General features: G+C 44.1%; 1 protein-coding gene across 1 annotated transcript; it reads right to left on the bottom strand.

Annotated features, from left to right (window-relative positions):
• Positions 1-31457: 31457 nt before the first annotated feature.
• LHFPL4 (LHFPL tetraspan subfamily member 4) lies at positions 31458-131917 on the bottom strand. Its single transcript, XM_069968760.1, has 3 exons — positions 131512-131917; positions 35482-35718; positions 31458-31987 (listed from the first exon to the last, which is right to left on the bottom strand). The coding sequence occupies exons 1-3, from the start codon at positions 131915-131917 to the stop codon at positions 31974-31976; spliced, it is 657 nt and encodes a 218-aa protein (XP_069824861.1). The 3' UTR covers positions 31458-31973.
• Positions 131918-144179: the final 12262 nt, after the last annotated feature.

Raw genomic sequence — 144179 nt, 5'->3', positions numbered from 1 at the left:
GCAAAAGTGAGGAAATCAGTTGTGATTTTGTTTTTTAATTTTATTTCCGTTTTCCAAAATTTCATTTTTTTTAACTGCCCGTTTTATTTCCAGAATTGTACAACTGTGAGACTGGTTAGGGATGGAAATCACGTCACCCTTGTTTTGGGTCTTGTATACTGTATATTATGTGTGTATAAACATCACAGGGTCTTTATTGCAAGCCTCCACTCTCTGCTGGACCTCGTGACGCGACCAAATGCCTCATAATGGCTGACTTGGTTTTGCATTTGGCAGCACATTTATAAAGATAGGTCCGTGGGACGAGGTCACAGAAAGGAGCCTACCGCTATCATCACTCACGTGGAGTTTTTACACAATGATGTAACATTTGATCTTTCAGAAGAGATGTAATAATTTTGATAATAAAATACTTACCTTAACTCTTCTCTCCTGTGGTTATTAAGCTCTTGGGCAGCAGTAGTGTGGTGTTTTTCTTTAATTTTTTTTACTGTATTCAAGGTTTTTTGTTTATCAATAGTACAAGAGGAAAAACAAAAACATGCACAGATAAAGCTATAGATCAAGAATACAAAGTCAACGCTTAGTTCCAAGCAAGAAGAAAATAAAAGTCAAGCTGAGGAATACAAAGTGCATAAGTACAGTGTAAGATCTGTGAGTGACTGGGTTCCTGTGAACCTAAACTTAGTCCAAGTTCGCTCATCTCTACTTACAACTATCAGAAAGTGATGCACTGGCAAGGGGACATTGGAATTAAAGGGGTGATCCTCCGAAAATAGTTTTCTTTCAAATCAGCTGATATCAGAAAGTTATATATATTTGTAATTTATTTCTATTAAAAATTCTCAAGCCTTCCCCTACTTATTAGCTGCTGTATGTCCTGCAGGAAATGTTTTATTTTCAGTCTGACACTGTGCTCTCTGCTGACATCTCTGGCTGAGACAGGAACTCTCTTGGTTTTCTATGAATTCCCATAGAAAACCTCTCCTGCTCTGGACAGTTCCTGTCTCGGCCAGAGATGTCAGCAGAGAGCACTGTGTCAGACTGAAAATAAAACATTTCCTGCAGAGCATACAGCCGCTAATAAGTATGGGAAGACTTGAGATTTTTTAATATAAGTAAATTACAGATCTATATAACTTTCTGACACCAGTTAATTTGAAAGAAAAAGATTTTTGCTGGACAACCCCTTTGAAACCAATACAGTTAGAGGTCATTGGCCACGTAACAAGTTTTTTTTTTGTTCCCCGCATGCAGCTAGAAGGCTCATCTAACTAATAACATAGCTGTCTATGAAGTAGAGGGTGTAGTGTGAATCCCCAAGTTTCGTGAGGATTACTGTGCTGCATGAGCTACACATTGGGCACCCAAAGGATCTGGAGAGAAAGTAGTGCAGTTGTATCGCAAGGGACCACTGAGTGAGACAGGGTCATTTTTATTATATAGAATTTATTTTGGTTGAAGGAGTTTAGGTGTAAAAATCTTTGTGGTCTATTGTAAAATAATTATTGCCATTTATAATTTAAATATAAGAGACCTCTGGAGATGAAAGAATCTTCTTGATCACCTAAGGAGGTTAGAACTTCATTGGGGCTTTATTTTTTTTGAATACATGGAGTAATCCACACTGGTGTTTATGGGCCGTGAGAAACGAGCAATCTTATGAAATGCCCACAAAGTCATCTGTGGTATGGTTCCTATTTGCCATTGGAAAATATTATGTAACACTCCAAACTGATTTCTCTCAGCAACATCTGTAGATGGATGTCACCTTTTTAAAGCTCACTCTTTATATACCTACTGCTTGAGAGTGCCTTACATATAAGTATAGTGCCTCAACATAGTAAAGGTAAGAAGAGAACAAATACATCAATAAGATTGATGGAAGTTTTTGGGCTATTGCTCTCCCAGTAGATGATGATATGGAATCTGCTCCCTGGAGTGAAGATGCGGCTGTGTCCGTCAACCATAGGGATGTTTTTGTGGGGGTGGTGGGACTCCCAACAAACAACCTAGTGGAGCCAGGCACTGAGCCACTGGAATGCAGTCTGCATGCATGCTACAATGTATATTCATCTTTATTACAATCTCTTTAGTGAATTGCTACAAGTTGAGGCATAGAATTCCCACTTTTTTTTTTCTTTGTCTTTTAGTCTCTGTATGTGAAATGCCATTGTTCACATTGTCCAAGTCACTTTAATTGGCTTCTCATGGCCGTGTCTTTCACCGCTTCTCGTTGAAATGAATTATCGGTGCACAGAGCCAAATAGCATTGCTCTTTCTTCACATCAGCCCTAGGAACAAACTGTGAGGCGATTTCACCGTTGACACCTCCAAGGTAGAGGTAGTGAATGTGACAAGGACATTTTACCATTCTACAGTGATTGTTATTTTTAATCAATAAGACAAGGGAATATAGAGCCACATAAACGGCAGCCTAAGAAACGTGTCTAGAAATTTAACATTAAAGCCAGGGCTTCCAGTTCATTAACATTCAGCTAGAACAGGGCCTATGTTGTGGTATGCAATGGTACTCATGCGGTGAAGGACACAGTGCAGGACCATTCATGTCACATTCCTGATTCCAAAGTTGCTCTTCTAATATTTCCATCATAAAGTCTTGTCTGGGCTTGTGTGAGAAAAGTCAGCTCTTCCCGTGCGTGAGGGGAAACAATAGACCAGAGTGGTTTAGAGGGTACTGATTTTCATTGTCGAGACCCTGAAGTATATGGAGATTTTTTTTCAGACAATGCTTTATGGGAAATTACACAAATTTAACTTTCATCCAAAAGTTTGAAATCTGTGTTAGGGCTTTATTACTCGGGACGATTATCATTCGGAAAATCGTTAGATTGTTCGCATTTGAACGATAATCGTTTAGTATAATTGATTAAACAACAAACGAGAAGCAGTTTGGTCGTTTGATAGAATTTGGACCTATTTTTATCGTTGATCACTTGGAAATCGTTCGCATTTAGCAACAAACGCAATAGTGACGACAAGACTACCGCAAGAACGATCATAAGTAACGATCATTGTTCTGTGTAATTGGGTGAACGATTTCAGGTTGTTCGCCATATCGGTCGTTTGTTCTCGTTAATAGTCGAAAAATCCCTTCATATAATAGTACCCTTACACTAGCTAAACCAGAAAGACACAGGGGATTCCAAGACATGAAAAAGTTAAGTAGTGTAGAAGGACTCTGGCGGTAAACATCCACCCTTGACAATCTTTTTATTATGCTTTAAATGGGGCCAACGTTTTCATTTGACATATTTTCAGGGGTTGGAGAATTGTTTTTCTGTTATAGAGTGTAAGGTGTTAGCATTAGTTTAAAGGAAAAGTCAGTCAAAATTTTTTATTAAAGTATTGTATTGCCTCCCAAATGTTATACATATCCCCAATATACACTTATTACGGGAAATGCTTATAAAGTGCTTTTTTCCCTGCACTTACTACTGCATCAAGGCTTCACTTCCTGGATAACATGGTGATGTCACTTCCTGGATAAAATGGTGATGTCACAACCCGACACCCTGAGCTGTGCGGGCTGTGGCTGCTGGAGAGGATGATGGCCAAGAGACACTGAGGGACACAGGGCACTGGAGGGACACTGAGCATCCCTCTGTCATCATCCTCTCCATTTGGGTCGAGACATCACCATTTTATCCAGGAAGTAAAGCCTTGTTGCAGTAGTAAGTGCAGGGAAAAAAGCACTTTATAAGCATTTTCCGTAATAAGTGTATATCTGTGATATGTATAACTTTTGGGACAGAAACAGCACAGCAAAAATAAAAGGCAAACCGTACTCGCCTGCCTCGATCCCTCTGACACTGGTATTCAGAGAGTATGGGACAAGAGGAAGTGTGTGTTAGTGCTAAACAGCCGTCGTTCTATTGTTTGCATCTGTGACCATGTATATGGAATAAAGCATTAATGGTGTGCGCCATACCAATCAGATTCCACCTTTCATTTTCCAAAGAGTCTGTGAGGAATGGAAGGTGGAATCTGATTGGTTGCTAGGGGCAACTGAGCCAGTTTCACTTTACACCATGTTTGATAAATCTCCCCTTATGTTTGTTGTACTTATCACTATTAGTGCTAAACACCATTGAATATAAGGGTGGTTGTTCTTCCCAGGACTGAATCCAGCTTTTCTCAGAACCCAGGGAAGAGCAGCACTGATTTAAATGGCAGCTGGTCGATAAGCAGATTGCAGAGATAAAATTAAAGCGCTTTGCTTCAAATTCAACAAATTCTGCCAGCTCAAGTGACCCCGGTGCTCACTGACTATTTTAATTTTGTTTTAAACACTGGCACTCTTTCCCCCCTGGCAAAGCAAACACATATTAAAGTCCTTCCCAAGTCTGGTAAAGACTTACTTGGATCCTGGTTCATACCGGCCCATCTCCCTAACAAATCATAATATAAAGTTACTAACTAAGATCCTTTCGGATAGGTTGGCTACACTTCTTCCTGATTTAGTGGGGACCCGCCAGGTGGGCTTTGTGAGGAACAGGTCGTCCATGGTGAATATTCGCAAAGTTCTGACGGTGTTAGATTTCACCGGGCGCAGGTCTCAGACAGATTCCCAGCTGGTTTTCTTGACCGACGTGGAAAAAGCGTTCGATAACGTTCGCTGGGATTGGGATCTGTGCTGGATGAATTTGGGATTCGTGGCAATTTTAGAAACTTTCTAACTGGGCTGTATCAGGGCCTTACGGCGCGTATCTGCACGCCGGGCATACTCTCTCAGCCTTTCCCTATGGAAAAGGGTACCCGTCAGGGGTGTCCCTTGTCTCCCCTCCTATTTGACCTAGCTATAGAGCCCTTAGCGAGACACCTATTGCTGACTGATACTTTTGAGGGCATCCACCTTCGCTACCACACTGTAAAACTAGCCATGTTTGCTGATGATGTACTTCTTCTTCTTAATAACCCTGTCTGATTTGCCAAGCTTGTTTCTGTTTTTATCTTGGTATGGCTCATTCACAGGCTACAAAATAAACGAAAAGCGAGCTATTGCCCCTGGGGAAAGCCTCCAATCAGCTACACTCGGTGGCGTCATCATTAGGTCTGGTTATAGCCTCTTCCTTTATAACTTACTTGGGAATCAAAATAGGGTAGACTGTCGGCCAGTTGTATTCACTAAATTATACCCCGGTTATAAAAAAGATAGTCGCTGAACTACATTCCTGGCCATCTCTTCCACTATCCTTCATGGGGTGCTGTCATTTGATAAAAATGATAAGCTTTGCCCGATTGCTGTATCCTTTACAGACCTTGCCCCTCCTGATAAAACACACGAATATTACCACGCTGCAAGCGTCTTTCTCCAAATTTATATGGAATGGCAAGCGTCCGAGGATATCACTTGCGAAACTTATGCTCTGTAAAGCCGAAGGGGGGGGGGATTTTCCTAACCTACGAGGATATAATTTAGTGAGTATCTTCCGTCATATTATGGAATGGTTACATAATTCCTCCCATTTCTCTAATCTCCTCTTAGAACAGGATCTTGCTTTTCCCTGGGATCTGAAAAGCCTTTTACATACCAACTATACCAAATTGCCCCCGAAATGAAACAATCCTGCCTCCTCCGTGACACGATAGTATGATCGAAAGTGATTGGAAAACTGCTTGGACTCCTTTTTCTGATATCTAAGCACATGCCCCTGGACAGGCACCCGGAATTCTTGAGGGGCCAAATGTAGACTGGCTAAAAGTGTGGCATGAAAAAGGCTTTACACATGTTGGTGACCTCAGGAATCCTGGTCTGCAACATTGGCTCACACCTCAGGAAATAGACAAAATTTCAGTTGCCATCTTCACATGACTTATATGTCAACCAGGTGCATGCGTTCTGTACCGCCAGACTTAAAAATGTCAAGAAGGAGTCTCAACTACACACACTTGACAGTATTATTGGTGACGAACACATTAAGGCGTCTATATCCATCCTGTATAACGCTTTACTGAATAACTTTCCTAAGGTAGACCCTAAAACTTTTTTCAATAGATGGGCGCCGCTGACAGGCGACGAGGACATTATGGAAGTAATTTTTGCAGGTTGGGCGACCATTAGGAAATGCGTTATAAATGAGCGATGGGAGACAAACTTTAAGCTCTCGCATTCAGCATTATACGGATTCAATATTCTTCCGTCACAATCCTTCCCTGATAGGATTACTGAATGTCCTAAGTGTCATTCTCCCCTAACTAATCTGTGGCATGTAGTATGGACTTGCCCATCTACGGTCTCATATTGGACCATAATAATCTCATACATCCATACCAATTATAAGGTTAAACTGGACTTGGCCCCGAAGGTGATCCTATTTCACCAATTGAGACCCCCTGAATCAGCATCGCATGATAGGGTACTTCCCCAGTTGGTTCACATCACCTTGCTGGTTGCCTTACAGTGTTTCTTCACCAACTGGTTACTGCCTACTGTACCCAACATTGATATGGTAGTAGTACAGCTGAAACACTTTTTTTGGAGTTGACAAGATAGACACGGAGAGGCACAAAGACTCAGGTACAAAGAAGTTTTTTAAGAAAAGAGACCCTTTATTTTGAAACCCTATGATCTGTAAGCAATCCATGACATTGTTAGGCCATTTCAATACACAAAATGGTACTGTACGTAGTCACTGAAGGGAAGCTTAGGAGCTTTGCAGCTTCCATGATACTTCTCACTTTTTACTGCTCTGGTATTTCGTATTTACCGCCTTCGTTTTGTGGTAGCATGGGTATCTCACACTGTGTGTTGGAATACCCGTTTTGTATTCACATAGGCCTCCCCTTGGTCCCGTTCTCTTTTGTTTCATTTCGCTTTATTGACTGCTATTCTTCATGACATTGTTTATATGTTGTACAGAGATTGTGCCTTGCAAGGCATCTTATGCTTCTATGCTTTGTTCTATAAAAATCCAATAAAAATATTTGGGGTGGGAGGAAGGACTCTGACCTACCTACTGTAATGCAAAGTGTATATGAGCTTCAGCCAGACCATTGCAGTGTAAAGCAAAAGGTTTCTAAAGACACAAAGCGTCATGAAATCGCCACTGATATTCAGTGAATAAAAGTGACATCATAGCCTTCATGTGACTGAGTGGCCATGCCAGGAACAGCTAGATTGGTGGGGGTTCTGAGGAATGCAATGCAAGATGGACCCACTAATATAGTGCTTCTTGCTCTCATCGCTGTAAGTTAAAGGCATTTTATCTCCCTGAAACTGTGCCCCCCCCTTATGAATGGGTTGCATCTGGTATTGCAGCTCCAGTCACTTGAATGTTCAACCGCAGGCCTTAATTTCACTTGTAGTCAGCAATGTTGTAAGATCAATTCCAGGGACACAGAGTTGCTGAATCTGTAATTAAGGTTATTATGTGCAATACTGTCCCTAAGGCCATGGATAGTTGTATGTGTCCTGAATTTGAAGTGTTCCTTTCTAAAGCCGAGGAGAAGGGAAGAGCGGTAACTAGATGTAAATCATGTGTGGTTAGCTTCTGTTCACACCACAGCTGAATGCGTATAGTCCCTATTTATCATATGTACTCAATATATACAGTATATATTAATCCTGTATGTTGTTTTTTTCTTAGAATTAGAATACATAGTTGACTGTGCACACGTTTAACATGATTTATGGAAAAAAAATGTGTGTGCATCCATTCTTCCATTGATTTCCATTTAAAAAAAAAAAAAAAAATATAAAATATAAAAATAAAAAATAAAATATAAAAATAAAAAAGTGGATCTATTAAACTGACTGCAAAAACGTGTTGTGAACCCAGCCTAGGTAAAAGATATATACCAGGTAATTTAACACATAGACACATTTAGTGGACATGTATGGTGCAGGTTTTACATCCTAGCCCAAGAGCTTTACATTTCAGCTGTTTTCCTGTAGATGGTGTGAATAGTGACTTTATATACATGTATACATAGCCTTTATTTTCATGATGTTGCTCATCTGGGTCTTCATTTTTCTGAAAATATTTAGGTGTGTGTAAGATGCAGGGTAAGTAAATATGGCCGTCCTCCTCATTAACCCCCCCAGCGTGACTTACCCTCCAGTTCACCCACCTCCACACCATGTGCTGACGGAGCATCCAAGGTGCCAGCATCAGCATCACTATGGCAACCACTGCAAAATCACCATGGCAACAGAGTATGCCTACAGCTACCTTTTTTCTTAGCTGTTCAAGGTTTCTGTCCTGAATTTTATTAAATCTTTCATCTTGTTGCACAGAATAGTGTGTGTGTGTGTGTGTGTGTATGTGTGTATATATATATATATATATATATATATATATATACACACACACACATATATACACGCACCATGGCCTGGGGCAGCTGGTATTTTGGGGTAGCTTTGTCACAGTGGTGATACCCACCCCTCGGACACAAGGGCACTGCGCTTAAAGGGTTAGCACTAGGTGTGGGTGCAGGTGTGACGTAGTAAGGGGACAGAGTCCAGCTGAGTCCAAGCTTAAGAGTTGTACCTTTATTGTGATCGACTTGAACCCGAACTCTGTTCGCTCATCTCTAGTAAGGATCTGAGTGACCATACCAATAATATCTTCAACACAGCAGTTCTTGTGGACTGTTCCCAGTATGCAGTGTTCGCAGGAAGGGAAACCAACTCTAATCTGGCACCAGAGAAACTATGTAAGTTTTGCCAGTACTGACAGGTGACATTTTTTATGTTGAGAGTTCTCTTTTTTTTCTGTCTTTGACCCAGATGAGTGATGATGTAGAGATGAGCGAAGCAAGCGCGTAGCATTTAATTACTGGTGGCTGAAGAAGTTGGAGGCAGCCCCAAGGCTGCCTGAAAAACCTAGGCTGTATTCATGTTTTCCGGATAGCCTAATTCAGACCACAGAACTTTCTTCCTGACCCCTGTGTGGCTGTGGTTTTGCAGCTCAGTTCCATTGAAGTGAATGGAGCTGCATTGTAATATCGAACACAATTTGAGAACATGAGTGGTACTGTTTTCACCTGTGCTTTTTTCATCCTGGATAACCCCTTTAAAAGGGGCATTCTTCAGCAAGTTACCGGATAACTTGTGCATAAGAGGGGCTCCAACAGTTGAGAACCCTGGTCAATCCTGTTATTGTAGTAAAATTGTTGCCCCAAATAGAAGGGGAGGATTCTTTTTCTGCAGTAACCCAGTGCCACTACTAGACAATGTACTGAGCTTAAATCTTGGCTCATTGGTAAGGGGTGCCAGATGTTGGCACCCCATCAATAGTAAACCCCTTTAAGGGATTGAATAAATCCTTTAAAGTGGTAGTTTTAGTAATTGAAACTGTGACGTCCCACACTTCACCAGGAGGACGGGAGGTCAGCTGGGTATTGATTTACACTGCCACTCTTTCCACGTGGGCACAGGAAGACTGGTAAAGCTGCCACCAGCTTCTCGTTAAGATATAATAATACTATATCGGGCCAGAAGCCAGCCCTGAGGGATAGCGTTAGCTTGCAAACAAGGGCGTGTGGGTACGTTGATCAAGACAAAAGAACAGCCACAGATTAAATAGGATATTTAATTGCCTTAAGGGCGCACTAAACAACACACAATATACACAGAATAATATATACAGCAGTCAGAGACAAAGTACAGGTGGTAGCACAGACAGTTTTAGCAATTGGTCGTTACCGTAATTTGGCTGGTAAAGCGAAGCATGGGAGGCGTGTGCTTGCTGCGTTGGTTTTTCAGTAACTTCTCCGACCTATCGTCATAGCCTCCCCGGACAAAGAACAATGGGTCCTGCCTAGCCCCTGGGATATATACACCTGGCCGACACGCCCCCCTCCCAGGTGTGGGCTGGTCTCAGCTACTCCCCCTTGGGCTTACAGCCCAAAACCCCTATAACCCCAAAGTGGGTCATATCTTCCAAACACCGGGTCATAGGGAGATGGTTCTGGTACCATTGGGTCTGGCTGGGCCCCTAGGACGTTTGGAGACCAAATACGACTCCTTTACCCAGCTCGGTCTACCAGTTGTCCGTATCTCCCTATCCCGGGCACCCAGAGAGGAGTGAGACGCAGAGGGACATTCGGGTGGGTCAGACGATTCAGAAGATATACTTTTCATATGGCCAGGCTGCACGGAAATTCTATAACTCATTATGAAATTATGGTGCCACTCAGTCTGGAGATATTTGCTCTGATCTAGGTAGGGGAATTTGTTATCAGGGTTTTTGGATGCCTGTTGGCCTTAAGGAGTGATACTTTTCACACTTAGGGACCTGGGGGGCTCTGGACACTAGACCCCCCTGCGGAGTATGGCTTCCTGGCAGATGGTGAGCCATGGGCTTTATTGATATATAGTTATATCAATATATTGATGAACCATACTCCCTTTTCCTCACACCTCCCCCTTTTAGAGGGCGCTAGGGGGCAGCACTTCTCTGTGTTCCCCCGTGCGCCCATCTTCAACCTCCCCTCTGCGGGATAAACCATCTGCGTTGCCATGGTTACGGCCGCTCTTGTGGCGAATGGCGAAGTGGTACTGTTGGAGAGCCAGGCTCCAACGTAGCAACCTCCCATTTGTCACGGACACTGTGTGTAACCAGCTGAGGGGGTTGTGGTCCGTTTCCACTGTGAAGAAACGCCCATATAGATAGGGCTGCAATCGTCGCAGGGCCCACACTATTGCTAGGCATTCCTTCTCCATCGTGGAGTAGGCCACCTCCCTTAACAGCTTCCGGCTCAGGTACAGAATAGGGTGTTCCTGCCCCGTAGAGTTAACCTGGCTGAGCACCGCGCCTAGACCAAAGTCACAGGCGTCGGTCTGTACTATAAACGGTCGCGTGAAGTCGGCTGCTTGTAGTACTGGGAAGCTTGACAAGGCAGTTTTGAGTGACTGGAAGGCCGTCTCGCAGTCGTTTGACCAATCAACTGCGGAGGGCAGCTTCTTCTTGGTGAGGTCCGTCAGGGACTTCGCCAGGCTACTATAGTGAGGAACAAACCTCCTATAGTACCCAGCGGTGCCCAGGAAGGACATCACCTGAGACACGATGGCATCCACGATCCCAGGCTCTGGCTTCAGAGCTCCCCCGCCTACCCGATGCCCCAGGTAGTGGACCTCACCCATGCCTAGCTGGCACTTCTCCGGCTTGATGGTCAAGCCTGCCTGGTGGATCCGCCCTAGCACCTGCGACAGATGCTCTAGGTGATCCTCCCATGTGGGACTGAAGATGGCAATATCATCCAGGTACGCAGCCGCGTACCCTTCAAGTCCCTTAAGCAGTGTGTTGACCATCCTCTGAAAAGTGGCAGGGGCATTCTTCATGCCGAATGGCATGACCGTGAATTCATACAGCCCGAAGGCGTTGATAAAGGCAGAGCGTTCCCGCGCCTCACGGGTCAGGGGAATCTGCCAGTATCCCCGGCTCAGATCCATGATGGTCAGGTACTTAGCCCCGGCCAACTGATCGAGCAGGTCATCGATGCAAGGCATTGGGTACGCATCAGTGACCGTGACAGCGTTGAGCCCCCGGTAGTCCACGCAGAACCGGGTGGTCCGGTCTTTCTTTGGGACGAGGACTGCAGGCGAGGCCCAAGCACTGTTGGACGCTTGGATGACCCCCAGCTTTAGCATCTCGTCAATCTCCTGGCGCATGTGCTGCTGCACTTCCAGGGAGACATGATATGCTGACCGCCGGGTCGGAGGGTGGTTCCCAGTATCCACGTGGTGGATGGCTTTCTCTGTCCTTCCGGGCTTGTTGGTGAACAACTCCCGGAAGGATTGGAGGGTAGCCCACAGCTGGGACCGCTGGTCCGTTAGGAGCTGTTGGCCAATCTCCACATCCTCAATGGATCCACCCGCCCTAACCTGGGCAAGCATATCCAGGAGGGTCTCCCCCTCCCCTTCCTCTGGCCGGTTGCATACAGGGAGGGCATAAGCCTCCAGATCATGATGTGCCTTCATTATGTTCAAGTGGAAGGCCTTCTGCCTTCCCCGGGCCTAGTCCAGGGTGACTAGGTACGTCACAGCGTTGAGCTTCTGGTGCACTAGGTATGGGCCTTCCCAGGCTGCCTGAAGCTTATCCTGGGGTACAGGGACCAATACCCACACTTTTTGACCCACCTGGTAGGTCCTTTCACAAGCATTCTGATCGTACCACCGCTTCTGCTCAGCCTGGGCTTGCGCCATATTGTCGTGCACCAGCTGGGTCAAGGCCTGCATTTTATCCCGGAAGCGCACAACATATTCTATGACCAACACTCCAGGGGTGGCTAAGTCCCCCTCCCAGGCCTCTTTCACCAGAGCCAGGGGTCCCCGTACACGTCTCCCATACAGTAGCTCGAAGGGAGAGAACCCTGTCGAGGCCTGTGGAACCTCTCTGTAGGCAAACAGCAGGTGTGGAAGGTACCGCTCCCAGTCGCGCTCATGGGAGTCAACCAACATCTTAAGCATCTGCTTCAGGGTGCCATTAAACCGCTCGCACAGGCCATTAGTCTGTGGGTGGTACGGGCTGGTCACCAGATGTTGCACTTGTATTTGCCTACAGAGCGACTCCATCAACTGCGACATGAACTGGGTCCCCCGGTCTGTCAGCATTTCCTGTGGAAAACCCATTCGGGAGAAGATTTCCAGTAACGCAGTGGCCACCTTGTCCACTCGAATGGAGGACAAGGCTACCGCTTCCGGGTACCGGGTAGCATAGTCTACTACCGTTAGTATAAAGCGTTTCCCGGAGCTGCTGGGAATGGACAGGGGTCCAATGAGATCCACAGCCACCCTCCTGAAAGGCTCATCAATTATGGGCAGAGTTACCAGTGGGGCTTTAGGCCGCGGCCCCGCCTTCCCCACCCTCTGACAAGTAACACACGAACGGCAGTAGGCAGCCACCTTGGGCCCCATTTGTGGCCAATAGAAATGCTGTGCTAATCTGGCCTTGGTCTTAGTGACCCCTAGGTGTCCAGCCATCGGATTCTCATGTGCGATCCTCAATAACTCCGCCCTGAACGGATAGGGTACCACTAACTGTCGATCCCTGGGACATGCCTCCGATGAACCCTGCCGGACCGTCACTCGGTACAGCCGCCCTTGGAAGAGGGAAAGCTGTTGGACCCCCAAGGGACCCCTTGGCCCCCGGCATTCCAACTGCGTGTGACAGCAGCTACGGTCGCTGTCACCGCTGGTAATGCCCGCTTTCCCTCTGCTTCCGACCAAGTTGCCAGTTCAGATTGACTACCTTGTGGTCCTGATAACCCAGTTGGGGAGGGACCCTGCCTTGTGGCCTTACCTGGGAGCTCTACCTTCTCTGGGGCACCACCTACCACCATGGCCTCCTTCCCCTCAGCAGCAGTTTGCTCCCCGTTTGTCCCCTCAGGGTAACCCTCAGAGGACAAAAGGTTCCCGCAGGCTTGCTGACCATCAGCAAAGATATCAGAACCCACATTTAAATTGACCTCCTCCTTAACGCAGGGAGAGAAACACATCACATCATCCATCCCCTCACCCTTAACATTAGGCATATCATGCACGTTTCCAATATCTACTACCGGAGGGGACTTCGGGGGGTCAGACCTTGGGGGTTCAGTGGCCACATAATGAGACACTAGCCACCCCAAGTCTGTCACCAACAACACACTGGCAGGGATATTCGCAGATACCCCTACCTCTCGCACCCCATGTCCAGCACCCCAGTCCAAATACACCATGGCGACTGGCAATGCCGGTTCCACTCCTCCAATCCCAGAGACAGCCAGAGTCTTTCCTGGGACCAAATCCTGTGGGGACACCAGCTCCGGCCGCACCAGAGTCATCTCAGCGCCGGTGTCCCGAAGTCCCATGGCCACAGCCTGGCCCACGGTGACGGGCTGAAAATTGTCAAGGGACCTCCCACCACCCACACACAAAACAGTGGATGGTCTCTGGGACAGGCCCTTCTGGCGCTGGGGACACCTGGCCTTGAAGTGTCCTGGCTGCTTACAGAGGTGACACAAACGGGGATCCCCTACCGAGGTGGAGAGGGGAGCATTGGCAGGGCTCCCTTTGGGCTTAGGGGTAAAGACAGTAGGAATCACATTTGTCTTACCCCCTCTGGGTAAGGCAGGCTTCTTGGCCTCTGAAGTCGGCAGGCTTCTTGGCCTCTGAAGTCCGGTTGTTGGTGTATTCATCCGCAAGGGTCGCTGTTGCAGAGGCCCCCTTGGGCTCCCGATCACGAAGGTACTGCTGCAGGTCCTCTGGGAAATTCCACAAAAACTGCTCGGTTGCAATGAGCTCCTTCAGCTGCTGGACGGTGGTAAGCTCCAATCCTGTGGTCCACTGGTCGACTTCTCTCAGTAGGGCCCGCATGTGGTCGGCCCAGCTGTCAGTAGGACCCCGCTGCAAACTCCGGAGCTTCTTCCGGTACGTCTCAGGGGTCAGGTTGTACTGCCTGACCAACGCCTGCTTGATATCCTCATAGGTCAGGGTGGTCTCGCTGGGCAGGTACCCAAAGATTTCCAGGGCTTTGCCCCTGAGACGCGGGGTCAGGAATCGGACCCACTGGTCCTCAGGCAAGTGGTGCTGATGGCACGTCTTCTCAAATGCCAGTAAGAAGTTGTCCAAGTCCCCACCATTGTCCAGCAAGGGAAAGTCCTCCGCCCGTAACGTCGGGACCCGGATCACGGGGGACTCACGACTATCTGGCCTGGTCAGCTGGTGCTGGAGTTGGAGCATTTGGAGCTCATGCTCACGCCTTTCCCGGTTCTCCTGCTGCTTGCGTTCCTGCTCATGCTGGTCACGCTCTTGCCGTCATTCCTGCTCACGCTCTTCCCGTCGTTCCTGCTCACGTTGCTTACGCTCACGCTCTTCCTGTATGAGCGCCAAGAGTGTGTTGTAGGTGTCCCGGTCTCCCGCTTGGAGGCTGGCTACAGCGGCTTGCACGAGGACAGAGGAACTGTCCTGGCTGTGAGGCTGAGGAGGGTAGTCGCTCCCCTGTAGAAGGGGCCGCAAGCGACTGGCTCTTTGGGGGACCCTGGCTGGGCTCCCCCCCACCTTCCGCATTATGGATAGCCGCCTCCTCACCGTTCCTCATCTGGCCTGCATCCTCCTCGACACTCTCAACAACATCAGCAGCCTGCCTAGTTTTGCTCTTGGAGCGATTGGCCATGCTTGCCGCTGTTAGGTACCGACACTATGCTGCAACCAAATGCACTCACACACCGTAATGTATTTGCACTCTGACTGTTTAGTGCTGGGCTGATCCTAAGACCCCAGCGCAAAACGCTGCTACTGGTAGTCTTTAGTGTCTGTGAGTTTGGTTCCCACACTCATATACACTATTGTCTCGATCCCACCACACTGCCACCAATATGTGACGTCCCACACTCCACCAGGAGTACGGGAGGTCAGCTGGGTATTGATTTACACCGCCACCCTGTCCACGTGGGCACAGGAAGACTGGTAAAGCTGCCACCAGCTTCTCGTTAAGATATAATAATACTATATCGGGCCAGAAGCCAGCCCTGAGGGATAGCGTTAGCTTGCAAACAAGGGCGTGTGGGTACGTTCATCGAGACAAAAGAACAGCCACAGATTAAATAGGATATTTAATTGCCTTAAGGGCGCACTAAACAACACACAATATACACAGAATAATATATACAGCGGTCAGAGACAAAGTACAGGTGGTAGCACAGACAGTTTTAGCAATTGGTCGTTACCGTAATTTGGCTGGTAAAGCGAAGCATGGGAGGCGTGTGCTTGCCGCGTTGGTTTTTCAGGAACTTCTCCGACCTATCATCATGGCCTCCCCGGACAAAGAACAATGGGTCCTGCCTAGCCCCTGGGATATATACACCTGGCCGACACGCCCCCCTCCCAGGTGTGGGCTGGTCTCAGCTACTCCCCCTTGGGCTTACAGCCCAAAACCCCTATAACCCCAAAGTGGGTCATATCTTCCAAACACTGGGTCATAGGGAGATGGTTCTGGTACCATTGGGTCTGGCTGGGCCCCTAGGACGTTTGGAGACCAAATACGACTCCTTTACCCAGCTCGGTCTACCAGTTGTCCGTATCTCCCTATCCCGGGCTCCCAGAGAGGAGTGAGACGCAGAGGGACGTTCGGGTGGGTCAGACGATTCAGAAGATATACTTTTCATATGGCCAGGCTGCACTATAACTCTATACATCATTATGGAATTATGGTGCCACTCAGTCTGGAGATATTTGCTCTGATCTAGGTAGGGGAATTTGTTATCAGGGTTTTTGGATGCCTGTTGGCCTTAAGGAGTGATACTTTTCACACTTAGGGACCTGGAGGGCTCTGGACACTAGACCCCCCTGCGGAGTATGGCTTCCTGGCAGATGGTGAGCCATGGGCTTTATTGATATATAGCTATATCAATATATTGATGAACCATACTCCCTTTTCCTCACAGAAACGCATTACAAATTTATATAGCTTTGTAATTTACTTCAATCACCTATCTGCCCATCTTCCCTATCTTTTGCCCCCTCAACCCCCCACCAGGAAGTAAAGTAAAGTCATTCTTACCTAATGACTGTTGACCACAGGAAGCCATTTTGTGACAATGACATCATTAAGAAGGAGGCGGGTCTAAGCCCTGTTAAGCCAGCCTCCCTTTGTCAGATGACTCAGGTTGCTCTGCTCTGATTGGCTGAACAAGATGTAAGCCATCTAACAGTTCTACAGAGTCAGTTAGACATCACAGGAACCAAGTGCATCATGGGAAAGCCCAAACCAGGAAGTGGAGAAAAAATGAAGACACCAACTGGAGTTTCAGGGACCTGCAAACAGCGGAAAATTCAAACAGAGACAGACTGTGGAGGGATGGTAAATGTAAAAACTATGCTTATGATTGATTGTTTCTTTTTTTATCAGCGCCGGCGTACCCCTTTAAGTGCTTGTGTTTTAATACAGTAAGGACAACCGCAGTTATTTTAATAATGTTAATACGCTAATGAATCATACAGTAGGTAGGACGTGTCATGATTTATAAGGCACTTTGATGCTTTGTTACCTCCTTGTTCGTTTTTCACTTCTAAGACATATTGTGACCTCACTCAAAGTGAAAAGATAGTTACAGGTGTTTAACGCTCCCATAATGCCTCATTCCAGACACGCTGCATATGCATAGTATGTCACTGTGTCTTAAGGTCCAATATCCACATACATAATGTAAATGCATCCATATGTATGAGATATCTGGATCGTCCATGCATATTAATGACTGAGCACAGATTGTGTGAGTTGGAGGAATGAGCAAATACTGAATTATGCAAGTAGTAGATATTAACAAAAACAATTCTGATCCAAAGATCACACTATGTTATAGGTTAGATGTAGTTTATATACCGGAGCAGTTATAGGGTTACACTTACGCTTGGCCCTTGGGGCTTTTAAAGACCATTAGGCGACACTGGTACACGGTTTTGCCTAGTGCAGGACAGGTTTTTCTAAAGTGCCTTTTAGGCTTCTTAACAAGTGAGATAAAAAGCTTGATGTGTTTCTCTGTATTGGCATATAATGGGATACATCGCCATGCTGCCCCCCCCCTCCCTTCCCGATAGCGGAAGGAAGATGTTAGAAGTTTAAATGATGTAAAATATATGGCTAGTTATGTCATTTGGAGCTTTCTGTGGAAACTGGGTAGTTCATGTCTTTAGTAGAGATGAGCGATCCTTGAGCGCTCGGCTTTTGAATACCAGTCCTCAGGTGCCTGGAAAACATGGATACAGCCTATGGCTGTTTCCATGTTTTCCAGGACTTCCTAAGACAGCACCCAACTTCTTTAATCACCGGTAATCAAATTCCAAACGATTGGCTTCAGACAAAGCTGAGCATGCCCGAGGTTCGCTCATTTCCACTGTATAGTTATGTAGTTAGTCTTCCTTTCCTCCTGACCACCTCCAGTCAAGGTACTACTTACAGCCACCCACCATGCACTTTGATAAAAATTTGTGCTTATGGTGGTGGCTTCTAGTTTTGCTGCTCTAGAGAAAGAAAGCAAAAGAGAAGGCAGTCATTACAGTGCTCTCTGCTGCCGACAAGTCTCCCTCCTCCCCCCTCCCCTCTCCATAGAACAGACAGGATCCAACTGATGCAAAACAGTCAAGATTTCTTGATAATGAGCAGTGGATGACAGAAAGGAGAGGAGGGGGGGACCTGGGAAAAGGCTTTTTAACCCCTTCCCCCAATATGACGTCCAGGGACGTCATGAAAAGCAGTCTCAGAACGCATCATGACGTCCCTGGACGTCATGCTTTCCCTGCCTCCCCCCTCTGTCCCCAGGTGAGATCTGGCAGCGGGAGGAGGCTGTCTCACACAGCCTCCTCCTGCTGCCACTGCCCAGAGAGGAGCCGTGCTCCCCCCGGGCAGTTAACCCCATAGACGCCGCGGTCGGTGCAACCGCAGCGTCTATGGGAAGATATGCTCCTGCCTGACGATCGGGTGCCTGGGAGGAGGCTGCGGCACATGCTGCTGCGCTCCCCCCAGGCTCCCCTTCTCTGCTGCTGAGCCCCCCATGCAGCCGCCACCTCCCCGTGCTCCCCCGACCCGTCCCCGTGCTCCCCTACGTGGCCGCCCCCTCCCCGTGCTCCCCCATCCTGAGCCGCCCCCCCCCCCCCGCCGCCGATCGGGTGCCTAGGAGGAAGCTGCGCTCCCCCCAGGCTGCCCTTCCTGTTCCGAGCCCCCCCCCCCCCCCCCCCCCCCGTGCATCCCCCCCTTTCCCCCTGCTCCCCCGGCTCCCTCTGCACTCACTGCCCCCGGAGCCGCGCGAGCGATCGCGCGACTCCGGGAGGGTATCCATAGCAACCCAGACGCTTTCCAGTGCGTGTGGGCTGCTATGATTTCTAATGATCAGGTCCCTGCACTGAGGCAGGGACCTGATCATTTGAATGATCTGTCAGTGTGTAACACTGACAGATCATTCAATATATAATGCATTACAGCACTGATCATGTGCTGTAATGCATTATATATGTGAAAAAGTGAAAGTAAAAAAAAAAACAGTTAACACATACATACATATATACATACATAATTAAAGAAATAATTAATTACAATAAATAAATTAATTAAATAAATACATAATAAATAAATGAATAATAAAATAAATAAATATTTATAAATTAAATAAATATACACATTCCCTATCCCCCTTTATAAATGATCCCCTATAAATAAGATACACATATTTGGTATCGCCGCGTCTGTAATGACCCTGTATATTAACCCGTTACATTAATTATTCCACCCGATTAACGCCATTAAAAAAATAAATAAAAAACTAACAAAAATGAAAATTTTTTGTTAATCCCGCCCCCTAAAAAATAAAGGAAAAACCTATCAAAAAGTCACATGTACCCAAAAGGTGAACCACTAAAAGCGTCAGCTTATGCCGCAAAAAAAAAAGCCCTCACATAACTCCATTGGTGAAAAAATTTAAATATTACTGCTCTTACAATATGCAAGACACAAACAGTTTAGAAAGTATAAATGCCATAAACTATTACAAAAGTTATATAATATGGATATCACTGTAATCGTACCGACCTGACGAATAAAGATAACATGTCATATGTAACGTATAGTAAGCGGCGTACAAAAGAATGGTGAATAACAGCTGCTAAATAGTGTTTTTTATTCGTACCACCTCATAAAAAATTAATAAAAAAATGATCAGGGTGTCACATGTCCCCCCGAATGGTACAGATGGAAACGTCAACTTGTCTTACACAAATATTTTGGCACCACAAGGCCTCTGTGACATGGTATAATGGCTAAAAAAAACCCTGCAATAAAAAAAGGCCCCAAAATTCCCCAGGCCTCTGTCATGTCTGAGGTCTGTGATTGAGTCAGGTGACGCACTGCGGCCACATATGGGGGATTACTAGAAACACTAGAATAAGCGGAATAAATATTTAGTTCCATTTCTCAGTTAGTATTTGCTGTGTTAGAGGAAAAAAATGGATTCAAATGGAATATCTGCCAAAAAAATGAAAATGTAAAATTTCCCCTCCAACTTGCTTAAATTTCTGCAAAACACCTAAAGGGTTAATAAACTTATAAAAAGGTTACTTTGAATACTTTATGGGGTGCAGTTTTTATAGTGGAGAGATTTATGGGGGTAACTAACATACAGGCCCCACAAATCCACTACAGAACTAAACTGGTCCCTAATGACATCAGAATTTGAAATTTTCCTGAAAATTTGAAAAATCGCTGCAAAATTTCGAAGCCCTCTAACAACCTCAAAAGTAAAAGGACGTTCACCAAATGACGTCACCATAAAGCAGAGATGTTATAGATGTTGCAGTAATAATTAGTTCATGTGGCATGACTATCTTTCTTAGGAAAAGAGAGTTTTGAAGATAAAGAAACATACATTTTTCAAATTTTTGCGCAAATGTTGTGTTGTGTTTTTTTACAAAAAAACTACTGAGTGTATCAACCAAAGTATACCACAAACATGAAGAGGAATATGTCACGAAAAAAACAATCTCAGAATAACCGCGATTGTTAAAAGCATCTCAGAGTTATTACTACATAAAGAGAGACAGGTCAGATTTGAAAAATAGGCCCTGGTCATTAAGGCCAAAACAGGCTGCGGAGGCAAGGGGTTAAATGCAGATAATGGCATATTTGCCTAATAAACCCATTTACAAAGTTTCTTAAAATCGCCTTTACTATTGATACAGCATATGGAATAAGAAGATATCAAAACGAAAAGAAAAAAACAGTCTTTAAGGCCAAAAAATAGATGTTCAATGGGTTAAATTTCCAAAACAGATCTATGGTGTTCTTTTGAAAGCGCTATGTTACAAGCTCCTAGGCCTCTTGTTGCTGTGAAGTTATTTAGTTGACAATCTCCTGTACCTTCATAGAAGACCATTGACATCTTATGTCTTACTGAAAGAATTGTGTTACAGAGATATTCAGGCAGCACTGACAGGGGGTCAACTGTGAGATCAGAGACCCCCATGTGCCAAGCAGAGACTATTCCAGGATTTGTTCGGAGTAGGGAAGCTTAAAGCTTATCCTCTGATATGCCATAGATACATGTAAGAAGCCTGTGATGTCCGATCACCACTGATTTCGCTATAGAGCAAAACCCCATTGGCCTCAATCAGCCATTTGTTAGCAAGAAATCATTCAGTCATAGGATCCTTTGCTTACAATGTTGTGACATTGATTCCGCAACAAAAATCTCCAAACAGCGCCCAAGGGGTCTGTTCTTTCTACAGAGTCCTCTCAGAAGATCATTTGGTCTGGATTTTATCTTTAAACTCGTTGAATGCTATATAGAAAACAGGAGGATTGCTGCTCACTAGAAGCGCCCTATACACAAAGCAACTCAAATATACAAAGTCTCCTTACAAAAAGAAAAAAGAATATTATTAATCTTAAGATGCTGCGGTTCATGAATTATTTGTGCTTCTACTACCAGGGGTCAGAACAGATGTATTTCCATTAAAGCCGTGTTTATGCACTGAATAATCTTCACATATTAGAGAATGCCGCAATGTCATTTTTTTTGTCATTTTTCTTAGCGCATCCTTGTGTCTGGGCCCAGCCTACGCTTATAGCTATACTGCTGGTGTATGCTGTATGCATTCTCATCACAGGTTATAGTACAAAGGATTTTATCTTCATTACCTTGTGCTGTTTTCACTAATGTGATTTGTTTTCTTTTTGCAGTTTACATAAAGGAAAATCTACTGTTTGGACCCAACAGTAAGTAGGCCGACAGCTGCTGCTTACAGATCTTATGGGCCTTAGGTTTATTCAGTTCATGGTTTTGTGTGAGTACCCAGGAATATAGAGGTCCAGTCAGCTTTCTTGACCTTTTTTTTTTTTTAGGAAATAATTGCATGGAGTATTTTTGTACTGTTCCCCTGTCATTACTCCTGGAACTGTACAAATACAAAATACAACTGTGTATTTGCATTCCTCTTGTCAATTATGGGAGTTTCTACTCGGTCGGGCACTATCAGAGCAATGCTGATAATGCCACACCCCATTGTCACAGGGCATAGTGACACCCAGTTGTCATTCTATTAATTTATTTTCTGGAGGGTTACCTAAGGCACAGGTGTCAGACTCCCAGCCCTCAGGCTGTTACAAAACTACAATTCCCATCATGCCTGGACAGCTAAAGCTTTCTGTGACCAAAGACAATGTAGTGTTTTAGGAAAAGGTGTTCAAGAATTATTCTACGGGTATTGAGATTTAGCTATACATTGGTAATTACTGAGTATATCAAACCTGCAGTCAGTTCAAAGCAGGGTACATCATACATACATGAATAAATTGATGTTTGGTAATGATGATTTGTCATCAGCTGCATGTTGATGGACGCTTAGTAAAAATGGCTAACCCAAGCTATCAAGGAGTTTTCCCTAGAAAGGCATGAGTGATTGGTGGGGTTCCAACCAAGAGGACATACACTGACTGCGAAAACAAGGCACCTCTCTGGTTTAAATGGAGTGGCGGTTGTCCATCTGTGCTGCCCCTTTATTCATTTTTAAGGTCTGAAAAATGATAACCAAGCACTTTACCTGGCAATCTTTGGCTCATAGAGTTCTATGAAGCAGCAGAACGGTTGCCTAGTGGATCCCCTATGGGCAGACCCTGACCATCTTAAAGGTTGTATTATATGGCCCGATTTGCGCTGTAAGCGAGCCTATTAGTTGGCTCAATAAATGTTAATGACCGCACAAACGATGCAAGGATTTTTCCTGTGCCCAGACACACAAATATGCAAAAGAACACTGCAGAAACACCATCACATGTCTTGATGTCAGTGAACTAGCCAGACCTTTCTCCGGGAAGGAACAACCAAGCCAAGTAATGTCTCCAATCAAGGAAACCACCCAAGCAAGGTATCCATCCACAGACAGCTGTTTCGGGGTATTTGCCCCTCATCAGTGTGGAGTAGGAATCTGGCTAGTGGGAGCAATGACTAGTAAGTGCATGCAAAAGGACGCTGTTTGACCTCAGGGAGATCAACCAAAACACTGCAGATCCCCTGAGGTCAACCAGCGTCCTTTTGCAGACACACAAATAGTCACAGCTGCAGATGGCCAAAAAACGTTAAGGGGGAACTCTGGATAGAAAAATAGTTTTTCTATGAAAAGTACACTAAAGTTATGTAGATGTGTCTATATAATGTATTACCATACCTGTACGGTTCTGTCACACTAGTGGTTGATTTGACATCCAGGAAGTGAAGAAAACTGGCCTCTGTGCCAATCGCCTTTGTCTCCTGCTCCCTCTGCTCTCCCCTCAAGAGACAGAGATTACATACCTCTCACATTGAGCACAGGCTGATGATGCAGACGGGGCAGGGCGTGATGTCACAGAACGCTTGGCTGGATCTCTACTTTACTCATTTACCGTCTCTGACCAGCCTCTCTAGACTACACCTGAGCAGGCAAAGGGTGACAGAAGCTGTGTGGGTGGGATCACAATGAAATGATAAAGTACTGCAAATAATTCAGTAACACAATCAGACTGCAATGTGTGAACACAGCCTAGATCTTCTGCAACAGATTTGGGCGGGGAATAGGCAGGGTGGAGGACTGTGATGAACAGCTGAGGGAAAGCATTGCATTCTGGAACCTGTAGTACTGTGTAGAACTGCTCAACCAGGAAGTACAGCCACAAAATACAGAACAAAACCCCTCAAAACAAATGGATTTTTTATAGTTTCAAAACTGGGTTAGACAGGTAAGCAATGCTATATGCTTCTGCAGCAGGTTGTTTTTTTTTTTGTTTTTTTTACCTCTACTTTGAGTTCCCCTTTAAATGTAAAATCACCCTTAGTCTGTCCACAACCCTCCCACCACTTCCCCAACCCAATATGGACAATCGAAATTCCATGCATGTTTCAATATAAAGCAATAGCCTCTTATTTTATTTCATTTTTTATTTTATTTCAATCATATCAGTTACTGGCTTTTAGCAACCCAACAAATGATGAACAAGTGTCTTTGTTATATCATCTCGATAAGAAAGGAGTTGGACCGTGTCTCTACTGACAGACGACCAGAAATACACAGGCTCTAGAGAGGACAAGACCATTAAAATACAACACCAAAAAAAAAAAAAAATACAGTACTTGGTTTTGCAGTGAATTATTTGGCACCAGCCGTAGCACAGTATCAGATAGGAGGAGACAGGAGACAGAGACAAGCGGAAGCATACACCAGGATTTGGGAAAGAGAGATGCTGGAGGGACAGGGTGCTGCCAAAAATAATCATCTATGACAGTGAGGGCGTCTTTGTACAGTGCACCGTTGGTGAAATTAACCACGAAATTTCCAAAATTTACATGAATATTGCTGGTTATGATACAGTATATACAACATGTGGCCTCTCCAGCTGTGGTTTATCTAGATCTCATTGACTTGACCCGCAAGTGTTGCGTAGGGGCTTTTAGTCCACAGAGCCACATATTGTTAAGCACTATCCCAGATCTTAAAGGGCTATTAAAGCTAGAGTCGGCAGCTTAGAAAAGTGCAGCTTAGAAAAAGAGCCGCTGGTATCAATCACACATACTGTACACATGTAAAATGTTCTTGGATGTTCTCAGAACTGTGAAATATAGTGTTGTGATCGTGGTGGTGGTGGTGGTGGTGGTGGGGGGGGGGGTGTCAGGGTTTTTTTTTTTTTTTCAGACTTTCACTCCATCCATCCTTCTGAAGAACACTGCAGTCAGCCTCAGCTTGAAATGGCTAATAACAGGGGACAATTGAACTGAATGATTTGTACAGCAAGTGGTGGTAAAATAGACTAGAAAAGCCCAAAAGTGTATTCTATTGAATAACCATGGGTTATAGAAGTGACAGCTTTATTGAGCTTATGGATACCTGGGGTTTCATTGCTCGTCCATGCTATAATTCAGTAGCCTCCAACTCTGCAACCTGCAGCATGGCCTGATATGCCATGTCGAAGAACATCTGCATGAAACACATTGGTATTTTGCTTGTGTTTTTTTTTTTATGTATTATGGTCTCTATGCTTTTTATTATGAAGAAATAAAGATCAATTTTTTATACTTCTATATCTGGAGAAATTCCTTTCCTTGTATATGTCTGTGTACCGAGGTGGCTCGGTTGGATGTCCTACACACTTTGGAATTTGTCTGGCTGTCCCATGCAATATATTAATGGAGCTGTAACCTAACTCGCACGATTAATGATTCCGAATGAATGATGTGTTTTTCATAACGATCAGCGCTTATGGTGCGTTTACACGTAACGATTATCGTGCAAATTTGCGCGATAACGATCAAATTCAAACGATAATCGTACGTGTAAACACAGCAAACGATCAAACGACGAACGAGAAATCGTTCATTTTGATCTTACATGTTCTCAAATCGTCGTTCGCAAAAAATTCGCAGATCGTTACGTGTAAACAGTCGTTCGCCGATTTAACCAATGTGTGAGATGGGCTTAAGCGATCGCAAAAGATTTTCTGTACGATATAATGTACCGTCTAAACGCTGCTTATGAAAAAAAAAATTGTTACTCCGACATCGTTAATCGTACGATCGGGCCAATTATTGTTTCGTGTAAACGCAGCATTAGACGGAACGATATATCGTACGGAAAAATCATTTTGCGATCCTTTTGCGATCGTTTAAGCCTATCTCACACATAGCTTAAATCGGTGAAAGACTGTTTACACGGAACGATCTGCAAATCTTTTGCGAGCGACCAACGATGATTTGAGAACTTGTTGAAAGATCAAAATGAACGATTTCTCGCTCGTCGCTTGATCGTTCGCTGTGTTTACACGGAACGATTATCGCTCAAACGCAATCGTTATCTTGCAAATTCGAACGATTTTCGTTCCATGTAAAACCACCATTAGGTTTCAATAAGATGAAGTGATTTTTAACAATAAACGATCCCAAACGAGAGCTACGCGTCCACCATATTACAGAGAACGATAGTTTCTAGTTAGTCACTAGATAGTCGCTGATCCCAGCAAAAGAGCAAACAATGTGAAATTACACTAAACGATTAACGAACAACTAAAGATGATTTTGGTGTCAGCACAAAGTTGACGATCAAAAACAATTATTGTTTAAATTCGAATATAACAATTTTTTGCACGATAATTGTCCTATGTAATAGGGCCCTTACTAATTAGGGTTGTAGTTCTGCAACAGCTGGAGAGCTACCCAAACCATTGCCGTGGATGGAACTGATGGAACTGCAGGTATCCTCACACTTAATTCAGCTGCTTCTTCCATGTAATCTGAGCCCCTCCATCATGCATGGTTATTGTACGGCATGAATTTGCAGGATATACAGCTATAAGGGGAAGTTAAATTATATGCTTTAGTAGACAGACATAATACTAGGAGCTGGCTGATGAAATCTGTTGGCATCCGTAGCTAAAAATAGGGCAGAAAAGGAAAAATTCCAGCAGATTTGGCTCAGGTGTTGTGCTCTCTGATGGAATCTGGTGGACCTTTTGTGAGGACCAATGACAGCTGACTGAGCCATCTGCTGCTTGAGGCTCTGGAGACAATTCACAAGGCCATCTGTCTGGCGTGAAACTATAGTGTGCTGACAGCAAGGAAAGCAGAAACAGAAAGCTGAGGTAAACTTAAAAGGATTGCATGACATTGGAAAAAAATATTGCAGAACAGCTCCTCCCTTTTCTATGGCTGTGTTTGGTTTGCAGCTCTGGCCAGGCCTGTGGATCAGAGTGACCCCCCTGTTTACGGGAGAAAAAAAAACAAAAAACAGTGTCTTTTTCTAGTCTAGGACAAACCCTTTAAATAGATATTCTATGGCTCTTATCTTTAAGGCCCTATTCCACGTAACTTTTTCGAACGATTATCGTTCATAAAATCGTTCAAACGACCGCTCGTTAACGATATTTGTTCTGTGGAATAGCTGTAAACGAGCGAAAGACAACAGCGAAATCATCGTTGAGTCGTTCACAATTTTTTTTCAACATGTTGAAAAAAAATCGTTGGTCTTTCAACAATAATTTGCGAATCTTTTTGTTGAATAAAAAATCTTTCAGTCGTTCTTGAAATGTCTACCTACATTTCCCCATGTTTTAAACGACCATGTAACAATCGCAAAAAAATCGTTACACTACAGAAATATGGGGAAAAGATGTTCCAGGTAAAACCCCCTCAAAGGACAAGAGGGCACTGCCTCCGCCTGGAGAAAAAAAGGTCCAATATCCGGAGGCGACAAGCCTTCTTTACCATGAGAACTGTGAATCTGTGGAAGAGTCTACCACAGGATCTGGTCACAGCAAAAACAGTAGAGGGCTTCAAAACCGGCCTAGACAAGTTCTTAGAGCAAAATAATATAAATGCATATGTATAGAACCTATCACCCCTCCCCCTTCCCTGTATCCATCCCCTCCTTGGTTGAACTTGATGGACATGTGTCTTTTTTCAACCGTATTAACTATGTAACTAAGATATCGTTCACGTTCCCACACGTATTATTTGTTATCGTTCGCTTAAAAAATCGTTAAGTGCTCATTAACGAGCGGCCGTTGGAGTGAGTCTATGAACGATAATCGTTCCGTGAAATAGGGCTATTACTCTCTGATGTTGACTGCATTTTCAAGATTAGTGGTTTGGCATACAACATGGCTTCCTCCACTATATGTATATAGGATATGTATATGAGGGGTGTACTTTATAAATTAGGGACATAATACCTACTATAATGCTGGCTGAGTCAAGTCAGGAGCGACACAAATACTTGTAAGGAGTTGGCCACTTTTTTTTTGTTATATGGAATCCAGACAAATAAGTGATCACAGAGAATCCCTTAGCTGGGACCTGCAGTGATCAGCTGTATTCTGTATGGCAGTGGGACCCAATCTGTGCCTTTCCAGCTCTTACAAAACTACAATTAGCACCATGCTTGGACATAGGGCACCACCAGAGGAGAGCTGAAATATTACAGGGTTTCTATTGAGGTCAATGTGCTGTCTGTAGAATGTGTGAACATATTGGGTCCTCCAGAATGAGAGACACTTTTCGTCGTCCACCACTCTGGCTAAGCCTGGGTTCACATATGTCCAATGTCCTGGCACCATCCCAGGTTGGACTGGCTGGGAACACCAGATACCACAAGCTGGATCTTTTGCTTATGTTCTATCCATTGCCCCATAAGCTGTTATGAGGCATGGTGCCAGGCCTGCGGATCTTCCAACATAGATTCGCTGCATCAAAAATCCCTGCATGCAGCATTTTTTCATCTGGCACCTGCAAGCTGGATGACAAATATGCCAGATTAATGGAAATGAGGCCTAAGAAATAAGGATCTTGAGCTGGGGACTCTTCTTTATTACCTAACAATTTCCCAATAGGTTATCAGACAACCCCAGGACTGATATATTCTGTACCATTAAGGAAAAACTTTAACTTTATAATGAGGTTACGGTCATTGAGATTGCTTGCCCTCTAAAGAACTTCTGTGAACTGATAATCTGAGAGTTATGATGACGGCTTCAACCATAAATTCTCCATTGTTATATATACACAATGCAATGACGTGGGGTCCCCAAGTCTACTACTATATAGATATAGGGAGTGTGCAGCGTGACCCTAATGGATGTGTATTGTGAACCTATAGACATGCTGTGGATCCCTCTATGGAGATGATCGTCATTGGTGGGGGTCTATGGAGCCCTTTCAAATATTCTTACAGGCTAAGTGATCCCAATGGTGATTTATACTATATAGCTGCAAGTTGGGCCTCTTGCGGATATCCCAAAAGTCTTTAAAACGTTTAGAACTACCCTTCAAAATAGGCAGAGCTTATATAATAACCAATCAGATTCCAGTGTTCATCTTCTGGCATAGGTTAGACACTGAAAGCAGGGAACTGATTGGCTGATATGAAACAATGTACTTCCTAAAGATATTACCATGTTTTCTTAATTTGGGTTGGTTGCCATACTTTTTATACACCTTTCATAGAATAAGATATTCTTACTTGTAACAGAGGCACAATTTCTTGAAGAAATCTAATGAACCTACCGCCAGTCTTCATATTTCAGTCAGAGACCTCACAAATACATACACCCTGAAATTCCTGAAATCTGGCAGCTAATAATTCCAGAAAATGTGATAATTCCAGCAGCTGACTGGGTGTTGCATTTCTATTTTGGCCTACTGATTGAGAGGCATATACTTGTCTGTGTTCAGATAATCTGATTGACAGAATTCTTTATCTTACAGTTTATGTAATGTTATATCTAGTGAAAAAATTATTGTTCCGCAAGCACAGGAGCATAAACCATCCAAAAAGAAAATGCATATCGGAGAGCAGCCCCACCGCGCTTTGACCATATCTAAGCAATCTTAATCATGGTTGCTTGTTTCAAACACAGAACTGCAATGTCACCAGACCAGAAGACACCTCGCTCGTACACTCCCTTCCGCATAGTAGCAGATTTTATAGTAACATTCTATTTTGTAGGTTTCCAAACCCTGACAGATACTTAGTACATATTTTCCGATGACTCCAGAATATCTGATAATCCCCTTAATTCCTCTTAATGCTGGATAAAAAAAATTGTTTTAAAATTAATATAATCCATCATGCCCAGGGCTGACAATGTGCCAGATTATTGTAGGTTCCTAACCACTATCCAATATCCTGGATTATTGGGTGATCATAGAAGTGTATAGGTATATGGGGAACTCTGCTTGGGAAAAGGATATAACCTGCTTCTATTTCTTAGAAATGTCATACTCGGTCTAATGCTTCTTGTCTTGTAAAAACCTGATGAGATTTCTCTTTTTATCTCTGTGCTTGAAACAAGTAAAGCTGGAATAGGGAACCAGTGACCCTTCAGCTGTCACAAAACTGCAATTTCCATAATGCCTGGATAGCCCAAGACATAGCTTTGACTCTTCAGGAATGATGGGAGTTGTAGTCTTGTAACAATTGGAGGCTCACAGTTTCCCCACTACTAAAGTTAGGGTGTGTGCACACTGAGGAATAGGCAAGGAATTTGAAGCAGAATCCACTCTTAATTTCAGTCTGAAATTCCTCCGGTAAAATATAAACAGAGCAATGTACCATTGTGTTCTGCTCTCTTGTTTACACTGCAGAATTTCTTGCCGTGGATCCACTTTCCGCACATCACGTCAATTCTTTGTGCGGATTCCGCTAAAGGTAATGGTGGTTGAATTCTGCTTGAATTCTGCTTGAATTCCACTCGAATTATATTTAAATATAATTCTGCCAGAGCTAAATAGGTGAGGAATTTCATGCAAAACCTTTCCTCTTCAGTTCCTCACATATTCCTCAGTGTGCATATACCCTAAGGATAGCTTCAAACGTACAGTGTTTGCAGCGGATTTCGTGTATATTGTATAGTGAAGTTGAATGGGTCACATACCCGCAGCGGATTTTTCATTCCGCTGCCAGTATGTAAACCGGCCCCTTTAACCCCCGCAGCCCGCGCCCAGAGCATACATTACCTGCTCTGCGCCGTGGCTGCATGTGAGGCTCCCGGATCCCTTTGGTCTCCATCAGCCAATCATTGCACGGGCAGCACTAATTGGCTGATGGGGACCGACAGAAACCGGAGTCCTCACATGCAGCTGCTGTGCCGAGCAGGGTCATGCATGCTGCGGGGGCGGGCTGCGTGCGTGTGTGTGTGGGGGGGGGTGTTAAAGGGGCCAGGTCACATACTGGCAGCGCAATGAAATTTCTGCTGCGGGTATGTGACCCATTCAACTTCACTGTATCAGGATTCACAGCGGAAATCGCTGCAAACTCGTAGTGTTAAATCCGCTGCAGATCCGGTGTGTGTGAAGGCACCTTAAAAGAATAAAAACTGCTGGGTTTGGGGCCTGCATGCCAGGCGGCACAAGGTAGCTACAATGCCATGACCTTTTGCCATGACCTTTGGTCAGCTTCACAGGTGCTGGATTATCAGATGCCAGATTAAAGCAATTTCACCCTCATTGACCTCTATCCTCTTATTTACATGGGTAATTATCTTGGTTTGTATACACATTATGTTGGATATAGATCTGGCTGTACCAATCTTCAGGATGTATAATCATGACGGTGATGATGAGGCTTCATGTACATCACTGAACCCCCTACTCCCCGCCACTGCTAACCCTCATATTGTCCCTCCCCCTCGCTCAGCTCTCTTCCCCATGGTTATAAAGACACAGCATTCAGCACTTTTGACTCTGTCATTATATAACAAGTCGAAAATTTCTTTTTTTCTTTTCTTTTTTTTTTACCCTGTTGCAAGAAGTTTATAGTGATTAATGTACATGTAAAAATAACCAATAAATAGTTTTCGTGGCCCTGCTGTACAAAAGGCATTTGCTGAAATCATCAGGCCCAAGCACGGTGTAGCCAAACATCAGCCCTCAGGCAGTCTACAAGGTATGTACAAAGTTTCTTTTCCCATAGTAATGAAAAATCTTCTCTTTTTTTCTTTTTTTCTTTTTTTCTTTTTTTCTTTTAGAGGAGGTTTGGGAGAGAAGTAAGTTCCGGGATGGTGATTCATAGAGGTATAAATGCTTAGATTTTTTTTTTCCGTCTATACAAAATTGCAACACATTTCGCGACTGGTCCTTGCAGCAGCCTCTTGCGGATTACACAAAGGGTATTGAAGAAGAAAAACCCAATGGAGAAGAGAAACCGTCCTGGTAGACTTTGTACAGCCATGGTTAAAGATGAGTTAAAGGAATTGATGTTAATGCCATCGCTGGTTATCACAGAGCAAGGGAGGGCTTCGGGGAGGGGGCTCATAATTGCGGCAGTGCAGGCACCGTCTTAGTGGAGGAAGAATTCTCTTCAAGGCTAAGATGACGATTTCGCTGGATGGGGGGATTCAAGGCAGTGTGGCAGAGGACGGCAATACAAGAAGAGGGGTAACAATACCAATGGGGTGGGACGGTGGACAGCCTGAAGACATTCCTGCGTTGGTGAGGCTATCATATGCCCACTCAGGGTTCATTTACTTTATGTCCTCTGTCAAAACAAGAAAAGAAGAGCATATTTGTATTGATTTAGCAGGTAATGACATCGAAAAAAAAAAAAATCATCTTAAAGTGTTCCACGCTGTTTCCCATGTTAAATAAATGTATACCATGCAGTATACTTTTTATTGCCATTTACATTTCTATGGAAAAGCAAAGCAGCCTGCACTATTCCATACAGCAAGTAAATGTAAACTCCAACATAAAGCACCTGGATGGAGGCCAAAATGACACTCTACTGGCGTCTATCAGCTAATGGGGTCTAAGGATATGTTTACCGTAAATGCCAGTAGGTTTCCCGATGTATATGGAAAACAGCTGCTGAAAATGCAGTGGGAAAGAAGCCGCCTGCTCCTCACAGATGAACAGATCACCGGATGTTCTCATTAGAAACAGAATAGGACAAAGTCAATATCTGTAGAGGATTTCTGGACTTTAGTGAGAATTATTATTGTTATAGCTCCATGGTGTAAAATGGTTTACCACTACTATTGCATAATGTCAGTGTTTCTCTATGGAAGAAATAGTAACATGGTCATTTTCCGAATTTTAACTTCCTTGCAGTTTTTCAAAGTCACCTCCAACATTTTTTCCTCCAAATAAAAAGATTGAGGTTGCAGTATTGCAATTTACCATGACCTCAGCAATGCAACTGAAACGACACAAAACATTGTGTAAGCAGCAGCATTAGAGCTAAGTCAGGCCATCTAAAGCTGTCTGTCTACCCTGCAGATAAGGATGCATACTGTGGAGAAGGGGTCCCATAGGAAAGTGAGAAGAGTTCCCCTTGACCTACACTCTCTAGCTAACTGCATAGATACATACACAATTCATGGTATGCCAGTCAAAGAGCATCTGTAGTGCATGCATACATAATAGTGTCATTCATATGTAATGCATTAAGCCAAAGTGATCATATTATAGTTATATTAAAGGGATATTCTGCTCAAACATAACTTTTGATATATTGCTGCCCATGGTGAGACTAAAAATTCCTTCCATACTTGTTATTATATATTCAGTCTCCTTCTCCTAGTTCTGAGCTGCTGCTTTCTGCTGAAGACACAAAAAAACTGTGTGAGCTTTTCTCTCCATCTCCCCCCTCCCTTTTGAGACAGCTGATGTAAATAAGTCCCTATCTACAACTTTGTAGCAACTTCGTAAAACCGGCAGGGAAAATCATAATGAGTTCATCAGCAACTTGACCTTAGATTAACAAAGAAGCTATAGTGTTGCATATAAGGTCTGCCAGGGGGGAAGAAGAAGAGATGGAGATAACAGCTCTCACACAGTTTTTTGTGTCTTCAGCAGAAAGCAGTAACTGAGAACTGGGTGAAGGAGACTGAATAGAAAATAAGAAGTGTGGAATGAATTGCTAGACTCACCATGGGCGGCAATATATGAAAAGTTATGTTTGAGCGGAATACCCCTTTAAAAGATATATATTTTTTTTTTTAATTGGCCTATGCTATTCCACATCTGACACCCCACTGAAAACCCCACTAGAGGAGCAGCAGTAACCCAGCACAGTCACTGTACAGAGCTGTCCACTTCCAGTTCTGTCCTCTATGTACGCAGCAGCCTTAGCTCTGGCAAACAGATGTGCTGGACCTCCATCGATCAGCTTGTTATCCCCTTTAATATGGATAGGAGATAACATGCCCAGATGAGATTATCCCTTTAATACCAGCTATATAGTTAACAAATAATACAACATATTGTACATTGTACCTACATAAGATTAAAAGTTACCCATGAGGGTTCAGTCTGCAGATAATGGTCTGTCAGCAGCAATAATGGGAATTGTACTATTTCAATAGCTGGAGAACCTCATGTAAGAGATTAGTGATGCAATACTCCAGAATTAATGCAGCCCTTTCAGTAGATGTGTATGTCCCATAAAGTATTTATTATTAACATATATAACATATAAAAATTAGTTTATGGGGCAACAACCCAGCATTTACTGTGCGGCAGGGAGAGTCTATGGTTATGAAATACAATTCTTTGCAGTGGCTCAGACCTGTAACAAGGTAGAATCTTAGTGAAACAAATGTAACTAGCTCTTAAGATGTAAAGTAAATAAAGAAAGCATAGAAAAGACAAAAAAACATGCCTACAGGGTGACTCCAGGACAAACTCTATTATTGTAAAATAGTAACAGTCTGAAGGGTGTTATTCACTAGTTTGGCCACTGTGAGGCACTGTTACCTCAAATGCCATAACTATAAACAAGTCTTCAAATATGTCATTGTTATCTGCTGTCCAAATCCTTCAACCTTCTCATCAGTCTTTTGAAAGAGAGGAAATCCTACCAGGACCAGGACCCTGCTGTATTGGCTGGAGTGCAGAGCAACTGTTAAGGTCCCCATACACCTTATATTTTTGTTGGCTGTACCCGCCGCTCGTGACTCTCCTGACTGACAAATGACAGATGATGTTGGTGGACATAGGGTCGGGCATGATGAAAAATAATTGTATGACCTCTTTGTTCTGGGAAAGATAAGCCACAGCCAGAGCTCTCTGGCTGCAGTTTACCACTCCCCTCTCCATAGAAGGTGTTTGGCCCCTTTGATTGAGATTCTTTGAGTCTATATATTTGGTGGGAAAAGTTTCAGGATAAATTGTCATTAGAGGGGATCACAACTTGAACAGCCATAGGCTGTATCCAAGTTTTCCAGGACTCCCTAGGGCTGCATCCAACTGCGTCAGCCACTGGTAATCAAATGCAGCATTCTCAATTCGCAATCATCTCTACTTGTCTATTTATTCATGGAAATCACTACTCATTCTAGGCTAAACCATTGTGTTAGTAATCATGCTCAGCGACAACTCTCTCTACCTGCACACATATACACAAATAGCTGTCAGTCAGTGTGTAAGACCGCCCATGGGACTACCTAGCCAGACTCTAACTGGTCAGCCTACTTCTGAGGAGCTGGCCAAAGAAAGAGGGTTGTCATTAAAACACAGAGGCAATCCTGCTATTCTGCATATAGGGCTAATAGGCAGGAAATAATGAAGTTTTAAAGGGGAACTATTAAAATCTGACCTGCTGATATGTCCCTATTGCAAATGGGGCGCTGAGGATGAAGGTATGTCTCTTACCTTCATCCCCGGTGCCGTTCCTGCGCAGTTTTAATGTAATCCTGTGTCCGGTAAGTCAGTTTGGAGCACAGCCCTGCCCCCAGACCGCTGATGGGGAGAGGCGCAACGACCTGTGCGCAGTAGGGACACATCAGCAGGTTAGATGCTGATGGGTTACATATAATGGCACATTTATGGCATCTCCAGGATAAACAGCCCTCTCAGCTGTCATCCCTGGCAAAGAACCAGACAGGGCATAGCCCTTGTTCTACAGATAGGTGCATGTAAATGGCATTATATTTTATTATACAGTATGGAAGGCTCCCACAGTAACAAGCCTCAAATACATAAGCTACCTCTATAGTATGTAAACCCTGGGATCATGATATATCGCCTTACCTTTATTGTCTGCCTTCAGCTCCTCAAGAAGTAAGTCATTCTGTCTGTTACCCAATACAAAGGCCAGGAAGGAGAGAATAAGGGCATTCAGGATCCCAATAATGGCCAATATGTAGGCCCAGCGGACGGAGCAGTCTCCCAGGGAGTATTTTCCAGTCTTGTCCCCGCACATGTCCTTAATGGTCTCCGCATCCCATCCATCTGGGAATATCATGCAGGCGAGCACCAGACACACAGCTGAAGAACAAAGCAGAAAACTGTTAGCAAGCAGACACGTGAACAATGAAGTTATCACAAAGTTAACACAAAGTATTTTTCACGACAACAACGGCTGTGTTTAAATGGGATGCATTAAAGTCAATAAAAACAATGCCCGTTGTTCACACAATGAATTGAACAACGGCCATTGTTTACTGTGGCCGTTGAAATAATTGACATGTCAATTATTTCCAACTAGTATTGGAACAGCACAGGTTAGGCACAAAATAGTCAAAAATAGAAGGGTGCACGTCTCACCAAACGGGATCCCAACCGTCCGGACAAAATCCGCTTGAGAAAGGCTGAGTGTCAGCCGAAACGTTGCGGGAAGTAGGATGTGAATAAACCACACATTTTTTCACCTGAGTGCTGTCTCCACGCTTTCATGTCAATTATTTCCGTCCGTCGTGCATTGATTGCAATGCAATTTTTAATGCAACAACGTCTGTTGTTTTTGAGTGCCAAACAACAGCCGTTGTCCTTACATTCTGTGAACATAGCTGCATTTACAATCCTACAGGCTTCAGGGCTGAAATCATGCAGCATTCCCTGCCACCTTGATGCCAGTACAAAGCTTTTCTTTAAGCAGCAGACATTGGCAGTGTAAGACTGGCATCAGTAAGGGATCCGGGGCAGCTGAGTACACATTTTAATGTTTTACTGCCACCTTGAGCACCGCTGAATGTAATGCTTTTCTTCTTTAGACAACCCTTTAACTTCAGATTAAGTATTCAGATTAGGATATACTTCTTAACTTCAACCTTGGCATTGATGTGACTATTTACACCTGTATACATGTTTATAGTGCTATAAAATATCCAATATCCCAGTATGAGTCTCTGGCTATAAGCAGTCAGATGGGAAAGAACAATTGTGTCACCTAACTAAGCTGCAGTAAAGCCACTTGCGTCTATTCGAAACCAAGTCTGTCCCTTTAAATAAACTTAGAAGGAGAACAGTGTGCTAGTTGTACAGAAAGTCTTAGCGGTTGTGGAGATTCCCCAGTGATCTTTTGTCAAATGGTGTATTCCTGTGCTCTGGAGAAGCATTTTTCTTGGCTTTTAATGGGAATTGTGTGTACCCTGTCCTCTATACTAAATGAAAATAACTTGTTAGATGGAAAACACATCTATGGAGAACCCTTGTAACAAAGGAAAGTACAGAGACAGGTGCTAATGCAATGATGAATGGGGAAAACAGTAAAATGTCTATTGTGGATTAGGAAAGCAGATCCTAAAGCAGTGCAACTCTTTTATATAGGGTTGAATCTACTTTTGCAGCTGTAATACCAGACACAGCACAAAGACAGGAGTGGTGCCGTTTCTAGAAGAATTTTTTTTTTTTTAACATACAAGTTCTATAAGACACGCAGGGCACATTGATGTGAAATGTCTCTCAGACCTAATGTCCTAGAGGTGTACCATTCTGCACTTCATTGCAAAATAATGCAGCAGAGTCTGTACATTGTCTTCTGCAGACCACGTTCCATTGCTATTGCTAGTCTCTTCTTATAAAGCAGTGGGGCCTTGGCCTATACTCACTCTGCTACATAGTTTTTGTTGCCCTTGTGTAGGCATGGAGGAGATATCCTCATGTCTATTATTGAAGCTCATCTGTCAGTTTCATGTTATGCTCAGAGCTCAAGTGTCAAGGAGGCGGTGCCGAGCCTACAACATACATACCTCCTCCCTTCACCACCCTTCCTTGCTATGACTGATTGATGTACAGAGCTTGGCTTCCAACACATCAGTCAAGGCAGGGCATGGGTGGTGGAGGAGGCAAGCATAATATGGGTCTTTGACGTTCTTTCTGAACACTAATATAGAGCTGATAGATTTCTTTTAAATGAACTGCAATATTACACACAGTCTACTGGCATAGATGGCGCTGTTTCTAAAATAAAGCGGTAGTGTTTACCATCTATTCTATTGGGAGAAGATTTCAATTTGTAAATCAAATGGAGACACAACAAAGGTTGGATCTCTCTGTTTTTTTTTTTTACTCTTTCCAACACACAGGACCTTATTACTCCCCCCATGTATAGAGAAAGAGAAGCCTCTGAGCCCCTGAGATGATGATCAGCATATGGAAAACAAGTCAAGCTGGATATTATTGCAGGTTTAGTTAAAGCTCTGTTCCTCTGCTGCAAATTAGCAGTAGCGGCCAACATTAGGCTTAATGAAAAGCGTACTCCCCAGCCGCTCTCAAGGACCTGCGAACACTTTCAATTTTAAGATTCGCTGCCTTCTAGACACAATCTATTTACCTTTAATATATCTCTCTTAACATCAGGCTCCATTGGGGCCCGAGTGCTGGAAAGTACTTGAAAATGAAGTGCTTGTTCCTTGTAAAATCAAAGTTTGATTCAAGAAATGCAGACTAATATACATATTTATTTACCCACATCCTGCCTGGCGCCTTCGTCTTGGAATGAATTAGACTTTAAGTTACTTCTCTGACTAGTGGTCTGTGGAAGAACTGGCTGGCATGAAAGAATTCATGCATTTATGGTCTCTGTTACATAACGTACTTTTTCTTACCTTCATCTTTGGCGCCATTTCTGTGCTAATGAGTAGAGATGTAGGAACTTGCCAGTAGTTCAGGTTTGCATGAACCCAAAGGTTCTTGAATCCCTTAGCCCAAAGACTGACTAAAAAACAGGCAGTATTTTCTAGACAGTCCTCGGCTGCATCCACCTTCTCCAGGAGTTGGGATTCCAATGCTGATCGTTTGGGTTTGTACACTGATCTACTCCCCGACAGCCTGCTCTGCTGGTATTCATTAGAAGGGGGTGGATCAGTGCACTGGAAGCGGTACTCCCGTCCCCAGTGCACCAAAATGCCTCATTAGCACAGGAGATAAACTAGTAATATCACAGAAACTGCACCAAAGATGAAGTTAAGAAACTTCCTTTCACCCTCAGCGCCCCATGTGCTATAGGGACATATGCATTTTTGATGAGTTTGATGAGTGATTCAATGGCTTCAACACAAATGACAGAACATACGTTTTGTTAAGCAGAAAAAAACCTCATAATTATGCTCAAAAAGTATGCCACACAATATGACATTTTTTCCATGAAAACACTGTGACATCAGTCTTATAGGATTAAAAAAACACATAGCAGCTGTCTTCCAGAAACAGTGCCACACTCATCCTTAGTCTGTGTATGATATTACAACTTAGGCCACATTCACACGTTAAGTAAATAAACAGCGTGTCCGTACAGTAGCACAGAGATTTAACCGTTTCAGAGATCACAGCATCATAATAAATAAGTGATTCTGGGAGATGCAAGCTCCAGTCCGTAGCATCCAGTCCATGAACAGACCATATCTACGAAATGTGTGAATGTGGCCTTAGCTCCATTCACCTCATTCGAACAGTATGAGGACACGTACACGTTGTACTGTTTCTGCTGTTTTAGGCTATGTTCACACTGCGTAAGAGACTGGCCGTTCCATGACCCCGGCCGGGTCACGGAACGGACGGTCTCTGGCCGGATCATCTGGGCCGGTACTTAAGTACCGGCCAGATAATCTTTCCGGCCGCAGAGCTCTGATGCGGGTGCATCAGCGCACGCCTACATCAGAGCTTCCCATAGCACACAGTGAAGCAAGCGGCCGGAGCTGCTCGCTTCACTGTGTGAACTGACAGGGCTTTCTGCGGCTGGAATTCACTAAATTATGGCCGCAGAAAACTGACATGTCAGTTATTTACGGCCCCGTATGGAATTCCGTCTGGAGCGTGTACGATGTGTATACGCTCCGGCCGGGATCCCATTGAAAGTAAGGCATTGTTCCACCGCGCCAAAACTACGGCCGTTGTTGCCATCGGCAACAACGGCTGTACTTTTACATAGTGTGAACATAGCCTTAAAGTGGATTTCTAATGAAAGCTACTTATCCCCTATTACAGCACTCAGATATATTTGCCCTGCCCATAGAGTTAAATGGAGCAGCAGCACACATGTCCAATTGCTTTTCCATTTTAACAGGAGGTGAACAAGGCACTCTTGTCTTCATGATCGGGATGAATGTTTTTCTGGGAACCCTTTAAGGTAATATTGCACACTACAGATTTGTTGAAAAATGTCAGTAACTAAAAATCTATCTATCTATCTATCTATCTATCTATCTATCTATCTATTTGTATGTATACAATATAAGTATTTTATTACATTTGGTGCTGAATGCTTACGGCTTACATTATCACTTTCCATCTCTGTATGTTTGTGTATTGTATTGCCTCTGGTGTTCCGGCTTAATATATGCTTTTTGTATTCTTGGTCTAGCAGTGACTACCAAGGTCATCCTCATTCTGTACGTTCTGTCTTATTTTCATGCCACTTTACCAAAGCCGTAGCTTTGGATCTGCAATGTCGACTAAAAAATCCCGGCATCATTTATCATAGCCTATAAAGTGATTCTCTTTTAAGGGGCTGCACATCTCTGCCGCTGCCTGATTAATGATTCCTGTAAACGCCTAGCTTGTAACATCCACACACATCTACAGACGCTCAAACAAATTTGTCTTGCTCATTTTGGACTTGGTAATTTCAATTCCCCAGCCCCCTTTCTCTGGAGAGCTTTAGCAATTATTTGTGGTCATATCCTTTGAGTCTTCTCTTCAGAAATCAATAAGTAACTGAATAGAAGCCGTTTGTGTCCGAGGAAACCCCCCACCCGATGGTTGCTGTAGGACTTACACATGGAATAGTTCTAGGCTGCAGAGAGACAAAAAACCTTATGACAAAAATCAAAATGTTGAAGTTTGAAGCATAACCTTTACTTTCTGCAACTGCAAAAATCAAGTAACATAATCCCTTGTGTATAAAAGAGCATTCTACATCAGTTAGACGACATGGAAGGACATCTCTTCAGTGTAAACTCTGCTGATAAGTCATGACCAAACCCAAATTGATGTAAAGCTTTCATTAACCCTTTGGAGTATGTCTCCAAAACACTACTGCCATCAAACTGCCCCAATAAATAATACTGCCATCATAGTGTCCTAATAAATAATACTGCCACCATAGTGCCCACATTTTACAATACTGCCATCATAGTGCCCTAATAAATAATACTGCCACCATAGTGCCCACATTTCACAATACTGCCATCATAGTGCCCTCATTACACAATACTACCACCATAGTGCCCTAATAAATAAAACTGCCACCATAGTGCCCACATTTCACAATACTGCCATCATAGTGCCCCAATAAACAGTACTAGCATCATAGTGCCCCAATGCACAATAGTGCCCCAATAAACAAATACTACCATAATAGTGCCCCCACTACAAAATACAGCCATCATAGTGCTCCAATAAATAATACTGCCATCATAGTGCCCCAATAAACAGTACTGTCACAATAGTGCCACAATACACAATACTGCCATCATAGTGCCCCAATAAACAGTTCTTCCAAAATAGTACCCCATTACACAATACTGCCCTCGTAGTGCCCCATTACACAATACTACCATCATAGTGCCCAATAAATAATACTACCCTCTTAGAGCCCCCAATACACAATACTGCCATCATAGTGCCCCAATACACAATACTGTCACTGTTATAGTTCCCCAAAGAGCAATATTGCTAGCACAGTTTTTTCAAATAAGCAATTCCCCCATCATCGTATCCTACCTCTGGCAAACTATTCTACCATCTTAGTGCACCCAATAAGCAACACTGCCAACAGAGTGCTCACATAAACAATACTGCTATGCTAATGTCTCCAATAAGCAGTACTGCCATCATAGTGTCTCCAATAACAATATTGCCATCATAGTAACCCATATAAGCAAAACAACCCACATAATACTGCCATAATAGTGCCCCAATAAATAATACTGCCATTAAAGTGCCATAATACACAGTACTGCCACCATAGTACCCCCATTACACAATACTTTTATCATAGTGCCCCAATAAACAATAGTGCAATCATAGTACCCCCTATACACAATATTGCCTACAATAAGCAATACTGCCATCATAATGCCTCCAATAACAATATTTCCACCAATAAAATACTGTCATAATAGTAACCCATATAAACCAAACAGCCGGCATAGTGTCTCCAATAAACAATACTGTTATTCTAATGTCTCCAATAAGCAATACTGCCATCACAGTACCTCCAGTAACAATACTGCCATCACAGTGCTTCCAGCAACAATACTGCCATCACAGTGCTTCCAGCAACAATATTGCCATCACAATGCTTCCAGTAACAATACTGCCATCACAGTACTTCCAGTAACAATACTGCCATCACAATGCTTCCAGTAACAATACTGCCATCACAGTGTCTCCAGTAACAATACTGCCATCACAGTACTTCCAGTAACAATACTGCCATCACAGTGCCTCCAGTAACAATACTGCCATCACAGTGTCTCCAGTAACAATACTGCCGTCACAATGCTTCCAGTAACAATACTGCCATCACAGTGCCTCCAGTAACAATACTGCCATCACAGTGCCTCCAGTAACAATACTGCCATCACAATGCTTCCAGTAACAATACTGCCATCACAGTGCTTCCAGTAACAATACTGCCATCACAGTGCTTCCAGTAACAATACTGCCATCACAGTGCATCCAGTAACAATACTGCCATCACAGTGCTGCCAGTAACAATACTGCCATCACAGTGCCTCCAGTAACAATACTGCCATCACAATGCTTCCAGTAACAATACTGCCATCACAGTGCTTCCAGTAACAATACTGCCATCACAGTGCTTCCAGTAACAATACTGCCGTCACAGTGCCTCCAGTAACAATACTGCCATCACAGTGCTTCCAGTAACAATACTGCCATCACAGTGCTTCCGGTAACAATACTGCCATCACAGAGCCTCCAGTAACAATACTGCCATCACAGTGCTTCCAGTAACAATACTGCCATCACAGTGTCTCCAGTAACAATACTGCCATCACAGTGCTTCCAGTAACAATACTGCCATCACAGTGTCTCCAGTAACAATACTGCCATCACAGTGCCTCCAGTAACAATACTGCCATCACAATGCTTCCAGTAAAAATACTGCCATCACAGTGTCTCCAGTAACAATACTGCCATCACAGTGCTTCCAGTAACAATACTGCCATCACAGAGCCTCCAGTAACAATACTGCCATCACAATGCTTCCAGTAAAAATACTGCCATCATAGTGTCTCCAGTAACAATACTGCCATCACAGTGCTTTCGGTAACAATACTGCCATCACAAAGCCTCCAGTAACAATACTGCCATCACAGTGTCTCCAGTAACAATACTGCCATCACAGTGTCTCCAGTAACAATACTGCCATCACAGTGCTTCCAGTAACAATACTGCCATCACAGTGTCTCCAGTAACAATACTGCCATCACAGTGTCTCCAGTAACAATACTGCCATCACAGTACCTCCAGTAACAATACTGCCATCACAGTGCTTCCAGTAACAATACTGCCATCACAATGCTTCCAGTAACAATACTGCCATCACAGTGTCTCCAGTAACAATACTGCCATCACAGTGTCTCCAGTAACAATACTGCCATCACAGTGCTTCCAGTAACAATACTGCCATCACAGTGTCTCCAGTAACAATACTGCCACACAGTGCCTCCAGTAACAATACTGCCATCACAATGCTTCCAGTAAAAATACTGCCATCACAGTGCCTCCAGTAACAATACTGCCATCACAATGCTTCCAGTAACAATACTGCCGTCACAGTGCTTCCGGTAACAATACTGCCATCACAGTGTCTCCAGTAACAATACTGCCATCACAGTTTCTCCAGTAACAATACTGCCATCACAGTGCTTCCAGTAACAATACTGCCATCACAGTGCTTCCAGTAACAATACTGCCATCACAGTGCTTCCAGTAACAATACTGCCATCACAGAGCCTCCAGTAACAATACTGCCATCACAGTGCTTCCAGTAACAATACTGCCATCACAGTGCCTCCAGTAACAATACTGCCATCACAGTGCCTCCAGTAACAATACTGCCATCACAATGCTTCCAGTAAAAATACTGCCATCACAGTGCCTCCAGTAACAATACTGCCATCACAATGCTTTCAGTAACAATACTGCCGTCACAGTGCTTCCGGTAACAATACTGCCATCACAATGCTTCCAGTAACAATACTGCCATCACAGTGCCTCCAGTAACAATACTGCCATCACAATGCTTCCAGTAACAATACTGCCATCACAGAGCCTCCAGTAACAATACTGCCATCACAGTGCTTCCAGTAACAATACTGCCATCACAGTGCCTCCAGTAACAATACTGCCATCACAGTGCCTCCAGTAACAATACTGCCATCACAGAGCCTCCAGTAACAATACTGCCATCACAGTGCCTCCAGTAACAATACTGCCATCACAATGCTTCCAGTAACAATACTGCCATCACAGTGTCTCCAGTAACAATACTGCCATCACAGTGTCTCCAGTAACAATACTGCCATCACAGTACCTCCAGTAACAATACTGCCATCACAGTGCCTCCAGTAACAATACTGCCATCACAATGCTTCCAGTAACAATACTGCCATCACAGTGCTTCCAGTAACAATACTGCCATCACAATGCTTCCAGTAACAATACTGCCGTCACAGTGCTTCCGGTAACAATACTGCCATCACAGTGTCTCCAGTAACAATACTGCCATCACAGTGTCTCCAGTAACAATACTGCCATCACTGTACCTCCAGTAACAATACTGCCATCACAGTGCCTCCAGTAACAATACTGCCATCACAGTGCCTCCAGTAACAATACTGCCATCACAATGCTTCCAGTAAAAATACTGCCATCACAGTGCCTCCAGTAACAATACTGCCATCACAATGCTTCCAGTAACAATACTGCCGTCACAGTGCTTCCGGTAACAATACTGCCATCACAGTGTCTCCAGTAACAATACTGCCATCACAGTGTCTCCAGTAACAATACTGCCATCACAGTGCTTCCAGTAACAATACTGCCATCACAATGCTTCCAGTAACAATACTGCCATCACAGTGCCTCCAGTAACAATACTGCCATCACAATGCTTCCAGTAACAATACTGCCATCACAGAGCCTCCAGTAACAATACTGCCATCACAGTGCTTCCAGTAACAATACTGCCATCACAGTGCCTCCAGTAACAATACTGCCATCACAGTGCCTCCAGTAACAATACTGCCATCACAATGCTTCCAGTAAAAATACTGCCATCACAGTGCCTCCAGTAACAATACTGCCATCACAGAGCCTCCAGTAACAATACTGCCATCACAGTGCTTCCAGTAACAATACTGCCATCACAGTGCCTCCAGTAACAATACTGCCATCACAGTGCCTCCAGTAACAATACTGCCATCACAATGCTTCCAGTAAAAATACTGCCATCACAGTGCCTCCAGTAACAATACTGCCATCACAATGCTTCCAGTAACAATACTGCCGTCACAGTGCTTCCGGTAACAATACTGCCATCACAGAGCCTCCAGTAACAATACTGCCATCACAGAGCCTCCAGTAACAATACTGCCATCACAGTGTCTCCAGTAACAATACTGCCATCACAGTGTCTCCAGTAACAATACTGCCATCACAGTGCCTCCAGTAACAATACTGCCATCACAATGCTTCCAGTAACAATACTGCCATCACAATGCTTCCAGTAACAATACTGCCATCACAGTGCTTCCAGTAACAATACTGCCATCACAATGCTTCCAGCAACAATACTGCCATCACAGTACCTCCAGTAACAATACTGCCATCACAGTGCTTCCAGTAACAATACTGCCATCACAATGCTTCCAGTAACAATACTGCCGTCACAGTGCTTCCGGTAACAATACTGCCATCACAGTGTCTCCAGTAACAATACTGCCATCACAGTGTCTCCAGTAACAATACTGCCATCACAGTGCTTCCAGTAACAATACTGCCATCACAATGCTTCCAGTAACAATACTGCCATCACAGTGCCTCCAGTAACAATACTGCCATCACAATGCTTCCAGTAAAAATACTGCCATCACAGTGCCTCCAGTAACAATACTGCCATCACAATGCTTCCAGTATCAATACTGCCGTCACAGTGCTTCCGGTAACAATACTGCCATCACAGAGCCTCCAGTAACAATACTGCCATCACAGAGCCTCCAGTAACAATACTGCCATCACAGAGCCTCCAGTAACAATACTGCCATCACAGAGCCTCCAGTAACAATACTGCCATCACAGAGCCTCCAGTAACAATACTGCCATCACAGTGTCTCCAGTAACAATACTGCCATCACAGTGTCTCCAGTAACAATACTGCCATCACAGTGCCTCCAGTAACAATACTGCCATCACAATGCTTCCAGTAACAATACTGCCATCACAATGCTTCCAGTAACAATACTGCCATCACAGTGCTTCCAGTAACAATACTGCCATCACAATGCTTCCAGTAACAATACTGCCATCACAGTACCTCCAGTAACAATACTGCCATCACAGTGCTTCCAGTAACAATACTGCCATCACAATGCTTCCAGTAACAATACTGCCGTCACAGTGCTTCCGGTAACAATACTGCCATCACAGTGTCTCCAGTAACAATACTGCCATCACAGTGTCTCCAGTAACAATACTGCCATCACAGTGCTTCCAGTAACAATACTGCCATCACAATGCTTCCAGTAACAATACTGCCATCACAGTGCCTCCAGTAACAATACTGCCATCACAATGCTTCCAGTAACAATACTGCCATCACAGTACTTCCAGTAACAATACTGCCATCACAGTGCTTCCAGTAACAATACTGCCATCACAGTGCCTCCAGTAACAATACTGCCATCACAGTGCCTCCAGTAACAATACTGCCATCACAATGCTTCCAGTAAAAATACTGCCATCACAATGCTTCCAGTAACAATACTGCCATCACAGTACCTCCAGTAACAATACTGCCATCACAGTGCTTCCAGTAACAATACTGCCATCACAATGCTTCCAGTAACAATACTGACATCAGAGTGTGTCTAGTAACAATACAATAAAAATACTGTCATCATAGTAGCCCATATACTCAATACAGAAAAGAGAGTGTCTCCACTAAATACAATAACCACATTGTGCCCCAATACACAATACTGTCAGCAGAATCAAATTCAATAATGAAAAGGGAGGAAGGGTTTTCATTGAGTTTGTGGCCAGCTTACCGCTGTGAAGTGGCATCAGCAAAATTTTTGTTTTTGTGCAGACTAATCATTTTTCTGCTCACATTATCTGTTTGGTGGATGTGTAAAGGCTATTTTTGCAGTAGTTTTCATATAATATTTTCATATCATAATTTGCACTTTAATATTTTCTTGTTTTTTTTAAAACATTGGAGCTGGTAAAAGCTGTCCTCCTGCTTTTGATGTTTCTATGCAATGCTGTTTTTGTGCAAATTCACTAACAGACATGCATGCTAAACAACAGTAGAAAACAAAAAAAAATTAGGTCATGATAAATTCCTCCCCTGGCATTAATATTGAAGTCAGTGGAAGTTTTTGCAGCTAGCTCCATCTAGTGGCAGGAACCAGCAGCTGCTTATCAGAGATTTAACTAGTTTGGGAGAAATGCAATCTGGGTGAAGAGAGAAGACAAGAATGCCAAATGTCAGGGGGTAATATACAAAACGGATGTAGACAATGAACCAACAAATCTGCTGACCAGTCCTATGTTTTCTAAACAAAACTTTACTAGGCTATGTTCACATTTGGTAAGATCATCCCGGCCGGTACTGCAGTACCGGCCGGATGATGTTTGGCGCAGCTGAGTTCTGATGCGGGTGTATCAGTGTGCCCCCCACATCAGAGTTCCCCACTGAACACAATAGAGCGTGCGGCTGGAGCCGCATGCTCCATTGTGTGAACTGACAGGATTTTCTGCGGCCGCTATTCAGTGAATTGCAGCAGCAGAAAACTGACATGTCATTTTTTCTGCTGCTAGGGATCCTGGCCGGAGTGTATACCATATAAGTACCGCAGAAATCACGGCTGTTGTAACATCGGCTGTGATTTCTGCGGGAACTTATGTAGTGTGAACATAGCCCTAACTTGTATAAAACTTGTATAAAACTTGTATAAAACTTGTATCAACCAGTTAGAAAAAAGATACTTTATGATTGACGTTCTAAAAGAAAATGAATGGAAACCTACAACTAGAACATAAAAATCTGTGCTGGTCATGTAAAGCACTCAGTTAGGCTGGGTTCACATGGAAAAATGCAAAAAAAAACCCCACAGATATATTTGTGTGCATCTGTTTTAATCCATTTTTCCATTGACTTCCATAAAAAAAAAAACGGATCAAAACACATCCGTTTTTTTTTACATACACAAAAACGCAGATGACCACGTTTTTGTGTACGTTAAATAAAGGATGCGTTTCAATCCATTTTTTTTAAAATAAATGAAAGTCAATAGAAAAGCGTATCAAAACGGATGCACACAAATACATTTGTTTTTTTTTGCATAAAACAGAGAAAAGAAACAGACTTTAAAGATAGTGGGAGGGGCGTGGCGTGGCGATGCTCTTCGGCCCCGAACAACGCCCTAAATGCTCTTAAGAAAGTAATTTGCATAAGAGCATTTAGCGATTTTAGAAAAAATGCAGGGGAGGAGAGGGAAGAAACTAATGGCCATATACTACTGAGGGACACAGTGACACAGCTGTGAACCCAGCCTAACAGTATGGTTTCAAAGTCTTGTTGAGCAGAAAATAACCAGAACAGATTTTCATCCTTGAGAGGTGGACATAGACACATAGAAGACTGTCAGCATAGAAAGACCATCTAGTCTGCCCTTTTAGATGACGAAGATTCCCATTCACTGACAGCAAGCGAAGTTCTTGAAATTCATCCAGAAAGTATATTTGAATCATACTATAAATAAGCTCTATTTACTAAAGCAGGTGTTCCCCTTTAATACTTTTACCACCAGTGCTGTAGGTATGCTCCTATCTGACTTGTCTTTCATCCCTAGCAGTGGATTGGTAAGATCAGAGCCTTTCAAGCACAGCCCAGAGCCCGGGTGGATTAACCAGTAAATCTCCCAGCAGCAAAGAAAGACACACTATAGATAAGCTGGAATTTTGTAGCCTTGTCTTCTGCTCTGGGATACACGCTCTATCCAGCTCATTTACTCTGATGATCCGCACTGGCTTTTCCACTATACACAGAGGTCCTGTGGTCATTTATTGTAAAGGAGCAGATATAACTTTGGCTGGAAGAGGACGGAGCAGAACATACATCAGAGGAGAAGGTCATTAACTCCACTATTCCTTAAAGTAACTGTATTGGCAGAAGTTTAATGCAGATGGAGCGAGCAGCGGCTCTGTCCATCCATTACCCTGCCTGAGATGAGACATTTGATGGCTAACCATACAGAACATGCCGTTGGCATTAAGGATGCACATACGGTGCAAACATGAAATACAGCTAGACTTGGAGGCGTATAATGTAGTACTAAGTGTTCTGAGGTACCCCACAAGGGTTTCATTTTTTTTAAAGGACCCCCCATTTCTACATGTACTTGGCAAACAGCCATATAGCAACAATAAAGGGTCTAGTCTAACAATATTTTTTTTTTCTGTCAATACGGTATTACTTTATTCCATTAAAGGGGCCCAGCACAGTTAGAATTTGGCGTACAGATTACATCAGTTATTATTTGACTGCAGAACGCATGGGGTAAACATGCCAGTATCTGAGGTTTCTGGGATCCTGACAGCATGGGAAGCCATCTGTCATGCTGACATTCTTGAACTGTCTGGTCTAAATTTACACTGTCTAAGAACTAGACAGTTTTAGTAAATCTGAGCTATCATTTATACGCTGAAGTGAGCTCCTAAGCTCCCTCTAGTGGTAACTCCAGGTTGTCAGAATGTTATTATTTAAAGGCTATCAACACCTTTGAATGCTTTCTTTTTTTTTTTTTTTTTTTTTTTTTTGCATTCTTTGTTAAAGCGGCACTATCAGCAGGTTCTTCCCAGAACCGCCCCCTCCCGTCCCACCCACTATGCATATTCATACCTGCATAGTGGGCTCTATACACGGCGGCTGCTCAGGGAAGCAGTCTGTCGGAGACGGGCTGCTACCCGGGCATGCGTTAATCCCCCGGGCTGCCGCCGATCCTCCCTCAGGACGTACATATGAGATAGACTTATACTTACATTTACGTCATGAGGAACCTCCAGGAGGTTCGGCGGTGGCCCAGGGGATTCAGTCCGATGGGACTGCTTCCCTGCGCAGCCGCCATAGAGCCCTCTATGCAGTTATGAATATGCATAGTGGGAGGGGCGTGGCGTGGCGATGCTCTTCGGCCCCGAACAACGCCCTAAATGCTCTTAAGAAAGTAATTTGCATAAGAGCATTTAGCGATTTTAGAAAAAATGCAGGGGAGGAGAGGGAAGAAACTAATGGCCATATACTACTGAGGGACACAGCTACTGAAGCACATCAGCAGGTTCTAATAGTGGCGCTTTAACAATTTTACTCACTTTCTCTTCTACAGCCCATTACTGTGTCCATCTAGAGTCTTATGCCCCTATTTCACGGGTCGTCTAGAGCAGCAAACGAACGCTCTCAGCGCTCATTTGCTCCTCGTTCCCCGCTCGCTGCCGCCGCTATTCAACGCAGCTGCAGCTAGCGGGTGAGTCCGGTGAGGGGCGGCGGGGAGCTGTGGGGGGGCTGCCTGGGTGATCGCTGATCGTCCGGGCAGCCCATAGGATATAGCAGAGTCTGCTGCAGATGCTCCTATTCAACTGAGCGACGGCAGCAGCTCGCTGCTATATCAGTCGCTTGTTTTTCAACATGTTGAAAAACAAGCGACTGCAACGATCAGCCGACATGAACGATGTCGGCTAATCGTTGCACTCTATTCCACGGGACGATTATCGTCCGTAGCGGCCGAATACGGCTGATAATCATTCCGTGGAATAGGCCCTTTTGGTAGAGTCGTCTGTTATCATTCCTCTCCTCACCTGAAGGAACTTTTTATAGCTGATTTATCACCACCTAGTTATCTTTTGATCTGGTCGTAAATCAGCTTAAAAGATGGTGCAAGAGAGGAACTATAAGGAAACTGAACCTCAGAAGCAGCCTGTTGGATTACACTGAGAACAGGACTTTACAGGGGAAACTATCATAGATTTTTAATGAAAACCTATGGAGAAAAGGAAAAAAAAATTGTACCATAAAACAAAGTACAAGAAAGAGTAAAAAAAGCATTTAAAGGTGCCCATAGTGGATATGAGGCTCTGTTTGAGAAAAAATGAGCTTTTCCCGGTATAAATATTGTCAGGATTCAAAGCCACAGACTCCTGTGCCCCAGGCGGTAGCTACTGAGGTTGCTGGATAGCTCCCTCGCTGAATCCATTGTCCATGTCCTTGTCTCTGAAGTTATAGGTCTTGTTATCTTGAATGGCTCTGTCCTTGGGCTTACTATTTAGCCTGGCCATAGCAAGGTTGCTCTTTTGTGTGATTTTTGTGCTTTCAGCCTTGATCAGACTCTGGAGATACTGTTACAATCCTCCAGTGTAAGTATTGACCAAACACTTTCATCTTATTCTCCAGTCATATCTGTATACCGACCTCTGTATGATTACTGACATGGTTTTTTCTTGTACGCTGTTTGTTGTACCAACAAATACAAATAGTAATTAATAACTGCAATTGATCTTTGATCTTGATCCCAGGCTATTATAGATGGATTATGAAACTAATAAGCACAGAATTATAAATCTGTTACAAGAATTCAATGGTCTGGTTTAGCAGCATAAGGGCATATTGCAAACAGTGATCTTCTTGTGTGACCCTGTCAGTCCCCCCCAAATAAGCAGCATAATAACAAAATAACATGGGGCAAATATCTGATCTATGACCAGCTTTTAGAATACATACTGTTATCTTCAATCCTACTCACTTTCCAGTAGTTTGTAGTTTCCCTTTTCCTGTTCTCTCCTGTGACCTGCCCATAATGACACCATAACATGTACGGAACCAGTGAACAAGGCCATTTAAATGAATTGATCCATAGTGTTGCCTGTTATTGCAGGTCCACAATAATGGGCAAACTACAGAATGTGTAAATGTGGCATAAATGCCCAGAAAGATCCAAATCTAATTATAGCAATAAGATAAATAGAAAACAGGGAGGAGGAGCATGCAGCTTCAGTTTCTATCTATAATTGTGAGTCTATGCTGTGAGAGGGGAGAGGGAGCAGCAAGGTAATATACCCAACTGCCTCAAATTAGTGAACTCAACACTAGTATCAGACCTCACCCATTCAGCAGACATGGGAAGAGAAAATATGCCTGTTTTTATTTAAAGGGACATCAGCATCTATGTTATCTATATCTGCCATGCAGCTGAATGATGTCTCTTGTAATTGTTCTCTGCTGTCTTCATTTGAGGCCTCCTTTCAAAGATCATTACCTATTAATTATCAGAACACATCCCCTGTTCATATATTATGGTCTTATAATCCGGAGTGTAGTCAGAAGGAGCCTTGGCTGTCAGTGCGAGGAAAGGTCACAGTGGATCTGCATCGATTGTTGTCATAACACGTGATGGATATCTCACTTGATGATTCCGTCCGGGGCCTCAGAATGAGATGTCTCCCGCCGTCTCTGGCCTGACTTTTATAAATAATTAGTGCATTTATTACAGCTCATACTGGAGCCTCAGGAGTCAGCGGCCTGACAGGCATAATTATCATGGAATTATCTGTGCTCTTTACCGTCAGCATCCAGACCTCTGCTGTACACAGTCTGGGGTGGGTGTGCATATATCCCAGAGGATATGAGGTGTAGATTTTTTTTTAATTAATAAGAATTAAGTTAAAAAAAGTACTGAATTATTATAAATTCTGCACAACTGTTCTATACTTATATCTGAGAAGTCTGGGTGGGCAACCAATATGAATATATATTATGGTTCCTACAGAGGCTGTCTCCTTAAAGGGGTACTCCGGTGAAAAAGGCTAAAGCTAGCTTTACACATTAGATAGCTGTCGGCCAAATGCTTGTTCAATCACTAGCCCTCTCTCCTTGTCCCCTTAAGCATTTCCATGCTTGACATGTCTACGTACGTACGTGTCCTAAGTTGGGAAAAGGGGGAGAAGCCGCTGCCAGGCTCCTCTAGAAGCGACTTGTCTTCACAAGAATAAAGGAGCAGATAGTTGGAATCCAGCATGCCCATTGCTTTTCTCCCCAACATCTGCTGACAGAGGTGGGTCAGGAGGCCACCATACATAGTAGATCTATAAGAGAAACAGATCGCTGATCTCAGATCTGTTTCTCTTATGGCTCTACTAGGCATTGCTCCCACCTAGCCAGAATCCTGCTCCACACTGATGAGGGGCAACATCCCTATACAGCTGTCTGTGGATGGATACCTGGTCTTGGTTATTCCCTTGTCATTACATTGACTTATAGGGCCACTTAATATGGTGGTTTTGGTGGTTTCCCTACAGGAGTCACCCCTTGGCTGGGTCCTTTCTGGAGGGATGTCTGGTTAGTCCTCTGTTTTGAGACTATAAGGCTCCATAGAATTTTCTTTTGCATATACATAGTAGATGGCTGACTGGTCCCCCTGAAATTGGCAGGTTCAGGGAACATTTATCTAACATGCATGGACAGCTTAACTGTGACTGTTATCCATATAATATCTAGATAAATATATAGCTATGACATAGATTGATGGATACAAGATTTTTACAGCACTTTTACAAAGACCTCACACACACAGAGCTCTTCTAGGAATACTTGTTCCCGATAAAGAGCCAGCAATCAGCCGATGAACAGGAAAATGCTCATTTGTTGGCTGATCACATCTTTTGTGCAGCCAGTAAAATCATCATTATCGGCCACATTTCACCCTATGTAAACAGGGGATGTGCTCCTGACAATGATGAAGCTTAAGTCTCATGAACGATCCAGCAATCATTTGGGCCGCACAATTAATCAAGCCTGCTGAAGGCTCAGTAAATGAGGCCGATCACTGAGATCAGCATTGGTTATCGGGAGCCCGCTCGCCTATGTCAAGGAGTCCTAAGATGCATATGATACGAGAGACAGGAGAAGGATCAACAAAAAGGTCTTGTGTAGTTCTGTAGTGGAGTAAGACTAATAAAAACAAAGGAGAGATACATGGGGAAAGTAAGTTCTGAATGAGTGACAGTCACAAGGGAAGGAGCTCACAAGACAAGAGTACAGAAATCATTTAGCAGAGGTTTTCCCTGTAAGGTTATATTAAGATCCTCACATTCTCAAGCACATTCAGCTCCTATTGAAGAAGGGGTCAAGTAATTGATTATCACCCATGATTTCTCTTTTGTAAGTGCTATTTCACAACAATCACTGATCTCCCTGAGCTCAGTGGTTGTTGTGTTTTGCTGGTCTACTATTTATTGCCCCGTTAGCAAGAATCCTGCTCCACACTAATAAGGGGCAATAGCCCCCCAAAAGAGCTGTACGACTTTGGTAATCCCCTGTCATGTTGCTAAACTTGCCACTGAGTTAGACTTTGACACAAAAGGGGCCACCCTGGTATTTCCCTGTTTTTGTCCCAATACTCGCAACCGAGTGGGACTTAAGGGGTTATGTGTCAGGGTGGTTTGGTGATCTTCCCACTGGGAGGCACCCCTTGGCAACAGGTCTCATACACCAGAGGGATATCTGGCTATTTCTTCATTTTGAGTGTTGCAACCGAGGCCCGACGGACCATTTTTTTATTGTGTAAGTGGTGAAATACCACTTCGTCATAAGAAGAAGTGGTATTTCACCTGTAAAGTAAGTATGACATTTCCCAGGCAGACTAAGAAAGCTTACTCACTGCCCTCATCCACTGCAACTGCTGAAGGCTCTTGGTCCCTACAGCTCACCAATGCTCGCCGCTTCCAATGACGTTCCAATTGTGCAGTTAATGCAGTTATATATAGTGCATATAACGTGCCATTACAAATCCAAGAAACAATTCCACAAATATTCCTTCCTTTCTGAACACTGATCACCCCCTCTTTGCATTTTCCTGCATCTTCGGAAGCACCTGGGGTCTTCCACTCCATGGGTCTACAGAATACCAGCCCACCACTGTAACAATGACGTAATGGCACAGAATTACGCAGATTCATCCATCTATAAGCAAGAAGTCCCAGTGCACAGCAATGCAGGGGCTCAGGAAGTAAAATGGGTAATTAGTAAGCGGACCGCGCCTTGCGCTTCAGCTTAGGAAATGGAGCCACAATAATATACCCCATTAAACAGCGGGCAAGAGATTTTCTTAAGGTTTAATAACGTATATCAGTCAGCCTGTCAGATGTGCTTAGCATGTGAAGACTCCTACAAAGCAGGCAATACATCCTAGGCATGACTTGCACAAAAAGATCCCATTTTATTGCAGCCCTATAAAGATGCCAAAATATATTCTCCAAAGTGCTTAAAGTGAATGTGTGTCTTAGAATACCAATTTGTTATTATAGGTCCAAATCGATCTGAAATGTTCTTACTATCAGTTAAAACTTTACTTCTCTCACACAGACCGCTAAATCCTCTGCACAGAGTTAGGCTATGTTCACACAACGTAAGTAAATTATTAAACACGCCCGTTGTTACCGATTTGCAACATGGCTGTGATGAATCCTTTTCCTACACAGTGCTGCAGGCTAAGAGAATCCTGGCCGGAGTGTATACACATAGGGGGACATGTATCAAGCAGTGTACCTTGTGCTTCTTAGCATTTTTTGGCGTATGTGTGATGTGCACAGATCTTAGTCAAATTTACTAAATGATGTAGCGGGGCGTACGTGTGAATATGTCAGCTTGCGCCTGTTTTTTCCCATTTTGACTCTTGTGGGCGTGGTTATTCTTTAGAATTTTCTTAGCTGTGATTTATCATGTGTGCATTTTGTAATTTTCATACATTCACTGCATCTGTACTCCACGCAGCTGCGCAGCAAATGTGCAAATACTTTTCGCGTCCAGCTTGCACCGTGCCACGGAAGTTACATCAGGTGATTTATGAACCAACATACGAATATTCATAAATACTTGACTAGGCTGTGAACGTATAACCAAATGCACGTTGACAAAAATATTCGCAAAAAATAGCGCAAATGATAAATGTCCCCCACAGTTTACACTCCGGCCAGGATCCCTAGCGGCTCCATTAAAAACTGACATGTCAGTTTTCTGCGGCCGCTATTCATTAAAAAGTGGCCGCAGAAAACCCTGTCAGTTCACACAATGGAGCGAGTGGCTCCGGCCGCACGCTCCATTGTGAGCAGTGGGGAAAAGATAGTATCTTTTGCCTGGATGCCTCAATAAACTTTTAAAGATTATTGAACCTGTGTGGATGCTGCTGGACCTTCTCTCTTCATATCTCTATTTGTGGACCACCTTTGGGATTGTGGTCTTGCCAGCTTGCATTCCCTATGCATAAGACTTGGGCCTATCTGGTGCTGCTGGAACCCCCTTTTGCTCCATGTTTCTATGACATGTCAAAAGTTTTTTGAAATGACAGGTACACTTTAAAGAGACTCTGTCAGTAGGTTTGTGCTGTCCTATTTAAGGGTAACATTAACTAGTGACAGAGAAGCTTAACAGAATGATGTATCACTTACATTGTTCTGTGCAGCTGATTTATAGAAATTCTTCTGAATAACAAGGATAATAACTAGACCTATCCATTATGTGAATGAGCTCAGTAATCCTGGATATTCATGAGCACCAGCTCACTCTGGCAGTTGGCAGTTGTCTAGCTATACTGTGTATAGGTAGACAGCTGTCAATCAGCAGCCAGAACTGGAGTTAGTGGTGCAGTCTAAAGCCCATTCTCCTGCTTATTAGGAGAATGGCTGAAGAGATTGATATAGATAATACACCATTCTGTTCAGAATTTCTGTCACTAATTTATGCTGCCTTCATTTAAGACAGGATAAACCTAGTGACAGATTCCCTTTAATGGTGACCAGAGTTATAAAAAACCCCAATAAAGTGAATTAATGACACCAGAGAGAGTTGCACTGTGGGGGCCCAAATGACACTCAACTATTAGGTGTTATGACTCAACTTTTAGGCATGTTCCCTTCTTAGAAATCTCCACCTAAACCAGATTGTTACACATAGTAAAGCTCCCATCCCTGGCAGACCCCCAACTGTGCCCATCATTAGCAGACCCCCTAACTATGGCCATCTCTGGCAGACCCCCAACTATGCCCATCTCTGGCAGACCACCAGTTGTGCCCATCATTAGCAGACCTTTAATTTTTACCATCACTGGCAGACCCCCAACTATGCCCATCGCTGGCAGACCCCCAACTATGCCCATCACTGGCAGACCCCCAATTGTGTCTATTAAAGACAAGTGACAGATGACCATTCAATTTAGTGGCTTCATCTTCACCAATGGATGATTACGCTATAAGATCTCATCACTCCAACCCTCCCACCCCCCATGATGAGTATATCTGAAGGGACCTCTATCTATATTGCAGTATATAGGTTCTTCCACAGACCAGAATTACAGATGTATTATCCCTTAATGCTGCAGAACCTGCCAATTTATGGCATGGCCTTTATTGAATTTTCAGAGGGCCTTTAAGTATCAAGTCACTGTAATATTTTTTCTTGTACTGAGCAGAAAAAAAATAAATTAACCTTTTCACTCGGGGATCACCCTGTATGGATTTGTTAAGCAGCCTCCTCCTCCCCCCTGACAGCTGTATTGTCAAAATCCCCTTGCTGACTGCAGGCCTCGTGCTTTTCTCTTGTAAGGATTTTATGTCCATCTTAGAAATGTATAGAGGACACATACATTACACTAATTTCTGCAGACAATCCGCTCCAGATAAGCTTCTGTGCACCAGGTTTTCTTAACCCAATATAAGCCTTAAGACTAGTAAAGCTTACAGTCATTCAAATGGAGAGTGACCACATAGGTCTGCAGATGCCCGACACTGAACCCAGGAGACAGGATCTGCTTAGTTATGAGATTGGTGGAGTAACTTTTTCTTTTAAATGGTATTCGTGAAACTATAAGTTTCAGCATGCTCCTGCTTTTCTGAGGAAGGAATTATTAGAGTACCTAGACCCTAAAGGCCAAACTGAATGGCCTAATGCGCAGGGGAAGCAAGTGCCAACCTGTCAGCTCAGTGCTCGCTATTCCCTTGTTCTCTGCTCGCTGCACTGTGCTAATACATACACAGACAGTGAGCAAGGAGCAGCAGGAGGGGTCGCACGAACAATCCTTAGATCGTTCAGGAAACCCATTGATGTCAGTGGCGGTCTGCTGCCGCTGCTCCTATTGTGCGGGACTACATGCACCAGACCAACGTTTTCAACATTGTGATCTTTCAACATGTTTAAAGACCACGATAAGCCGACATCGTGCATGTCAGCTGATCAACAGGCACTATTAGGCTAAGGGTACTAAAACATGGAACGATAATCGGCCAAATCGGCCCTATCCGGCCGATTATCGTTCCATGTAATAAAGACATCGTTGTCATCGGCTGATCGTTGATATAGCTTCTGACCTATAATCGCCGACCACACACCACTACGTGACGATGTGCAAAGAGGAATACATACCTATCCAGGTTGCAGGGTTCCTCTTCCTCTGTGCTTCTCCGCGGGTCTCGCACGCTGCAGCTTCAGAGCGGCCTGTCTCAGCTGACAGGCCGCTCAGCCAATCACAGGCCGGGACCGCCACGGCCAGTGATTGGCTGAGCGGCCTGTCAGCTGAGACAGGCCGCTCTGAAGCTGCAACCCGCGGGACCTGAGGAGAAGCACAGAGGAAGAGGAGCCCTGCAGCCTGGACAGGTAATGTATACAGTTTCAGGCTGTGCTCAACCTACGTATATTTCAGTCAGTATTGTGGTCCTCATATTGCAACCAAAACCAGGAGTGGATTAAAAACACAGAAAGGATCTGTCCACACAATGTTGAAATTGAGTGGATGGCTGCCATATAACAGTAAATAACTGCCATTATTTCAATATAACAGCCGTTGTTTTAAAATAACAGCAAATATTTGCCATTTAACTCCTGGTTTTGGTTGCAATATGAGGACCACAATACTGACTGAAATATACGTAGTGTGAACCCAGCCTCAACAAGGGCTGCAAGGACCTTGGTAATAATGTCCCTGCAGCCCTTGTTAAACGATTATCGGGCCTCGGGCAGATCGTCGCTCGTTTACAGGTATTATCGGGCCCCCATTGGCCCGTGTAATACTACCCTAAGTTCACACAACGTATCTTTTCTATCAATCACGGCCGTACACGGTCATACACTGTGTGAACCCGGCCTTTTATCGAAGGATTATGGGCCTGGATGGTCGTTAATCAGCCATGTAAGGCCGATAATTGTTCAGTGTAGTGGGGCCTTAAGATAGCCTAAAGGCCCTTCTTAAACTGATACCACTGGCACATGGCCATTGAGGGGCCCTGTTACAGATTTTGTACTGTGGCTCAGAGCTTCAAGTTGCACATCAGTACATTCCCATAATGCTGATCTTAAGTCATTAGTAGAGACGAGCGCAACTCAAGCATGCTCAAGTGTAATTGTTTATGGTTAGAATATTGGTGGCTGAAGAAGTTGAATGCAGCCCTAAAAACTGAAAAGTATGCCTATGGCTGTATTCAGGTTTTCCCAGACTTCTATTATCCAACCTACGGTTGCATTCAACCTCTTCAGCCACTGGTATTTAAATGTTGAATGTTTGGACTTGATAAAGTTGTGCTCATCTCTAGTTAATACTAAAACCTGTCACAGCCTTTTGTTGTTTTCCAGCCTTGTACTCCTAGGTGCCATGGATCAGACAAGGCACTGAAATTATGTCAAACCACATAGAAGTCACAATAGGAGGAGGAGGAAAAGTAGGGGGTTAGAGCACAGGGCTATGGTCTCTATAACTCTAGGGTGACTCTGACTAAGTGATAATGACATTTATTTATTTATTTTTCCTGGATTGCAAGTAGAAGTGGTCAGGAATATAACTGGCTGGCATAGATAAAAACATAGAGAATTAAGACACAAAGGTCTCCTTTCTGATGGGTGTTGGGTAATTGATCCAAGGGTCATGGAAATGAGATGCAGAAATCATTTGTTAACTGTCCTGGGACGTTACTATTGTCCCATAGGGGTTCCTTAGATATGGTTCTTTTGTTCTTATTTTAAGGTACCTGTTATAATATAATATAGTAGGAGTCCTTAAAGGAGAAGTCCGGCAAAATTTTTTATTAAAGTATTGTATTGCCCCCCCAAAAGTTACACAAATCACCAATATACACTTATTACGGGAAATGCGAATAAAGTGCTTTTTTCCCTGTACTTACTACTGTATCAAGGCTTCACTTCCTGATTAACATGGTGATGTCACTTGCTGGATAACATGGTGATGTCACTTGCTGGATAACATGGTGATGTCACGATCAGACTCCCAGAGCTGTGCGGGCTGTGGCTGCAGGAGAAGATGATGTTAGGGGGACACTGAGGGACACAGGGCACTGGGGGGACACTGAGCATCCCCCTGCCATCATCCTCTCCAGCAGCCACAGCCCGCACAGCTCTGGGAGTCGGGTCATGGCATCACCATGTTATCCAGGAAGTGACATCACCATGTTATCCAGGAAGTGAAGCCTTGATGCAGTAGTAAGTGCAGGGAAAAAAGCGCTTTATGTGTATTTCCCATAATAAGTGTATATTGGTGATGGTGTATAACTTTTGGGGGGCAATACAATACTTTAATAAAATTTTTCGCTGGACTTCTCCATTAAATAGTTCATCTCTGTCCAGTTCCATACAGTTATGTCTTAGTAAGTGGGAAAACTGAGTGACCAAACTGGTTGCAATCCAGCTATCCAAGACTCCTGAATGACAATGATGCACCCACTGCTCCCAAGGAGATGCATAATGTTTTAGAACTGCCATTCAGAACCCTGAGAAAGCCTGGTAATGACTCCTGGGAGAGAGGGATGTAACAAATTTGCTTCCAACTGCGGAGCATGCAATGCAGCAATCCTGGTTATTATCCCAGCATGTCGTACACACCTTATGAGAAGGGAACGGATATTGACACAGTGAAACATCTGTGGGAGGATGGTGCTGTCACGCTGTCACCTTGTGGCTGTTATTCATTGTAAGAGAAGAGGATGGCGATATATCAAAGACGACAGACAGGGACATGAGGGAGTCGGGCTACTCTCCAGTAAATTCCGTCCTTCCTTCCACAAGATCAGAAATTGGAGCAGTCACATGGAAAATGATAAAGGGAAAAGCACTGGTTCCTCTACTCTAATAGGAATTATCTGGGAGGGAGGCTTGTTATATTTAAAGGGATTCACCAGAATGTTTTTTATTGATGGCCTATACTTTGTATAAGCCATCAATATCTGACTTTCCATACCCCTGATGATTAGCTGATTGAAGAGGCCACCGAGTTTGTGTGAACAATGCAGCATCTGTACTTCCTACTAGGCACACTGCTGGACACTGGCTGGTCAGCTGAGACTCTGAACCCCACCATTATATTACCTAAGGATAGACCATTAATAAAAAAAAAAAATCATCAAAAATCCCTTTAAGTCTAGAAACACTAATTATCTGCAAAAGAAAAGCTAAAATCAGAGGTGAATTCAGGAGAGATATGAGGAACAGTGGGGAAAATAAGTATTTAAAATGTTGAGTATTTGGTTTTCAAGTTTTCCCACCTACAAAGAATGGGGAGGTGTGTGATTGTTATCTTAGGTACACATCACCTGTAAGTAACAGAATCTATTTAAAAAAATCCAGAAAATAAACATTTTAATAGTTAATTAACATTTATTCCATGAAGTATTTGATCACCTACCAACCAGCATGAATTCTGGTTTGTAGGTGATCAAAGACCTGTTAGTTTTTTTTTAAGAAGCTCCTCCTACTCTGCACTCATTACCTGTATTGATTGCACCTGTTTACCTGTAGAAAAAACACCTGTCCACACACTGAATCAATTATGCTCCAACCTCTCCACTACGACTGAGACCAAAAAGCTGTTTAAGGACACCAGGGACAAAATTGTAGACCTGCACAAGGCTGGGATGAGCTACAGGACAATAGGCAACAGCTTGGGGAGAAGGCCAAAATTGTTATTAGAAAATGGAAGAAACACAAGATGGCTGTCAATCTTTCTCGGTCTGGGGCTCCATGTAAGATCTCATCTCAAGGGGTAAGGATGAAAAAGGTGAAGAATTAGACCAGATCTACACGGAAGGACCTAATCAATAACCCAAAGTGAGCTGGGACTCAAAGACCATAGCACAAAAGGTCCCCCTGCTCATTCCAGCACACGTCCAGGCCATTTAAAGTTTGCCACTGACTATCTAGATGATCCAGAGGAGGCATAGGAGAAGTTCATGGGGTCTGATGAGACCAAAATAGAATTTTTTTGTGTATTAACTCCACTCTCTATGTTTGGAGGAAGAATAAGGATGAGCAAAACCTCAAGTCACAATTGTGAACCAAGAGGGTGGAAATAAACTTTAGGGGTGCTTTTCTGCCATTTTCAGCCAATATTTTGAAATAACGGACATTATCTGGCCGTAAAATGACAACCGTCCCAAAAAAAGTCAACTGCTAAACAAAATTGTTTGGTTGTGGCCATCCAGTGTCAAATAGAAGTGGAATAGAAAATTCCAAAAATACTGCCAAGAGAGAGACCTTGCTTTATACCTGTAAAATTTGCTTTTTGTCTTTTGGATGTGACATAGAATTGCTCTGTGAAGGCATTTATGTCCATTGTGTACCAGAATCCAGTCCCACAAGGTATAAATTGTGCTGCCATAATCCTGTAGATCTATCGATTAGTTGAAATGCCTGTCATGAATAGCTACACGGTAAGCTGCATCTCTAAAGGTAATGTAAGAAGGCAATCTATATTAATGAAAAAAATGTCAATTTTATTATATTCTATTGATTTCTTAAAAGTTATGGGAAAGTGGTCCTACCCGTTAAGTACAGAGACAGCTTTAAAGGGACACTACACCTAAAGTTTTCTGTACCTTTTTGGCCAATCATGTTATAAGTAGGGTTGCTTATTTGTCATATGATGAGCTATAATACTGCACATGACTAGTGGAGCTGGACTCTTCTCTCTTTCTCTCTTGGATTCTTCCAAAAGATTCTGGGTCCTATATTGGTCTCCAACCTACTGATCTCAAGCTATTGCAAAATCTGCGGCTATATTACTAGTACATTTTTATGAATATTTTTAACCTTAGAAAGTAGACAGATTTTATTTAAAAAAAGAAAAAAAGAAAAAAAAACTACTAAAATTTACCACCATTTCGAGTTTTTTTTTATAGTTTTGAAGCATGTTTGAAATGCTTTTATACAGTTTTCTGTTGCTGATTTGTCAGATGCTATTATACAAACCAGTGTGGATTTTTTTTTGGCGACAGTACGAAAAAGGTGACTTTTTGAGTTTTGGGCAGTTTTTTTGACTCCGCCTAGGACTCTTAAAAGCAGAATTTTCATTGAAGGAAGGTTTTTGGGTCTTACACCTATGGCTCTGACAGCAGAGCTGTATTTTGCAACAGCTGAAGACCCACAGGTTGGAGACCCCCTACCACAGAGCTAAAAGTAGGTTTGCTTAATTGAGAGGAGGTCCCCTTTAAGACAGATATCCCTTGCATTTCGTCTTATTGTCTCCACATCCCATAGTCAGTGGCGATTTGATTTTCTTGTATAATTGGACATGATGCTTCACAGTGAAGCTGAACAAAGCCGAGTATCAGAGGCCTCCTTCAGGTGCTCTATGAAGTTACCCCTTTAATGCACAGTGTTAATGAGAAGAATTTTCTATGGCATCCCATGATTAATCCAGCACGTAACCACTGAGCTGGTTTTGCTGGGGCTATGAGGATCTCTGTGTGCCTGCAAGATAAAAATGAATACTCTTCACCCACTGAGAAAGGAGAAAAAGAGGCAAAGCTTCCCACGCATGGCCAATCTCAGGCAAGGCTGAATGCTCCTGGCATCAAAGCCTGGCATTAGATCCATGAATGCTCCAAATCTATATGAGCCTTTTGCAAAGCGTTCTCCAAAGATGATGATTAACCCATTGGCTCCAGGCGATATAACCCACAATGCACTGTTCTAGAGTGAGTTTTTGCAGAACAGCCTGTGAGATCCTAAGGAAAACCCTTCAATCAAAACATTAATTAATGAAGATGCATCAAGGAAGATGGGCCACATAACTGGGGCAGTAGGCAAGTATTATGCAACCTGTTGACGTCTGGAGGTTGGAAATCACAACTCCCATCAGGTCATGATAGCGGATAGCTCACACAGCATTGTGGGTAAAACCAGACAATTGGCAAAAGCCTTTAAGTGGATTTTAAAGAGGAGATCAATGGAGAACACACCTACATGTATCCACTATTCCGTATTGATTCATTTCATGATATATATATATATATATATATGTTTTCTGATACAGATGTCCAAATCTCGAACACAGCCATATATGATAAATGCCAGGTAACTGCAGAAGTCTATGGGGTGATGTATCAAGTGGTGCGCAGGGCTTAATAGTTTTTTTGCAAGTGGGCTCTCTGCGCCACTTGCGCCAGAGGGGTAGGAACTGGGGGTGCGGCAACACGCAGAAGGGGTGTGACCTCTGCTTGTGCCGCATTTATTATTTTTTAGGTGTAAAAATGATAGTGAAACCTATGCCAGCTCTGAGCACTTTTTTTGCACAGGCGGGCTCCGTGCACATGGGATTTATGTAGAGGCAGTGTGCCTCTACATAAATCCTCAGAGCTCTGGAGCTATGAAGACGTTTGTAAGCCTGGCGTAAAAAAACGCCAGACTTAATAAATGTCCCCCTATGTATACAGAGTTATAGAACCCAATTGAACCCAACAATTAACGCATACCTAATCAACTTCTTAGCTTCCATTGATGGTGGCCACAGGTAGCCAAAATTAAAGGTGTTATGTGCTGCTGCTCCAGCTCTTCCTGATGGTCTTTGATGTGCTTCTATACCCAAGAGACAGCTAGAGCCAATCACTGTCCTCAGTGGTCTTACAACATACACCATTAATGCCAGTGACTGGTTGTTGTAGTTATATGGGCAAGTGAAGGACCAGCAGGGAAGACTGGAGCCGCGACACTGGAGTGGCAGGGGATCGGGGGAGTAATGCTTCTTTTGACAAGTATTTTTTCAGAACTCAGAAACTATTAGACCTGTAATATTATTTATTATTATTAATGTAAAATTTAATAAAAGAAATGCAATTGTGACAGAAAATTCATATCACCATCATAGTTTCCTTTAACAGAAACCCTGATAGCAGTGCCAAACCTGTCACTATAGACTGACTCGTGCCTGTAGCCCCGCTTCCGGGTGGGTCCAGTTCACAGCAGCCGGGGTCCTGCAGCTCGGCTAGCTGCAACATCACATCCCCGGCCAGTGATGTGATGTGAGTGATTGCCAGCTCAGCCAATCAGTGACTAGGGAAGGACACTGCACCAGTCACTGACTGGTTGAAGGGGCAATCGCTCTTCCAGGCCATGATGTTGCTTCTGGAAGAGCCTGGTATGTGAGATACTCAGTTTCCAGCAAAAGATGATAGCCATCTGCTGTGAACTGGGTGTGGGAGCGGAGCAATGGAGGCATGAGGACGGGTGAGTTCACTTGTTTATTATTTTCTCCCACTACCTGCCAGCTGATTTTAGAGTTCGTGGGACTTTCTCTTTAAATCTGATGGAATTACCAACAGAGGCATAAAATGGAGCATCTTACGGTAGTGAATACAGCCTCAGGCTAAGTTCAAAGAATGTATCATTTGTATTAATCACGGCCGTTGTTACAAATTGCAACAACAGCCGTGATTAATACATAGTATACACTCCGAACGGTATCCTATCCGGCCGTAAAGACATGTCAGTTTTGTGCGGCTGCTATTCATTTGATAGTGGCCGCACAGAACTGTCAGTTCACACAATGGAGAGTGTGGCTCCGGCCCCACTCTTCATTGTGTGCTATGTGAATTGAGATACTCATGGATGCGCCCGCATCCCAATTCAGCACAAATAAAGTTCATTCGGCCGCTACTGCAGTACTGGCTGGGATGAACTTCACTGACACCGGTCATTCTGTGACACATTGATCCCATGGCCCATTAATAATATAGCATGTATCCTGTGTGAAGTCCCAGCTTTCTAGAAACTCTCTCCCTGACAGACCCAAACTAGTACTGAAACTTACAGTAACAGATCATAAAAAAATATATATATATTTGCTTGGCCCATATTCCACCTTATTTTTAACTTCTGAGAAAACGATTGTGATAACTTGGTTCGACCTCTGCCCTCTGCCGCACATTATTATATAGATATCACTTTATCTTCTTTCCTGGTGTGCTTTTCTTCAAGACCTTTACATCTTTTAGACAGAGATGTCTATTCGCGTTGTCATGGATACGGCACAGCTATAGTTCTTCTGCTGGATACAAAGGTATCACCAGAGATATCAAAGGCAACAAAAGAATATACCTCCCAGATTTTTAAGAGGGGGGGGGGGGGGGGTAGTCTTGGAATCCAAAGTGGATATATCTTCTATGACATTGTAATATATATATATATATATATATATATATATATATATATTACAATGTCCCTCATTATTGGCACTAAGTCTATGGGGCTATCCCTCTAATTTTTAGGAAGGAGTGATACTGTGTCTAAATAAAAGTAAAATCAAAGTGCTCAGCAAATAGTAAATTTAGCTAAATAATACTGCCATACAGAGCTTACATGTTACTTCTTGATGGTGGTGAACACATTACAGTGCAATATGGTACCCAATAGGTCCACTTGCGCCATGAGGCTGAATGAGTATTCCGCCTCTGGAGACAGATTCTGTGGTCCCAGACGGGGCAGCACAGCAAGTTTAACTTAACAAAAATAACAGGGCCCATCTCAGTGCCTGGGCAGCCGCTCACTTCTATCCTCACGTCTTGCGCTCACCTCCATCCCCATATACCACCAGGCTTGGTCCATGACGTCATCCAGCAGCCTTCCTGCTGATTGGGAGAGTGCGTGTGCCACGGCAGTCTGCTGCGGTGCTACACTTTCGTCACTTGCCTCCACTCCAGATGTTGCTCTGGTGAGTATAATATCTGGGGTGGGTGGGGGTCTCGCTGGAGGGAGCGCAATTCGCTGGAGGGGGCACTGAAGAGAAAGATCAGCGGACAGGCATGGGGGGGTGGGTTGTGATAGGGCTGCGTGGACACTTGGGGGGGGGGGGGGCATTTCAGGTTTGCTTTAGGCGGGAGAAAACTTAGAAAACTCGGTCCTGGTACCCAAGTAATGGTAAACCCAGTGTATCCACCAGTAAGGAAGTTAAGGGTAGGCTATGCTCCCATGCTCCAGGCAAAATCAATGTTTGTTGAGGCCCCCGGGCACAAAAATGAGTCTGTGTCATTTTTGGAAGAATGGGTAGGAGGACTAACAGTAGTATTATTATATAAGTGGATTGTCAGGGAGGTGGCCAGGTTCATGCCCCATTGAGCAGTGGTGACCACTCAGTTGACAGTTTAGACCCTCAATAGCATACAGTTCTATGCAGATTACATGTTCTTTGACAAATACAAAGAATATACAAAGAACCATGCAGTTTATGTAGATTTATGGGGTTTAAAGGGTTAAATGAAAACAAGCATAAAGATTTGTCCAAAGAAGGAGCACTCTACAGTATACTAGATCTTGTTACGGAGCAGCACTCAGCACATTAATAGGAAAATACATTTCCCTCTCACTGTAACAAGACTTGTGTGTAAAAGTGGTCCCTGAGTGGTGTCTGCATCCTGCAGGTAAATGCCATTAGTGTTTCTTCTGCATCTCCTCTTGGACAGTTTCCATAGAGGATGGCCAGCTATCAGGCAGAAGTTGTTGCTCTACTAGCTTGATGCAGACCTGCTGGGAAGAATGTGAGTGCAACAAAAGCTTTTTACAATTTCCGGACATAATTGTGTATCGCCACTTGGGGACGGCGAAGAGCAGCAACCGCTGGATGGATCTCTCAACCATCAATTGTCCATTCCTGGAATATTATCTAATGACTGAACCAGAGTCCTCCCAGTAGGAAGAATGATTTCAAAGTTCATCTTGGAAGCACTCCAAACAAAGTTTTCAAGTGCCCAATAATTTTGGTTCAGATAAGCAAATGTAAGTTTCTGAATAGAAGAATTAATGCATTTCACTCATCCCATTGCCTCTTACACCCAGCCTCACAGTTGAAAAACAATTTCAGGAAAGGGTAGGTCAGCATAATAAATTCCTGAAGTAGTGATGCCAGTTGTCCTGACTGACCAGAGATTGACTTTATTTTGCCTATAGACCTGAACAGCACATTTTCTTGTAATGTATCTAGAATGAAGGATGTCTCACTGCTTAGCCAGGCTTTATTACTATTGCTGAGATGATGACCTCCTCCCCTTTTGATAGCTATAATGGTTGCCATATTGCTATTTATCTGGCTTTTTATAGCATAGGGCAATTCAGTAATTTAGTGTCTACAGATTTTGTGCTACCATTTTATTTTCAGCCATCTTCACCCTTTACATGTGAGTTTTATATACTCCTCTATTGCTAGTCTAAAAATCCAGAAAAATAACAACTGTGAAGAACCTGAGAAGCCCTTTTTATGCTAGATTTAAACCTATTTTTTTCACAGGATATGCTAAAAGCAGTGTAGGGACTACCGACCTCAGAACACGGATCCACCCACCGCTTCTCTTGAATATTCATCCGGAGCTCTGCCAAAACTAATCAGTCTCTGGTTCAGCCAGAGAAGAGTGAGATGGTATCTGCTAGCTCTGCTGCTGAGAGGACTTTAGTCAGTCCTGGCTAGACCAAGGAAGGAGGATTAGGCTAGTCCATGGCTCTGCCAGAGAACTCTAATCCTGTTGCTTTCCAATTTACGTCAACTTTGGTTCAGTCACTGGGAACTGAAGTAGAGTTCTAGAGTTCTAGAGCTGCCTCTAGTCCACACTGAAGGGGTATCTGTTTCTACAGTGTTGTTCTTAGTCTGAGAGAGATTCTACCCAAGTCAGAGGAGATAGAAGCTGTACAAGGGCTCTTCTGCTATCACTAAACTCTTTCTGGGTTTCTAGTCGGAATCATTGCTAAGAGTTTTACAAGTCATGACCTATTTGCCATACTCCCTGCAATGGGGAATCATAATCTAACTAAACATGAGAAAAGTTGTCTACATATACACAGTGGCAGATCAAAATATACCTAGTTCGGACACTTCTGGTAAGAAAGCTACTAAGGGGGGTTGTGCCCATATCTCATACACTGAAGCTAATTCCATACCCTGTGCTGTATAGGAACTATATTTTGCATTGGTGTTCACACTGGATTCTCTAAGTAAAGTTTGTTACTATAATAACATTTACTTCTGTTTCTGCCTTATTCACAGTTTACATCATGGGTGCACCAGCACCAGACATTTATACCATAGTGTACTCCGGGGTCAAAGAATTTCTTTATTGTGCAGACCCCAAATTACAAAAGTTGCAGAGACCACATAGACAATTATTGGGTGAATGAGTGTTTCTAGGAACGCTGATTACAGATATTTATAAACGGAACCGAACTGTAGGATGGACTCCTAGAAGCAATTCGACTATCTCTACCTACCATGAGCCATTTGCCTTCTTGTCTGGAAGCAGGCAATGGTTCCTTTCAGGAATCAAGACCTAGGTGTGAATGGTGCCTTTAGCTATACCTCTGCTTCAGACATTTACAGCATATCCCGTGGGAAAGCCTTTGAAGAAATGTTACTGTATATATTTTCATTCCATTTCCTTTTCATGCTCTTGCAGACCTGCAGCTCGTTCGGTTCCCTATAATGCATCCTGACCAGTGAAGCAGAAACAATTTTTTACAGCGCACACAACCAGAACAGCGTGATCTGTCATCAATAAATAATTATCAGAACTGGCTCAGCAATTGTTCTCCACAGTTACTGGACGTCCATTTATTTGTAAGATTTGTCACGGGGATGTAACTAAACTGGACCATGCCTGTAATGGATCACAATTAGGTACATTACATTGTTCCAGTAGTATATTTGATATGACCTCTATAATAACCCGACTATGACAGCCTGAACGGTGCAGTCAGGAAACATAGGTAAATTGGGGTTGGGTCCACTAATGTTCCACTAAGTGTTCCACTAACTGCAAGTGGTCAGTTTCTCCTCCATCTTTCTTAATGGGGAACTATCAGCAAGTTTCCTTCCTCCTTGGCACCGATCCCGCATTGTTAGTTGGGGTAAACTCCACTCAGGAGTACCGTCAGGCGCACTGCCGCGTCATCTGGCGCACCCCCTCCATTGGTTATCATTAGGAAGGGCAGGTCAGATGACGCAGCAAGGCTCCTAACAGTGCTCCGGAGCAAAGTTTACCCTGACTAACAGCACAGGACCGGTGCAGAGGATAAAGGTAACACACATGCCTTCCTCCTCTGTGTCCCAGGCACTAGAAGGGGCTATCAGCAGGTTAGATTTGTCTAACCTGCTGATAGTTCCCCTTTAAGCTTTTCAGCAGCAACAGTTCAGTTCTTATTGTAACCCATTCCTTATGGTTCTGCTGCTGTTTCTTTCCTTTTTTATGCATGTGCTACTTTGCATACCAGTTGCATCAGACCCAGCCCAGGCCCTTCCCCCACATTCCATCTATAGTCTAATGGGAAATTATCCCCCAGCACAGTGCAGCCTGCTTAATGCATTATTACCAGCACTGTCATGGCATAGCAGAGAGGAGTATGTGCTGTGAGATGATTAGCCAGAGAAGTAGGGGAGTGCAAGTCATTGGGTATTACTGGCAAACAGCTCAGCTATGTCCCTGCCTCTGAAATGTAGAGAATGAGCAATAGCTATGCACTATGGAGCAGCACTAAGGTACTGAAGAACAGCAGTAGGAGTACTACACACCACTCTGAGGGGTTAATCTAACAAAACTATGCAGGATTTTAAAAATCATTTGAAATGACAGGTACATGTTAGAGATGAACCTGTCCTTTACTGTACCAAAGTGTTGGAATGAGGCACACTAAGCTATTACCTGGTTTACGGATCTCTGCTCCACTTGTACTCCCCTAGCCCTCGACATTTAAAGCGACGCACAAAGGAAAACTGCAGTAGATGTGCAAATGAGCAGAAGATTAAGAAATCGCTCCTGCTCTCCTCCCAGATGCCCCAGATCTCAGCCGAACTTCAGCTACAGATGTAAATCAAGGTGAACACTACATTTTCTCAGAAATGCACATGGCTTACGGAATGAGCCTTGTTTCTGGAACGCAAATGTTGATTTATCTGGATTGCGACCCACTGGCAGAGCTCAGTTATTTGGATGCTCTACTGCAGTATTTTGCATAATAGTATCACGCCAAGATACCAGCCAAAAAGCGGGCATCTCTGGTGCGCTCGGATTAGAATATATTACACACGCTGCTAATGCCTAGCATAGGAAGGAGCAAAAGGTCTCCTATTACACAATTAATTCCTGGGGGTTAAGAGATACGGAGGCACTGAGTCAAACATTTTGGATGCCTGAAAAGGGACATTTTGTGGATACAGCTTTGGTGCAGGACTATGCGTCACCATGATTACTGACCCATTCTGATATCATATTCTTTGCTTCTATTCTTTTTCTTGCTAGCCTATAGAACAAGAGGGAGAACCCATCACTGCAGGATAAAAGAACATGCAAGGCTTGTTTGTAGGCAATAAAATGGATAAAATGTGACCCCTAGAGATTGGTGGGGATTGTAGAGCACAGACCAGCTATAGAGCACATACCAGCTATAGAGCACAGACCAGCTAGACTGTAGTAGAAGATACATAGCAGTGAGCTTTACACTTATAGCGAATATTCACACCTAAAAAGTTACTTCCTATATCTTTATAGAAGTCAGTTTTCCTCTCAGAACTTAAAGGGTACTCCAGAGACTGAAATAAATAATACATTGCTTTAATAAAGTTATATTACTTTGTCCTACAACTTCATTACGATAAATGTATAGATTTTTTTAATCTACCGTTCAACTTCCATTGAATGGCAGCAATAGGGGGAGACATGGGCCCCTCTGATGCCACGAGCATTTATGTTGGGTTGTGTCAGTACCACATAGGCCTATACAGATATTATATACTGTACCCAGGTGGTGGCAGCTTTTGCCCAGCGAGTGGTGATTGCTATGGTTAGTGGTTCTAGCTCAGCAAATGGTGATAGCAATCACCTGCTTGCTGTATAGCGGCTGCCACGCACGTCGATCATGCAGCTTCCCACACCCGGTTATAGTCCAGTTTGGTTACAGTCCAGTATGTTTGGGGGCAAAGGCAGTGTGAGGATTTGTTGTCATGTTCCTCCAACCACTCCCTAGTAATCCAAATTCAATGACATGGAGCAGTGTCCTGTTGAAAGATATCAATGTGGTCGAAGAAGATATGAGTGCAGATTGTCAGCTAACAAGTCCCTATAGCTTTCACCATTCATCGATTGTGATGTAATGATGAATGGTCCTAGGGCATGCCAAGAAAACTCCCTTAGATGATGACCCCACCACTGGCCTGTTGAATCCCAACAGTGCACCCAGGGGGTACAGCTCTATGCGGTTTACACCAGATACAAACCATATCTCATCACTCCAGACAACTTTCTGCCATGTGTCGAAAGTCTTTATTGGCCCATGAAAGGCGTTGTTGGGGATGATGTGGGATCATCATGGGCATCCATGTCGGTGTACAGCTATTGGTCCCCAGTTATTGCAAGTTACGCCACATGTTATTGTGGAAAAATCCTGGAAATTTGTCTTACTTGCTGCATGTTGTATTGCTAGGTCACTTGGCCACTGTAGTATATCATTGCCTATAGGATCAACCACACGTGGCTTGCTGATGTATAATCATCTGTGGGATGTCTGTTCATGGTTTTGCCAGCCAAAGACACTCAAGTCAGCACGTTTACCCTTAACTCGAAAATGTTGCCTTTTCGTGTGTAGAGGAGAGGTCACCCCATTATCTGATATAGATTGTGACCCGGCCACCACGTGGTACTGGTAATTGGTCACAAGGTGTCAGATGCCACCTGTTCCTAGGGCAGTGATCTTTTAATGTACATTGAACACAATAATAATCCTGAATGTAATAAGCACCTAAGTTCACTCTAATGCTAACAGGCAGCAAGGCAGCAGGGTTGGAACTCTGTATCAGAAAAGAAAACTATTTAGAGTAGAAATTTACTTTAAGGGGTTGGATGTTCTGTTCAGAAACGTTCACAGACCTGAGAGAACACAAGACAATTTTCATTCACTTTGACAAAAGTAACACCAGGCCGTGTATATAAAGACGTTTGGCTTTGCAGATGACAATGAAAATGACAGAATGAAAGTGACTGTATCAAAGGTGTTTATACAGATGACTTGTAATAAAAGCCAAGGACAAGTCTGGCTTCCAGCTCCTGATACATTCATATTTAATCCACAAGTGATTCATCTGCCGGCTTCTGATTCTCAAGCTTAAAGGTCCCACATAAATAAAGATGCAAATCATACGGCTCGTACCGTGACTGACGGCCAGCTGCTCCTCTTACATGGGAAAGCTCCATCTGAAAATATCACTCAGCCACTTGCCTAGCCACAAGAACAGGTTTCTGACTATTGTTTTGTGGTGTCCTTAGCAGCATTAGTAACCACAGCCGTAATGGTGTCACAATATACAGTAGCTTGTTATCCTTATGTGGTTATCTTCATTGGCCACTGGGGTCAGCAGGAAATTTGCTACTTTTTTTACTTATTCAAAGTAGCTGCATAACTAGTTATTGACTGTCTCACCTCTTTAACCATATTAATGATGGGTTATAGACACCTTTGCACTTCGTCCGACAAAGTGTGCAGAAGTGCCTTTTCACATTGGTCATTGAGGGTCCCAATTTATTAAAGAGGAACCTTTGGGCACCTTCGACCCACCTCGCCCCCCCCCCCCCCCCAACCTGAATATCCATGATCAATCCATGTCTGGTCCTGGGGTCTAAATATCTGCTTGTGCAGTCCTTTTTATAAAAACGCCGACAGCCGGCTCCTTTTTTTTTTATTTACCGTATACAAAAACATGGTTGACCATTTTTTTCTGTACGTTAAAACTAACCATTTAAGGCCAGGTCCACACAGTATAAGACAGAATGGCCACTGTCAGTAAAGGTCAAGCAGTAAAGGGTGCATTCAGGTGTGCCCGCATTCCAAATCACCATAGCAGACAATGTAAAGTGCGGCCAGAGCCGCACTTTACATTGTCTGCCCCGTCAGTTTTCTATGCGGCCGCACGGAATCCCGGCCAGAGTGTATACAGAGTGTATACACTCCGGACGGGATTTCATAGGACACAATGTTATTTTAATTTTTAATAAATAGCGTCCGGAATTGTAACAGCTGTATTGAAAAGTTACATTGTGTTAACTTAGCCTAAACATGAATCCATTAAGCAGAAAGTAAAAACGCAGTATAAACCTATGCTAACCTATATTAAAAGCTTATTGGCCTTGGACCATGTGACTGGCAAACAGACTTACTGAAACTTACAGTGAGTTATGTGTGCAACAAAAGTCACTTTTTGAGGATAAAATCGATGAACTCATTGGAATTTATATGGAAAGTACATAACCTGCTACAAGTGTCAGTGAGTTTATTCGGTGGTCAAATGGTCCAGGGATGGACAGAAATAAAGCAGATAACCAGCGACATTCAGGCTAGATACAGGCACCAATATCTCAATAAACCATGCTGCAATGTACATTGTGGAGATGGATAACTCAACTTTTCTAAACACCTGAATGTCAAATCTTTTTATTACACTATATAAAAATATTCGCACTGTCTAAGTCTTGAATATTCGGTAATAGCTTTACAGCTGTCAGACGTGCCTTAAACAAGAGACAGGTAAAATGGCGGTAACTCCAGGAGATCTCCAGGAAATGGATTCAGACGCTCTCACGTCTGGAAATATTATCTTTGTGAAAATTGGATTTGTCACAGATCCATAAACTCATATTCCTCGTAATCACGCGGCTTCATTTTCATCAGGGCGCGACTCACAGATTGCTATTGTCAGGGGGAGAAATTGGATTTGGAAATTATGATCGAACTGGTTTACAGCAAATGTAGGTATCCAGGAATATAATATACATCAGCTTCACCCAGCTTTCCTTAAGTGCTGAACTGAATAAATGAACATCTGGGAATGGAACACACATACACGGATAGGTAGAGAAAGCTGTAGTCTGTCTGAGAATGTCTAAAAAAGGGGGAGACCTCCTGGGGCGTGAGTCGTGACTGCTGTTACTAACCTCTTCCTATTTCTGCGGTCTCTTCACTGCTGGGTGCTCCGCAGACAATGTCCTGATGCCGCTCCATCATGAGATCTTTGTATGCAGCAGCACCCAGGAGTGAGGAGGACTGCACGCTCCAGGAATGAGGCGAGGTAGGAGACCCTGGGACTGAAGAATGTGGTTGTTTAGAGGGTCCAGTTTAGGGATGTACAGTAGATTTAGTCTGTATTTCTTTAAGTGGTCTTGACTATAAAATACATGTATTTAAAGGCTATGGGGTCTGTATTAGTTAAAGTGGTATTCCCATTTTATACAATGATAGGACAGTAAGTGTATCCTCCCACCACATAAAAAGACCCCTTAGTGCCTCCACACACAGTAAGTGCCCCTTTTTAACACCCAGCTTTCCACAAGCACTAAATCATGTGATCTCCATGCAGGGGTATAGCTAGGATTCATGGGACCCCATAGCAAAAAACTGTATGGGGCCCCATAAATCCTGTACACCCCCCACACCAGGGGCGTAACTACCACTATAGCAGCCATAGCGGCTGCTATGGGGCCCGCCGCATCAGGGGGCCCCATGGCCTGCTCCTGCAATACACTGGGCCCCCTGAGCCGTCATCATTTGCAGCATCGGGTGGCCCTGCTGGTCTCCTGGGTTTTGCAAATGTCCCTTTAACTGAAAGCACTCCTGACCAGAGCTAGCAGTTATGTAGTTATGACTTCACTTGACCGTTTAGTGGTCAGTCGGGGGGGGGGGGCCCAATCAAAAGTTTGCTATGGGGCCCAGCTATTTCTAGTTACGCCTTTGCCCCCCCCCCCCACACACACACACAACTCCCAAACACACACACAATGACGCACATATATACACACACAGAGGCACCATTAACATATATACAGATACACCACTGACATGCACACATTTACACTGGAAGGTGATTACATTAGTGCAGATGTATATACCATAAATAGAACATATAAAAGGAAATAATCTAAGTGCAATAAGACCTATTGAACCTATAGAAGCTGTTGCAGAACATCTTTGGGAGTAAACCTGTTAATCACCTGAGACACTACTGACATACACAAACACATATACACCACTGTCACAGACACTACTGACATATACATATAAATATATACACATCAGTGTTACAGACATTACTGACATATACACCACTGTCACAGACACTACTGACATATACCCACAAAATATATATATACCCACAGATACATACACACACTGATATATACCCACAGATACATACACACTTTCACATATACATATATACCCACAGATACATACACACACTGACATATACATATATACCCACAGATACACACACTGACATATACATATATAGCCAGATACATACACACACTGACATATACATATATACCCACAGATACATACCTACACTGACATATACATATATACCCACAGATATATACACACACTAACATTTACATACATACCCACAGATACATACACACACTGACATATACATATATAGCCACAGATACAAACATACACTGGCATATACATATATAGCGACAGATACATACATACACTGACATATCCATATATAGCCAGTGTCGGACTAGGGTACCTTGGGCCCACCAGGGAATTTAAAGGGGTTACCCAGTGCTACAAAAACATGGCCACTTTCTTTCTTGTAGCGCTGGATATCCCCTTCAATTCTAGGGGCCTACATATACCAGATATAACCAGTGTCAAACCTTTCACATTACTATAGCGACTTTGCACAGAGCTGTGTATGTGACCAGCGATGCCAGCTCACTGCTAGTAACTTGTCAGTAACTCTATTTAAACAGCATAGTGTGCCACTTAATTTTCTTGAAAATAGAAGTGTCATAAAACTGATAAATCTCAGGTGGGGGGGGGGGGTGTAGGAACATAATAACAAAAGTATACTTTCCTGTCCCTGTGTCCTCATAGTGCTTCCTTAAAGATATCTGACAGTCGTGGCCTCCTGCAGCTGCAAAGTCACATACTTGGCCGATGGATTACCCACGGGACAGCGCTGCAGTCACTGACTGGCTGAGTAGGCAATCCATCAGCCACTCTGTGACATTGCAGCTGGAGGAGCCAGGGCGAAAATGACTTCTGGCAGCTGTAAGAGAGACCCGAGAGCAGCGCTATGGGGGCTTAGGGGCTGGTAAGTATACTTTCTTTATTATCTTCCCGCACCCCAGTGCCTGTCTGTCATTTGTTAGTTTCACAAGACTTCTCCTTTAGGGAATCTGTCAGCTGTAATCGATATTCCAAACTGCTGATACTGTTAGATGCTGATAGGTAAAGAAGACACATGGTACCTTACATATATCTGTCTGTGCTTCCATAGGATAGACAATGCTTTTACTCTCTGGTACAAAGAGTCAAAGAGGTTTCTCCCTGCTTAAATGACACTTGGATGCTGAGTCCCCAGCAGGTTTAGGTATGGGAGGGGGAGTTACAAATTAGTGAACGTAACATGTAGATACATGTTACATAGTACATACAAATATGCACAATATATAAACACATCATACACAGATATAAAGAAATGCACATTACCTATATGCATACATAGTACACACACATGCACGATACATACATCAAATCCTTAGAGATTTGATTAAATCCTTGATTTTATAATTTCCCTGCAGCATATATATGATGTATATTTATGGTGGTGTCCATGTTGCTATGACTGGTGTGGCCTTGTCACTTGAAAAAACCTTTTGACAAACCTTGCTGATGTAGGTATAAACCTTGCCATGCATGTTTTTTCCTTTAAGATTTGAGTGTCCCTTTAATCCAGGGATACGCACATACATGCAGGAGTTCTTTTATCCACCACTCTGTCCTACTTGCGCTCATTGAGCAGGTGATAGATCTGTGTAGCAGGCAGATGTCCAGCTTTATTACTCTGCAATATGTAATGGACCCCAACTCCTAAGCATAATAAGTTAAACCAAAAAATGCAAAATAAAGACACAACACATTGTATTCAGGTGTCAAAGGGTCCTAATTTTATTTATAATTACATGGCACTGAAATGGCAGACCCCAGACTCACGAAGAGTCACCCTCCAGCACTCAGGCGAGGAAAAACCCCCTGTGGGGGAAACCTCGAGGGAGCCATGGCTAGAGAGTTGCCCCTCCCCTGGGCTTAGAGGGTAATACCATACTATAAATATAAAAAACTGGATGTGAGAGAGATCTGGCTGCAATATCTGTCACCTTATTAATGGTTAGGTGGATGTATCTCTTCTCCCTCACAGATCCAGGTCCACTTCTCAAGAAGGTGGAGACTCGATGAAAGAGTAGTCTAAAGCAGACCACCCCTTTTCCCCTGCTAGAACCTCCAAATTACATCAAGGGTAGGGGGCAGTAAAGTGGTCAAGCTCAAGGTCCTCTGGCGCATCCAAGATGGCACTGATCAGGGCGCAGTGCATTGCTTTATGGAAGCTTCTTTATGACATAAGCGCTTGTCATCACAGTGCACGGTTGCCATGGTTACTACAGGCAAACACATCTGAAGCATTAACCCATTAATGACTGGTGATGCGCTTTACTGCAGAGGTCACTAAACACACTAGTGACCAATCAAACAGCCTATGGTTAGGCCACACTAAGAACACAAAATAATATGGTTTAATGCAGCCCATAGCAACCAATAACTGCTCAGCTTTCTTTTCTCAAATTACTTAGATAAAATAAAAGCTGAACTGTGATTGGTTGCCATGCACAACTTAGACAATCTAATCTGCCCATAGCAACCAATCAAATCTCAGCTTTAATTTCATAAGAGCTTGCTAAGATATGAAAGGTGAGCTGTGATTGGTTGCTATAGGCAAATCAGACCGTGTTTTGTCTCTGGCAGATTCATAAAGCTGCTCCATTGCTGTAAAGCTTATAATGATGATGACTAAAACACATGACATCAAGCTCCCCCATAATGCTTTGCAGTCAGCCCTTCCTCCATCCCTCCCAAGTTTTTCGAGGGACACTCCTGGTTCACTGACATTTCTATACACCAGGGCCGGGACAAGAAGTTTTGGTTCCCTAGGCAGAGAAGGCAAATGGTGCCCCCCCCTTTGAACCCAGCGTTATCAGAATAACGCTGGGGGAGCAGTACCACTCCAGGCTAGCTGCTCTTCCTGCAGGTCAGGGCACCCACTGATGGTTCACCATGACTGCAGCGTGCCCCCATCACCTCATCCCACAAGATCCCCGCAGAGCACTTCATGGGAAGGCTCCTCAGTGTCATGTGATGAAGAGTTCATGACAGCGAGCTCGTTTGCTGTCAGGGATGCTGCAGCTGTTGGTGCTGCCTAATTCAAACTTGGCGGCCAGATGAGCGTGTCCTGTGCCGCCACACATGCTGGGATCATGCTCCCCAGTGTCACCCGCACTGGTGATGTCTCCTCCCCGACTCCTGTACACTGAAGAGGTCAGAAGTGAGAGAAACTTGAGAGGAACATGTGCTGGGCTGGTGTAGCAGAGCTTAGTTAGTAGACATGCTGGGAGCTGGAGGACTGTCACGTGTTGTCAAAGAGTGTTCCCCCATTCTGTGTGTATCCAGCTGGTGGAACACTACAACTCCCAGCATGCACTGACAGCTAGCCTGTGACAACACTACAACTCCTAGCATGTACTGACAACAGATATTCACATTGTGTGAACACAGCCTTTTCCCAGAAACAGCTCCATTCCTGTCTATAGGGTAGCTCTTACATAATTATATCCAATAGCCACCGGCCTCCTGCAGCTCCTCCAGCTGCAACGTCACATAGTCGGCTGATGGATCGCCTGCTCAGCCAATCACTGACTGGGGATGGACACCGCTGTAGTCATTGACTGGCTCAGCAGGCAATCTATCAGCCAAGTATGTGACATTGCAGCTAAAGGAGCTGGGGCCGTGATATACACAGAACCCGGTCGAAAATGACTGAAAATTACTTCCACTGGCTGTGGGAGAGAGAGCAGCACAGGGGTATGGGGACTGGTGAGTATAGTTTCTTTATTATTTTCCCGCACCCCCTGCCTGCCCGTCATTTGTTAGTTTTGCAAGACTTTAGGGGAATCTATCAGATGTAATGCGTGTTCCCAACTGCTGACACTGTTAGATGCTGTTAGGTCCAGAAGACTCATGGTACCTTATATATTTGTCTGTGCTTCTATAGCATAGAAAATGTTTTTATTCTCTGATACAAAGAGTGAAAAAGGCTTCTCCAAGCTCCTGGATAGCTACAAGCCTAGAGAGTCTCCTCTCTTCTCCCTCCCTGCTTAATTGACACCTGGAAGCTGAGTCCTTAGCAGGTTTAGCTGTGGGACGGGGAGGTACAAGTGAGTGCACATGTACATATATATAATATATACAAATATGCACAATACATACACAGATATAAAGAAATGCACATTACCTATATCCATACATAGTACACACACCATACACAGATGTAAAGAATTGCACATTACCTATATCCATACATATCACACACACCAGACACAGATAATTACCTGGCAGTTCCTGCTCTTCTGTTCCTCTTTTCCTGATGTTCAGCCAGCTCACCCTGCACTACAGTGAGCAGGCTGAAGAGTACAGTGCCAGATTCCTCCGGGACCCTGGGGGGAGGGGGGTGCAGTGGTCAGCTGTCTGTGGCATACCTACCATAAAGGCAGAGCAGGATTTCACGGGCCCCCTTCCTGCAAGGGCCCCATAGCAGTCGCCTTGCCTGCCTTCATGGTAGCTACGCAATTTTCTCCATGTGTCATGTGACCTAGCATACATCCTACTTATTTTAACCCTATTGCTAAGTGGAAACAACTACTTAAAGTAGTTGATCAGAATAAACAAATGGCTGATTTCTTGAAAGACAAAACATTGCCATACAAGTCCACTGGTTGTTCATGTTATTGGAGTTCAGTTCCATTCATATTAAAGGAATACTCCAGAGAAAGTAGATTGTTTTCCAATCAACTGGCATCACACACAGTGTGGAGAAACCCGCTTGAGTACCCCTTTAATAATGCTAAGCTATTATATCGGACACAATTCATAGACAAACAGGGTGCTGTTTCTGGATGAGAGCTGTTACATTTTTCTAATCCTAGACAAACATATTAACTATTTAAGTAACTAAATAATAAATGCACATCATAGGGGAAATTTATAAAAGGATGTAAAATTTAGACTGGTACAAACTGCCCACAGCAACCAATCACAGCTCAGGTGAAAGGAAAAAAGAGCTGTGATTGGTTGCTGTGGGCAGTTTGCACCAGTCTAAATTTTACACCCTTTAATAAATCTCCCCCCATAGGTCAATTGATGTCAATGGGAGACCAGCTGATATGATGACAGTGCCACTGTTGTCCACAGGCTATATATATATATATATATATATATATATATATATATTATAGCAACTCAGCTCCATTGACTTGGCAGCAATACCAGATACAGCCTATGGACAAGAGTGGTGATATTCTAGAAGAAATCCATATATTAAAAAGAAGCTCCTGTCTCTATGTAGTAAATTTCCCATCATAAAACAAAAGTTTGCAGTGATTGGTTCCATCATTGCTTTGAGGTCTATTGATCAGTGTATCTAAATGGCATGTCTTATATCTTGTCTTTATTTTTTGTTGTGGCCAAGGAGCTGCAAATATCTAATTTATATTCAAATTGTTCTGTGTAGCAAGGTCACTGCATGACTGCTGCAGGTTCTGTGCAATTGAGTTGAAGTGTATTCATGGCAGAGGTGCTCAGCATAGTTAATGAAGGAGAGAAGAGAGACGAGATTTAGATGACGGAAGATGAATAGATAGACAGCAAAGAGCCAGGCAGTGACGTCTGCAAGGGGGGTTCTCCTCTTGAATGACGCAGAGCTTTTAGAGGATGAACAAATTGTTTACATTCTTAACAGTGGCACGACAAATTCCTGAGTATTCCTTTCCCCCTGATATTCTAACAAGGTTCCACCTTGTTAGGCCAAAATGACAGCTATTGGCTGTCCTGCTTTGCCACAGTGAGTTCCAAAGAGGCTACACCCGCCAACAATGTCTTGCTTATGCGCCCATTATGGGGTTGCTCCAGTTACTTATAATGTATGTAATGTTGTTCTGCATTTGCCGATACTCTTGGACACTATATTTCTACCTTTTCCAGATGTTCGGCTATTGATGACTTTGAATGTGCAAAGTGCTTTGCGTACTATACACCAGTGCACAGTCAAAAGCCACATTGTGGCTAACACAATTTCAGTCTGTTTCTTGGTCAAAAAGGCATATGTTTTCAGTGTTCATTTATATATACATCCCAATCATCCAAAGGAGACACAAAGAGTGTGCTGTTGAGTGTCACCGCTGGGTCCGTTTACATCGACTTAAGGTCCATTAACAAGTGTCATTCTCAATGTTCAGCACCCATTTAATGAGCCTTTACACAGCTCAATCAATTGCAAGAAGGATCGCTGAATCATGTGTGCCGCCCTTTAACTTCATCACTTTTTTAAGGGTAACACACAATTTAATGTGAGGTGGGAGCAACCACACATCAGTGAAATAGCATGCTCTCTAATAAAATGCTTGACCCCAAAATGTCAAATGTGTGGCTGAGGTCTCCAAACACGGCTCTTTAGTTTCTTTGCAAGACTCCTAGACTGTGACTGTCGTGCCAAGGGCCCAATTACACTGTAAGATTATTGTGTGGAAAATTGTTATATTGTTCAAATTTAAAGGGGTTGGCCACTTTAAAGAAAAATTGTTCAATGTACAGTATTAGTAAGTGTACTCACTGCATTTACTGATAGAAGCTCCCTGTGTACCTCATAGAGCTAACATCAGACTAACCTCCTCCCAGCTATGCTGCCCTGCTCTGTGGTGAGCCTGTCCATAAAATGGTCGACATGGAAGAGCATGTGACCATGCCCCACCCCCAGTGTCCACTATATGCATATATAGTCTCAGTGTTGCACACTTGGGGGCAGTGCATGGTCACAAGCACCTCTATGTCAGCCATCTTATGGACAGACACACCACAGAGCAGGGCAGTACAGCCTGGAGCTCTATGAGGTACACAGGGAGCAGCACTAAGTGCTGTGAGTACAGTTATTAATACTGTATACTGAACAATTTTACTATAAAGTGGCCAACCCCTTTAAGCAATAATCTTTTAGTGTGTATGCAGATAACCATCAAACCACCAATGAAAATTTGTTCATATGTTGTTGATCGCATCTTTTGAGCTGACCATAAAATCATTGTTAATCATTTGCTAATTGTTTGCAAATCTTTTGGTGTATGTACACATTGTTCATTACTAAAACTGATTGTATACTAGAGTATACAAATGATCGGAATGATGCATTCGCTTTAGCTTGAAGGATTTCAGGTTCGCAGAACGGCTCATTTGCAATCATCTATCGTTAATCAGAGAAAACGAAAAATCCCTTCATCTAATAGGGCCCTAAGTTATACTTCCAGTTCACTTTGGCCCAGGCTGGGTTCACACTACGTATATTTCAGTCAGTATTGTGGTCCTCATATTGCACCCAAAACCAGGAGTGGATTAAAAACACAGAAAGGATCTGTTCACACAATGTTGAAATTGAGTGGATGGCCGCCATATAACAGTAAATAACGGCCATTATTTCAATACAACAGCCGTTGTTTTAAAATAACAGCAAATATTTGCCATTGAATGGCAGTCATCCACTCAATTTCAACATTGTGTGAACAGAGCCTTTCTGTGTTTTTAATCCACTCCTGGTTTTGGTTGCAATATGAGGACCACAATACTGACTGAAATATACGTATTGTGAACCCATGAAAGTGCTGTCAGAGCATGCTGGGCATAGTAGTTTCAGAACCGCAGAATAACCTAATGATCTAATGTGCAATTGCTTGGAATTCAAAAGAATCAGGAAGAAATCTAAGTTGTTGGAAGATGTGGGAAAGGAAGGAGATCAATGAATTGTGGCAAGAAAAGGAAACCATGTGTGTCAGATTTCCAGGAGGACGTTGGCTTCTCTTCCTTTATTAATTAGTACCATGATTGCCATGTCCTGTATGTGGGCGTCCTCCTGAGTAGTGTGGGCACTGGTGATTAAAAATAGCAGAAATTGGAGCAGTGCAGAATATACCGTACTGCTCATGTGATAATGACAGGGGGATGGAGAGTGATTCACGAAGATGATTCGTGCATCTCTGGTACAGACCTTCATCTCCCACTGTGCATATACATGAGCAGAGTAGCCAGCTCGCTAGGCAACTGGGACCTATATACGTATGTAGATATATCTACCCCAGGTATGCCAGCATCATCTCACTGTCCTATCTGTCCTCATAGATCCCCTGTAAATACTTAAAAGTTGTTTCAAAATTATAATAGTGTTGCTTCCCGCCTTCCTAACAGATAGGAAGAATATAAAGGGCTCGTGTACAATGGTTGCTAGTGATCATCAGTAATCTGCGGGGAAACCTGTTTAATTTTCCTGCAGAGCCCCCTCTGGGGAAAGGAAGTATTGCTGGGTTCTCATTCAAATCAATGAGCTTAAACCGGTCCAGGCATTACATATGGCTCCAGCTGTGTTTAATAGCGAAGGATCAAGAATGGGGGAACCCATAGGTTTTACTTAACCGACCAGGATGAAGGAATCCCACCTATTGTTTTACAGCTGGTTAAGAAAACATCTTTGTTATACATGGAATAAGCTCTTGTATCTAGGTGACGGTCTTCTGCATCTGATGTTGCTTCACTTCAATCTTATGCCTCCTGAATTTATTTTAATCTTTCTTTCTGCAGACCGTCTCCTCCTCACCGAGACCCCCAAACAAAAGGAGGGGAGAAAAACACTGAAAAAAATAAGATACTCTTTCTGCCTAAGTTGGTTGATTCTGGATTCTGGTTGCTATGGAAACTATCTGCAGCAGCGGTGCTATGTAATCAGCTGTGCTCTCTGGCCGACTCCTGCTGCTACATGCACTCCAGCTCCCTCCCCGTCTCCATTTATCTTCAGTCCATGTCTCCTCTCGCTTGCCGACAATCCTTTTTTTTATTCTTCCTCCTAATTCTCTTTTCCATTTTCATTTGATTGAGAATAAACAGTGATGTTCTGTCAATGATCAGTGTGCGCCGTGTAAATGTCAGGCTACGAGGGAGAAGAAATTCATCACCGGTAGAGTGAGTGTGCCAGTCACATGATCATGTCACTGTCACATGCAAATACTATAGAAAATACAATGCAAAAGCACGCTGAATCAAGCACAATTTGTGATAATACTATATTAGGAGGTTATAGATCTTGGGGTGATCTTTATTTAAATAATAATAATAATGATGATATTCCATTACAAGGATATCCCTTTAAGGGTATAAAAAAGGCAAGTATACTAGATCCAGTGCTCCTCTTTACCTTCGTACTACAGGCTCCTCCTTACATACAATATGCAGACACTAACGTCATAAAGGATCTATAGGAATTTCAGAGAAAATCCTTTATTCTGAAAGTCTTCTTCCCTTGTCTCACGTGCAGACTTTCCTGGTAACCCAGAATATTACAATCAATGGATACATGAACAGAGGGAACACATTACACGACACATCATTATGATTCTTCCAGTTTTATTATATTGAGTAATATTTTTGGTAGTGTTTTTTTTTTTTTTTACTAGGGATTAAGTAAAGCTCCCTGCAGCTGTGCCTGTTTTATTAGAAGATTATATATAAGACAAGCTGTTTATGCACCCAGAAGGGTCAGGATGGGGCTGTATACTGTGAGAAAACCATAGGTACAGCCACTGCTTGGTCATGTAGGCAAAGTAGCCCATACATGCTGCAGCATCACTGCTGAATCTAGTGGGTTAAAATCCCTGCATAAACAGATCCTGCACAATAATGTGACCTATGTGAACGTACATGATATATCACCTGTCATTATCGACCCTGGCAGCTTGGGTACTGGGTACTTGAAGTGTGCACCTGCAAACACATACTTGGCACCTGAATCAATGGAAAGGCATCTAAACAAACTGCAGCTTCTTGTTTCATAAAGATGGATGTCAATAGATGGTACTGCACAGGGCACTGGTCCCCTTAAAGGGATATTCCAACTCTAGAAAAATAATAAAAATATGTCAGGGTGATATGTCTCTTGGCTGCTTCCTGTTATGTATTGTCCCCAAAGGAGCTGCATGTTCAGCCAATCACTGGCCACAGCAATGACCTACCCTAGTTCCTTTGGGGACAGACTGTCACAGTTTGCCATTAAAAAGTGGTTAGCAGAATCAAGGACAAGAAGCTGTTGGAAGAGTGGGGGAATTCAGGCAGGTGAGTACGACTTCTTCTGGGCCCGAGAAAACACTTTTAGGCTCAATCTGTTGAAAAATTACAAGACAACACTTTCACAGTGGGACCTAATTCATGGTGTATAAAATATAACTTTTATTTTGTATATTTAAGGCCGTCAGACCATATCTGACTGATAAACAAAGTAAATGACAATAACCACCAATTCTAATCAATAGTGAATGGAGTGTAAGTAATGTAGGGAGGGAGGGGGTAGTGCTCTCTTAGCTGCTGTTAGTTATTGAAGGTGTATGGCCACCGTTAAACAGTGTAAGGCCAGATTCACACGGATCTGCAGCGGATTCAACGTATCTGCAGCGGATTTTACATTGCAAATTTGCAGAAAAATCTGCTGCGGATCCCTTGCCGGTCATTTTCAATTAGAATACATACTCTCAGTGTATGTGACAGCCCTCTTAACCCCCCTGTTGGCCGGAGCATACATTACCTGCTCCATGCTCTGGCTTGCTTCAGGGGGGCTGCCGGCTGGACATCCTGCTCAGCCAATCAGTGATGCCAGATCCAGACGCCGAGAGCCCCCGAAGCAAGCTGGAGCGTGGAGCAGGTAATGTATGCTCCGGCCAATGGGGAAGTTAAGGGGGCTGTCACTTACATACTCACATCGGGATTTTCATTGAAAATGACAGGCAAGGGATCCGCAGTGGATTTTGCTGCAAATTTGCAGCGTAAAAACCGCTGCGGATCCATTTTGAGTGAAGCTGGCCTAAAGGCCATATTACACGACGCAATGTTCTTGGGGAAGCGATCACCGACCTGTCATTTTAGCGCTTGCTTTCCCCTCGTTTCCTGCTTGCTGCCTGTGCTAATACATACACAGACAGTTGTACACACAAAGTGGGGAGCAGCAGGAGGGGCGTACCAATAGATCCTTAGATCTTTTGGGTGACTCATTGAAGTCAACGGAGGTCTGCTGTGCTACTCCTAATACATGGGGCGACTTACAGCAGGTCTCCTGACATAAATGTGATCTTTCGGTATGTTGAGAGACCACAATCTGTCGGCTGATCGTTGCCTTTCTACATTCGCTATTACACTAAACAATTATGGGCCTGAACGGCCAGTAATCGGCCACATAAGGCCAATAGTCGTTTAGTGTAATAGGGCCTTTAGTTGTGGATAACCCCCTATAAGTGCAGACGCCTTATTATCCCCATTTAATAATCCTATCTGTATGATCTCTATTTCCTTTTCTTCTGTGCTGTTGCTCGTACCGCCCTTCCTTCTTAGATAACATCACATTACTATCTCAGCCACCTCATGCATTTTAATTCATTTCCATTTTGTCCTCACGTGGGTTTGCAGGATCTCGTCTTCAGTTCTCCCACTCCTCTTCATATAAACAATGCAGAGCCTCCCTCCTACCTCCCTCCCTGCCCCAGGCAGATAGAAACCTAATTAATTTGATACATTATTTTGTCTATTGAACTTGTCGTAGTAAAATTGTACCAAAATATTTCTTGATGAAATTCGAATAAATCAGCATATCATTAGTCGCCTTTTGGGAAATGTCCCTCCACCCCCTCACCAATAAGAAGCTTCGAATGCATTAAGAAGACGGGGGAGACGAGAAGACGGGAGTAGAAAGTAATTGACCTGCAGGAATGTTTTGCTCAGATTAAAAAACCCTCATGTATCTCGTTACCTAGCAACCTAGATTCCGTGTATACAAGCGGAGGTGTAGCTTAAAACTCCTGGGCCCTGATACAAAGCTGCTAGTAGGCTCTTTAACAGTCACGTAATATGGAAGGGCTTCTTGTGGCAGAAGAGAGTTTGGGCCCCTTCAGGCACCATGACCCAGAGATGACTGGAACCTCTCTACATATTATTATATGACGGAGCCCCCTCCAGGTACGGGTTCATAAACTCTTATTTCATGTGATCTAACCACCTAGACGCTGATGTTGATCCCTAAAATGGGGCTCACCAGCCAAACTACGACTTCCTGCATGCCCTGACTTAGTTCTTTTTTCTGCCACCATTGGTGCACAACATTGCTGTAGCTTCTCTTGCTAGAATTCCCTGGAGCCTTCTAGCAAAATTAGAGTAATCTTTTGCTATGTGACATCCTGGTTATGGACTTTGCTACGTCACAGAACATAAGGAGCTAGAAATTTTTGAAGGTCCCCTAGCTGTCTGTTCAGTTTTCTTTTAGACCGCCCAGGGAATTTACAATCTCAGGAACAACTTATATGACCACCTTAACTCCACAAAGGATTAACCCCTTCATACCATCTGCCATCTTCCATTACTGGTACTGTGTTAAAACTGCTTAAGCTACGTGCCTCAACTATATTACCTATTATGCTGCAACTCTTAATGCCTTGGTTTTCTACCACCAGATAGGTCATTGTTAGTTTGGAAGTGCCCCAGGGGACAACATCTGTACTGAAGCCCCAAATCTTTACCATCTTTGTGGTGACTCTTTGGGAATACTTGGGAACCAAACACCCATTCCATCCACTCTGACATCTCATCTGCTGAATGGGTTGGAATCCAAGTACTAGGTTGGCCAGAGGTTGGGGAACACTACCATAAGATGAATGGGGCATGCAAATGTGATGAACCCAGTCCATAGAAGGATCTATGGGACCACCATGTCAAAGGAATGGTAGATGTCTTCTCAACACTAATGCTTTTTCAAAAATATACACCTCATACACATCAGTCACCATAAAGTAATAATATTATATAGGTAAGAAAGATAATAAAAAAGTAAACTATATTGAGCTGTAGACTGGCATTGAGCTTACAAGTAGTAACATAGCAGTGCCTTCTGCCCAGCCACATAGAGATGTATTAGAGGTGCCTTTACCAGACCACACTGTGCAATTGCATCGTTATACATCATTGTAACTTATTTCAGCTTAGTGCCTGCAGTCCTATGTAAAACTACATCTAACGCATGATATCACAATGAGCTGCGCCAGATGGTCAACTCTGCTCTGCTACAGCTGTTTCTGTTTCTTCACATGATGTAAATAAAATTGCAGTTATTTGGGCTCTGGAGGAAGCCACCATATTTATAGCAGAAGTCTGTCTCGCAAACATGATATTGCTGAGGGGCAGTCTGTGTGTGGGCGGATAAACATAGGTTCAGCTATCTCCACTTATAATAGACTTTCCTCCCTCGGATTCATTCTAATAATTCCTCTGCTGGGAACAAGCTTCTAAATAAACGTCTCTTTGTTCCCATAGCACTGTTTCTTACCATTTTAATTGTCCTATTAACTGGGAGCCTCCGTGTAATAATAGTGCCGGTCATCTTCACTTAGGATTCGCCATCTTACATCTTAGTAAGTAACAGCCGGTGGATGCAAATACAGAGTAGCACCAGATTGTGCATTCAGATTGCAGCTTTTGAATGGATCAATTATACGCCAAATCTTATTTAAAGGGGTAATCTGGCGGTAAAAAGGACACAAACAGTGCAAGCTACCCCATGACAAAGTCTCTGTCATACACCAGGAACATCAGGTGGATACCCCACTTCCTGCAGACACTTTAACCCAAGATTTACTAATTATATCAAATATTTAAAGGGAATATTTCCTAAAAAATGATCAACTGTTTAAATTAGGTTTCTATATTTAATCTTTTTAATTTAGGTGATGTCTTTTTCTGAATTTCCATTTTAACTCCTGTATTATAAGATAATCCTAGAAACATTTTGAGATTTTCACCCTGGCCACTAAGCCTTATAATAAACTGACACTTCCTGTACTGTAGATGAAACTGTTCAGCCAGAAGGCTCCTCCTTATCATCACAGCCATTCACATTGATGGTCAGAGCTCCCCTTTCTGTTATAAATGTAGATATTAATAGAACCCTTATCAGGATGTGGACATTCATGGAAATTCCTAGGCTGGAAACATTCTGAGGATCTGGCACTAGATACGACCTATAGCCTCAGTGGTTTAAAACATGGCAGAAGTATACAGCAAGGCATAAAGCCATTTATATAGTCAATGCAGGGATGTTCTTTTAATTCTTTTGATCCTACAGACCACATATTCCATCTTCCACTTTTATGACAGTGCTTCTCTAGGATATAACAGGGGCAATCTTCATTTGGCACAGAGCACAGAAGCCACTGCAGTCCATGATTAATCGGCATAGCCGTATAATAGGCCTATGTTTGCTCCAGCAGTAAAAGCTTTATCTTAGAGTTTGAAGCTTCGCTGACTCTGTGTCACAGCGTCTATTCTCATGAGTTGCTGCCTGGCTATAAATGCTGACCACAGTGAAATCCTATGGTTTCTTTTAATGCTTGCCCAGTTTTACGTAAAAGTGCTAAACGGAGCACACTGACAATGCAGAACCGCAGACTCCGAGCCGTAAAATGATGGGGATTTCCTTCTGTCAGGAAATAATTATTGTGGACCTAGAGGCATTCCTTCAGAGCCCTGGAATCCTGACGGGAGATTACAGAAGTGGAGGACACCAGCTGAGAACACTTACAGAGAGTAATATAGAGGATGCTTGCCCTGTGCCCATGGTCATTTTTTTTTTTTAAAGAAACTCAGGGTAAGGCTATGTTCACACAACATTTTTTTTCAGCTCTGTTTAAAATTATGTCCGTCATTGAGTCTAAAATAACGGACGTCATTTAGCAGCCTGGCCTTCCCTTAGTGCAATGGCCGCTATTGGTACATTATACTAGTTTGGTTACTAATTGCCCTTTGGGTGTGGCTTAATTGAAAAGTCCATTGAATTTAATAGTAAAAACGGAGAAAGAATGGTGACAAAAGAAAAACCGTGTGCGAACAACTAATAAAAAACATCCGCTGTTTGCAAAAGCCGTCCGAACATCATTATTTTCGGACGCCTTTTGCAAACAGTGAACGTTTGTAAAAGGCGTCCGAAAATAATATTCATGTTCATTATTTTGACGGCCGCAGTAAAAACGTCTGTTATTCAATACATTGTGTGCATCTGACGTCCGTCTTTCTAATGACTTCAATGCATTGTCATTGCTGTCAGTTAAATTGCAGCAATAACAGACGTTTTTTTTAAATATCAAATTTGGTCGCATTTTCTCTATTTTTGATGTTGTGTAACCAAGCAGATCCACATAGTGGGCAGGTTATGGGAAGAACTTTAGGTTCTTTTCAATGTAAGGATAGAGGAAAGGGGTACTATTCAGTACGTCCTAGGTAATATAATAGAGTGCAACATTTTATGGGTTATATTGATAATAAGAGTAGAGATGAGCGAACCGGTATGGGATCCGGTTCAGATTTTTCCAAAAATCAGAATCCGATCGGATTCGGATTTTTGGAAATCCGCTCCGATTCATTTTTATTTTTTTCTTGATTTCTAAAATGGCAGCCGCCATTCTAGAAAGCAGGAAGTGTTCCTGGAGGGAGAATCGCTTTCCCATGATGCCCGAAACATATCCAATCAGCAGGGATCTTGCACTAGCCCACCCCCTGTGTGACGTCGGTATTGCTTTAAGAGGAGCGGTCACATGACCGCACCACGCAGTCTGCACAGAGAGAGGAAGGAGGTTGTTACTGGCTGCAGTGCACACAGCTTGTGATTATCAAAACGCTGCTGGTGCTGCTGCTGCTGTTGTGTACAACAGACTACAGAGAAGATATTGTAGGAAAGGAAAGGAAAGGAAAGATTAGGAAAGCGGAGAGGAGAAACATCTAGTGATTGAGAGAGAAATATAGAGAGGGTGAAAGATAGATAGATTAGGCATAGGACAGCAAAGGGTGCACGGAACAAAAACGTGCTCTACAGATATATAAGTCCTATACTTCCTATACTGAAGAGTGTGTATATCACATCCGTCTTATCCAGAGAGACAAAAATACCTGGTGCAGGTGTATAGCATAAAAGTCTTTAAAAAAGTGCTATACATATAGAAGATTTCTATACTTGGACCCTTCTGATAGTGTGTATATCACATCCATCTTATCCTGAGAGACAAAAATACCTGGTGCAGGTGTATAGCATAAAAGTCTTTAAAAAAGTGCTATACATATAGACAATTTCTATACTTGGACCCCTGTGATAGTGTGTATATCACATCCCTCTTATCCTGAGAGACAAAAATACCTGGTGCAGGTGTATAGCATAAAAGTCTAACTGGCATCCAGGTTGACTACTAGTGTGCCTGCCCTTGCCTCCATGTTGACTACTGCTGGGCCTTAACTGACATCCAGGTTGACTACTGGTGTGCCTGCCCTTGCCTCCTTGTTAACTACTGCTGCTTCTGTACTGGCCTCCGTGTTGGCTACTGCTGCTCCTGCCTGGCCTCCATGTTGACTATTGCTGCTCCTGCCTGGACTCCATGTTGGCTACTGTTGCTCCTGCCTGGCCTCCATGTTGACTACTGTTGCTCCTGCCCTTGGCTCCATGTTGGCTACTGCTGGGCCTTAACTGGCATCCAGGTTGACTACTGGTGTGCCTGCCCTTGCCTCCATGTTGACTACTGCTGCTACTGTACTGGCCTCCGTGTTGGCTACTGCTGCTCCTGCCTGGCCTCCATGTTGACTATTGCTGCTCCTGCCTGGCCTCCATGTTGGCTACTGTTGCTCCTGCCTGACTTCCGTGTTGGCTACTGCTGCTCCTGCCTGGTCTCCATGTTGGCTACTGATGCTCCTGCCTGGCCTACATGTTGATTACTGTTGCTGATGCCTGTCCTCTATGTTGGCTACTGCTGCTCCTGCCTGGCCTCCATGTTGACTACTGTTGCTGATGCCTGTCCTCCATGTTGACTACTGCTGCTCCGGTACTGGCCTCAAATGACTATTGCTGGACCTCCACTGGCCTCCAATGACTACTGCTGCTCCTTCACTGCATTTGTGACCTTTTTCCTGCATAGACCTTGTAATGGTGAATTTCCTGCATAGACCCTGTAATGGTGAATATTGAAGTCTAAAAAAAAAAAACTACTTTGAGATATTGAAAAGATAATGATGTTACTGACATGTAGAGCCCTAAATTCAAACAAATACACTACCCCCGTATCATATAGATGCTTTAAACGATAAAAATCAGAAGAAATCCAAAATTCGGTCGAACCGAACTTTCCGAAAAAATCCGGAAGTCCGGTCGGAACGAACTTTTGAAAAGTTCGCTCATCTCTAAATAAGAGTAAAGAGTACCACTAACAGCTTTTCATGAACAGATCCAACACTAATAAACTGTTTAAAGGGGTTGTTCAGAGGTAGAAAATTGTGTGGGCTTTCTTCCAGAAACAGCTTCCCACCTATCTACAAGTTGTGTCTGTTTTTTCAACTTAGTTTTATTGCAGTGAGTGGGGCTGAACTGCAATAGAAGAACGCATTTTTGTAACCCTAGACAGACCCTTTTTTATTTTCTAATTTATCAGAATGCTGTATTTCTAATACAGAGCTCCATAGACATGGAATAAAATTATTAAAGTTTAGTGACTTGCAGTTGCCTCAAAGGGAAGCTTAGAAATTAACTGTGTACTAATTTATTATTGTGTTCAATAAGCATTGTCTAAGGCTGTTGTTCACACTACGTATAATTTCATTAAACAGTGGCCGTAGTTGCAGTTTTGCAACCATGGACGTTATTTAATGAAATTACCGATTACATTGATTGTAATAGAATCCTGGTCACAGTGTATACACTCTGTATACACTCTGGCCAAGATTCCTTGCAGTCGCCAAAAAAACTGACATTCATTCATTGAATAGCGGCTGCACAACACTGACAGTTCAGACAATGTAAAGTGCGGCTCTGGACGGACTTTACATTTTTAGCTAAAGGTAATTGGAATGCGGACACACCTGAATGTACCTGCATCCCAATTCTAAAGAAATGAAGTTCATCCGGCCAGTACTGCAGTACTGGCCGTGATGAACTTCACTGACACTGGCCGTTCTGTGACACAGTGGTGTCACAGAACAGCCAGTCCTACTTATGGTGCTTTTACACAGAACGATTATCGTTCAAATTTTCGCCAAATTTTCGCCAAATTTACGCCATGTTTGATAAATCTTCCTTATAGAATTTAAATAGTTGTCCCAAACTAGGGATGTTATGATATATAAATTTGAGGATTCTATAGATAATGCCTATTCATTTTAGTGGGGTGTGGTTACCAATGGAAGCACTCTTTTTTGGACCATATAGGTCCCTGTTGTTTGGACTTATACATGTTATAACAGGGGCAAAACCTCAAATATCTGTTTAGCAAGATATCAATATGTGTCTTCATAAGTAATGTTTAGAATTATGGTAGAAAGTAATGTTTAGAATAATGGTAGAAACTACCATTTTAGACACCTTTCCTGAAGTGTATTTCCAATTTGAGTCCAATTAGGTCATAATTTAGCCAGCCGTCATTACTAAGAAGACCCCTGATGGGTTAACCAGTAGTTATGAGAGCCGGCAAAGCATGTATGGCTGAGTAACAGCCTTTCAGATCTAACCTTTGTCAAATGTTGGATTGCTGTGCTTCCGAAGGGCGGCTACCGTCTAACTAAAGGTCACACGTGTAGAGAAAGTGGCAGCTAAAAGCCAGATATGTTCACAGCAATGATCTCCCAAAGTGACTCAAGAATATATCCTGACTTAACAAGTGTCACATGTACTTTATTTGTGTTGCATAAGTCTTCACGCCTCAGTCTATACATGACCCCAGACTCACTATACCAAGACGAGTCATAGGATAGGATGAGAACTAATTCAGGAGATGGTATATGATCAAGATTTCTTTTTTCTATGGATCCAACATTTGTGTTACATAAGAAACTTATTTAGTTCTATGTCATTAGGTGAAAATTGTAAAATTAGATTGTATTATGTGTGTACTACCTTAAAAAAAATAAGGCATAACGCATATATGGAAACACAACCAAAGGGGTTTGGGGGTCTAAAAATGTAGCGGCCTTCATCTAGGATGTGATATTTTAGGGTTTCAGGTCTGATAATTAAAAGTTCTGGTGTAGGGTATGATATTTTAGGGTTTTAGGGTTTGAGAATCAAGGGTATGTTCACACTGAGCAAATTTGTCGGAATTCTGCGGCGTGCTCTCCTCTGCAGAATCCCTCCTGCCTCAGTGTCAAACGGTGTCTCTATGGGAGGGCTCGCGCACCTCCGCCAAGTTTGCTCAGTGTGAACATACCATAAGGGTGATGTTCTGGGGTCTGACAACTAACGGTTTTTGTCTGTGGTATGACAATTTTGGGCTTTGGTCTGATGTCTAAAAACTAAGGGTTCTTGTCTTGGGTCTAATAATTTAGTTGTCTGGTCTGAAATTTGTTCCCAAGGGACATAATCCACTACAAGAGGTATGTAGCAGCAGCTTATTTCCCTCTTCCTATTAAGTTAAGAAACACATGCATGCTTGGCTGAGATAATAGGGAGTCGGGTGAAATAGCCTTTGGCCGAATGGATTGGTTTGGTGGACAGCTATCTAAATGATATATGACTTGGCACTAGAGCATATCCCTGCCTTAGCTTTCACATGATGCTGGTAAATGTTCATTTTGTATTAGGTTAGGGTCCGTTTTCATAATTTTGTTATGGGAACAGTCTTTTCTAGTTACGCCCCTGTATGTGAGCACATATTTAGACAATTATCATTACCAGTGAATACCATTAACACCGAAAGTTCCCTTTTAGACGCCTGTTTTTTCCTTTCTTTTAGGTCACAGATGTTAATGAACTTTAACAGGATTTTTTAGGCTATGTTTTAGGTGCACTTAATTAGTGTTAGCATTTTGTAGCAATTCTACTAAAATCACAGCAATATATCGATATTTTATAGCAAAATTGTAAATTTGTTCCAAAAAAGCACACAAAAATTTCCCTGCAGCACCACCACTGGGGGAAGTAAGTATTACACAGTTTCTACTGAAATCAATGTAACACATGGCAATGCCGGGTCCTCCAGAACAGGAGACACTCTTTGAAGCTGTTATTTGTTCTGGTTGATAGATAAGCTGAGCTGACTGATTCAATGATAGACTAAATGTGACACTTTCCCCCCTTTTAACTTAGAATTCCCTAACTGTGTATATGTAAACCAGTCTACCCCATTCAGGATGAATTACACTGTAATACTGAATAAGCAAAAATTTGGTAAAATGAGAAAAGCTTGGTTGATTAAGAAGATTGATTTATGACCCAAAATGCTGACCGTGGAAACCCTATTACGTATCCTGGACACTGCCCAACTATTAGCTTCAAACAATAAAAATCATAGCCTAGAGCTACCTGTAATAGGTTAAATTGCAGAATAAATGTGTCAAGACCGTAGCTGATGTCATTGATTTGTATAATTTTATTTGCCATCTGAAGTGGCTTTCCACTTGGAGTCATATTATGAGCTATTGATTGCCCGACTTGTAAATTATTTCATGAATCACCGCGAGCAAACACAAATATATGTTTAAATAAAGGTCAGATTTAACTTAAATGGCGCACCCTGGGTTGGTCACATTAGTTGTGGCTTACTGGTGTGGATGAATATGGGGGTTTGGTATTTGATTATATCCTATTTCCACCTATATGATTTAATTTTGCAGCGTACAGTATATAGGCTGAAAATTACTAACCTGCAAAATAGTGATCCCAAAGCGCCATTATTTATCAGGTAAGTGTAATTATCTGACAGTGCCGGACTGAGGAGCTCAGTGTCTGGATATCATCTGATTTGGTCCAGCAATTCTGAACTATGATGCTTTGTTCTCACTATGGGCCACATTTAATATTCCTGATGTGTAGTTATTTTGACTCCACATGCAGCAAAATTGTGGCCCAGAGCAAATGAGACACACTCATTACGCAGTGCGCCAAAAACAAAAAGCCCTCCCCCCATGTTTTTTTTTAGTCTTCTATGTCTTTCATTTTCACAGAAGTCATCATTTCATTATTGTTATGGACATAAAAATTAAGGTAGGTCTCTTTTTTAAAAAATATTTATGTGGTGAAAAACAGCTATACATAGCATGTGTTTTTGGTCATTATTGTCCCAAAATACGTCCCAAATATAATAAATAAATGTTTTTATAACCGCAATTACGTTCCAAAAACAGCCACACTATACAGCCGAAAAAACATCCCAATAGCAAAAATGGCTGAACGTTTTAGACTTTGCATGAGAACCACCTTCCCTCCAAAAGAAAAAAAAAGGATGCACCTTAGGCTATGCTCCCACACAGTTTTTAGCCATTTTTTTGCATAATTAGAACTAATTTGTTAGGCAAATGCTATTATAAAAAATGAAAACCAGACATTTTTGGACCAAAAATACCATAATAAATGGAAATAATCAAAAATGGACCTTGCACGTAATTTAAAGGAGAAGTCCAACTAAAATTTTTATTAAAGTATTGTATTGCCCCCCAAAAGTTATACAAATCACCAATATACACTTATTACGGGAAATGCTTATAAAGTGTTTTTTTCCCTGCACTTACTACTGCATCAAGGCTTCTCTTCCTGGATAAAATGGTGATGTCACAACCTGACTCCCAGAGCTATGCGGGCTGTGGCTGCTGGAAGGGATGATGGCAGGGGGACACTGAGGGACACAGGGAACTGGAGGGACACGGAGCATCCCTCTGCCATCATCCTCGCCAGCAGCCACAGCCCGCACAGCTCTGGGAGTTCCAGCGGTTCGTGACATCACCATTTTATCCAGAAAGTGAAGCCTTGATGCAGTAGTAAGTGCAGGGAAAAAAAGCACTTTTTAAGCATTTCCTGTAATAAATGTATATTGGTGATTTGTATAACTTTTTGGGGGCAATACAATACTTCAATAAAAATTTTCACCAGACTTCTCCTTTAAGTAATTTTATGACTACAATTATGGGCGGTAAAGTTTACTTAATGGGACTCAGTAGCCATTTTTCAGTTTACAATGTAATCCTGTCACAATGGGGGGGGGGTGTTCTGACCCTATTGGGGCAACCAAATGAATTGCAGGATGGGAGGTTTGTATAAAAAGTGGGAAACAGGTAAGGAGGGTGCTGACAAAAAAGCAAGGGGCCAAAGATGTCTGGGTGGCATACTTTGCAGAGGCAAGTTGTGACTTTAGGAAGTTGTCATGGTGGCATGGGATGGATGGAAAAGAAAAGGGAATTACTCTAATTAGCGAAGACATCGCCTTTATCACTGTATGTACAGTAACTGAGCCCTACTTACAAAGGATCTGCAAAGTCCCTAAAGTTGTAAACGTACATTATCTGGGTTGGGCGCCCACCCAGGTCTAGAAAGGGTTTGGCCCCCTATGCCGAATCTGTAGCTATGGCAAAGAGCCATATCCTGTATCTACAACCTGTCTTAGTATCTTCTCGTACATTCTTGCAGCTATGAATATGAATGAAATCTGCAATTAATTCCTTTCTCCACAACATTCTGAACATATATTAGAAGACAGTGTCCTGTGTCTGGTAATTACATCTCACAGAGGTTTGATACTTAATACGGCCACATTACCAAGAAGAATCCCAGATAGCTGATAATTGTATATGAATTATTTCCTAGGGCAGAATGATTAGTTTTATCATTTTTGCAAATCCTTTAAATCAGTCATTTCCACTTAGTAAAAAGCAAGGTATACTGATGAAGTAATGGAGTGAAGGCGACAGCCAGAGACAGCCAATTATAAAACATTTATTTTTTAATTTAATCGCTGTCTGTGAAGTTTAACAGCTCAGCAAAAAAGTGTCCTCTTTGACGCACGACTCGGCTATCGTGTTTGTCTTCTCGGAGGCAAGTTTAGCTTAAAAATGAAAATACACAGTTTTAGGTACTAGGATCTAGACAGACATTACAATGTTATCTATAACACTGAGTACCACGCGCATTCTATTCTGCTTCCATATTGCCCACTCCAGACCATCTAAGTCTAAAGATCATATTGCTGGTCAGATCATGAAAAAGTCTCATTCAAGACAGCAACTACATCAGCAAAAAACTGAGTTTACACATCCAGCACACCAGTGTAATACACTCTGATGAACACAGTCTATATGATGAAATCTTGTCCAAAAGATTGTTGCATTTTTCCAATCAACAAAGTACTAACATATACTTCACCATCCCACAACCCGGCGCCCACTAAGGTTGTTGAACAGTTCAGTGAGTAATACCCTTTCTATTATGTACATGAAGGTACAGTATGGAACCTGAAGATTGGTCTCCTGTCACAATATGGGCACATTATTATTGATCGGTACAATACCAGTTTGTAACACAGCTTGCTTGAGCCCTTACAATGGTTGTCCCACTAACAATACTTATGTCTTTTCCACAGGATGGGGGATAAGGGTATGAAGGTGGGGGACTGCTGGGATCCTCAATCTTAAAAACCTGAGTCCTGGGTCCAGGGCCGTATTAACAACTGCTGCTGCCCTAGGCACTAAACCTGAACCCCCCCCCATCTTGGGGAGCAGGGGTTGAGAGTGGTTTCACCTACATGCATTTCTCTACATGTAGAAACATTGTCTAAATCATATTTTTTATTGGTAGATTGGTAGGTTATAGCTCCAGGCGTCACACAGCCATAACAGACCTGAATAATACCGCCATACTGCTGCTCCCTGGTGCTGCCCCCAATGGGTGCCTAGTGGTAAATACGGCCCTCCCTGGGTCTCTTTCTGAAATATAGTAGTGGTCATGTGTGGATACTGCAGCTCTGTTTATTATCTATCTTTGGCCGTCGGGAATAAGCAGCAGTGCCCAAATGTGACTGCCACTCAATTCCAATTTATACACTTTGGGGGGAAATTATAACCTGCGCTCCTGGTAGACACCAGGGAAGAGGCGCAGATTTTTGTGAAAACCACCTGTTCCCTGATGTACACCCTGTTTTCCTGGTGGGCGGTCAGAAGCAGTGCTAGAGATAAATTTTCCTATGTGTCACTTTTTTTTTTTTTTTTAAAGGAGCTGTCAGATGAGCTGCTAATTTTGGTTTAGCTTCTCTAACATTAGTAGCCCCTATAGGGTAAACACATTACATACGAGAAATTTAAAGGGTTAGTTCACCCCCCAAAAAAATTCTTTCAGATTAACTGGTGCCAGAAAGTGCCAGCGATTTGTAATTTACTTCCACTACTTATCAGCTGCTGTATGTCCTGCAGTGGTGTATTCTTTCCAGTCTGACACAGTGCTCTCTTCTGCCACCTCTGTCCATTATACGAACTGTCCAGAGCAGGAGCATCTCTCCACAGAAAACTTCTCCTTCTCTCCAGACTGGAAAGAACACACCACTGCAGGACATAAAGCAGCTGATAAGTACTAAAAAAAGACTTGAGATTTTTTAATAGAAGTAAATTACACATTTCTTGCACTTTCTGGCAGCAGTTGATTTGAAAGAAAATTTTTGTGAACTACCTTTTTAAAAGAAACCTCCCATTTCATGCTGCCTGAACGCATCATTGGGGAAGTCCATGGTGGCTTCTCCCCATCCTGACAATATTGACTGAGATCTCTCCCAGTGACCTAATAGGGGGAGATCTATCAATCAAGGCCAGTAAGGTGGCCAGAAACCGCCAGGTACCACCTTGATCACTCATGGTTCAGGCAGCATGAAAGCACTCACGGTTTCTCTTAAAGGACAAGTGCCATGAAAAACTTTTTCCCAGTAATTGAAGCACATTACAAAGTTATATAACTCTGTAATATGCTTCAATCACCTATCTGCCTCCCTTCCCTGTCTTTTCCCCCCTCCACCCCCCACCAGGAAGTGTCCTAACTCACACAGACCGTCACCAGGCAGCTCCTTCTTGTGAGGATGAGTCATCAGCAGGAGGGCTGCTCTAGGTCCTGTTACAGCAGCCCCCCCTCCCCAGTCCAAGTGATGGCTTGCAGTTGTTCAGCCAATGGGAGCTGAGCAAGCTGAGTCACCTGACAAGGCAGGGGAGGGGGGGGGGGGGCTGCTGTAACAGGAGAAGGAGCTGAGAGAAGAGCTTGGTGACGGTGACGACAGTAATTAGGTCTGTGTGAGTCAGGACACTTCCTGGTGGGGGGTGGAGGGGGGAAAAGACAGGGAAGGGAGGCAGATAGGTGTTTAAAGCATATTACACAGTTATATAACTTTGTAATTTGCTTCAATTACTGGGAAAAAGTTTTTCATGGCACTTGTCCTTTAAATGAATTGTTGACATCTAATGTGCTAAAATTTTGGTTGAGCAGGGAGCTCTCCCTGTAATTCTGCCTAATGAAGTTTGGGTGGGGGGAATCACTTTCTCAACAATATCCATATGTCCTCATAGGGAATGAAGCCAGTGGTTCATCATGATGACGCAATCCAAAAATCAGAGGTTTTTCCAGCAGTTTACACACAGATGCTGATAGAATTGCATAAAGCAGGACCCGATTTGAGCTTGGATACATTTCAGCATGTGAGTTACAAAGCTTACTGCTCAGCTCATTACAAGAAGCTTGGAAATAATAATCAAAAAAAGTTTTAGAATAAATATTTACAGACATCATGTAGATCCCCCCGTGTATATTAGTCAGAGCGGAGAAGAGGAGGGTAGTGATGCGTGATTCCTGGTTGAGCCACTTGATGTCTCCGCAGTGCCGGGCATGTCATTATTAATCCCCCTACTGCTTATGTTTCTTTATGCATATTTAGTGCCACACCACACACAACTAATGAGCTACAATCTATTCCCACTGGGGAGAACAGACACGAGAGCAGCTTTAAGGGAGAATCAATATGTTCAAGGAATTCATGCACAAACAATAAGATTCTTGCTGCTGAAATGCAAATTCCACACACCTCTGAACAACTGGCGTTGTGGAATCAATGCTATATCGATGTGGCGCCCCATTTCCCAATATGGGCCCTTAGTTCTTACAATCTACTGGAAAAAAAAAAGAAACAATACACTTTACCAGTTTCCCCATTGAAAGTGCTTCAAGGAAGTTAGATTTACGTTTTATATCAGAAAGAAAAGGAAATATTGTCTACTGCATAGGTCTCCAAACTGCGGCCCTCCAGCTGTTGCAATACTACAGTTCCCATCAAGCCTGGACGGGCAAATCCAAACCTTTAGCTGTCCGGGTAAGTTGGGAATTGTGGATTTGCAACAGCTGGAGGACCGCAGTTTGGAGACCCATAGTCTATATATTTAGAAGATCTTCATTCCATATTCAGCAGCCTAATCTGCAACTACTTAAAGGGGTATTTAAAGGGGATTTTGTTATACTCACAAATGTTGAAGGAATTCAGACATATCGGAAATGATGAAACTGCATATAATCCAGGAGGTCAGGACGGCTCCTTTAGCCCCATGTTCAGCTGATACTCTCTCTCTCTATGCGCTGTAGTCAGCAAGATTCCATATTTAGTGTTTAATATAAACAAACCATTTGAAGGGTATTTAAAGGGATTCAATTATATTCACAAACGCTGACTGCAAACAGGGACACAACATGATAACACTATAAAAATTCAAAGGCAAACAACTTCTTTAGCCAGAGTTTCACCAAGCTTCAGCTTTTTTGGAGGTACATGCTTGTGAGTGGTTTGAGTTTGACCTCGGATGCGATTATTTTTGCATGTTATGTTATGCCTTTTTTTATTCAAGCTTTGCAAGTATTAAATTATTTGGGAAGAATAGCATAGAATGTATCCTCGCAGTGTGAATTGGAAAAACTTGCCCTTAATACAATATGACGGCTTTCAAGATGGCGGACATAGCCTCTGCATATAGAAGATACAGTATACAGTGGCACCTTGGTTCTCAAACTGCTCAGAACTCAAACAGTATTTTCAAGGAAAGCTTGCTTTGGTTCTCAAACTCTTGCTCGGTTCTCAAACACTTTTCGGCACCCATTCTTAAAGTGACTCTGTACCCACAATCTGCCCCCCCCCCCTCAAACCGCTTGTACCTTTGGATAGCTGCTTTTAATCCAAGATCTGTCCTTGGGTCCGTTTGGCAGGTGATGCAGTTATTGTCCTAAAAAACTACTTTTAAACTGGCAGCCCTGAGTCAAACAGACATGGCCTAGATTGTGTATGCATTAGGCTGACACACCCTTTCCGTCCCTCCTCCCTGCCCTCCTCATCATTAGTAATGCTCCAGGCAGATTTTCTACTATTCATCAGCTGTGTCAACACGGCACATGGGCTGGATCATTAAGACACCTGTGCAATGTTCAGACAGGAGAAAATCTTTCAGTGGCATTCCTAATGATGAAGAGGGTGGGGCGGAGGGATGGAGGGGTGGTGCAAAGTTAGGGCACAGATATTCTAAGCCATGGCCGTTTAACTCAGGGCTGCCAGTTTAAAAGTAGTTTTTAAGGACAATAACTGCATCACCTGCCGAACGGACCCCAGGACAGATCTTGGATTAAAAGAAGCTATCCGAAGGTACAAGTGGTTTGGGAGGGACAGATTGTGGGTACAGAGTCGCTTTAAAGTACAGTGGTATTTGAAAGAAAATTTACCTAGAAGTAACGTTCAGAATTCAAACTTTGGTTGGAATCTGAACGTTTTTGTGAGTGTGGATCGTGAGTTGCACCTGGTGACCCGGGAGTGCATATACCGTACAGTAGTAGTACAGTCAGTGCACCACCATCTCCCATCCTGTTCAGTACTGTATAAGGCCATGTTCACATGTTGTGAAACACAGGCCGTTCTGTGACCCAGCTGGGTCACAGAATGGCCGGTGTTACTGAAGATCATCCCGGCCGCTTCATTGTGTGAACTTACAATGAATAGCGGCCGCAGAAAAACTGACATGTCAATTCTTTGTACGGCGAGATGGAATCCCGTCCGAAGCATATACTATGTGTATACACTCCGGCCAGGATTCTATTCATTACAATACAACGTATGTTTTGTATAAATCACGGCTGTTGTTGCAAATTGCAAAATCAGCAGTGATTTATGCAAAACATACGTTGTGTGAACATGGCCTTAGAGTGTTGGAGTGCATATACAGTACAGTAATAGTACAGGCAGTGCTCCACCATCTCCCATCCTTTACAGTGCTCATATGCAGAGGGTGGAGTGGGGGTGGGGGTGACTCTATACAGTAAAGGATGAGTGAGGAGTTGGTGACTACTGTACTATAATTGCTGGTTTTGTTGAATGTTTGTGTATAATGTACTGTACACAGTATAGTGCTGTTCTATAATGTACTGTAAGGAGTAAACTGGGCACTTTTCAATGTAATAAATGGTTACTGTAGGTAATTATTGGTGGGTGCTGGAACCAATTTCCTATGGGAAAACACTGCTCGGTTCTCAGACTGCCCTCCGGAACCAATTAAGTTCGAGAACTGAGGCACCATTGTATAAAGCTCTATTACAATGAAAGCTGAGCTGTGATTGGTTGCTGTGGGCAGCTTATACCGGTTTCTATTTTACACTGTATTTTTTCTTTTTTGTTGTTGTAGCTATTTATTTTTTTTACATTACTGAATAACCTCCTTGGGGCAACCATCTTGGGCACCATACATTTCCTTCATGAATTGTCTAACTAGACAGCACAGCAGCATGTGTTTCTCCACATAAAACAAAAAATAAATGAGAGAATGTATACCTATAAATATATATCTTTTAGTGAAAAGCTACAGCTTTATTGCCCCATCTATAATAAATGGAATCAGTCTCCTAGTGTGGCTCATCACCAGGAGGGACCAAGGACCAGTATAGCATCAGAGCCATGTCTTAATGCAATGAAGTGGGAGCCAATTCAATTATCTGTATTGTTTGAGATGAATAAATGTATTTCATTTCTCACAGAGCAATAAATATATCCCCGATATTTCAGGCCTTCGGGGATAATATCAGCATATTTTAATATATTCTTTGCACTAGGCTTGATTCAATTCTCCTAATGTGAAGGCTTATTTTGTTGTGCCGCATTAAACACCCCGTGACCTTGTCTTATCGGAAATGGGATTTTTAGTGGTGTGGATTCCCCTGAAAATGGCTGTCAGGGCTATATACAAGTGAAGGCGGGTCCCCTCCAGGTAAGTATCTTGTCTACAGCAAAACTGGCTTAAAAGGTTATTCCGCTCAAACTTAAGTTTTAATATGTTGCTGCCCATGGTTAACAATTCCCTAACAATTCCTTCAATACTTTTTTGTCTATTCAGTCTCCTTCCCCCAGTTTTGAGGTTCTGCTTTCTGCTGAAAACACAAAAAACTGTGTCTGAGCTTTTCTCTCCGTCTCCCCCTCCCTTCCAAGATGATTCATGTAAACAAGTCCCTGGGGGGTCTTATCTGCAACTTTGTAGCTTCTTTGTAGGTCAAGTTGCTGATGAACTCACTGTGTATAAACCTCCCGGGCATTACAAAAAGGCTACAAAGTTGCAGATAAAGCTTGCCAGGGATTTGTTTACATCAGCTGTCTCGTAAGGGAGGAGGGGGAGACGGAGAGAAAAGCTCACACACAGGTTTTTGTGTCTTCAGCACAAAGCAGCAGCTCAAAACTGGGGGAAGAAGAATGAAAAGATAAGTATGGAATGACTTGTTAGTCTCACCATGAGCAGCAACTTATGAAAAGTTATGTTTGAGCAGAATACCCCTTTAAAGAGAGTGACTGTTCTAAAATTTGGTTTGTGTCTCAGAAGCCTAGGGGGCCCTGCCATCTCCATAGGCTTTACTGTTGCTGGTCGATATTCCCAGCGCTAATCCAGCCCTGACTCCTACATCAGCTCCACTGTTGCCCTTTCCTTGGGTGTAGCCACAGTGTAAAGGGTACAGAGAAAGCAATAACACCTAGGTGTAAAGGAGTATATAGCATCTAAGAGACTGCTAATATTCTGCCTAAATATGTATATACTGTATACAGTATGTTTGTTGCACTATATTTTTGTCTTGTTCTGGTGTATTGCAGGCGCTAGTGCATGGTGGGCTGCAGTGCTGCCATGTTAAATTGCCATGGTTGGCGGTAAGGATCTCCTGGGCTTCCAACCATATGGTAAAGTACAGGTATGGACATAGATTCTTGAGGGGCCAACCCTATTACCTAGACAGATTTATCTGACAGATCATTGCAGCCAAAGGCAGGAACAGACTATAAACAGAGAACAGGTCATAAAGGAAAGACTGAGATTTCTCCTCTTTTCAAATCCACTCCTGGCTTCCTTTGCTTCAATAATCTGTCAGATAAATCGCTCTGTGTAAAAGGGGCCTAATACTGCCAGAGGAATGCATGTAATAATGCTAGTGTACCAGAAGGGCGAGGGTGCATTTAAAAGTGTTAGGCTGCATTCACACAGCTGTATATTTTGCGGACCTACAGGCAGTGAATGGCTGCCCTGTATTGTTTCTCTGCCTGACACTGTCACTACAGTGACGCGGAAATTTAAACATTTTCTTTTCACCGCTGCCAGCATGATCATGCCGGGCAGGGATCTAGTGCTGTGTAGCAGGGCTAAAACATAGCAGGAGAGTTGTAACTACATGGCTTATGGCCCTGCAGTTCCAGACACAAAAGGTGGTGGCAGCAGAGAGGCCATGTTACCCCTTACTACTGCGCGCTATCTATTACTACTATTAAAGCTATTTATGAAAACAAATTTCTTTGTCTCTGAAGTATCCCTTCAAGGATCTCACTTCTTTATTAAATCCTCAGTGGCAGGGCCGGGACAAGGAGTTTTGGTGCCCTAGGCAGAGAAGACAAATGGCGCCCCCCCCCCAGAATAGACAGTACGCTATGCGGGGACAGCCAGGAGGCTATACTGTATGTGGGGGTCATGTATACTGTACCCCCTGACTGTAACAGGACCGTGTATACTGTACCCCCTGACTGTAACAGGACCATGTATACTGTACCCCTTACTGTAACAGGACCATGTATACTGTACCCCCTGACTGTAACAGGACCATGTATACTGTACCCCCTGACTGTAACAGGACCGTGTATACTGTACCCCTTACTGTAACAGGACCGTGTATACTGTACCCCCTGACTGTAACAGGACCATGTATACTGTACCCCCTGACTGTAACAGGACCATGTATACTGTACCCCCTGACTGTAACAGGACCGTGTATACTGTACCCCCTGACTGTAACAGGACCGTGTATACTGTACCCCCTGACTGTAACAGGACCATGTATACTGTACCCCCTGACTGTAACAGGACCATGTATACTGTACCCCTTACTGTAACAGGACCATGTATACTGTACCCCCTGACTGTAACAGGACCATGTATACTGTACCCCCTGACTGTAACAGGACCATGTATACTGTACCCCCTGACTGTAACAGGACCGTGTATACTGTACCCCTGACTGTAACAGGACCGTGTATACTGTACCCCCTGACTGTAACAGGACCATGTATACTGTACCCCCTGACTGTAACAGGACCATGTATACTGTACCCCCTGACTGTAACAGGACCGTGTATACTGTAGCCCCTGACTGGAACAGGACCATGTATACTGTACCCCCTGACTGTAACACACCGTGCCACCTGAATGTAGTGGTGTCACACATGGCATCCTGAGAATATAGGTGTCACACACCAGGCCCCTCGGGTATAATGATGGTGCACATTGTGCTATAGGTATAACAGGAATATACAGCGTTACAGACTTCAGGAACAGAGAAAATGATGCAGCACAGGAGCCTCCCCTATACCATGACAGCACAGTCACAGCGCCATATACACATCATATACTGATCCTGCCACATACACCTCCCTTATACCATGACAGCACAGTCACAGCGCCATATACACATCATATACTGATCCTGCCACATACACCTCCCCTATACCATGACCGCACAGTCACAGCGCCATATACACATCATATACTGATCCTGCTACATACACCTCCCTATACCATGACAGCACAGTCACAGCGCCATATACACATCATATACTGATCCTGCCACATACACCTCCCCTATACCATGACCGCACAGTCACAGCGCCATATACACATCATATACTGATCCTGCCACATACACCTCCCCTATACCATGACAGCACAGCGCCATATACACATCATATACTGATCCTGCCACATACACCTCCCCTATACCATGACAGCACAGTCACAGCGCCATATACACATCATATACTGATCCTGCCACATACACCTCCCCTATACCATGACAGCACAGTCACAGCGCCATATACACATCATATACTGATCCTGCCACATACACCTCCCCTATACCATGACAGCACAGCGCCATATACACATCATATACTGATCCTGCCACATACACCTCCCCTATACCATGACAGCACAGTTACAGCGCCATATACACATCATATACTGATCCTGCCACATACACCTCCCCTATACCATGACAGCACAGTCACATATATACATCATATACTGATCCTGTTACATACACCTCCCCTATACCATGACAGCACAGCGCCATATACACATCATATACTGATCCTGCCACATACACCTCCCCTATACCATGACAGCACAGTCACAGCGCCATATACACATCATATACTGATCCTGCCACATACACCTCCCTATACCATGACAGCACAGTCACAGCGCCATATACACATCATATACTGATCCTGCCACATACACCTCCCCTATACCATGACAGCACAGTGCCATATACACATCATATACTGATCCTACCACATACACCTCCCCTATACCATGACAGCACAGCGCCATATACACATCATATACTGATCCTGCCACATACACCTCCCTTATACCATGACAGCACAGCGCCATATACACATCATATACTGATCCTGCCACATACACCTCCCCTATACCATGACAGCACAGCGCCATATACACATCATATACTGATCCTGCCACATACACCTCCCCTATACCATGACAGCACAGCGCCACATACACCTCCCCTATACCATGACAGCACAGCGCCATATACACATCATATACTGATCCTCCCACATACACCTCCCCTATACCATGACAGCACAGTCACAGCGCCATATACACATCATATACTGATCCTGCCACATACACCTCCCCTATACCATGACAGCACAGTCACAGCGCCATATACACATCATATACTGATCCTGCCTGACCCAGTACAAGGACCCAATACAATAAGGATATAAAGCACCAGTGTCAGGAGAATTAGCCTGTACATAATAAACACATGTGTTCACCAACCTGTGGGTCCCAAGCTGTGGCAGGACTACAACTCCTATCATGCTGTGACTGTTGTAGTTTTGGAGCAGCTGGTGACCCACAGGTTGGGGAACAATATGGGAAGTGCTGTGTATAGAGGAGCAGTGCAGGGATATGGGGCAGTGTTATATGGGGCAGCCCTGTGACCTAGGTGACCTCCCTCTCCCAGCACTCCCAGCCTCCCTACACCTACAGGATGATGAGAGTCAGTCAGTGAACTCACCAGACAGCAGCCCCAGCAGTCGGCACGGCCTCCAGCAGTCAGATAGTGAGGAGGTCACATGGTGAGGAGGGGGCGGAGCCTCTAGTCCGAGTGAAAGGTCCTAGCAGGTCCTTGCAGGCCATCTTCAGGGCAGAGCAATGATCCTGCTCGGGGTGAGGGGATATTCACACTGCCTGCCCAGGAGGGGAGAGAGTGGGAGGACATGAGGATGCTGAAGGTGAGCAGGGAGGGGCAGCACTCTGAGGCCACCAGGAGTACAGGAGCCTGTAGTATTTTTTTTTTTTTTGGAGATTGAAATTGCGCCCCCTGTAACTCACCACTAGATGGCGCCCTAGGCCATCGCCTACCCTGGCCTACCCTTTGTCCCGGCCCTGCTCAGTGGATTCACAATAAGGACTGATATGCTTTAGATTTAAAATATGCACCGCTGTTCAAATTCTGTGTGTATTCTGTGCAGATTTTACCTACAGAATCTGAAAGAGATTTCTTATACTATTACTCATGATGGGGATGTAATATACTGCAGATTTTGTGCCTATAACTCCACCACAAAGTGCGTCAGTCCTGTGTAATAGTACCCTTAGCATAAGGCCACACAGAACAGCCATAATACCGCTCAAAATCACTAACAATGTTTGTTACAGAGCTCCTGTGGTCTGTGTAAAAAAAAGTTTAAAAAAATAAAATTTTGTAGCGTCTGGTGTCCTGATTCCAACAGTGTTTTTATTTTTTTACTATACCTCCCCCTCCCTATTTCCAAGATAAAGGGACCTTTACATTTAATTGTCAATCTGCACTTTTCCCCGAATGGTAAGATGGGAGAAAACTTTATTTTAGAAAGAGGTTTAAATATAAGTCTCAGGGAGCCATGAATCAGGCTCAGGAAGGTTTATATATGAGACTAAGGGGGTCAAAATCAAGGTAAGGGCGTAAATATGAGGCTGGTGGGTTTGTGAATCCGGTGTGTTAATATGAGACCGGGGGTTCATAAATTAGGCTCAGGTAGTTGAGGCTAGATATGAGGCTGAGGGGGGTTTTAAATCTGTCTCAGGGGGTGTAAATATGTGGCAGAGGGGGGCATAAATCACACAGGGTTGTTTTAAATACAAGGCTGAGGGGAGAGTGTGTCAGGCTAAGGGTTCTGAACATGAAGCAGGGATGTGTAAATGACACTCATGGGGTGTGAGTATGAGGCTGAGGGGGCCTGAATGCGACAGGTGTACACATAAGAGTTTGTAAGTATGAGGCTGAGGGGGAATGAACCATACGGGGTGGGCTTAAATATAAGGTGAAGCGGGGCATGAATCAGGTAAGGGGCTCTGAACATGAAACAAGGGTGTGTGAATCAGGCTTGGATGGGGTGAATATTAGGCTGAAGGGGCGTGAATCAGGTTTATTTTCATCCAACTGACTGTTAAGGGATAAGTGCAGATACAACCAAACATGAAAATCTACATATGTCAAAAATGTGTGTGTGTGGTTGTAGTGGTGGGGTGTAACAACAACAAAATGATAACAGCATTGGAGTCAGGGCAACAAGTGGCCATGGACAATTTATCAGAAATCTGCACCACACTGCAGTATGAAGTCATGTCTAACTGTTTTGTGGCTGCATATGAGCCACTCTATGGACCCTACCTTTAGTTCCTGGGGCTGTGCGTTACCCCTTTAACTGCGTTTTTATACAATCACAGAGATTAATAAGTAACATATTTGCCTTTGCAGCTTCAGCTAAAATCTGATCATATAACTAATTAATTTACCTGCATCCAGGCAGGAGCATCATTTCCCCATCCTCCCCAGGGGCCATTGAGATCCGGAACCAAGAGCCACCGAGACTTAGAACTAGTGAGATTGATCTTGCATTCAATAGCTTCATTTACCCTGCCACCTAATTGCCATTACATCCAAATTAAAAGCAATATGCTTGCTGTAATTAGCTACCTGGCTTATTCCCTGAGCTGGGGCTCTAGGATCTTCACAGTCAATTGTATCACGTGAACATTTTTTTTGACTTTTACAAACTTTTCTTATTGCAATTCTCACCTAAGGCTACGTTCACACAGAGCAAAAGGAGCGGATTACGCAAGGAAATATTTCCGCCTGAAATCAACTGACGCTGAATTCCGAGCAGAATATAAGCAGAATGCAAGCAGAATCCCTGCGTATTCTGAGTGTTCAGCTCGTAATCAGCTCTTGACAAATTCAGCGCGGAATACTCGAGGAATCCGCGCTGAATCCGCATGCATTCAGCGCTGAAATTCAGCGAGTATTTGGCGAGTAAACTAGACTATACCAGAACATATACTAGAATCCTCCTCCCCCCCCTTTTCCCCATTTCCGCGCTGATTCAGCGAGTAATTTCCGCTTGTATTACGCTTGTATTCCGCGCTGAATCCGCGCTGAAACAGAAAATCAGAGCCCCATTGATTTGTATAGGCTTCCGCTAGCGGAAGAATGAACATGTTCATTCTTCTGGCGGAAAGCGGATTAGTTCAGTGCGGAAATTCCACTGTGTGAACTGCAGAGCAGAATTTCCATTCAACACAATGGAAATTAGCTCTGCACCTATTTTAACGGCTGAAATTTCAGCGCTGATTCAGCGCAGAAATTCAGCTGCTTTTGCTCAGTGGGAACGAGCCCTAAGTGTTATGTCCAGGGAGCCATGCTTCATGCCTCAGCCTCCTCCTAACCTTCTCTCCAAAACAGTCAATATAATCACTTATCCCAGCAGACAGCGTGCAGCTCATTACGCCGGCCACATCTTCCAATCGCTCTGTTTACTGGCAGGTACGTTTCCAAAATGTAATTTATCTTTCCGTCTTCTACGTAAGATCCCATAGTGTTCCTATCTATCAGGAAGTACGTAGAGAATAGGCACTTAAAATGCCAAGACCAATTAAGACGGAGTAGCTTAGCAGCTGGATTAACATACTCTGCAATAAGTTTGTGACGGCAGATAATACATATGTCTCATTGCTTCATAGGAGCCTTCTTGGTAGAAATCAACTGGCTGGGATCTATAATGATGCATTTAAGATTTATTTCGATAATGATCAATAGATTAGACAGCGGCACTCAGAATCCACTTACAGAGTAGTCTAGACTGATGCCAGAACTTAGGGCCAGGCTTAAAGAGTATGGTTTCTACGTTGTGACAACTAGGGCCTGCTAAAAGTTATTTTCCACAATACCAGACTTCACCATAAGTGGCTGGTGCCAATAGTATTGCAAACTCCACACAAAGTATAAAGAATAAGTAGATAGCAGCTTGAAGCGAAGGCTGCATTCCCACGTTCCGTGATCCTAACGGATCACGGACGTGGAATGCATGTACCGGAGTCCCCCTGCGCCCGGACAGCATCTGTAATTAGATGCTGGGAGCGGGGGAGACTGTATTTATAAGCGCCGCGCTCTAATGAATCAGCCGCACGGTGCTGTTACTACAGCGCGGCGCTTATGAATACAGTCTGCCCCGCTCCCAGCATCTAATTACAGATGCTGTCCGGGCGTGGGGGGGCCCCAGTCAGGGCCGCTTTAACCTAGGTGCATATGGTGCACGTGCACTGGGCCCCCTAGTTCAGATCACGTGACAGGGGCCCCCGGCTGAGGAGAGCAGTGAAGGGGAAGGAGCTGAAGACACAAGTGTCAGCGCTCTGTGACCTGTAGCAGTGCGGGGCTGGTGGTGGTCGGGAAGGAGGAGGACTGTAGCTGCTTCCTGTGAGACAGTGCACAGTGCAGAGTGACCGGGTCTTACAGGAAGCAGCTCCAGCTACAGGCTGCACTCCATGCCCTGCTGGCCCTGCTGGCCCTGTCTGCGGGGGAGCCCAGGAGGCAGTGCCGACTTCACAAGCATCCAGCCTCTCCCCAGGCAGAGTGTGTGGAGGCTGGGAGCAGCACCTGCACAAAGGATGTAAGTAGTAGCGAGGGGGGGAATTGAAGCTGGGGGCCCACTGACAGAGGATTAGCCCACCAGACCTGTCCGGAGTATGTCCCGACAAGCCCCGCCCCCTGGTCTCAAGCCCCGCCCCCGGCACAGACCACAGGTGGTATTTTAACACTTACTGCCATTCAGAAGTCACCCAGCTTTCCTGCATCTTATATTGTTGTATGACTGAGGCCACCCAGCTTTCCCAGGATCTTAGTCTTAGTATGATTGGGGGGGGGGGGGGGGGGGTCACAAGATCTTACAGACTAGAAGGTCTGAGTCAGTCGACCTAGTCTGTAAGCTCCTGTGTTCCCCCAGTCCTCCTAGTCTGTAAGCTCCTGTGTCCCCCAGTCCTCCTCCTAGTCTGTAAGCTCCTATGTCCCCCCCAGTCCTCCTAGTCTGTAAGCTCCTGTGTCCCCCCAGTCCTCCTAGTCTGTAAGCTCCTGTGTCCCCCAGTCCTCCGCCTAGTCTGTAAGCTCCTATGTCCCCCCAGTCCTCCTAGTCTGTAAGCTCCTGTGACCCCCCAGTCCTCCTAGTCTGTAAGCTCCTGTGTCCCCCAGTCCTCCTCCTAGTCTGTAAGCTCCTATGTCCCCCCCAGTCCTCCTAGTCTGTAAGCTCCTGTGTCCCCCAGTCCTCCTAGTCTGTAAACTCCTGTGTCCCCCCAGTCCTCCTCCTAGTCTGTAAGCTCCTGTGTCCCCCCCCCAGTCCTCCTAGTCTGTAAGCTCCTGTGTCCCCCCAGTCCTCCTCCTAGTCTGTAAGCTCCTGTGTCCCCCCAGTCCTCCTAGTCTGTAAGCTCCTGTGTCCCCCCAGTCCTCCTAGTCTGTAAGCTCCTGTGTCCCCCCAGTCCTCCTAGTCTGTAAGCTCCTGTGTCCCCCCCCCCCAGTCCTCCTAGTCTGTAAGCTCCTATGTCCCCCCCCCAGTCCTCCTCCTAGTCTGTAAACTCCTGTGTCCCCCCAGTCCTCCTAGTCTGTAAGCTCCTATGTCCCCCAGTCCTCCTAGTCTGTAAGCTCCTGTGTCCCCCCAGTCCTCCTAGTCTGTAAGCTCCTGTGTCCCCCCAGTCCTCCTAGTCTGTAAGCTCCTGTGTCCCCCCCAGTCCTCCTCCTAGTCTGTAAGCTCCTGTGTCCCCCCCCCCAGTCCTCCTAGTCTGTAAGCTCCTGTGTCCCCCCAGTCCTCCTCCTAGTCTGTAAGCTCCTGTGTCCCCAGTCCTCCTAGTCTGTAAGCTCCTGTGTCCCCCCAGTCCTCCTAGTCTGTAAGCTCCTGTGTCCCCCCAGTCCTCCTAGTCTGTAAGCTCCTGTGTCCCCCCCAGTCCTCCTAGTCTGTAAGCTCCTGTGTCCCCCCAGTCCTCCTCCTAGTCTGTAAGCTGCTGTGCCCCCCCCCCAGTCCTCCTAGTCTGTAAACTCCTGTGTCCCCCCAGTCCTCCTAGTCTGTAAGCTCCTGTGTCCCCCAGTCCTCCTCCTAGTCTGTAAGCTCCTGTGTCCCCCCCCCAGTCCTCCTAGTCTATAAGCTCCTGTGTCCCCCCAGTCCTCCTCCTAGTCTGTAAGCTCCTGTGTCCTCCCCAGTCCTCCTCCTAGTCTGTAAGCTCCTGTGTCCCCCCAGTCCTCCTAGTCTGTAAACTCCTGTGCCCCCAGTCTTCCTCCTAGTCTGTAAGCTCCTGTGTCCCCCCAGTCCTCCTAGTCTGTAAGCTCCTGTGTCCCCCCAGTCCTCCTAGTCTGTAAACTCCTGTGTCCCCCCAGTCCTCCTCCTAGTCTGTAAGCTCCTGTGTCCCCCCAGTCCTCCTAGTCTGTAAGCTCCTGTGTCCCCCCAGTCCTCCTAGTCTGTAAGCTCCTGTGTCCCCCCAGTCCTCCTAGTCTGAAAGCTCCTGTGTCCCCCCCAGTCCTCCTCCTAGTCTGTAAGCTCCTGTGTCCCCCCCCCAGTCCTCCTAGTCTGTAAGCTCCTGTGTCCCCCCAGTCCTCCTCCTAGTCTGTATGCTCCTGTGTCCCCCCAGTCCTCCTAGTCTGTAAGCTCCTGTGTCCCCCCCAGTCCTCCTAGTCTGTAAGCTCCTGTGTCCCCCCAGTCCTCCTAGTCTGTAAGCTCCTGTGTCCCCCCCAGTCCTCCTAGTCTGTAAGCTCCTGTGTCCCCCCCAGTCCTCCTCCTAGTCTGTAAGCTCCTGTGTCCCCCCCCCCCAGTCCTCCTAGTCTGTAAGCTCCTGTGTCCCCCCAGTCCTCCTCCTAGTCTGTAAACTCCTGTGACCCCCCCCCAGTCCTCCTAGTCTGTAAGCTCCTGTGTCCCCCCAGTCCTCCTAGTCTGTAAGCTCCTGTGTCCCCCAGTCCTCCTCCTAGTCTGTAAGCTCCTGTGTCCCCCCCCCCAGTCCTCCTAATCTGTAAACTCCTGTGTCCCCCCAGTCCTCCTCCTAGTCTGTAAGCTCCTGTGTCCTCCCCAGTCCTCCTCCTAGTCTGTAAGCTCCTGTGTCCCCCCAGTCCTCCTAGTCTGTAAACTCCTGTGCCCCCAGTCTTCCTCCTAGTCTGTAAGCTCCTGTGTCCCCCCAGTCCTCCTAGTCTGTAAGCTCCTGTGACCCCCCAGTCCTCCTAGTCTGTAAGCTCCTGTGTCCCCCAGTCCTCCTCCTAGTCTGTAAGCTCCTGTGTCCCCCCCAGTCCTCCTAGTCTGTAAGCCCCTATGTCCCCCCAGTCCTCCTAGTCTGTAAGCTCCTATGTCCCCCCAGTCCTCCTCCTAGTCTGTAAGCTCCTGTGTCCCCCCCCCCAGTCCTCCTAGTCTGTAAGCTCCTGTGTCCCCCCAGTCCTCCTCCTAGTCTGTAAGCTCCTGTGTCCCCCCAGTCCTCCTAGTCTGTAAGCTCCTGTGTCCCCCCAGTCCTCCTAGTCTGTAAGCTCCTGTGTCCCCCCAGTCCTCCTAGTCTGTAAACTCCTGTGTCCCCCCAGTCCTCCTAGTCTGTAAGCTCCTGTGTCCCCCCAGTCCTCCTAGTCTGTAAGCTCCTGTGTCCCCCCAGTCCTCCTAGTCTGTAAGCTCCTGTGTCCCCCCCAGTCCTCCTCCTAGTCTGTAAGCTCCTGTGTCCCCCCCCAGTCCTCCTAGTCTGTAAGCTCCTGTGTCCCCCCAGTCCTCCTCCTAGTCTGTAAGCTCCTGTGTCCCCCCAGTCCTCCTAGTCTGTAAGCTCCTGTGTCCCCCCAGTCCTCCTAGTCTGTAAGCTCCTGTGTCCCCCCCAGTCCTCCTAGTCTGTAAGCTCCTGTGTCCTCCCAGTCCTCCTCCTAGTCTGTAAGCTCCTGTGTCCCCCCCCCAGTCCTCCTAGTCTGTAAGCTCCTGTGTCCCCCCAGTCCTCCTAGTCTGTAAGCTCCTGTGTCCCCCAGTCCTCCTCCTAGTCTGTAAGTTCCTGTGTCCCCCCAGTCCTCCTAGTCTGTAAGCTCCTGTGTCCCCCAGTCCTCCTCCTAGTCTGTAAGCTCCTGTGTCCTCCCCAGTCCTCCTCCTAGTCTGTAAGCTCCTGTGTCCCCCCAGTCCTCCTAGTCTGTAAACTCCTGTGCCCCCAGTCTTCCTCCTAGTCTGTAAGCTCCTGTGTCCCCCCAGTCCTCCTAGTCTGTAAGCTCCTGTGTCCCCCCAGTCCTCCTAGTCTGTAAGCTCCTGTGTCCCCCCCCAGTCCTCCTAGTCTGTAAGCTCCTGTGTCCCCCCAGTCCTCCTCCTAGTCTGTAAGCTCCTGTGTCCCCCCAGTCCTCCTAGTCTGTAAGCTCCTGTGTCCCCCCAGTCCTCCTAGTCTGTAAGCTCCTGTGTCCCCCCAGTCCTCCTAGTCTGTAAGCTCCTGTGTCCCCCCCAGTCCTCCTCCTAGTCTGTAAGCTCCTGTGTCCCCCCCCAGTCCTCCTAGTCTGTAAGCTCCTGTGTCCCCCCAGTCCTCCTCCTAGTCTGTAAGCTCCTGTGTCCCCCCCAGTCCTCCTAGTCTGTAAGCTCCTGTGTCCCCCCAGTCCTCCTAGTCTGTAAGCTCCTGTGTCCCCCCCAGTCCTCCTAGTCTGTAAGCTCCTGTGTCCCCCCAGTCCTCCTCCTAGTCTGTAAGCTCCTGTGTCCCCCCCCCCAGTCCTCCTAGTCTGTAAGCTCCTGTGTCCCCCCAGTCCTCCTCCTAGTCTGTAAGCTCCTGTGTCCCCCCCCCCAGTCCTCCTAGTCTGTAAGCTCCTGTGTCCCCCCAGTCCTCCTAGTCTGTAAGCTCCTGTGTCCCCCAGTCCTCCTCCTAGTCTGTAAGTTCCGGTGTCCCCCCCCCCAGTCCTCCTAATCTGTAAACTCCTGTGTCCCCCCAGTCCTCCTCCTAGTCTGTAAGCTCCTGTGTCCTCCCCAGTCCTCCTCCTAGTCTGTAAGCTCCTATGTCCCCCAGTCCTCCTCCTAGTCTGTAAGCTCCTGTGTCCCCCCAGTCCTCCTCCTAGTCTGTAAGCTCCTGTGCCCCCCCAGTCCTACTCCTAGTCTGTAAGCTCCTGTGTCCCCCCAGTCCTCCTCCTAGTCTGTAAGCTCCTGTGTCCCCCCAGTCCTCCTAGTCTGTAAACTCCTGTGCCCCCAGTCTTCCTCCTAGTCTGTAAGCTCCTGTGTCCCCCCAGTCCTCCTAGTCTGTAAGCTCCTGTGACCCCCCAGTCCTCCTAGTCTGTAAGCTCCTGTGTCCCCCAGTCCTCCTCCTAGTCTATAAGCTCCTATGTCCCCCCCAGTCCTCCTAGTCTGTAAGCTCCTGTGTCCCCCAGTCCTCCTAGTCTGTAAACTCCTGTGTCCCCCCAGTCCTCCTCCTAGTCTGTAAGCTCCTGTGTCCCCCCCCCCCAGTCCTCCTAGTCTGTAAGCTTCTGTGTCCCCCCAGTCCTCCTCCTAGTCTGTAAGCTCCTGTGTCCCCCCAGTCCTCCTAGTCTGTAAGCTCCTGTGTCCCCCCAGTCCTCCTAGTCTGTAAGCTCCTGTGTCCCCCCAGTCCTCCTAGTCTGTAAGCTCCTGTGTCCCCCCCCAGTCCTCCTAGTCTGTAAGCTCCTGTGTCCCCCCAGTCCTCCTAGTCTGTAAGCTCCTGTGTCCCCCCCAATCCTCCTAGTCTGTAAGCTCCTGTGTCCCCCCAGTCCTCCTAGTCTGTAAGCTCCTGTGTCCCCCCAGTCCTCCTAGTCTGTAAACTCTTCTGTCCCCCCCCAGTCCTCCTCCTAGTCTGTAAGCTCCTGTGTCCCCCCCCCAGTCCTCCTAGTCTGTAAGCTCCTGTGTCCCCCCAGTCCTCCTCCTAGTCTGTAAGCTCCTGTGTCCCCCCCAGTCCTCCTAGTCTGTAAGCTCCTGTGTCCCCCCAGTCCTCCTAGTCTGTAAGCTCCTGTGTCCCCCCAGTCCTCCTAGTCTGTAAGCTCCTGTGTCCCCCCAGTCCTCCTCCTAGTCTGTAAGCTCCTGTGTCCCCCCCCCCCAGTCCTCCTAGTCTGTAAGCTCCTGTGTCCCCCCAGTCCTCCTAGTCTGTAAGCTCCTGTGTCCCCCAGTCCTCCTCCTAGTCTGTAAGCTCCTGTGTCCCCCCCCCAGTCCTCCTAGTCTGTAAGCTCCTGTGTCCCCCCAGTCCTCCTCCTAGTCTGTAAGCTCCTGTGTCCTCCCCAGTCCTCCTCCTAGTCTGTAAGCTCCTGTGTCCCCCCAGTCCTCCTAGTCTGTAAACTCCTGTGCCCCCAGTCTTCCTCCTAGTCTGTAAGCTCCTGTGTCCCCCCAGTCCTCCTAGTCTGTAAGCTCCTGTGTCCCCCCAGTCCTCCTAGTCTGTAAGCTCCTGTGTCCCCCCCCAGTCCTCCTAGTCTGTAAGCTCCTGTGTCCCCCCAGTCCTCCTCCTAGTCTGTAAGCTCCTGTGTCCCCCCAGTCCTCCTAGTCTGTAAGCTCCTGTGTCCCCCCAGTCCTCCTAGTCTGTAAGCTCCTGTGTCCCCCCAGTCCTCCTAGTCTGTAAGCTCCTGTGTCCCCCCCAGTCCTCCTCCTAGTCTGTAAGCTCCTGTGTCCCCCCCCCCAGTCCTCCTAGTCTGTAAGCTCCTGTGTCCCCCCAGTCCTCCTCCTAGTCTGTAAGCTCCTGTGTCCCCCCCAGTCCTCCTAGTCTGTAAGCTCCTGTGTCCCCCCAGTCCTCCTAGTCTGTAAGCTCCTGTGTCCCCCCCCCAGTCCTCCTAGTCTGTAAGCTCCTGTGTCCCCCCAGTCCTCCTCCTAGTCTGTAAGCTCCTGTGTCCCCCCCCCAGTCCTCCTAGTCTGTAAGCTCCTGTGTCCCCCCAGTCCTCCTCCTAGTCTGTAAGCTCCTGTGTCCCCCCCCCCCAGTCCTCCTAGTCTGTAAGCTCCTGTGTCCCCCCAGTCCTCCTAGTCTGTAAGCTCCTGTGTCCCCCAGTCCTCCTCCTAGTCTGTAAGCTCCTGTGTCCCCCCCCCCAGTCCTCCTAATCTGTAAACTCCTGTGTCCCCCCAGTCCTCCTCCTAGTCTGTAAGCTCCTGTGTCCCCCCAGTCCTCCTAGTCTGTAAACTCCTGTGCCCCCAGTCTTCCTCCTAGTCTGTAAGCTCCTGTGTCCCCCCAGTCCTCCTAGTTTGTAAGCTCCTGTGTCCCCCCAGTCCTCCTAGTCTGTAAGCTTTTGTGTCCCCCCAGTCCTCCTAGTCTGTAAGCTCCTGTGTCCCCCCCCCCCCGTCCTCCTAGTCTGTAAGCTCCTGTGTCCCCCCAGTCCTCCTTCTAGTCTGTAAGCTCCTGTGTCCCCCCAGTCCTCCTAGTCTGTAAGCTCCTGTGTCCCCCCAGTCCTCCTCCTAGTCGGTAAGCTCCTGTGTCCCCCCCCCCCCAGTCCTCCTAGTCTGTAAGCTCCTGTGTCTCCCCAGTCCTCCTAGTCTGTAAACTCCTGTGTCCCCCAGTCCTCCTAGTCTGTAAACTCCTGTGCCCCCAGTCTTCCTCCTAGTCTGTAAACTCCTGTGCCCCCAGTCCTCCTAGTCTGTAAGCTCCTGTGTCCCCAGTCCTCCTAGTCTGTAAACTCCTGTGCCCCCAGTCTTCCTCCTAGTCTGTAAGCTCCTGTGTCCCCCCCCAGTCCTCCTAGTCTGTAAGCTCCTGTGTCCCCCCAGTCCTCCTCCTAGTCTGTAAGCTCCTGTGCCCCCCAGTCCTCCTAGTGTGTAAGCTCCTGTGTCCCCCCAGTCCTCCTCCTAGTCTGTAAACTCCTGTGCCCCCAGTCTTACTCCTAGTCTGTAAACTCCTGTGCCCCCAGTCCTCCTCCTACAGACTAGGACAGACTAGACTGGGGGGACACAAGAGCTTACACACCCATACTCCCTACAGTGGGAACCTGTTATAGCCAGAAACTGTTCCAGTGGTGATATTAGGTCTGTACATGCCCCCACTAGCTTCACTCTCCATTATTCATAAACCTTTAGGGGTATTGTACCTGACATAGCAATGCTCCCCGACCATATTCCCTTTTTATAACTTGTCATAAAACCTGATGCACTGAGTATAATGCACCAGTGATAATACTTGATAAATATAATTCAGTTAAGCTTTATAAGGAGAGGGGGCCCACTCTTGAGGTCTGTGCACTGGGCCCACCAGTGTATTAAAACGGCCCTGGCCCCAGTACATGCATTCCACGTCCGTGATCCGTCAGGATCACGGAACGTGGGAATGCAGCCTAAGACTGGCTCTTCTATAAAAAAAAAAAAATGACGTTTTTTTTTTTATCTTATAAAATCACTTTGAAGTGAATCTGTCATTTGGAATTCAGGTTTTAAACTGCTGACACTGTTAGATAGCTGGTATTACAAGGAGACACATAGTACCTTCCATATATCTGCTGGTGCTCCTATAGCAAATAAATGATTTTACTGTCTGGTTCCCAAGCCCCTGGAGTGCAGCAGGTAGGAATGCTTCTTTACTCCCTCTCCCATCACTACTATCCCTTCTTGATCTGTTACCCTTCTTCCAAATCTTGCACCTACACACAATTTGTATGTATAGAGCAGCAATGAGATCTGGAAGCAGGGCTCAGCACTGGAAGTGAACTGTCACGGCAAGGTGAAGAAAAATGTTTTTTTTCTATGTTCTGGAAGCGCAGACGTATATATAAAAGGTCTGGTGTGTCCCCTTGCCCTAACAGCTGTCTAAGTGTCCCATTACATGGGCCGACTATGGTATGGCTCGATCATTTTAGTTATCTTCTGGATCAGCACTTGTTTACTGGACCTAATACACGGCCTGATAATTGGGCAGTAAGGGCTCCTTAGCCTCCTGGTCCCGGCACCAGCAGCGTCTGAGCAGCCTGGCAGCTGACAGGCCACTCAGCCAATCACAGGACGGTTGACAGGCTGTTTAGACATTGCGGCCGTTAGGACTGGGAAACTGCGGAGCTCAGGAGGGAAGACCGGGAGCGGGGAGAGGTAAGGTAACAGGTGTTTGGGCAATCGTCGGCTGCGCATCGCTATTACACATAGCATAGGGGTTGGTGCCCGACAATCTTAGGTCCAAACCTTAACCAGTGATCAGCCGATGATCGTTGTCTCTGTTACACGGAGTGATAATTATTGCTCTGTTTAATAGGGCCCTAACAGTGTCAGTAGTTTGTAACATGAATTCCATCTGACTGATTCCTTTAAATACTACATAGATTTGATTCTGCTTCTGTGTTTGGCCAGTCACGTGATTCTCTCTTGCATTTGGTAATAACTGTGTTTTATGTGTTTTATAAACTCAGTAAAAAGCTGGGACCAGGGAATTATTGTGTTTCGATGATCTTCTCGGGTATTGTAAAATGCTTGCGGTTATTATCTCATTTTGTTCTGTAATTATTTTTCTCTATAAAATTGCTGATTAATTAGCGACCACACACACATATAGGCCTATATTACTGTAGCTCTTGGTTGTGATATGCCACGCTGCTACTTTACAGGTAAATCCATTAAATTAAGGTGTTTATGTAGTGCAAACCAGAATGCCACCAGAGGACAGAACCTGCAGGCTGGCTGGGCCTTGCAGTGCCAACATGAATCGCAGTCAGCCATGCAGGCTATCCTGTCTTCTGTTAGCTGTAGTAAAAGAATAAGCACTTCTTATTGTAGGTGTGAGGCATGGTAGATGTTTGGGTGCCCTGGTATTATGGTGCAAAATGACACCAGACAGGGTGAGGGCAAGGTAAATAAAGTCAGATGGAAGTTATCAAACTGGAATCAACGGTTATACAGTTGTCCATAGAAACTAGTCAGATCCTAACTTTCGTTTTTAGAGGTCTTTTTTAAAAGTAAAGAAAAAACAATCTTGTTGGTTTGATAAATATTCACCAAAACCAAGGCGTGGGACGCTGCAGTTACTTCTATTTACTCATGCCTAAGCATCATTAGCTAAAACAGTAGAGGTAGGGAGACAAATACTCAGAACAAATGTTGGGGCTGTATTCTACGAATAGTAAAGTAGGTGGAGTGATAAGAGAATGGCTAAGCAGTGATGTAATACTTGGGAAAAGGTGCAAAATCTGACAAATACAGTGGTAGCTTGGTTTAAGAGTGTTTTGGTTTAAGAGCTCCCTGTACTGGGTGGGAGCAGGAGTGGAGGAGGGGCATGGTCTGTATAGCGGGGTCTACAGCACTGTACTCTGACCCAGGAAGTCTTTCTTACCTTCCAAATCATAGCAGATCCACTTCAGGCTGGGGCTTGCTTCAGGGGACAGGACTGTGGAGGTAATCTCTTCATAGCTGTAACCCCTCTCTCCTTAGACAGAGAGTGCTGCTATATTGTGCCCACATCTGCCCTGCTCATTCCTTCATGCTCCCTGCAGTCTCTGTCAGTCCTTGTGTTTCCCATGCTCTTCATTACTGTATAGTAACTTATAATATCACATATTCTGCTGTTTCTGAATGTTTTTTTTTAATTAGTTTTACATGTTATTCAGAATAATAAATCATTATTTTGGGGGTGTGGAACCAATTGTTTGCATTTCTATGATTTCTTATGGGAAAAGTTGCTTTGGTTTAAGAGTGGATTTGGATTACAAGCATGGCCCCGGAACGAATTCTGCTCGTAATCCAAGGCACCACTGTATTGCATCCCCTATCCTGGCTCCGTGAATGTAAAGTGAACACGCATGCACTGCCGCTGAGTACTGTATAGGAGACAAGAGTCCTTACTTCAGTATTTATACACACACTTTACACTATTGGCTAGAGCAAAGGCACCCAGCAATGTGTAGAGTGTAGTAGTAGTACGCAGTGATGCATACATTGAAAGCATATACGACATACACTGTATGCGCTGCTACTCACTTTCACTGGGTAAGGTTAGAGGGTACAGTACTTACTTTGGCCCAGATGCTGATAACCTACTCTATACCTTTGTAGCTGGGACTGCGGTTCTGAAGGTAACCCATAATCTTTTGAAAAGAGAATATAAATTAACATACTGTATATGCTTTAATGCACGCTCCATCTTTAAAAAAATTGTTTCTCTTCCTTGACACCCAGCCTTACATTTTGGGTCTGTTACCTGTTCTTTCATACCTGTACTTACCCTGTGACAGTGAGATGGCCCCTGGCTTTCTGGTGTTCTGTGAGGGCAGAGCCAGCTCCCTTGGTTCCATGATGCATTTCCCAGTTGGTTCCTCCCCCAGCTTAATATATATATATATATATATATATATATATATATATATATATAATATCAATGTATATATGTATTTATATATGTATGTATATCCTTCTCTCAAGGATTTTTAAAGGTACTATTACACGGAACGATAATCAGGCCGATTATTGTTCCGTGTAATAAACACAATGATCAGCCAATGATCGTTCTCATCGGCTGATCATTGATATAGGTTTGGACCTATAATTGTTGGGCGCTGACCGTGCATCGCTACGTGTAATAGTGGTGCACAGTTGCCGACTGGCGATATGCAAAGAAGAATACATTATCTGTTGATGCTGCAGAGCTCCTCTTGCACTCTGCTTCCCATCGGGTCCCGTGCGTCTGAGCTGACAGGCCGCTCAGCCAATCACAGGCCAAGACCGCCATGGCCAGGGATTGGCTGAGGGGCCCATCAGCTGAGACAGGCCGTTCTTAAGCTGGAGTGCGCGGGACCTGGGGAGAAGCAGAACGCAAGAGGAGCCCTGCAGCATGAACAGGTAATGTATACAGTTTAAGCAAGGGCTGCAAGGACATCGGTAACAATGTCCATGCAGTCCTTGTTAAATGATTATCGGGCCGTGTAATAGGCCCAGTAAACGAGCAACGATCTAGCAGATCAGCGCTCGTTTACATTTATTATCGGGCCCCCATCAGCCCGTGTAATACTACCCTAAGCCTGCTTATTCTGCCTACTAGCGAACCGGGTACGGGTTCGAGTCCATCCGAACGATCAGCATTTGATTAGCGGTGGCTGCTGAACTTGGATAAAGCTCTAAGGTTGTCTGGAAAACATGGATACAGCCAATGACTAAATCCATGTTTTCCACATAGCCTTAGGGCTTTATTCAAGGTCAGCAGCTACTGCTAATCAAATGCCGATCGTTCGGTTTCGGATGGACTCGAACCCGAACCCGGTTTGCTCATCTCTACTGCCTACACATTCTAAACCTGTTCTTCATCTCCTATGGAAAGGATGAGCCCTTCCCAGATTCATAGGTAATCTATAGTCCTGCTCATGACTGATACAGACCATCAAGCTCTAATGACAGAAATGACAACCATTTGCTCAAAAATGTTTTTCTCCAAAAACTGTGTATATTTTACATTGCCTGTAGCTAAAAGTAGTCTAATTTATGGTAAGCGCTGGAAAAAAATATGGTTCACAATGTCTTGGACAGAAGAACAGATGGCAAGTCAGAAGCAGCTGATATTTGTGAGCCAACATATTTGTTTGGCAGATATTTCTAGACTAAATTAAATCTTCAGTCAGTATGACAGACATTTCCCCCATTAGGGGTGTTTCGGATTAGATGAAAGGATCTGCTTTTTTGCCACTTGTCTATGGGCAGTTCCAGACACAGCCTTTGGATAAATGTGGCACTGTTCCAAAAAAATGAATCCCTTTATATTTTTGTGTTCAGCAAGAACCTACAGATGATCCAATAATTATAAAAGAAGGTCTTTGATAGTGTTCTCTTTCCACTTTATTCAGTCTTAAGTGGTTTTTATGCTTTTTTAAGGTGAAGATGAGATGTCCTATTTCTTCCCGGTTCCACTTTATGTCTTGCCTCTTAATTAGGCTTCTAAGTGTTTGAACAAAGCCAAAAACACAATGTCCTCCTGCAGTAATATGGGGCTGAACTCTGCCCCTTTGGTAATCAATTAACCATAAAATTAGCTTCTATTCATGATGGACTCATTAATGTTGGTGCATAGAAGCCGCATTTAACTGCATTAAAGTGAACGTTGGAGGACACAAAGTTAAAAGAATTGTATAAGATTAGGAAAACATGACTGTTTTTCCCCCTTAAAAAATTTTGAGTATCTTATTTCCACTCAGTCTTCATTCAATTGAATGCTGCAGTACCAGGCACAACCTATGAAAAAAATGGCGCTGTTTCCAAACTAATTTTTTTGTCATGTTATAGTGATTTCTCCTTATGAAACTCTATAGATTTGGATTTCTTGATACTAGAGAAACCCAATATACTGCACAAACAGATATAAGAAAGGTACTCAGGTTTAGAGGATAAACGATTCTCTGGGAACATTGAACTTAAGATGTGGGTTCCTTCTCTGCTGTTCCAGGTAACTTCAACGTCTACACCTATGCCTATGCATAGTAGTTAAACATATGAAGAAACAAACAAACACTTTTTTGGCATACTAGGCTAATAATAGTCTATGGACATGTTAGACCTACAGCCCAAAAGTAGTTTCAGCCTAGTCTCAGTCAGACTAAAAGTGGCCATTCACTTTCCATAGCTATTGGTCAAATGCTTATATGGCCAACAGCTGCCCCCCCCCCTTATTCCCATATACACATGTGTGCTCACCTCAGCCAAGCATGTATGTGCTTTCAATCTAGAAATGGGTAAAAGACGATGCCAGACATCAATGCTGGTAACTTCTATGTAGGCATATTAGAAGGATCAGGTTGTCAAATTCAGCAGATCCTATTCTTCTTTCCTCCTTTGTTTTCTGTCCCCATAAACATTAGATAGTGACAAAGTTGGCAGTTTCACCTGACTTATGTGTATATGGGCCTTAAAAGGGGTTATCCAGTATTAGAAAAACATGGCAACAACAGGACTCTTGTCTCTAGTCCAGGTGTGGATTGCAGTTAAGCTCCATTCACTTTAATGTAAATGAGTTGCAAAACCTGCACCCAAACTGGATAGAAGAGTCATGTTGTCTTTGGTAGTAAGTGGCTGTGTTTTCCTAACTCTGGATAACCCCTTTAATGCATTTAATGTTTTCTCTGTTAGGTCCCTAATACTTCTTGCTTATTAGGGAACTTTAGTTTATGCACCAAGAATGTTTCCAGAGATCTTGGATATGGTAAAAAAATGTAAAAAGCTGTACATTATATGATGAAGCTATATATGCATAAAACCCTTAAAAAAGCCATGATATCTGGTGGCCCTCGTGTCTCCCTATATCTTGCTGCAATAAGTTGAATATTGATTCAGAATAGAATATACAGTAACTGCGCGTACACGGAGTTCAGTTTTGCACGGCTTTGAGAAAGAATCATATAATTAAGGAGCCAGTGTATCATTATATAACAGACAATCTCACAGTTGGGATAATTAGTTTACTGGATGTTAATTATTCCAGATATTATTATTATTTTTCTTGGATGATGAGGCTGGAATGTGTACTTGTAAGCACCTCTATGACTCATGATACAACTATGGGGGGGGGGGGGGGGGGGGTGTTACACGCAGCATGGGGGGGAGAAGAGACACTCTCTAGCTGTTACTATGCCTCAATTGCGTGTTACATGGGATGCAATTGATGTGTGAAGCAGTTAACCCTTCTTTGACCAGGTGCTGGATAAGACAAGTTCACATTTGGAATACAGATAACAATTGCTCTAAACTGGATATTGTTAATGTTCTCTCTAGGTATTCTCATTGTCATTGAGCGTGTGTTCACACAGTAAGGTTTTAAATTACAGTTACTAAATACAAAGCTAGAAACAGATCATAAATGGAAGACGTGTATAAAGTAAAGACTTCTCCTCTTTTCCTACCCATTCCATTCCATATGCCTTTCCAATCAACAATTACAATTAAAAAACAAAATGTGTGAACACCACCATAAGCTTTCAGAAAATATTAAAAATGATCTGTGACAGATGTACACTGTGCGGAGACTGCCATGTGTAGATTGGAGGAGATTCTATACATGAACACAGCACCTTAAATACATTCATAGCAGCACAAAGACAACCCCCTTTTATATATCTTTTTAGGAAATATATATGGGTGGCAGGTCCAGCAATTGATCAGAGTGGAGAGCTATTCTAGAGGACCCAGACTAATCATGCTTTATTAATTAAATCTGAAAGTCTTGCTTGTACTACCACACTTCTCCTGTAGTGGCCACTGCGAGAGACAGGTAAGGCTGGTACTAGATTCCCCGCCAATAATGGTTGGTTGACAAGTCCCTGAAGCTGCACATGCTGGGGGTTATGTGGCAACCACTTTAATATGATCAGAGTGATTTTCCTGTGTGTTACTTCAAATAATGTCTGTGGCCACAGAATGTCTTCTCTTATATTCTTTTGTGGTCACAGACGCTAATTCACATGTGGACTTGGGAGAGGACTGGGAAGACGGCTCCCAGCCCTGGGCTATGTAAGGAGGATGTGGATTGAGTAAGAGGATGAAATGTAGAGAAGTTGGTGATGTAAGAAATTCTCTTAGAGAAATGCTCTTTCCATTCTTGCAGATTGAGTGGGAAAGAGATGGGCTATCCTCCTGTGTAGGACCCCATCTATGTACCAGAACAGAGAGCAGCTCTGTAAGAACATCTCCCACTCTTGCAGACCTGGAGCGCCCATTCATCACATGGACGGCTATTTATTTCCCCTGCAGTGGCTGCTGTGGCCGGCTTCCCCTAGAGATATTAGTCTTTGGATTGGCATTTATCAGCAAATCACTTTGGCGGTTTCATTTCTAAAGGCTGGTGTCTTCATGGTTAAACTTTCATCAAAGATGGTAGAACTAGTGCCGGGAAAATAACCTTGATGACCACCTATGAGGAAGCCATGTTTCATCTTATTCTGGAAAGTCAATAGTTGTTCACACTTGGTTCTATTGCAATCATTTTATTTAGCAAAACCACTGTACACATATATTTAATAATGACTGGTACCTTGGCTTTCCTTCACATGGGATAACATCCAGTTTACTATAATAGATCTGTAGCTATATATCCTGGCAATGGCCAGTGTGTAATCTGTCACAAAAAAAAAATTGCATTTTATTGGGGTTTCCCCAGTAATAGCAGCTAACTATAGGCAATGCCAATGGCAGGCTTCATTACCAGGGGCAGGGGTGAAGCTATAGGGGGTGTAGAGGTAGTTAGGGCCACAGATCCTGATTTTATGTTATGCCTCCACAACCAATGATTTTACCACGGGCTACCCAAAGTGGACCATTATGCGGCGCCCATATTGTCCCATTACTTTACATTACTTTACATATTACTTATTAGTAAGTCATGATAGCTCATAAAATTATGCCAAAATGAATACAGCACTTTGAACTAATGCAAACCCGACAGATTTATAACCTCATCATATGCAGTAAAGATGTTCATTTCTTCAATTCTCCATTAAAAATGCATGTTCCTATATATGCTCCAAATGAGTCATTAAGGCATATGGAGCAAAGAATTATTGATGCCGTATAGATTATGTGTATTCATTGTGCATAATTTGAATGCAACCTGGTAAACAGCATCTCTGTAAATCACCTTTGTAGCAGCAGATGCATCTTTATATGAGGATATCACCTTCATGATCATTTGGAACAATAAATCCCTCAAAGATGACAATATATGGCCTGAACTACCAATACAGTAACCTAAAAAGGTTGGTATCAGCTGTCCATGTGGCCCCTAAGTCTGCCCTGTTTGTGAACTATCAGTCTTAACTGTTGTCCTGGCATTCTATTCATGAACCAGAAAGTCTAGTATGAACAAAGCTATAGGTCCTGCTAAGGTAAGAGAGTGTCTGCAGCTGAGAGGCAGAAAACTGGGGCTTCCCTTAAGGCTATGTTCACACATAGTATTTTTCGTCAGTCTTTTGTTCAGTTTCCATTACAAATCTTTCCATTACAATTTTGCCCTGTCAGTTCCACTCCTGGTTTTGGTCGTAAAAAAACTGACGGAAATACTATGTGTGAACATAGCCTTATAATGATTTACATGTGCTTTAGCGGCATTGCTGAAAAACACTACAAGTTGAGGATTTGTAGGCAAACTGAGCTCCTAAAACTTAAAGGAGTTACATAGAAACTTGTCAACTATGTAGGTAATTCTTATTAACATTGAATTAATTTACTGGTAAAGATGAAATGGTTAGATGTCAGGATTGGATTTGCTAAGGTTCTGCCATCAGTCTACAGTACAAACCATTGAGCACAATACCAGCATTTACATATTTCCATGTAGTTTTTATTTATATGTCAGTATATCCCTCCATCTGAATCTATATGACTAATGACTGTTCCCGGACTCTAGAAAGGGCTTTGCTACAACTCTGCACCTTGTCTCTACCCGAAACCTCCTATAATGAAAACCATCAATCAAGTGCAATGCATGCTGCCACTCAACTTCAAGCCAAATGACTCTTTGTAGACTCAACTTCGGAGTGGTGTTATGGGGTTGGCTGGAGGCATGCACTTCTTACAATCAATCAATAAATAAATAGTATCAGTAAAAGTAGCCATAGGGATTATGCAACCATTTCAATGCCAGGGGTTGAATTTTTGGCTATCCCAATGACAGCAAGTCTTATGCCTATTCACTATAACAGTTACATCCAGGCACATCATTCCTACATAATGACAATGCTTTAGAAGAAAATAATAATAAAAAGTTAATGATCAGGACCATAGACGGGACCGTATGAGAAGATGCCTTTGTGACAGCTCCTTATAAGCATTGTACCCAGCACAGAAGTAGTACATTAATGACAAGGGTTATCATGGGTACTCACCAACAGTTGGCTAGTTTATCATGGAATTCACCATTAAGTGAGCCATAAAAGCAAACATGGTGGCTCCTGAGTGAAGTCATCTCAATAGAAGCATTGCACGTGATGATTATTACTAGTACATAAAGTTGTCCATGCCGATTTACCATGGAATACTGGTGAGGAATACAGAGTAACCATAGGGGGTCCTGAGAATGATGCTTATATATCGGGGATGGGGAACCTTCCGCCCTCCAGCTGTTGCAAAACTACAACTCCCATCATGCCTGGACAGCCTTCGGCTGTCCAGGCATGATGGGAATTGTAGTTTTGCAACAGCTGGAGGGCCAAAGGTCCCCCATCCTTGTTATATACTATACTCTGAAAAATTGGCTAAACCAGGAGCAGCAGCAGTCAGGACCATAGACAAGAACACATTGACTGCTTCTACAATAAATACAGCAAATCAGTGTTGGATTTAGATTCAGGACTAGGGGATTCCTATGAAACAATAAGAGAATCACTAAGGAAACCTGCACATGACTTCATTGGACTCAAGGTTGTCAATCTAATCTTGACATATGTTCACACTGGAAATATTTCAATTAAAATAGTGATGAGCAATTCATCATAGGGCCAACCTAGCAATGCTCTATAGACAATGGTGCCCCTGAGCCCCCCTTACCTGCAAAGAGCTGCATCCAGGCGCAGATCTTGTAGACAGTGGCCGTGTTACAGAAGAAGAAGAGGGCAAAGCAGGTGATGCAGCCCAGGATCAGCACCATGGACAGCAGCACGAAGAACGCCGCCGCCTTGAAGGCTCCTGAAGGAATGGTGCTGAAATCTGTGAACGACCCCCGGCAGGTGAACTCTCTATTGCCGGCCCCATTGCCTACACAGTAGTGGAAAAGCCCAAAGTAGCCGGGCTTGGGCGTATTGACACTGTCCCCTATCCAGTAGGGTTGGATGAAGACCACCACGTTGATGATGGCAAAGCAGATGGTGAATATGGCCCATAGGACGCCTATGGCTCTGGAGTTCCTCATGTAATTGTCATGGTAGAGCTTGGAGGCTTCTTGGGAAGGGAGCATCTTGGCAGGCGATCTGTGGACACGAAAGCCCCTTTAAGAACCCTTCTGGCACGACCCTATGACGAGTGGCTATGGAGATTGCCCATGCAATAGTTGAAGGTGAGCAGGATGCCAGGGCTAGACCCCGGGAGAGGATGTGCAGCTAGGTGCCCCGGTGCTCTGCCAGCTAATCAGACATAGCACAGCAGTCCCTGGGAGCAGCATTGGCCTCTGAAGACAGATGACATAGACCCTGGGTGGCAGAGCTGGAGACAAGACTGCTGGCTGATGCCACAGAGCCTTGCCATCTGTGGGGAGAAAACAGCAGTGTCAATGAAACGGCAGAGACTTGGCTGACTCCATCCCTCCCTGCAGCTGCTGGGACTCCATCTTTGCTGTGGTTCCTTCTGCTGCCTGCTGCGCGCTCCCGAGCCAGGGCGCGCCCCCGCTATAATGCAGATTTGGGCAGAAGAAAGGGACTATTTCCCAGGCAGCCGTGGGCTTTAAAAGCTCTGATCTCATCTGTTTTCTGATCAAATCCTAACAGTGCAACTAAAGCAGATAGCATTGCATTGACTGTGACTAGCCACCTCCTCCTCCCCCCACCTAGTATTATTCTAATCTCCTGGCAGGAAGAGGCAGGCTGTGTTTTCTGATAGCATGGAGTCTCCTCTAATAAGGATTTCTCCAGCCAAAGACAGGGTGGCCAGGCTGCACTGTGTGCACTGTGACCAAGGCATTGGCTCAGCTGGAGTGTGCAGGCTTCCCTCAGACACTGTGCACTGCCAGACTGGTGATGTGATGTGGCATATGCCCACTAGGGGCCAGGAAAGTCCACTGATCCTGTTCATCTTCATTAGCCATAAATACATAGAATTTCACTCCGGTGTCTGACAATTATTCCGTCTGTGTTCATCTTCTTAATGATGTGGACCACCATAATATTTGTACAGCTCATTACCTATGTGTTCAGGAATGGGCAGCATGGTGGCACAGCCTGGCAGGAGCTGGAGCTTTGCAAATGCTTTGGGCACATTGTAAGGTTATTGTTACCAGTGACTATGATGGGATCACTGATGACATTTCTACCTATAAATATGGCTCCTAAATGCCTTCTAGGCATTCTAATATTTTTAACCTGCCGCTTTAATCTGCTGCCCAATGTGGGTCATACTCACAGGGGCAGGGTATCCTAAAAGCAGTGTGCCCCAGCAAGCAAAGAGTTAAAATGACATAAAAAGCACCATAATTCAGCTCAGATGACTTATGAGACATTTACATGGGACAATTATCGGCCAAATGAACATTCGTAGGAACATTTATTTCTGTTCATTGACCTGTGTAAAGAGGCCAGCGATTAGCCAACACATGAGAAAACGCTCATTTGTCTGCTGATCGTATCATTTATGCGGGTCTAAAAATCATTGTTAGCTTGCCGCACATTTGCCCATGAAAATATGGGATGTGTGGTCCAAATTATTATTTTTTTTTAAAGAAATCAATGGTGGTTGGGATCACAAACAGTATTGCTATATATATATATATATATATATATATATATATATATATATATATATATAATTTTTTTTATATGTTATGGCCAAACTGTGGTTTATGCTCCCTCCCGCCCCCGTCCTTTGCGCTCTCACACAAGGAAAGACATATCAACTAGGGCAAATTAACTTAGGCTTATTATATTATTAACATTTGCTAATGAAATTATCAGCTCTGCAGCTTACTGGGAGACAATGCTCTTTGTTATGCAATAATTCAGTCGGTATATTGTCACTTTGTGGAGATAGAGGTTTTGGTGCTGTGTGACAGGAGAGCTGACCGTACAATGCAAGCACCTCCAGTATTCTCTGCTACTGAATGTGGATGTGCAGCAGCTGTACACATGCACAGTGAAGACTTGTCCTGTTTTGTGCAAGCTCAGGAATGGCCGTTAATCAATACCAAGTCATGTCTGTGAGTGATCTCTTTTTTTTTTTTTTTTAACAGAGAAAAGGCCAGATATTGGCATTGAAAGACCATGGACTGCAGTTTAACAGGAAGGGAGACACCTAGTGGCCATATGTATAATGTTGATTTAAACATAGAAAACTAAAAAATAGATTATTGTAACAGCTGGAGTCGTTGATCCACTGGACTGCCCCTAGTGATGGCGTAAACCACAGCAGGGAGTGGAGTAAAAGGGGTTGCTGGTCTTCACCAGAGCCCCCCGCAAAGCAGGATGGACTTGTTGCAGCAGACGACTCCCAGGTTTGGCTCGTTTGTAGTGGCGAGCGGGTTGCAGCAGGAGGCAACCTAAGCTAATCAAGGGCAGGAAAACTGGGGCAACAATGAGTTGGATAGCAGTGCAGAGGCTTCAACAGGGAAGGCAAGCAAAGTGTTTTAATTTATATCCACAGACTGCTGTGCAGCAGCCAATTAGTGGCACACTGGCCCTTTAAATTTCACTGAGCCGGTGTGCATGCACCCTAGAGGTCGAAAGATGCACGCACTGGTGAGCAGAAGCGTAGCAGGGTAAGAGAGCACATGGGGGAGCACAACAGACCCATGTCACAGCATCAGAGACGGCCACAGCGGCAGGGGCGGACACTGTTCATGGTTTGCCCGTTACAAGTATATTGCACAACTGCTTGCAATCGCAACCCCTGTTAATTTTATTTTTAAAAAATTGCGACCGTGTCTCTTTAAAGGCTGCAAGGACAATCCAGCTCTGCATACATGATGACTGAGCCATGACTAAGACTCCTTAAAAGAGAACAGATCTGCTACACTGGGACTCATTTCGGGCACACATCAGCTCATCATACTTAGTTAAGCAAACTGACAATTCTGGGTGCCACAAATATCTGACAGAACAGCTGCTTCCCTCTCCCCATCATTAGGTTTGGGCTACATGGCGACTTTGGTTATGTGACATAAATATCAGAATCTCACATTACAGCATGACACCCAATGATTAGCAATGTGCTTGTGTCATCATGATACAACACTCACCCAAAATCTTTATCTGATGGATTGTTAGTCGCAGGTAGCAAGTTGCATGCTGCTTTTCCTGCAGTGATTTGACTTCTTTTTTTTCCCAACCAAACAGAAGCTGTAACAAAGCGTTATGACAGCAAGCTGCTGAAAAATTATACAATTACTTCGGTTGCGCAATGTAAATGGGATTTGCAGTTGCGTGATCCATGTCCTCCAATAAGAGAGGACTGGTATAACCTGAATGACTAATAGCTTACAGTCTATCATAAATGGCTTTCCACTATTTAATGTAAATAACACACAGGGTATGTATAGAATACTGATTACAAATATCCTAATGTTTGTGTGAATAGCACCTATACAGATCTGCAGTATATTTCTCTGTGGCTGTGGACATGTGCTAGTCATGTGCTGCTCTTCTCCTTCACCTTTTTCTTAATAATCCACAGAGAGCCCCGTATTGCTCATGGACCTACATTGGGAATTCTATTCTGACTACCCGTGACTCATAAAATAAAGACTTTGGCACCTGAGCAGTAAAAAAAGCATGATAAAAAAAAGAGTGGGCTTTTGGTAGATGGACTGATGGAAAATGGGTGCCAGAGCTTTAAGGGGCCCTGGACTAGAACTGTGTTAGCCTAGAACTGTGTTAGCCTAGAACTGTGTTAGCTTGGGGCTTTACTTCTGTATTGTGCAGATCAATATGCAACGTGTATGTTGCATGCCTGCAGCTAAAGTGGTTATGACTGGTAGTGGTGTAGCAGCCATGAGGACCTGAGGAGGCTCAGAGCATTTATAATAATACGTGACTAGTGTAACCCTATGAGTGGCAGATAGATAGAACAGGCTATGGCCAACTTTATTGCGAAATGACATTTATAGGGAATGCTCGAGAAAGTTCTATTGTTGTTTAACAAAAGTAAATAACTCCAACATCCCTGTCCTTTTGGGGAAACCTATTTTACAGATGTAGTATACAGTGATCCCTCAACTTACAGTGGCCTCAAGATATAATATTTTCAACATACAATGTTCCTTTCTGGACCATCGTAACTTGAGACCAGACTCAACATACAATGCTACAGACAGTCAGATCTGCGGCACATGTAAATAACTATATGATTGACCAAAAAACTGGCCATTTTACTCATAAACCCCAGTATTAGTGAAATCCATGCACTGGTTGGCTGTCTAGTAGTGATTCTCTGAGTATAGTGTGATACTACATATCCTGTGCTGCTCTCTACCTGGGCCAGTTTTCCATAGAATTTTGGTCTCAACATACAATGGTTTCAACATACAATGGTCATCCTGGAACCAATTAATATCGTATGTTAAGGGACCACTGTATTCTAGTAAGTTTCATTGGGCACACAAAGTAATAGGCAGTACAAGAAAATAGGGAAAGAAAGATAAAGATACATATGTATAACAGAAACAGTGTTAGTATCCCAATATATGAGTTTGCGTCCTCCGTGTAATCCTATTATGCTATTCCACTCCATATTTGTCTGTGGGGCAGAAAGTACTCGATTTATTAATTAATGTTCATGACTTTTAAAGATGTCAGCATTCTACAAGAGGCTGGTGTAGGTTTGTGGCATGAATATTATTGATCTCACAGCCTAAATGGGTCTTCTGCATATATTGATAAGGAGACAACAAGATCAATGACAAAAGATAAAGCAAAAGTCAGACATATTTTTTTCCTTGAGATTGATAAATCTGAGCCAGTGTTTAGTATTTGGACAATCCTTAGATCATTGAAGTCAGCGGCGGTCCGCTGCGTGTCATTCCATGTAATGTTGCTGATGTGATCGGGGTCTTTCAGCATTTTGCATGTCAGCTGATCGTCGTCTTATTGGCTGGAATGACCGGTAATCGGACAAGTATGGCCAATAATCATTTGGTATAAGAGGACCTAAATTGGGGAAGAAGGACCTTGGTAAGAGAGTTGCCCAAAAAACCAATGGTCACTCTGGTCAATTCTAAGCATCCTGTCTGAAGGAAACCAGCCATTTGTCATTGTCTGCCCAATACCATCCCTACAGTGACACATAGTGGTGAAAGAATCATGCTTTGGGGGTGTTTTTAGCATCTGGGACAGGCAGACTGGTCAGGGTTGAGGGCAAGCTTAAAGGGATAGTTCACCAAAAATGTTTTTCTTTCAAATCAACTGTTGTTAGAAAGTGCAAGAGATTTGCAGGAAGTGGTATTCTTCTAAGGCTGGAGAGCAGGAGAAATTTTCTTTGGAGTTTGCTACTGCTCTGGACAGTTCCTGTCATGGAAATAGTGGCAGCAAAGAGCACTGTGTAAGACTATAGAGAATACACCACTTCCTGCAGGACATACAGCAGCTGATAAGTACTGGAAGACTTGAGATTTTTTAATAGAAGTGAATTACAAATCTCTTGCACTTTCTACCAGTTGATTGATAGGAAAAAATTTTTGTAAATGCCCCCTTTAAGGAAGCAAAGTACAGAGATATTCTTAATGAAAAACTGTTCCAGTGTGTGCTGGATCTCAACTTGGACCCAAGGTTTATCCTCCAACAAGACAGTGACCATAGGCACACAGCTAAGGCTGGCTTAGGATCAAGTCTGTGAATGTCCTCTAGAGGCCCAGTCCAAGCGGTAGAACACCATCAAGGCTCAACAAATTAGTGCAAAGAAAATTTTTGACCATATGAAGTACACATTATCATTGCTTGTATTTGCTTGTACTGAGACAATCCACAATACTCCTATGCTCCAAATAGAAAGCTTTCTTGCTTTATTTTTGATCAGGGGACTCCCCACTGGTTCACAACGACGGCAAAGTAATTTTGATTCTGGGTAAAGAAACAAAGCCGGCACAGAAAGGAAGCTGCGGAGTGCAGACTGCAGGGGAACAGACCTGGACGCCAGCCAATTACATCTGATCTCCTCCACTATGCTTTATAGAACCTGCTACTCACCGCAGCCACTGTGTCAGCAAGTTTGTCGCACCATTTTTAGTAATAAGATTACATTCCCGGCTTGCTCTGACTACCTCTGTTAAATGAGTTGTTACATTGATATCTTTATTTAACGAAAACCAGTGGAGTGAATACAGACTGTCATACTGCTGCCAACTTAATCTGCAGACGTGTCAGACAAAGTAGAAATTGGCGACTATTAAGCTGCCGCATAGTCTCTATTTTGGACATTTTGCAATTAGTAGAGTGTGGCCCCCATAACAAAGGAGGCTTTACCTGTACGTCAGTAACTGGGCCTGAAAATGACAGCACGGAGGGTAAGTATACTAGAGTAGTTGGGGTCGGAATATTTCTTCATGTCTAATCTTGGGCATTCCAAAATAAAGCATTTATCCCCATTGTTTTAAATGAAGTAGGTAATTGGACATGCATGCTGCTATTACAGTCATTGTCTATGAAGCTGCTTGAGTACAGCAGTGCGGTGGTGGCATGTGGGATTTGATGCTCCCTCAGCTGCTCATCACAGTCCTCCACCCTGCCCAATCCCCGCCCAAATCTGTTGCAGAACATCTAGGCTGTGTTCACACATTGCAGTTTTATTGTGTTACTGAATTATTTGCAGTACTTCATCATTTCATTGGGGTCCACCCACACAGCACACAGTTACTACCTGTAACACAGGTATTGGAATAAAGAACTTTTTGAATTTCATTTTTTTCTTTTTATTTCCACGCACGTATGATCAAGCATCTCTTATCTTTGAGGTTGAGCCCCACAATAAGGACTTATTATCTTACATGGGATATACTGTGTATGCCTCATTTTTTGTCCAGGTGGGATTGGCAGTGCCCGCTCTGATCCTCTGTGCCATTTAGCATTATTTAATTGTGTTACTGCATCATTCTTGTGAAGACGCTGCAGTACTGCAATGAAACTCCAACATGTGTGAACATAGCCCTAATTTCATTGCAGAGTTTTGCACAGTCAGTGAAGTTTCTGAACCTGCTTCTGGCCAGTCAGAGATGGTGAGTGACTCAGGGGATTGGGGGATCCAGCCAAGCCTCCTGTGACATCACACCCTGCCCCCTGTCTGCATCATCAGCCTGTGCTCAGCAAACACACACAATGTGAGACCGAGGCATGGAAGATTTGTCTCCTAAGGTGGGAGAGCAGGTGGAGCAGGAGACAATGTGAATTGTCAGAGGCCATTTTTCTTCACTTCCTGGATTTCTATCAGCTACCAGTGTGGCAGAACCGTACAGATATGGTAAAACATTATATAGACACATCTATATAACGTTTAATGTACTTTTCAAAGAAAAACAGTTATCCTTATATGGAGTTCCCTTTTAAATCAAAGACTCGGTCCAGTTCTTAAGATCATAGGAGAGTCCCACCAGTCATACCCCTCTTCAATTTAATACTTATCTCTTACCCTATGGATAAAGAATAAAACCCTTTAATTCTGGGGTCTGCTCTGAGGTCTGAATTATTTTAGGGGGTTTCCTTGTTCTCACTTTATCTAGGGGTGTTGACTACAGATGTGATATTGCAGTGCTGTGGGAAAGAAGTGTGGGAACCCAAGTTTAGGGTATAGTCCAGAGATTGTTGTCTGCCTTATTTGTCACTGGTAACAAATGAAGTGTATAACAATGCATGTGTTAGAAAGCTATCATTCCTTCTGCATAATTATACTTTGTTTAGGAGCCTCCTTCTGTGCAACAGAATGGAAGTTTAGGTTATTCTGCAACCATTAAGCATTATGTAAATGAAACTGCTCTTACATTTGTTTCTAAGTTAAATGGAGGAGTTTCCTTAAAGAGATACTGTACCTTTTTATGAAGGACTTTGGGCTCCCGCTTACTGCTTTATAAAGCTTTGGTGCGGCCTCATCTGGAGTATGCCGTCCAGTTTTGGAACCCGATTCATAAAAAGGATGTTCTAGAGCTGGAGAGGGTACAAAGATGGGCAACTAAACTAATAAGGGGAATGGAGCATCTTAGTTATGAGCAGAGATTAAAAGAATTACATTTGTTTAGTCTGGAGAAGAGACGTTTAAGGGGAGATATGATTAATTTATTTAAATATATAAATGGCCCCTACAAGAAATATGGGGAAAAGATGTTCCAGGTAAAACAACCTCAAAGGACAAGGGGGCACTGCCTCCGCCTGGAGAAAAAAAGGTTCAATCTCCGGAGGCGACAAGCCTTCTTTACCATGAGAACTGTGAATCTGTGGAACAGTCTACCACAGGATCTGGTCACAGCAACAACAGTAGAGGGCTTCAAAACCGGCCTAGACAAGTTCTTAGAGAAAAATAATATAAATGCATATGTATAGAACCTATCACCCCTCCCCCTTCCCTGTATCCATCCCCTCCTTGTATACCCCCATTCCCTGTATCCATCCCCTCCTGGTATACCCCCCTTCCCTGCATCCATCTCCTCCTTGTATACCCCCCTTCCCTGCATCCATCCCCTCCTTGTACACCCCCCTTCCCTGTATCCATCCCCTCCTTGTATACCCCCCTTCCCTGCATCCATCCCCTCCTTGTATACCCCCCTTCCCTGCATCCATGCCCTCCTTGGTTGAAATTGATGGACATGTGTCTTTCGTCAACCATATTAACTATGTAACTATGTAACTATGTAACTTGGACTATGTTAGCTGCCTGCTGGCTTGGAACCACTCTCAGGTGAGTATAGTGTGACATATACATTGCATGATTGCAGTCTTGAATAGTCGAACAAAAGCAAAAGGTAGTGGTGTAGTGGTCAACGGACCTGCAGAAGTGTAGAACAGAATCCATACTAATGACTGGTGAAACCATACAACTGGCATATACAGTATGCAGGGCATGCTGAGGCAGAAGGTACCCTGAGACCACATAGGATGCATAAGATGAACAAAAACTGGCAGTAACTCTGGCACTTCATCAATGTTTTTTATGTAGGTTTTGCTGAAAAATTGTAGCAAATCTTGAGCAACTGTGTGTTGTTGTTTTTTTAAACAGTTTTCTGACATATAAATTGATAAATGCCCCCCATTTTTCATCCACAGAGAGCTGTGTTTTTCAAGAATCCTCCCTTAAAGGGGGTTTCCAGCGAAATTTTTTTTCTTTCAATTCAACTGGTGTCAGAAAGTTATATAGATTTGTAATTTACTTCTATTAAAAAATCTTAAGTCTTCCCATACTTATCAGCTGCTGTCTGTCCTGTAGGAAGTGTTGTTTAATTTTCAGTCTGACACAGTGCTCTCTGCTGACATCTCTGGCCAAGACAGGAACTGTCCAGAGCAGGAGAGGTTTTCTATAAGGGATTCATAGAAAACGGAGACAGAGTTCCTGAGATGTCAGCAGAGAGCAGTGTGTCAGACTGAAAATAAAACAACACTTCCTGCAGGACATACAGGAGCTAATAAGTATGGGAAGACTTGAGAATTTGTAAAATAAGTAAATTACGAATCTATATAACTTTCTCACACCATTTGATTTGAAAGAAAAAGATTTTCGCTGGACAACCCCTTTAAGGTACTATTACATGGGCCGATCAGGAGGAGCAAGCGAGGGCTGACCTGTCAGATCAGTACTCGCTTGCTCCTCGCCGACAGTGAGTGGGTATGAGCGGGAGGGGCTCCCCAAACAATATTTAGATCATCAGGGGAGACCATAGAAGATAGCGGCAGTCTGTTGCTGCCCTCCTATTACACAGAGCCGCAGCCAGCAGACCGTTGTTGTTGTGAAAAAAAATGTCAGCATGTTGAAAGACAAGTATCACGATCGCCCTATCATTGCCTTTTAACAGTAGCTATTAAACCAAATGACTATCGGCCGTAATAGCCGATAATTGCTTGGTGTAATAGGGCCTTTACATACAGCCTCTAAAGATATAAATAAGCTCTTTGTCTACTGCTGATTCTTCCAGTATTATCTCTGTATAAGAAAAGAAAATATAGTAGGCTAGAGGGGGAAGAATGTGCAGTACGACATCTGCATTTAAAGTGCACCTCTAGATTGGAGTTACAAGTGCCAAAGGGGGAGGATTATGCTGATCGCATTGCCCCAGCACGGATTACTACATTATGTGAGTAGTTCAACAGATGGGGGTTTGCTCTAATGTCACTTTAAAAAAATACATCAAAGTATTAGTGCATTATAGATGAAATGCTTCCAGGGGGTTACAGAGAGAAACTACAAAGGTAAAACAGATGTGGGATATGAGTCAGGTATGAGTCAGGGCGGCCAGCTACACCAGAATATAACATTTCCATCACAAAATCACTGATTGTGTTCTCCAAGTGGCAGGACTATGCTGGCTTCATTTCTAGAACCAGATTTCTAACATCTATTGGAATCTCCTTTTCGTGATGGCAGAGGTATAAGCTTCACAAACAGGTCATTATATTAATTCAGCAATTCACAGCTACAACGTGTAATACAAAGGTAAGTCAAGAGTAAGCAGAATATATAAATATATATATATATATATATATATATATATATATATTGTAAATATATATATATATTGTAAGGTCCACATCCTGTTGAGTATTGGATGATATGACATACTAGGTACATCGGTACATCGCCTTTTTTTAACATGAACAGACCAGCGCTGGCACGGGGATGCCGGTGCTGCGTTCCTTACTTGAACCGCCACCTGGTTCCCGCACATGGTGCTGGTCTATTACTGAGCACTGGCCAGGCATAAGGCACAGTAGGGGGTCTGGACGGCCATCAGTGTGACACTCTCCCCTCATTGATGTCCCTCCTTTAGAATAAATGGAGCCGCGTTGCAGAGGGGAGATTGTCTCCCCCAGTGCTTTATGATGGGCCGGTGGGCGGGAATAGACCTGCAGCAGTCAGGGGGGGGGGGGGGGTAAGAAAAAAAAAGATCGGGGCACCAGTATCCACGCACCGGACTGTTCATGTAGGAAAAAAAAAGGAATGTACTATTGGTACATTCACTTTAAAGCTATGTTCACATTACGTATGAGACCGGCTGTTCCGTGACCCCGGCCAGGTCACGGAACGGCCGGCTCTGGCCGGATCATCTCGGCCGGTACTTAAGTACCGGCCAGGTGATCTTTCCAGCCGCAGAGCTCTGATGTGGGCTCATTGACGCGCGCCCGCATCAGAGCTTACCATAGCACACAGTGAGCCGGAGCCGCTTGCTTCACTGTGTGAACTGACAGGTCTTTCTGCGGCCAGAATTTACTGAATTCCAGCTGCAGAAAACTGACCTGTCAGTTATTTGCAGGGCCGCACAGATCCCGGCCGGAATGTATACGATGTGTGTACGCTCCGGCCGGGATCCCATTGCTTAATAGGCTGTGTTCCACTGCGCAAAAACTACGGCCGTTGTTGCCATCGGATACAATGGCCGTAGTTTTACGTAGTGTGAACATAGCCTAACAACAGTTAAGATTTTGGAAGGACAATTCCATGAATTAGATCATAGCATTTTGTGGGTGTTCCTGAGCTCTGTGGGTCATTTTCAGTCTTCCTGGTGGGCGATTTGAGAGATTTGCTCAAATTTCTGCTGCCGATTCCTTAAAGAGATTTTCCAATGGAAAATCCAATCCATTTCCAATAGTAAATACACCCTTGCAAAGAAGACTCTTCAACAGTAACAGCCTCTTTAATAGTTTTTACATATAGCAACTATAGCAATCTTTAGGTAATCCTTTAACATCAGAGACTTAAAAAGGACTGAGGGTCTCTGCCACAGACTCCCCTCTAGGATAGTCCTGAGGTCAGAAGGTTTCAACATTCATGGGGCATCTACCCCTTCTGGACATGATCCTCTAGAATTCAGAACCCAGCGACTGCACTCTTAGGGCGGGTTTAGACTACAGAATTCTCGCGGATAAATTCCGCCGAATTCCGTCGCTAAAACGCACCGTGCACCTTTCCGCCGGCTCCATAGACACTATTCTATGGGCCGGCTGCTTCCGCTCTCCACCGAAGGAATTGACGTGTCAATTCTTTCGGCAGAATGCAGAATCCGCCCGTGCCATAGACACCATTCCATGCACGGCCTCTCTGCACGGCCGTAAGCGCGTACAGGTAACGGAATTCGCCGGAATTTATCCACAAGAATTCCGTAGTCTGAACCCGCCCTTAGGCTGTGTCCCCACATTGCAGTCCCTGCATGTGGCTGAAAAGACACCCCCATACGATTACTTATAACAGTGCAGTGTTTCCTATAATCCCAGGAACATCAATGGTTATTGGTGGAGAAATAAGGGCAAGGTTTCGGCCACATTCTGGATTGCAAATGTTGGAACACAGCCTTGCTCAGCAGTCAGTTGGGTGGACTTGCCGAAATTTTTCGG

This window comes from Dendropsophus ebraccatus, chromosome 4, assembly GCF_027789765.1.
Source record: "Dendropsophus ebraccatus isolate aDenEbr1 chromosome 4, aDenEbr1.pat, whole genome shotgun sequence".
In the NCBI taxonomy this organism is placed as follows: Eukaryota; Metazoa; Chordata; class Amphibia; order Anura; family Hylidae; genus Dendropsophus; species Dendropsophus ebraccatus.
The sequence above is the reverse complement of the archived record's forward strand: the minus strand, read 5'-3'. Positions and strand labels throughout refer to the sequence as shown.

Excerpts from the sequence above, each read along its gene's own strand:
- LHFPL4 (XM_069968760.1), bottom strand. The coding sequence starts at position 131,917 with ATGCTCCCTTCCCAAGAAGCCTCCAAGCTCTACCATGACAATTACATG. Across the intron at positions 35,719-131,511 it reads CTGGATGCAGCTCTTTGCAG|CTGTGTGTCTGGTGCTCGCC; the intron begins GTAAGGGGGGCT and ends TTTGTTCTTCAG.